The 144,179-nt window shown below is 45.8% G+C and overlaps 3 protein-coding genes, 1 long non-coding RNA gene and 1 pseudogene across 9 annotated transcripts; 2 read left to right on the top strand and 3 right to left on the bottom strand.

The window, feature by feature from the left end:
- Positions 1-10,541: 10,541 nt before the first annotated feature.
- LOC111844127 (uncharacterized) lies at positions 10,542-12,859 on the bottom strand (annotated as a pseudogene).
- Positions 12,860-23,716: 10,857 nt separating this feature from the next.
- Positions 23,717-27,569, top strand: LOC111844149 (uncharacterized). The gene is made up of 3 exons (XR_002838320.1): positions 23,717-23,917; positions 24,865-25,019; positions 27,284-27,569. It is a non-coding gene; the product is annotated as an uncharacterized lncRNA (long non-coding RNA).
- Positions 27,570-28,514: 945 nt separating this feature from the next.
- On the top strand, positions 28,515-87,013 carry znrf3 (zinc and ring finger 3). Of its 5 annotated transcripts, none has more exons than XM_023812352.2 (8): positions 28,515-29,047; positions 60,968-61,090; positions 78,389-78,463; positions 79,859-79,990; positions 80,489-80,596; positions 80,708-80,875; positions 83,106-83,208; positions 83,348-87,013. In XM_023812352.2, the coding sequence occupies exons 1-8, from the start codon at positions 28,820-28,822 to the stop codon at positions 85,090-85,092; spliced, it is 2,682 nt and encodes an 893-aa protein (XP_023668120.2). In that variant the 5' UTR covers positions 28,515-28,819; the 3' UTR covers positions 85,093-87,013. The 5 variants fall into 5 exon arrangements, with proteins under 5 accessions (XP_023668120.2, XP_023668119.2, XP_023668118.2 ...); XM_023812351.2 differs by having other exon boundaries at positions 80,486-80,596; XM_023812350.2 differs by having other exon boundaries at positions 78,371-78,463.
- Positions 86,890-94,172, bottom strand: coq5 (coenzyme Q5, methyltransferase). Of its 2 annotated transcripts, XM_023812355.2 has the most exons (7): positions 93,925-94,161; positions 93,056-93,205; positions 92,569-92,793; positions 92,327-92,433; positions 90,648-90,736; positions 88,653-88,764; positions 86,890-87,888 (listed from the first exon to the last, which is right to left on the bottom strand). In XM_023812355.2, the coding sequence occupies exons 1-7, from the start codon at positions 94,100-94,102 to the stop codon at positions 87,787-87,789; spliced, it is 963 nt and encodes a 320-aa protein (XP_023668123.2). In that variant the 5' UTR covers positions 94,103-94,161; the 3' UTR covers positions 86,890-87,786. The 2 variants fall into 2 exon arrangements, with proteins under 2 accessions (XP_023668123.2, XP_023668122.2); XM_023812354.2 differs by lacking the exons at positions 86,890-87,888; positions 88,653-88,764; positions 90,648-90,736 and adding an exon at positions 90,781-91,380 and having other exon boundaries at positions 93,925-94,172.
- A 2,120-nt stretch (positions 94,173-96,292) lies between these two features.
- On the bottom strand, positions 96,293-136,027 carry kremen1 (kringle containing transmembrane protein 1). The gene is made up of 9 exons (XM_023812371.2): positions 135,729-136,027; positions 119,170-119,332; positions 114,439-114,530; positions 104,447-104,571; positions 102,864-103,017; positions 101,607-101,939; positions 99,731-99,925; positions 99,432-99,516; positions 96,293-99,069 (listed from the first exon to the last, which is right to left on the bottom strand). The coding sequence occupies exons 1-9, from the start codon at positions 135,802-135,804 to the stop codon at positions 98,922-98,924; spliced, it is 1,371 nt and encodes a 456-aa protein (XP_023668139.1). The 5' UTR covers positions 135,805-136,027; the 3' UTR covers positions 96,293-98,921.
- Between the last annotated feature and the right edge of the window lie 8,152 nt (positions 136,028-144,179).

The following is a 144,179-nucleotide window of genomic DNA, read 5'->3' as shown; positions in this document are numbered from 1 at the left end:
GCGCTCAGAGTGAGGCAGCGTCGGTCCCTGCACCCAATCCTCATCTAACGCTGCCAGAAGGAAAAAATGATCGCCGAGGAGGCCGGCAAAAAAAACAAGGGCAATCTCAAAGGTCGTTATCAGCGGTTTGATGGGTAGTAATCGGAGAGGCTCTCTTTTCCTGCCTGACTGGCAAGCCGTCCTTTTGATATGAGATGCCATCCCTTTACTTGGATTATGTATTTACCATTTAATGGCAGTAAAAGGCAAATGCTTCAGCTTAAGCTGGGGGTGGGAGGGGAACTTCTGGCTGAAAGAATCACTGCTAGCAAGTAGGCATATGGGGATGTGTCACTATGACTGGCATCAACTTTAATTTAGGGGAGAAGCAAGACAAGTAGCAAACATTCCGAGTAATCTTCAGCTGTGGATCGATACAGAAAACAACAGTCTTACTTTGTGTTTCTTTGCCCTTACATTTTGCAGCCAGCATTGCAGTTCTCACCTTTGCCATCGGGTGGAGCACTACATCACTAAAGATTTTTGTACCCTTCATTCCAAGAATGACTTGGGATACATGTGACAAGTTGAAACTTTTTTTTTTTATTTCAGAGATGCCACTGACTCCCTAGGCTTTTAAAATCGAGAATTTAAGAAACTTACAAAAATAAGGTTTAAGTATTGTTCTCAAAATAACTGGCTTGCTTGTTTGTAGGAATGTCTTTGTTGTTAAAACTATTCTTTTGAGACTCAGCTCATTTCATTGAGCAAAACAAGCTGAAGGCCTTAGTATACTCTGTCGTGCATTTGCCCTGACTGTTAATAAAAACTCTCTTTACTAAACTGGGACAACATTCTGTATGTATTGTAAACAAGAATCACCTACATTAAAGACGTCACGCTGCAGGTCTCCGTTGGTGTTCTGACGACACCTTGTGGCCAGTAGGGAGCTTGCAGGTTGTGTTTATTGTCTCCCACGGTCTTCAGTATCTCAAAGCGCAGTGATATTGTGTTCAACTTTGCTGAAGACAGTTGCGCACTTCTCTAGATAGCTGTTGTCAGATCTTGACGGAGACGCTCTCTGTTTAATGCAGGATGACAAATTGGTTTGGTGTGCAGAGAATATAGGAGTAACATCAAACCAGACTTCCTTAGATCGGAGTGAGTACGTCACCCTTGAAATTTTAGCAATATATTTTTGGCATATATTTTAAGTAGTAAAGTGAGGTCATAATGATTATCAGATAGATGTATGTGCCGTTTTGGTTTAAGTCAATTTAAACTTAAGTTAATTTTAGTTATTAAGGTATTCATTCAATTATTTCCACAACTAGGCTATGGGTTTCTGTCAGAGTAGTAGAAGATAGTTCTGGTTTTGAATTTCTGAGTCCAGTATGCCCATCATCCCAGAGAAAAACAGGTCTCATCCTTTTCTCTGTGAGTTGCTAATTTCTTTACTCTATAATTCGGCCTAGCAACGGAAGCAGGCTTCGGAATGCCAGACGGGCAGGGTTACCCTGTGCTGACTACCGCCAGCCATCTTTGGCTCCTCCCAGCGGTTCTTGGTTCCCACTGGGTTAAACTGAGGCATGATTGACAGGGAACAGTAACCCCACCCACCATAGACTTCAAAGCCTAATTTGTCTCATAACTAATAAAACCCCTCTTTGCACTGCCAAACGGTGTCACATTTCAGTTGTCATTTTTGATAATAGTTCTTGAATTTCATGTTACAGTATAATTGCTAAACAGAATCGAAGGCGTAACTACCGTCAAGACTCTCCCTGGGCTTGAGACTAACAGGTGAGTCTCAGGTTCCACTGTGAGCGAGGGGGGGGGGGGGGGGGGGCTTTTTGCCAAGCTGTGCCTCCCAGATTGGCTTTGTTGGCTCCGTCTCCACACACTACGATCTACGGAAACTCATTATAATTACAGGTTGTGAGTCCTGCTGCCACTCTAGTGTTCTGGTGTCTTTATGAACTGGTTACTGTTATGAACAGTGTATATAATGCTGGGCAAAACATGTCAACACACCAAACCTTCATGCATTGTCATTTTGGCTCGAGATTATCGCTGTGCATAAGTGCAAAAAAAGTGCTTGATTTTACAGATTACATCAAAAATGTCCTTGGTTTATTAGAAGACAAAAGTAGAAAGATTTTTTTTTTATACAGTCTCCTAATGTCCAAAACACTTAGCAACAACATCAGAACAACATTCAAAACAGCTGTTACCTGTGGTTTGCAGAAAGACACTGATCACACAAACTCCCTGCCCAGCTGCCTCTGGGTTAGCAGAGCCAAATGGCCCCTATGCTTAATTTAAAGTGCCAAATGCAGCTTGTCTCTCTGACATCACACCCACTGGCCCGTTTTACCATACAGCACATTCTAAAAGCCTTGGCGGTTGTCATGGGAACCGGTTAGTGATGCAATCACACTCAGTGGCATGAAATAGTATGTGTCCTGCCAGTCTTTTCAAGAAATGAAACAAACACTGTCTTTATAACACCCGCCCCAAGCAAAATCCCCAATCTCTGAATAACAACTCATCTGAGAACAGAAGTATCTCAAACACACTTTGGTCCCGGTCTATTCATTGTGGAGTTTCCTCAGATCCTGTTTAAAGAAACAGATAATAACAGAACGGCTGGAATTTATGGTTCTGGGGAGATTGCTGATGAAAGACCAGTACTGTTGTGAAGCTATAGCTAGTAGACTGTAATGTTACTTTTAACATAAAGATTTATTGAGTGAAAGAACTTATTCAGCCCAAGTTAATCCCTAAAGTTATGCGTCAGAGCATGAAATTGTGCACGGATGGTATTCAGTTCCATTCAAATGCTTTAGTCTTTCATGAAAAAGAGAGAATCACATGTAGACATATCGGTGTGAGACGCTGGGGACAGCAGAGCTGTTTATCTGTCTTATTTATGTACTGGTTGAAATTGTTGATTAGGTTTGTTTTCAGATGACTGCGCCTTCTGAGCATCTACCCATCCATCTTCCGACCCCTTATCCTGGTCGTTTGATTTGGTTTCTTAGAACAGCAGTCATTTAAAACAGCTTCTTAAGCCTATATAATCTAACAGGCCTGTATAAGCCTATATAAGCCTATATAGCCAAACGTATTGTTAACAATCATAATACTGATACTGATACTCAGTTGCAGATCCTGCACATATCCACCAAGGGGCACCATTGGACGGCTTTAAAATTCTGAAGTGTATCAGACATTACCTGTGTCATCCCACTTCTCAATGAATTATCAAAGTGTTGGGACTAAAGTTACATATTTCACAATGCCATTCATAAATTACTTCACTTTGTAGAAATTAAACTGTACTAGAACGACTAGGTATTTTAACATTTATTTATGTACTGTAAAGACATAAAGTACAAACTTCATGGTCTGTTTGCAGATCTAAGGAAATCACCAGATGTGCTTTACCACAGAATTGTCTGGACTCTGCAATCCACAGTGAATATTTAATACTTAAGCCAAATATTTATTGGGTTTCTGGGATTTTCACATTTAATATAAACTTTACAGCGTACACAGAATGCCTTCTGTACTATAACAGTACATTTTCCAGCCCTTTGAATTTAATGTGTGTGCTATTTAAACCTTGCAGTCTGGAAACCTGGATGATGGCTGTCTCAGAAGACAAAATGCAAGACAAAAAATGAAAGCCAAACATATTGTTAACATGAATAACTAACGGGTAGCAGTGCTCTAGGCAAATGTTATACTTTCATTTCATCTATCAGAATGGCCCAGGTACAGCCGTGATGTCCTCACAGGTTGGATAGCTGGACAGGCCAAAGCATTTTGGGAATGGGGCAGGACTTCTTCTGGAATAGGCTGGAGCTTCTTCTGGAATGGGGTGGTGCTTCTTCTGGAATGGGGTGGTGCTTCTTCTGGAATGGGGTGGGGCTTCTTCTGGAAAAGGCCGGAGCTTCTTCTGAAATGGGGTGGGGCTTCTTCTGGAATGGGGTGGGGCTTCTTCTGGAAAAGGCCGGAGCTTCTTCTGAAATGGGGTGGGGCTTCTTCTGAGAAGATGATGCAGCGAACAGATGTGTTTCAATGGAAAAAGTCCACAGACTAACTAAACAGAATGCAATTTGACACTTAACACAGGATGTGAATAAAGCCTTATGTTCAAAAGGCCAGGACTGCCAACAACAGGAAGGTCTGCCTGTTAAAAGGTTGAAGTCTACATCCCAGGAGAGAAGTCAGCCAGCCAAGAGCCCGGAAAACGTTATTTGGCAGGACAAAGTGAGTGTTCCCAAAGTGACCCGCACTCGCAGGTCAAAAGTATCACCCGTAATCACAGTTGGTTTGTTGGGCTGACACATCTAGTCACACAGTGCGTTGGATGCTTTGCTAGAGCAGGTCAGGATAAGCTCTTCACTCGAGGGCGGTACAGCATGACATAGTTCAGAGGGACCCGAATGGGTAACCGGCAGGTTATGAGCTCATGCCATTATCCCGACATCTGAACCATGATCCATAATCCATCACGCCTGCTATATCATTACTGAAGGGGTTTCCATGGCAGCCAGCAGCCCCACGGACCTCGTGTGAAAGCCTGTGTCTTTACAGTTTGTGGAGTTATGGGTTAACAGAGAACCGAGATGTCAATCCCGGTATGAAAGGGAGCACCAAGGCAGCTGGGTGAGGGAGGTTGTCCCCTTTGAAACAAAGGTGATCCTGAGATAACATTAATCTTTTCCTGGTGCTGCTCGCTTCTGAGTTGCCCAGACCTCTACGTAGCTGTTGAGGAACTGTAGCCAACCCCCGCCCCCACCCCGAAAAAAAAACAAAAAAAAAAACGGGCGCCTTTAAATTGCGGGGTTGTCATAATCTAGGGGTAAACTTAGGTAATAATATGTCTCCCCTGCATTTGAAACTGTGTCCACACCCCTGCTTTCAAGACTAGGGCTAAGGCATGGCAAGACCGTAGACATCTGGTCTGTGATTGGATAATAACAGAGCACAGGGACCCAATGGGGCTGTAAAGCCAGACTACGGAGAAGGCAGTAGGCCTCCTGCTCTCCAGACTGCGGGGGAGCATGTTATACGAACAAGGAGGAATGATTGCAGTGCCTGGCTCTGAGCCCCGGCTCCCACAGAAAGCCCAGTGAGACAAGAGATAACAAATCTGTCACAATAGGGGGCTTTAGTTTGTGGCTTGCAGTGTTGACAGTTGACACCGCGTGTGTTTTGTTGTTGTCGCAAACACACCCCATTCGTAAGCATATCAGCATCTCTCCAGTAAATCCAGTCAAGCTGCACCTAACCCTGTCCCACCAAAGCCCAGTTTATGCAGCTCAGGCGAGATTAATGCGCTTCATAATTACATTTTTACAGGCTTCACCCTCCAATTTAAACTAAAGTATTTTTAATTAGTGATTTATGAAACATCTCGGAAATCCTCTTTAACTGTAATTACTTTATGCAGTCAAAAATGCAAAAAATAGTTAAAATAGGAAACTGGTCATTTGTTATAGTAGGCAATCTTATTTTGAATAAAAATTAAGAATAGCAAAAACAATTGATGTGTACAAATCACAGCTTATAAAGAAATAATATGGTGGTAGAATGACACATAGCAATGCTTAGTTACTGTTAGTCTTCCTGCTCCAGGTACCAGACTGGTCCTCTTGTATAAGCTAATATCCCATACAGGTTTTTATCAGGTTTAATGTCCTGAAGAATGACCAAGTTTTTTTTTTCCAGATGATATCATTTTCCCCTTGATAGCTCAGGGGAACAAAAGGCCATTTGCAAAAGGTCAGATAAATATCCTGGGGGTAGTGTCCCTACAGTGTTTGTGTGTGTGTGTGTGTGTGGGGGGGGGGGTACACAGCCATCATTGTATAACGTGCCCTCAGAGCCTAAGGCTGAAAGATGCGTGCAGGACAGGAGCAGCAGACACTGGGAGTTTTTCGGTGACACTCCATGGTAACACTCCATGGTGACACTCCATTGGGAGCTGTGGCCACAGGCTGCTCTACTCGCGTCGAGTTTAAAGGTTCATGCGTTTACAGGCATCTGCAGGGGTATCGCAGGAAATTTTGGGCTTCCCAACCCAAACCAATCCAATCATATTCCATGCCTTCCCTCCTCTCACCCCCTGGTTGAACGGTGCAGAAACAGGCTAATCCCACACAAACACACCTTCATCTTTTGTGTCCTTGTTTTTGCTCTCTGGCTCTCTACAGTACTAATAATACAGATCCTGGGTAAAGTTCAATATTTACTTTTCAGTTACCAGCAGGACGCCGTTGCAACAAAGTGGATCTAATCAGCCGCGTTTATATGTGCCAGAGAGGTTACGAAATCTGAAGGACTCCGACGGAAACGGACGACCTGAGTGAAATATTTGCCTTTATGGCTGCTTCTGGCTCGCTTTCATACGCAGTTCAGAAACAGCAAAGCAAAGGAACATTTAAGTAATAAAATATCATCATAATATTATAATATATAAGTGGAATCATATATTAACTCTATATTAAACTTCTATTTAATGTAGTCTGAATACATTTACTAAAACATTAAAACATAGAATTTCCATAGTACATTTATGAAATTTCACTCTTTTATTCTTGCATTTTTACACTATTACTTTTCACCACTTTTAACGACATGCTAACATTCTTATGCCAGTGTCAGGTTTCTGATTGTAACCCCGCTGTCTTTCCTCTCCCAGTGAACGTGTCCTCGTGTCCAGGCACGGGTCACCGATCTTGGCTTCTGCTATCCAAACAAAGTGCTCTCTTGTCTCCATGACCACCTGCGCAGCGGATCTCTTCGCCCTTCTCTGCAGCGAGTGCCATTCAGCGCTCGGCCCAAACAGGGGACTTAACCCCTGTGTGTTTATACCCAGACGTTTGTCTATAACACAGAGATGTGATTTTTGTTTAAAGTTGATGCTCTGAGATCAAATTTAAATAGATCATAGGCAGAAATGTTTGGCAGAAACTAAAAAGAATTAGAATTTAGTGATCAGTGTTGACACACCACAGCACACAACAACAAAATGTGTCCTCTGCATTTAACCCATATGTGACACAGCAGTGGGCAGCTAGTGGGCACCTTGAGAGCAGTGCCGTGGTACCATACAGGTTGGGGATTCAAATCAGTAATCGTTCGATTACAAGTGTGCTTCCCTAACAATCAAGCCAACCCTGCCCTCACTGAAAGGTAAAGCATGTCAGTTTTATTTCATTTCTTATAATTTAATCCCAGAAATTTAAGTGGTGACATGAATACTTTATGAAAATATCCTCTTATTAGGTGATTTTACCTTATAAATTCCCCCTGCATGGTTGTATTATTAAAATGTATTAGTAAAAACCTACAGGCCTTTAAAAACATGCAGTGCAGAGGCCATCATTGTGAGCTCCTGGTGATTATCTGAACTCTCATCCTCTGGGGTGGTAATAGAAATACCTTAGTGGAAAAAGACAACTAACACATAAGTAGAAAGTGTGGAAATATCACCCGGGGGGGCTTTTTTTTTACAATAGATGCAGCAGCTATTAACATTTTAACTTAAATCTTTTGCCCAAGATCTATGATCCAACTCTAGCTAGCTCTAATGAGCGTGGATGATGCCACCAGTGTCTCTTTGGCTTACATGCTTCTCACTGCACAAGCAAGTGCAGACCAGAGTTCTGGGGAGTCTTCTGTGAAATACCTACCCTGGACCAGCTTCAATGTTGTCCTATACTTTCCTGTACCTCTGTTTAATTAAAGGGGAGCTGACTGTGTGTTCTGCAGTATTTATCTGACAGTAATGGTCTCTGAAAGAGCTGCTCCCTAGGGGGTATCGGGTCTCTGAGGGTGCGAGGATAGGTTGTATTGATCTATGGATGGGTTTGTAGAAATGTTTGTTGTGAAGCATCACATTTATGACAAATTTACTATGAATCCCACAAACTGAACAAAATGTTTTCACATGTATGTTTAAAGATGTCATTTGAAGTTCTGGTCCTGCTGTGGAGATGATTGTGCGCATTTTAGTGGTCAAAGTGTATATTTTTTCACTATGGTGGACTAGAATATCCTCATGTTAGATTCATATCTGAAAGATATTAATATTCTCATATCATTTTAGGACAGTGACAGGTGTCTTTAAATGTTTGATAACACCTTAAAATAATGTTTTCAAATGTTTTTTTTTTCTGGTAAAATTCTACTTTCACTTTGAAGTCCTCTCTCTGAAGCTTGAGAGCCTTCTTAGAGGTACAAATCTCTAGTGCATTCTAACGGTCTGTATAAGCATTAAGGATGCTATGTACTGCATTATAAAGGTATCTTTAGTGCATTATAGACGAGAGCTTCATAAGGCAGTCATAATGCATAATAACATGGCTGTAATGTGTTATGCCTATTTTATAAATATATAACCCTTGTTAATGATGTTTCATTAATGCATTATTATTTGTTATGAATGTGCTTATAAATTGCTAAAACATGGCCTTCAGTAAAGTATTACAAAAAAAAACCTTGGATCACTACAGATACCACGGTACTATGTCCTTCTAGGGAAATACACATTTACGAATGTCTTTATAAATTGCTAAAAATGTGCCCTTAAGTGCTTCTTTTACTGTAAATCTTACAAATCTTACAGTCTTGCAAATATCTAAACAAACAGCGAGCTCAGATTTTTTGAGGAATAACATGACCAGCACTGTTTTTAAAGTATTGCTCAGGATCAGACTGTTTGAAATTAACATGAATGAACATCTTCAGAAGAGCATTTAGCTAAGTTGATTTGTTCATTAGCATGATTTTACCGAAGTGCAACGACTCGGTGAATCCCTGACGTGTCGCGCTCTCAAGAGGGCCGAGCCTTTGTGGTTTATGCATCACATCCTGTCCTTAATCCATTCTGTGTGTGTGGTGAATGCTTCACAGTCTTGATTAGCAGCACATTCACACTCAAAATAGCATCGGCCTTTTTGTAGCTACTGTCAACAGGAGAAAGTGATGCTTGTCTGATGAAGTGCCTCGGTGCTGTGACTCGGGGTCGGCCATGAATATCATTAATTGAGAGGTCTGTCTGAAAAATATCCTTTTGAGAAAAAAGATATTTTAAAGAGTTCCCACTAAAACTAAAAACTTGCTTATAAACATTCATTCAGAAAACTGTCAGTTTCAGGGGATCAGTTTTGTGTTCCCATTTATTTCATAGTTCTATTTTTCTGGGAAATGAGTTTTACCTCTGAAACTTGACCAGGAAGATGAAAATCAAACTAAGTGTCCTTTGCTTCCACAGAGGACAGTCAAGTGACACACAAAATGGATCCTGCTAGCTTTTCCACCAAGAAGGATTAGCTGTTTCTATCAGACTCCATATTCTCCACTGGCCAGACTCTATGCTCTGCGCAGATGGCTGGTCTTAGATAAGCGATCAGCTAACAGGGGCCATGCTGACCCAGAGAGAGAGCAGATAACCCTGACGAATTGCTGAGAGGAACGCGATTCAATCACCGCCTTCAGTCACTTTGGTGATGCTGTTACTTAGCGGTACGAGGCGTGAATAGTAGCTAAGATACTGGATGTCATACTGTGACCTCCTACTAGCACGCTAATATAAACCCATGTACTCGCATGATGTTTCTCCTGCCGCCAATCACAGGACTTCAATGCCTTATTCATACCTCAGGGCAATAACTCAGGGGTTGTGGATTTCTTCCACTGCGTCTGTTATTAAAAGCAATGTTCTGTACTTAATAAATGTATTAATTTATTAGATTCCTGAGGGGATATTGTCTTTTTGCCTACCTCATCTTGTTCTTCATGACGCATATGTTGGAAAGAGCAAGGTTGGCAGCGAAGGGCAGCCAGCTGCAGTGGTGCCCATGGAGCTGGGGGTTAAGGGCCTTGCTCAAGGGCCCACAAATGTGACTACTCTGCCGAAGCTGGGCTCAAAGTGGCAGCCGTCTGATCACAGACAGAGGCTGAGCCTGCTGAACCATACACTGCCCCCCCCCCCAAAAAAAATATTGCCATTATAACAAAAATATTACCGTTTCTGTTCAAGCTGTACAAAATTACTATGGTAGGTCTGACTTTGGTACAAAGCAGAGGACGAAATCCAACACAGGCACCGTTCATGTGTAATGATTTACCTCTGCTATCTTATCATGAGCTTGTTCACTAGAGGTTCACAAATGGCAGAATCCCATGAGCAGAAGGGCGGTCAGGGTTATAAGCTAATTTTGGGTCCCGGATTCACTCCCCCCCATTTACCTTAGATTTTAGCACGGGTCCTAGACTTCAGAAAGGTGGGGGCTGCACTGCCATTGCCTCATACTTCAAAGGTTGAGGGTGGTATGTTGTCCCCCCCCCATACTGGATAAGCAAATTGAACTTTATATCCTACATTTCAGACAACCCCACTCTGAGAAGGCTGTTGCTAAGGTTCCCACTCTTGACAGTTGTGGCTACATCCAGCAGGCTGTGGGTTCACAACAGAAGAACAATCAGGGCACCATTGATCTTGACCTTTAACCTCAACCCCATCAATTGATCATAGGACACAATGCAATGCATGGTTTTAATGCAATAGCAACTGTGCACAGATTATACATAATTTGTACTTTTAAACACTTAATTCCAGAGGAGTAAATACTTATGCAGAAGCAGTTCCCTTGTCATATGGAAGCTATGAAGGTAAACCTGTAGTGTAAAGTATTCTGTAGCCATGACACTACACTGGCAGCACAATTAAGACTAACATTCCAGAACAGAATCATGCCAAAAACAGGTTTGAGGTGCTGCAGTAAGGATTTTACTTCTGCCGACCGGTAATCAATTTACAGCATTTACAAGAACTGAATATTTTTTGGCACTTCACACAGAAATGAGCTGAGGAAAGAGTTCATTAGCAAAGAGGTCATCCCAAGACACGTCGGAGCATAGGGGAGAGGAGACGTCGCTGAAGGGAGAGAGGGACTGCTCATAGCCCGAATCGCTGTAGCCATCCATCAGGCAAGCGGCGTCGGGGGCGCTGTGGAGGGGGGAGGCAGAGAAGCAATCTACCCTCACTTCTGGTAGAGCTGCCAATTCCTCAGGCTCATCTTTGACCGAAACAGTCTCAACCAGCAGCTGGTTCTCCGGTGCCGCTGTGAAAGCCAGCTCTTCCAGCTTCACCGCAGAGCCGACCTCGCACGGCTCTGTGCAGACCTCCACAGACTTTGTGTAGACGTGGTCAAAGTAAATCAGTTCATTAACGGCCTCCAGCTTAACTGGTGACGACCCCACAGGTGGAGTTGAGGGGGGAGATAGTGAGTCCGCCATCTCTTCTGCAAACTCCTGCAGGTCTTCGGAGCCCGGGTGGTCGCACTTGAACAGGTCCGGGTTAAGGATGTCCAGAATGCCGAGCAAGAGATCAGGCTGCAAGGAGGGGTTAGCGATTAGCTTGATGCACAGCAGGACCATGGAAGCTCACATTAACGGGACACATGGCTCACCTCAGAGCCTGCAGGAGCAGGGCGGCAGTCATCCACGTGGAGCTCCTCGGTTTTGGAGACGTCTGGGCCTGTACCTTCTGCAGAGGCACACGTAGCCTGAGTGCTGCGGACTCAGAAGACCCGGTCGCCAAATCCATGTCCTCCACGTGGACTGGCAGTACCTGCACCTGGAAGTGATCAAACCGTGACAGTCGGTGGATCAGATCGGGGGGCGGCGGTGAGATGGAGGGACAGGCAGCACAGCCCCCCCCCCTCCCCCTCCCCCTCCCTCCCTCCCTCGTTTTACAGGCGCTGGTACCTTCTCTTTAGCATCGAGTGCAGCCAGCCCCAGCCTCTGACGTAGTTCCTCATTTTCCGTCAGTAGGCCATCTGTCTTTTCACGCAAAAGTTGGTTCTCAATGTGCAGTTTCTGGTTCTAGGAGTAAACAAAAGCAGCCAAAAGCCAGTGAGATGTCAGCAGCCAGTTAGTGACCCACATCTGAGACACATCTATGAGGTACCGGCACTAGTTAACGCTACGCAACTTTACAGTCACTTCACAACCATCAAAAAAAAAAATAACCACACACCCCCACACTCACTAAAAAATTACCTCCAATTCCATCTCCAAAACTTGCTGCTCCAGTTCTCCCATCTTTGCCTTTTTTCTGTCCCTTGCGGTCTGTGCAGCAACTCTGTTCTTTAGCTTCCTGAAAATTACAGGAAAAAAATAAATAAAATTCAAGTTTTTCACGTGGCCGCTACGGGTGTTCACAGCGACTGCGCAGTTCGTAAAGATCTTGCCATGTAAACGATACTCCAGCCAAACTCTGCCCGGATACAGAAAGCGGACGTTTTAAGAACACTGCATCGGCTGGGGGCACATTTTAAATTCAGCGCTAAAATAATGAACAAGTTAATGACATAATGAAAGTTAAAACCCAGAAAGCCATCCTATACGGTAGGCAAAAAGCCACCCCCGGAGAGCATCGAGACCGGGCGCCAGCTAACCTCCGGAGAGCTTTCTCTTCGGGGCTCAGATGCGTGAGCCGCTGTCGCTTGCGGAGTGGCGGCCCGCAGCCATTTGAATCCGAGTCGGAAGAAGTCCGGCCGCCTGAGGAAGATGGCAGCACCACCGACACCGGCCGGGTACCGAGTCCCCCCGGCGTCACGGCGGCCCGCTTGCCAGAGATGACGAGCACTCTGTGTGCGCCCCCTGATCCTGCAGCCACCACCACCATCCTCTAAATAAGACCTTCAACGATCACCGGGTGCAACAGATTTTAATAATCATAAACACCAGTTTAAAAGCTGCCACACTCCACACTAAGCGCTTCTCTTCGTTTCTCTCCTTTAGGATTCGCCCTACATTCTATTTCTACTGTCGTGGTGACACGTGATAGGTCGGCGGGACGTGTGATGCAACCAAATAAGAGCTGTTGATTGGCCATGCAGCTGATGAAACTTTTTATCAATAGCGCCGTCACCGTATTTACCGGTAAATTTGTGATCTATGAAAGAGAGTCGGAGGGGGCGCCGGGAGAGGGACAGGGGGACAGAGAGGGGACATGGTTAAGGTCAGCGGAAATTTTCTGAGCTCTTTTGGGAAACCCCCAAAGTTATTACCACTCAGTGGTTTCTATGTCTTTTTTCGTGTAGGCTCGGGGATTCAGAGTACCGCAGATTGAATGACCCTATAAAATTTCATTTCGTTGCATCATTTAATTCTAATTAATTCCCCACAAGAAAAAAAGACACAAACAGGCCGAAGCTACCCAGAACAGGAACACAAATTATTTTCAGATTGTTTCCGAATACATCAGGAGGCTTTTCGTGTAACTAATGTAGGAAAAAGGAAAAAACACATGACTGAACAAGAAAAAATGCTCCCCGACCGCATATCTGCTACAGATGTAATTTGGTTTTAAAAATAGATTTTTACCTGACTTAGAAACTTTTTTGACTGATTTTTTTTTATTAAAATCAAAACCGAGTATATTTATTAATGTTTTTAACCAAAGATAATATGTAGGCTATCTGGCGTAGAAACAAAAGTTTTTATAATGAATGTCAAATTTTATGAATAAGGTTTTCTGTTGCCTGTTTTTAAATTGCCATCATATTAACTAGCTTTAATATAGTCTTTTCTTCAATAAAACTGTGGATACACTTGGCATGACATAACCCATACTGATCACTCTCTTCGGTCTTAAAGCTGCACATTGTTTAGGTCATATATATTTCTTAATATAGTTGTTTGCGCATGTGACATATTTTGGAGTGTTAAAACTCTCCATTAAACCCACTTCATCTCTGCGCAGGATTCGTCTAATATTTCTTAAGGTATGGAAAAATATGTAAGTCTGTATTTGACCTTTATTCTCAAATATGGTGATGCATTGTAATCTGATTTACACAAACTCTAAACCCACGACAAGGAGGTTGCATGAGGAATTCGGCAGCCCTGCAGCGATGCCTCTATTAGCGTGTGTTTGGGACGCCGGATTGCGCTTGGAAAGGCACATTGCTCGGTCAATATTGACACGATGGTCTTTGGAGGCAAACAGGATGCGCAGGCAGTTTGAGACGGTGTGTAAATCGAGCTGAAGGAGACTCGTATCTCATATGCATGAGCCCCCATCAAGAGATCGTAAGAGTGAATTAATAACCTGCTCAGCAAAATCGTCTGTGCCCTTACGACCAGACGCGGACCCACGCATGTAGGAAAACCTCGGAGACGTTTGTCTGTCCACAGTGTCTCAGATTAAGAAATACGACAGTTTTCATTTGGGTGCGTCAGACGGACGTTTGGACAAGCGGTGAGGGGTACATAAGCGTTAAGGAATGTGTGATTGTTTGCTTTAATGCACCTTGGCTTTCTAAATGGCCATTTAAAGCCAGAAAGATGTTTTTAGTTGGACTTGATAGCTACTGTATTTATATCTCTATATTATATATATATATATATATATATATATATATATATATATATATATATACACACATACAGATATGCCTCTATATATAGGTATTATCTATGTGAGATCCCTCGGGGGAGTCAGGTAACCAGTAGTAAAGTTTTGGTTTAGTCCACCTGTTCCTCATTGGCCCTATAAATGTGTAGTTACTTTTTTAAATCAGCCTCTGAAAAACATGCATAGACCCATCTGTGTTACTGTTTTTTAAATATACTGCACATATAACTCCGGTCTAAACTGTGTTTCTTCATTTCTCATGCCACCACCTCCCATGTGCCATCCCTGTAGCCCCAAAAGACTCCATCTTCAGTAAAATTACTGTCCCTGTCCTGTCACTGCCGCACACAGCTACATTTGCCATCTTGACAGATACGATCACGTCACATCTTTCAATGGACGGCGGATGCCACGCTGCAGCCAAACGTCCTCCTTTTCGTAGCCTTTCAGCTGCCAGCTTAGATCTCTGGGGGATTTCCTGCTGCATTTTCAGAACTGAGAAACACATTCGGCACATTCGTCAGCGCTGAAGTCGCGTGCTATTTCCTTAGAGCGTGGCGGCCCTTTTGGTGGCCTAGCAAACCATGAGTGACTGGGATTACTGCTCTGATCTGGACAGCAGCTGGGAAAATCGGCCTGACGCAGTCTAACCCCGGTAAGGTCCGCAGGTACAGCTGCTTTTCTAAAGGCTGTGGCGAAATGACAAACCAGATCAAAACCTAATGAATAAAATAAACTGAGACGTAGAGCCCACATGTCAATATGGACACTCCCGTTTGCACAGTAGGGTGGGAAGCAAAGGAGAGGGAGGGGGCATACTCAGCGGGGTGCTGGGACAATGGAGCTGACGGGTGGAGCAGGTGGAGTGGCCTAGACCCCCGAGATGGCCGAATCCCTGTCGAGGGGGGGGGGGGGGGGGTGTGGACTCTGGACCGGATCCTGAGGAGTTTGTTCTCGCTACGCTGTACACACCCACCTTTCTGCCCCAGGTGTGTAACATGCCCCCCCCCCCGTTCCTGCAGAGCCCCATGTAGAAAGAGTTCGCCTTGGACTGGACAGGGAGCCCTGTTGTATTGGGTATTGGGGAAAGTATATTTTTATATATAGTGATAGAAATAATTACCACAACGCTGTACCAGATAAGCATTATGGGTGGGTGGTTTAAACAATGTTTTCCCCACAGTGTTGCTTTTATTCTGCTGGATAATCCACATTCTGGTTCAGTGCGTTTTACGGTACAATAGCAGACGCACCCTCAAGAGCTCAACTAAAGGTTTACAACCCTTCTGCTGCCCGGTGCCTTTTTCACGTCGCTCCCTAACTTCGGCCGGCCCTATCCAAGTGTGTTTTTTCTCACGGTGATTAGGTCCACCAACAGAAAGACGGCTTTGCATGCAAGTCCCCTTCAGCGTGAAGCTGGGAATGGGGAATTCAAAATGTTGAGAGATAATTACCTGTTGTGAGATTGACCTACCGTTGCACCTACATGGATATTTGAATAAATTCGGATAAACCATCCTCCTGTTAACAAATAAATAAAACTTACAGGAATGAGAATTGTGCACAACACGCTTCTGCTCCTCTGTTTTGATTCTTTCAACCCCCCCCCCTCCCACCCATGAAGGTATCAATCCACAGACACCCTTCAGTAATTTCCCCCCAGACTTTATCTAACCTGGATGTTCCGTTATGTGGCATCCTCAGCCCGTGAAGCTATTTTCTTCATAGACATGGTTGGTCTGCATTGAAAATCCGTTTACTGTGTGTCTGGCTACATCATCTGACGCAGAATCAGACTTTATTAGACAAGCATGTAACATATACAAGGAATGTATTACCTGTTAAAATAAAATCTCCTGATATAAAACTCACTTTCCTTCAGAGCTTAAACTACACTGGGGTTAGAAGCACTGTAATCTGACATTTAGAATCCTTTGTCTGTGTCATGTCTGTATGTAAGCTACTGATAATCCCTGAATGCTGTTTCTGACAGCTACCCGGTGGGCCTGCCGCACTGCATGCAGTACACCCTGGCCACTCTGTCACCGTCTCCAAAACGCCAAAAAAAAAACACAACAAAGACAAACATACAGGAGGCACGGAGGGTGTGGCACTGAGACCGTCTGTAACTTTTGTACAAATAGTTACGGTGAAAAACTTGAAGTTTGAGTTAGCGGACATGGCATTCTCTAGCGTTTTATTTTCATAGTTTAATGTTTTAGGTAAACACTACCCCCTACTGGTATTAATGCAGACATGCATGAAACAATATTCACTCAATGTTCAGCATCTATCCAGTCTGCTCAAGGGCAACTTGCACACCTTGATATATCTGCAGGATTGCCATAACATATTGGAGTGTAGCAGTAACGTTAAACTCATAAGATATATTTTATAAGGCAGTTAAGTGAGAAATAAGGGTTTAATGTTAGATATGCTTAGCAATGCAAACAATTTTAGCAAACTGACATGCTCTGCTGTGCCAGTTACCCATTACGTGCCAGGACAGCTGTACTGGCAGATGCAATACAAACACCTGGTACTGGTAATGCCAGTTTTACCAGGCGAGCAGAGTTGTTTGTGTCATTTAATGTTTCTTGAGAGCTGCTGAGATTCCGATCTGCTGAGGTATATTGTGGGGCTGGGATAAATGCAGGGGTGCAGTAGGGGTGTGGATACCCTGGCAGATTCTGGGGGGCAGCACTCTACAGAGGCCCCTGCACACTTAAAATGATATTTTATAATGTAAGGGGATGGAGGGGCCCAAGGTGACCTTTTGTCAGGGGGTTCAGAATTTCTCGATATAACCTTGGTCACATGCATCTTGAAAGAGATTCAGACAGATAGTACTGTATGCAATACAGGCATAATTGCCATCAATTGACAAAATACAAAATGATGAAATACAAAAGCTGGCATAGTCAAAATTGCATTATTGCACATTGACTTATTACCTAAGGCTTTTGGTCTGTACGGCAAAAGAAAAAGAAAATGTTCGGATGAAACTGTAGCAGGTTGCCAAAAAGTTACTCTTCAACAGTCTGAGCCCGACGTCCAAGTCCTTCGCCACGCCATGTGACAAAGGAAATTTTCTTTCATGAACCAGATCTGAAAACACAGACTTCTTATAAAACATCCAAATACTGCAAATTCCTGCTGTTATTTTTATTGTTTTTGAGATGGGTTTGATACATTCCACTTTATTTGACATGAGCTTAGGAAATAATACGTTTTTGTTACATAATTATAGATATACACACATTAATGAAACTAAAGGATAATTAGCAAGCTATTTCAAATTAAACAGAAATTATTAATGCAATATGTAAATATTTTGTCTCTTTATTTTAAAACACAAACAATTTATACACTCCAGCAAAAGGCAAAATCACTGGCAGCCAAGGAGCAAGCTGGGAGGTTTTTGAGACATAAACAGGAAATTAGCAGGAATAATAATGTTAGGATATTCACCCATTATTTTCCCTGACTGGCAAAAATATTTGAATTACTTTTAAGTGAAATGAGCCTTAAAAATAAAACCAAAGCCTCAGTATTTTCCTTATCCTCAGTATGTTTCTTATCCTCAGTATATTCCTTATCCTCAGTACAGTATATTCCTCAGTATATTCCTTATCCTCAGTATGTTTCTTATTCTCTGTATATTCCTTATCCTCAGTATGTTTCTTATCCTCAGTATATTCCTTATCCTCAGTATATTCCTCAGTATATTCCTTATCCTCAGTATATTCCTCAGTATATTCCTTATCCTCAGTATGTTCCTTATCCTCAGTATATTCCTTATCCTTCCAAGGGAAACATTAGCAAATGTAAGGAAAATGTACTACCTCCCAAATACATTATTTCCAAGTTATCCGCATTTCCTGTAGATAAAATTGAAACATTACTCACAAGTGGTTACTCGTTAAATATGAGTAAGTATCCTTTGGGTACTCAGTCAGGGTCCTCGACAGCATGCGGGAGCCCAGTGAGCTGTGAGAGGCAGAATGAGGCCTGTCGACCTGCTACACCTTCCTCGCTTCTGTAACACACAATTTGCAAATGATTCTGAGTCAGAAACAAAACTAAAATTACACTAATGTATATGGTACACTGTTTGGGTTCTGTGATTAAACAGCAAATGATATTACTGGTGTGATTTTACGCATCCAAGTCATATAGCAATAACCAATCAGCACGTGCTAATACTCTTGTTCCGGTAACTGGGTATCCGCATGACAGGAATTTTTTTGAAACTATAAAGGATAACAGTCAAGTTGTCAATCTGGACCAAAAGGCTCTTTCTGTGTCTGAAGATTACATTTCAAGATGCTTAAATCAAAGGTGACATATTGTGACTGTAGACCTATGTAGCAAAGTAGATCGGCAAGTTGATTATTAATGTCTGCAGAATGAGCTGGTCAAAAGAATCATAATAAAAACTGGAGGAACTCACGGGCCTCACACCATTAGTATAAACCTGAAATTCTTCAAGACAAATTAACTTATATCCTATATTTTGTTTGTGTATAACAATACTCAATTAAAATCCAGTCAGGTATAGTGGACCAAAGCCAAGTCTGACATGAGGGAAGATTTAACGGATGCCAGTGCAGTATTCCAGGTGATAAATCAAATATAATCATGTTGTTAGTTTTGGAAGGTGGTACTTGCATCTTAAATGGGCAAAAAGCAGCTGGAAAAATAGCTACATATAAAAAATTCTTCAGAATCTAGTATCTCAGTTCGGACATTGGCAGAGCCTAATTGCCCCACTTTAAGGAGCGAGATCAAACGTATGTCCCCGTCAGTGAGAAGAGCAATACACTGATAAGAACTCTTAAGGGGGAATACATCTCTCCTACGTTTAGACATGATGTCAGGTGTGATTTGTGATGCCACCCCTCTCTTGGTCATTGAGACTGTTTTGACTTTTGCTGATACTGTTTGAGAAGTACTGTACCCTTGGATGCCCAACTTTTAAAATGAAAAATCGGTTTTGCAATGCATTTGTCAAAACCCTGACAATGTAAGCTACAATGAAACCTTGTGATTACCCTTGGTAAAGTCACTTGCATGCATAAATACATATGTGAATTGATAATCTGGTTGGGAACAGCTCTGAGTGTGCTGTAGCAAGTCTGGCCCCCTTCCTTCTGCTCGGCAACGTCTGCGGAGCCAAAGGATGGGGCAAAGGAGCAATGTGCAGGGTCAGGCATGCCGGACTGGGGGTGGAAGGCAGGCCTCTCTCCGCTTGCTCACTCACAGCCACCACATCTCCTCTGCCAGGTGGGTCTCTTCCTTTAAACAGTAACTGGGGTCTTTTCCGCTAAGATCCAAGTCTTTAGTTGCAAATCAGGCTTGCCACTGTTTGACCTTGGGAGGCTGTTCCTTGGGGCTCCTGTAAAGCCATTTCAACCTTTGCAGAGTAGAAAGTGATATTTCAGCAGCTTCCTCCACAGTGAGTACAGTTTTGTGGTGAATCCCAAAGTCTCAATAGAGACGATATGCTACGTATATAATTTAAAGAAAGAAATTCTGCTGCATCGTTTTTAATTCATCACTGCATCTGGTGAATTCATCACTGCATCTAGTGAATTCATCACTGCATCTAGTGTAAGGGTGTATATACTGTAGTTCATCCTGGTACGCTTACAATGTGTGTTAACATCCATCAATATCCATCTATAGCCATTGTATCTTGGGTGCCATTCCATGTGTGTAAACATCGCTAACAAAATTAACTAGAAAATAACCAAGCCACTGTCATGACACCTATAAGATGTTATGACATCTTAAATATGAACCATAGCGTTCTAAAGTATTTAAGAGTATTTAAGAGAAAATGCAATCAATCATTATGAAAACAGTATTTACAGTAAGGTTTGGTTTTCTTCTTTTAGGAATAACCTATGCCCCACCCTGCAGAAAAACGAATTTTACCCCCAAGATCCCACTTTCCCATTATGACAGACGTCAAAGACGAGAATTATAAGTCCTTCCACAATCTACACTTCAAAGTCGGACGCTGCCTCCCCGGGGAAAATGTCTGTCTAGGGTGGGGTGACTTTTAACTGAATAGTATGTGAGATCTTAGATCCCGAATAATTGTAATGGTGTTGAAAAATAGCCAGGCTTAAACGACACAGGTTTAATTTGAACCGACTTTAGTCTTTTGCCATATGTCAAGGTGGATCAAGTCCAGCGATTAAGAGAAATTAATTAAAATTCAATACAAAAGATTTTTGTGTTATATTTGTTGAACTTGGACTGCGGGTTGTTATGTAATTTAGTTTGAAGGAGAACTTCCTGTTTAAACACGTCATTTGTTGCAACCCAGCTGATGTAACATTTAAATTAAAAGAGTAGAAAGAGAAATATTTGTATTTGCATTTCCCAGCTATGTATTATTGGAATTAAGTGAATGATTGGGCCCAAGGTGTGGGAACTGGAGCTGAATGTCACTGGGTAGCAATGCAAACAAATTAGGTCTATTTCGTGACGTTAGTTTTTGTGCATTGCTCCCAAATTGTTTTTTTCCCAGTAAATAAACATGTAAGATACAGTGATCTTTTATAGATAACCTACACCAGAGCACCAATCAAGACCCTGAATAGCTATAATTGCATTATTTACAACAGGGAGTCATTGGTCCTTTGATTCTCCTTTGGGACACTTATTGTCTTTCCTAGGGCTCTTCAAATCTGCACCTCGATTCCAAATCCAGGCCGTGTTTTCAGTTCTCCCAGGAAGTTACCTTAATAATTACTGATTCTGATTGGTCAGAAGCTTCACACCCGGCTCACAGGTAAAGGAATTAGGCTGGAAAATCAGCAGGCCTCAGCCCTTGGGCATCATGGTTTGAACAACCCTGGTCTATCCATCGATCACACAAACCTAGAATAAATGATAAAATGAAGAAAAGCAGTTTAACTAAATGTGATGAATTGGGCTATGATTCAAAATGGCACATTTACCATGAGAATCATCAGTTATAGTGAGTTATAATACTTCTGTTATAAATGGCTTCTATTTGTGTATTTTATATAAGATGACATGTGATACCATTTGGGTGAATTTTGGTATCATTTTACCTACATGGTATAGATACTGATCTAATGTCTTTTTTTCACTGGATCCAGGCCATTTTACACATGCTAAGTGTCCAGCTACCCCCTTTAAAGTCTTTTGAGGATTAGACTTCAGATAATTAAAAAAAGCCTTTAGTGAGTTTACTTTTAATCCATCGCTTTTCTGTCTTTGATGTCAAATTCTGTATAATGTGGTCGCCCAAAGCAGATTCCAAAGAGAGCATAAGTCATCAGATAAAACTTTGCTTACTATTTTATTGCGGGATACGAGTAAATATTGAGAAAAGGGATAAATACAAAGAGAAAGGGGAATGAATTGCATGGAATAAGTCCATTATATTAAACAGCGGAATAAAATAACGAGAAACTAAAACATTCAGATTGATGTTTTTGTTCATGTAAACTAAACAATATAGGATAATTCAAACAGCATAAAGACTGTTTAGCAAAGTGAAATAAAAACGAAAACCGATTATCTGAAATATGAAGTGGGCACAAGTAGGATCCATATAATGATGGATTTCCTACTTCTGATAATAAGCCATGAGACCGATATTTTCCCCTGTACTTTGTCTTGGGGGTGTTTCTTTTGTAGCAACGTGAATTGTCACGGCCTCAGTCTGTGGTTTAAATTTTAGCCCTGATTCTACTTCGTATTTAGCCGATAAACGGCATTAATAAAAGAACCTCATGATTCTATACTGCAACCGATCAGAAACGATGCAACGAGAAGAGGGTTATTATTTTAAATTAGTTGGCTGCAAGTAGAGATATCCGAAAATTTACCGGAAACGAGCTACGCTTTATATTTTCCTGACAGTAAAATGAGGAAACTGTAACATATAGAGTAATTGCTATTTCATTCAATTTAAATTTGATTGTCGTTGTTCCCCCAGTAATAATAAACGGTATACAGGCCTATATCGTGTCACTTTAATTAGCATATCCTAATTAAAATGTCTTTTAAGAGACCGGTTACAACGGCGGAAAAGATTATCGGTTAGTACCGTCATAACGACGTTTTAATTAAAAACTCAAACACTATTTTCTGTTAAATTTTATCTAAATAGATCACAGGTCTACATAGTCGTTGTTTACATGATTGGAAAGTTTTCGTCTACAATGATTTATGCATAGATTGAAGACTTTTTATTCATAATTCGGGCTCTCTTTCATCTTTTTAAGGCGCAAAAGTCCATTTAGGACTATCCTTTGTACCACATCGGTATGGGTAATGCAAGCGTGGGATTAACCTGAGAAAACCCCTCTTGGGGTTTGTTCTTCTAAGAAAAAGGTCCGTATTGCGTTGAAATAATTATCCTTACAAAAGCAAAGTGCGATGATCCTTTTTATGGCTCGGGGGTGATTATTTTATGGCGGTGTTAAACGAGAGCTTGTTTTGGATACGCTACAGCTGTGGGACCAGAGGCATTTTCAGTGCCTGACAAGATAAATCCCTTTGCCCACCAGAAGAGGGCAGCATAGATAATGAAATATCATGTCAGCATTTTAACATGCAAGTATAGGTTTAATTAACTTGCTGTTCAAATTATATAATGTGCGGATTTAATTAAATATTACTCATTTTAACTTGTGGGCGCATGTGCCAATCAAACTTTATTTCCTTAATATTAATTAAATTCATCTTCCAACCACTGTGTGGTCAGGGTCATATGGACCTGGAGCCCCTCCCAGGCAGCACAAGGCACAAGGCTGGGGGCACCCTGGACACACTCATGCTCTATGGGCAATTTGGAGACATTAATTACCCTAACTGCAGTCTCTGTCGAGACCCGCAGCTCCCTGGAGTGACAATATCTATCCACCCTCCAATGGGTCATCGGGGGGGGGGGGGGTCACAGGGCTGGAGGTGGGATGCCAATGGCTGTAAATATAGGACAATAAGTTTAGCAATCCATATACAAAATCCATGGAATTTATTCCAGATCTACAAAACCCATGAAATTGCTCAAGAACCTCTCATAAAATAGAACTGATATTGCTGCAAAATGATGATTTGCTCGTTATAACCTTTACCGGTACTTCTACCTTCTGCACCATGCACATCAATGAGGCAAGACCAGCGTAAAAATGCAGGCTAATGAAACCTGAGGTGTGATTAATTATTTTGTTCAGTAGCGGATTATCCTCCACACCGGCGAAAATGAACCCGTAGCCTAATTGCCGCGCATTTGCCCGGACACGCAGATCGGTGTCATCTGCTCCTAGCCCGGCACATCCTGCTGCCGCATGAAAAGCCAGCCAAACCATCCAGTTCCCTCCCTTCCCCTCACAGGACCAGCTTATGTCTGTTGCTGCACACAGATGATTTTTCAGCTTGGTAGGGTGCTGCGATCGATTTGTGTCTGCTACCCAGACATCCCCGTTATTAACAACGCTAAAGGTGAAGAAAGCTCCAGCGCTCGGAATACGTCCAGTTTGCACTCATTAAGCAGTTCACAACCGCATTGACTTATCTTATTGTTATGTGGACCACATTTGTAACATTGACATTTCTAAAGGCGTCTTGAGTCTAGCAGTCTACAATTTTCAGCCAGAAACTCACATAAAGTATGTCTGTGGAGCAGAAGCTGCCACGCGAGTAGGATAGCGTCAAACAAATGACTTCACTGTAGAAATACTCAAACATTAAAAAGGGTCAGATCCTTTAAGGCACGGACGGCCGGGCAGCACACAAAGACCAAAGTCACTGCGCTGCCACAAATGCCTCCACCACCGTCTCTTCCATGTCTCCTGAAATGCACCTCCAGCACCCACCCGGCTGACTCCGAAGTCAATTAGCATAGTAGGGGCCAGCCGGGTTTCATTAAATGAGGACTCTGTGGGCACGGAGATGGTGGTCATGGCACCATGGAGACGCGAACCCAATGATGACATTGCTCTCGCTCATGATTTCTGTATATGTAGGCTATTTATACATATAACATACTTTAAAGTTTTGTAGGAACAACGCTGTGCAGCGATATTCTTTGTCCATTTTGCCACATGTTAGTTACGTCTTAGAACTATTCATTAATTCATAAAGTATAGTTATAATACAAACATAATATTATAAAAACGCGGTCGGTATCTAATCACGGAGGATTGCTACTCTTAATTTTCTTTTTTGTGTACGACCACTTCAAACGTGTATTTATGCGTCATATGCTTCTGATACTTTCCGAAAAAGAGGCAGGCGTGCCGTTCCCCGCTGCATGCCAGCCTGTTGCTCTCGTCTCATTACGCTGCTCCTTCTTCCTCATTGCAGCAGCTGTCACTCCTTTCCTGGGCCTTCGCGTTGTCAAGTGGCATTCTGGCAAACTGAAAATAATGTATTTTTTTTTCTTGCAGACAAGTGGGGAGGGTTGAATGATCTCTCCGCATTGTAATTATCTGCATTCTTCCTCTCTTGTTGCTTCATCCCGTGTTCCCCGGAAAATCTTAAACGCCGATTAACAGTGGAGCCGACATGCATACCTAAAGGATGATTCACTGGATTACCTGGGGTATGTTTTTAATGTGCCTTTAATCAACAGCTCTTTTTCTCTAAGTCGTTAGCTGACAATTAACTTGATATTAAGGGAAACTTACACTTGAATCAAAGTAATCTTATATTTTCTAAATCAGAGCAAATGCTCAATGAACAATGGCATCTGGAGCTATCAATGTTTGCTGCATATAGATCCCAATTGAAAAACGGAAGCAAATGCAGTTGACGCACCTCAGTACTTTTCATTAATATTCAGAGAATAGGGGTTACAGTGAGTCTGATTCAGAATCACCCATCCACATTAGTTTGGACTGGATTACACAAATATATATTTGTGGTTACTAAGCAAACAGGCCCTTTTCACTGAAACCATACAGGTGTCAGTGATCTTATTTTACATCATCAACCATTTAGGTAAAGGCAGTTTTACTTCATTGTTATCAATTAATTGACTCAGCCATTAAATCTGGATAAATATTTGAAAGACTATAATCAACAAATCCATACAAAAAAGGCACTACGCCTGACATTTACTGATGGTAGACATATGGGAAGGTATTATTCATTACAGTATTATATAAGTGTGCAAACCTCTCACTCATGGTACTTTACAATCTGTGCTTTGGTTATTGCCTCACACCCCTGAGACCCGGGTTCGAGTCTCTGCCATGCTGCCATGTCTTGTCTCCCCATGTTATCCTGGGGTTTCCGCCGGGTACTTGTTTCCCCCCACAGTCCAAAAACATGCTGAAGTGAATTGGAGTTACTGAATTTTCTGTCAGTCTACATGTGTGGGTGAATGGTGTGTTGGTGAATGGTGTGTGAGTGTGCCCTGTGATAGGTTGCCTCATAGCCTGGAGCCTCCAGAATTGACTCTGGACCTCTGCGACTCTGAATAGGATAAGCGATTACAGAAAATGGAGGGCAGACACAATATCAGATGGGAAACCTGATCACATGGTGTGGCTTATGCAACTTCAAGCAAAATATGACTGAAATCTCCTGTCTGTGATGTTTTGAACCTGAATTTTGAATGTGTTGTTCTCAGATGTCACTCCCAGCGTCAGGGTCTTGGACTTACGGTGTAAAATTCGACTTACGGCGTAAAATTGGACTCATGGTGTAAAATTTGTCTCACTTCTTTGGAAACTCCAGTCCCAAACTAACCAAGTCACCTCTTCTGGGTAAACTGTTGGAGGTTGGCTGATTGTGACTTTTTTTTACACACAGTAAATATTGTGCATCGCCATACTCTGCGAGTATTTTTCATTCAGTTCAGAGCCAATCATTGGCCGAATTGGTATGTCATTGGGTTTTCAATCAACGTGTATCTATGCCAGTTACTAAATTGTTTTAGTGTGTATCACAAGCTTTTTTTGTGCCAAACACCCATAAAGCAACTAACTGGTCCTCAGCAATGTTAAGCCTCTGTTAGCATGCAAGTTAGTGACACTCCACACATCACACGCTTCTGAATGTGAGCAGCAGGAGAACAGAATCCGGCACGGAGGAACATGTGGGGATGATCAGGATCCAGATCCCCAGTGACATCATTTAAAATCCAGACCTGCAAATAATTGACATGCTAGAGGCAAAAGAAACATCCTTGCTTGAAGTTCACCCCCCCCCCAAGAAATCATTTTACCTAAGTTAACATCCTTCACCAAGACATATGGGGACCATTTTCAAGCGTCCTGTTTTTTTTTTTTTTTTGGCATTCTTGACCTAAGAAGTCCTACAGTTGTTTTTTTCATAATCTTGCTGCTACATCTGACACTAAACCAAATCTGTCGATGTTCTCAAATACCTCTCTGGGACTGCTCAGTGTGGATCTATGTAGGCGTAGGGTGCTGCACACTCATGACACCTCGCCCCACTACCTGTTGCATTAATGCATATAAATCGGCCAGCACCGGAATCAAACATCCAGAAACCTCAATAAATATGCCTCGTGAGCTCTCACCAAACTGCTCTATTTGCTGTATTTCTGGGGGAATCAACAAAGCCTGATAAACATCCATAAGCAACAATATATACAGAATCCAGTTGAAGAAAATGTTTCACTGCATGTTGTCAGCATACAGAGAGACTGTAGAAGAGTTTTTGCTGGCTGACCAGGTCCGACTTTCTCAATAAAGAGTGCTATTATATCCTTGGTACGTAGGTGTTAAAAGTGTACAGTGTACATAACCCAGGACACATTGGATGTGAACGATGCCAGCACTGTAAAGTCCTTGAGTGCTTGTTTATTGTTTTCCCCCCCACAAATTGTTTCTTCAGACAAAGACACCGATGTCCTGCAGTGACAAGGGAAGCAAGCGCCTTTCAGGGAAAGTGGCGTGGACAGGCTCTGTGGATGACCTACAACCCACAAGAGATGCCAGCAACTACAGATTCCTAAGAAATTTCTGTCCTGCACAGAAATGCCATTGTTCCACAGGGAAAAGCCACACCATAAGTGAAAAGGTCTTTGATAATACAAAGCTGTAGCCCGTAGCTGCATGCTGAATTCATGTGTGTGATTCGTCTTAATTGCATGTTTATTGATATGGTTTTATTAACTATCCTAAGGACAGTCCATTGATTAAAAAAAATAAAAAATCAGCGTTGGGTTTCTTCGTTTTAAAACATACAAATAAAAAATAAAAAATAAAAAGAGTAAAGTTTTGGGCAACAACATGACTATCAATAATGCATATTATTAATTGAAGCTAATATCAGTTGTTTTCTATAAATGATACCATCCATCCATCAATCTATTGTACCCGCTTGTTCTATACGGGTCACCGGTGTTTGGAATCTATACGTATGCTACTGCAGGAAAAATGTTTAGGCACATACGCTAACAACAACAACAATAATAATAATAATGATAATGAGAAATGGGGGACACTTTTGAGCAAGTGGAACATTGTTAAAACTATCATTTAAGGACGAATACAAGTTGCAGTATTACAATTTTACAATTAATATTTTTCTCCAGTAGTCCTTAATCGATTTTTTTACGTACTCACTAGTTTAAAGCCTGGTATTCTAATGCTCGCCTTAAGATAATCTACTGCAGTGCAGCGCCAGAGACAACAACACTTCGCAAACCCGTTTGAAGTTACCCCGGTTCAACTGGAGCTCTGCACAGCGCAGCGCATCTCTTTTAAGGTGGTTCCGCTCCTAAAAACCTCAGCCCATGTAGCCTACTGTCGATAAAATTAAAAATAACTAACAACAATATGCATCCACAGCGTCCTCGTAACAAGATGCTTAAGGCATTAAGACTGTATAAATATAATATATTGTGTAGTATACCTGGTTGTTGTGGAAAAAAACACATAATGTGTCTCTTTATGTGCTTCGAAAACGTAATAACGCGGGGGACGCCTTTGCCTCCGTTATTAGCTTGGCACCACTAACCTCCTCCTCCCCCCGGCCACAACCCCCACCCATCCAGTGGCGCCTCCTTAAATATGCAATGGCAGCCGAAAGTTGGGAGTGGAAAGTAAAGGGTCAGGAAGATTGGTGGGTGGGGATAACCCTTTAGGAAAAAAAAACTAAAAAAAAAACTTAGAAAATCACGTGTTTGGAGATCAAAGGAGATCCGCTTTGTAGAGTTGGAAGGAGAGCGAGAAAGAGCGAGAAGCAGTGTAGACAGACCCGGTAAATGACAAGGCTGCGATGGTGAAATAAACGCGTCCAGGAAAAGATTAAGCTCAGCCGCTCAACGTCTCCACTGAGATTTAATTTCAGAGATAGCCAAGGGCTTCCCCCTCTAAAAAAATCCCTGGAAATTATGTTCCGATCGGCGCTGATCCAGCCGGCAAGATGATTTTACCAAGAAGAGTCTCAGATCGGGTGGCCGATTCGGTGATCTTCGCGTCCCTTGCGGTCGCAGCTTGCTTGGGAAGCGTTTTCGCGAAGGATACCGCCTTTGTGGAAGTAGTACTGTTTGAATCAAGTCCAAATGGAGATTATACTACATACACCACAGGTTTGCAGGGACGATTCTCTAAAGCTGGAGCCACCATCAGCGCAGAGGGCGAAATCGTGCAGGTATGTGGTATAAAAGAATAAATGAGCGTAATCTGTGTTACATTGTATTGCTCGCACTTGCGGACACTTTTCGGATGTTTGAGTCGGTTTCATCAGTTGGCGCAACTTTCTTTGCATGTGGTGCGTACGGACGCGTGTGTACTGGGCGCTTGGGGGTGGGGGTACATTTATTTATGAGAGGATGGTACTAGCTAGCCAGCTAGCTATGTGGTCACAAGATGGCTTCTATCTCGTAGTGGGGAGAAAAAAGATCTTCAATTCGCAATTGAACTTGCACATCGCAAACTGTTTTTGTGACAAAAATACCGCAGCCATTGCAAGCCCACATGCAGCTTAATGTATCTGTACTTTGCTTTGAAAGATGCTGCGTCCTGTCAGACACTTTCTGCTGCTTTAAAAGAGAAGAGACAGGCTGTTTGGTTATTGGCTGCATATCGATACATTGCTATTGCATGCATTACAAAAAACACGAGAAATTGCGACAGATATTCATCCACCCAAGTCTGAGATGCAGAACAGTTACGATTTATGTTTCGTGTTGGTTTTCTGACCTAGAATATTTCGTTGTACACCCGGGTAATCTGTAGGATTCATCATTACCAGCGCTAGAAATGATTTAACCAAGGCATCTGCCAGTGCCTCGATTTCGACAAAGTAATCTGACTTTATTTCTCTTATTCAGCACTTGTTGCGGAGTAATTGTGTATGTCTATATTTTACTACCGTGACGCTTAAACTATTATTGGGACTGGATATTTGTGGGACTATTGAAATAATAAGTTGCTCGTGATCAAGAGAGATCTGGTGGGTGTCGAGTTCTTCATTTAATCTCCGTTTAGTTCTAACTTGGGGACGGTAACATGACGGATATTTCCAGCCACAAACGGTGCGTAAAATAGGAGCTTTTAGCTCTACAAGTGCAAGTAGAGTCTTGGAGGGCTATGCAGCCCGGCAGTGGGGCTGATATCTGCCTGTAAACCTGTAATCATCGGACATGGGAGCTGGGAATGCGGCTAAATGTGTCGGGCATTATTAAAAGCGATGCCGGGGGGAGCGGTCTTTCACACAAGTATTTGCCCGCAGGATAAAAAATGAATTGTTAACTGGCAAACGTGTGCTCCATGATTTATTTTCTTAAGCTTGGGAGCTGGATGATTGTCAAGGCATATTCGTTATCTGAGCCGTGGGTGACGGGTGTTGAACCGATCCGGTTCCACTCTGATGAGCGCGGTTCAATATGCGTTATTTACAGCGTGAAATTAAATCACAAGTAAAACCGAGTACTTCTGTTTCCCCCTAATTATCGGGAAAACATCCATCGGAATACCCCAAGGCAAAGCTTGTAATATGGGGAGATCAGGCAAACTCCTCACAAATAGGGTAGGGATGCCGGGGGGGGGGTGTGCCCCTCTGTGCCCCTCTGTGCCCCGGGCGGACCTACTGCTACAAAGACTTCTGAACATTTATAAGAAATTTTAAATGCTTTAAAAATATCTAATTTTTTACTATCCTGAAATAAGACCATAACAAAGTGACGGCTATCCCTTACTGCATAGAGCTTATCATAAAAGTGATTAAAATACATTTAGTGCAATATTCATTATTACTTAACGGGGATGTCAGCGGAAGTAGTGGGCCTATATGCATCACAAACAGACCCGAGAAGTTGTTCATTTGCCGCTGTTGTATAACTTTATGGTGTATTTAATGCGTGCTTATTTCCCGACCGGGACCCATTAAAAAATGGAGTTTCACTGGGCCTGCTATGCAGCTCCTGACGGGCAAGTTTAATATCGCACCTTTCAATTTCAGACGCTATTTGGATGGGTTGATGTCGGCTCTGCGTTTTGTGTGCAAATACTTGCGGTCCGGGCAATTTAACTTCTTGCGGCTTTGTTTCCTTCCCTTTTAAAGTCTGCTGTGTTTAGCGGGTATGAAAAGTGTAATACATACTTATATAAACCAGTTTACGGAAAGGAGGGTGAAACGATCGGCACCATAAGACAAACATGGAAACTAACAGTCAGAAACAAGGACAAATGGACTCTTAATTAAAAATAATATTTTTAAATAAGTGGATGGGAATTTAAGCAAATAAGACCCTGTACCAGTTCGTGTAGTTTGCTTGTAATATCACCCTTTTTTGTTTGTCCAATAACAACCCCCCTCCTCCCTCCAGTGATTTATTCTTATAAGATGAATGGGGATTGATGAGTGACCCGGTTTAGTCTCCGGGACCCGTGATGCCTTCAAAGCCCCCGATACCGGCCTGAACACAAACCCCATTGAGCCGGGCCGCCTTGCCAGTCCCCGTTCCGGCAGACTGCCTGACGCCGGGTTTCCAGGGGGTGGGATCCAGGAGCCGCAGAGACGACATCAAATTAAAGCAAAATGTACGCGGGCCGGGCAATTTCGCCGTTTTTCTGTCCGTTAGTGAGCTGAAACCGCGCATCGGTTTCGTGTGTCTCTAACAGCTGTAATTATCAGATTGACTGGGATAAAGCTGAGCTGGAAAAGAAGCAGCGTCGCCCCGCTGTAGTCGGATGTTCTCGCTTTAAACCCTTTAGATAATAACGTGAAACGTGTAAGTGGAGGCGTTTTTCAGGATTTGCAATATGTGTGATAACTGCACCCGTCATACGCCTGCAATTGAGGAATAATACGCAGTCTGATTAGTAAACTAGTCTCCCTTTTTAAGGAAATCCCGCGATTTAGCTGAGATGTCTTTTATGACAGTATACTGTGCTGGCACGGAGTTATTGAGGACCCTGGACCCCGCAGTGTGTCCTAACCCCTAGGGAATGTCCGAGTCTATAGACGTGACAAGAAACCTGCCAGGTAGCTGGATGGCACTATTTGCAGTGACCTGGGCTTCTGATAGAGGGACTGTTGCTGCACCTCACCCTTTCTGCTGTCTCCACAATGTGAGACAAGTCCACTGCTGCCTCTGCAGACCACACAGCCCTGTTACTTTTCCTGGGCTTCCTCTCTCGTCTCCCCTGTTCTGTGCAGACCTGGGTAACCCTCTAAATGTCCTTTTGGCTGGCAGATGTCCCTGTGCCTAAACCTTTCTCAGATATACCCTTCTGTGCTTAACCAGGTCGCAGCAAGTATCTCATCAGGGTTGAGCACTAGGGCTAGTGCAGGGTTATTCAACTCACGGTCCTCAAGGTCCGAGCACTGCTGGTTTTCCAGCCTTCCTTTACCTGTCAGTCAGGTGTGAAGCCTCTGACCAATCAGAATCAGTAATTATTAAACAACTACCTGGGAGAACTGAAAACACGGCCTGGATTTGGAATCGAGGTCCAGAGTTGAAGAACCCTGGGCTAGTGGATGGGGCAGGTGCCCCAGCAATGGCTGATCTCTGATAACCCCTCACTACACAGATTCCCAGGATGTCTCATACAGCACTGTGCCCCCCGGCAGTTACTCCCAAATACCTCCGATCTTTTCCTCCTCATCATCATCATCCATGTACTCCTGGCTGCTAAAGGAATCTTGGTCTTTGGAAGCAACGAGTCACAGATCCCATGGATATTTCTGCTATGTCCTGTAAAGCCTGAATGCATTGCTGAGAGTTCAACCACTTCTGACTTTTGATTTGAAGGCTAAAGTTGTGTGTCCTGGACCACTGTGTCTAGCTGGAAAAAAGCTTAGTGTGTCCTTTTTGGGGTGTATAAATCCATTGGGGGACTTCTGCATCACATTCTAAGTTTACCTAAAAAAGTGAAGTTGTTCGGTTCTGTTTGGTGTAGGTGGGTAGCCATAGTGGGCTTGAGGTTGAGCTCCGTTGGAGTTGGACAGTGTCTGGTGTTGGTCTTGACAGGTGACACGGCCTCCTGCGAAACCGCTCCATCTGAGTGTATAGAAAGGAGCACTTTATCGCTGGTTCCAAAGTTACTTACTGTCACATGATAGTGTGATGACTTGCATTGGCTGTAACACACACACACAAAAAAACTTATTAAAAACTTTTCTGTGACTGTTCTCTAGCGGCATCCAGTTCTTTCTCCATGTTTAAGATGGTGCAGTTTTGTGTAAAATACTTGTCTTATACTTTCATCGTGTTTCATTTTATCTTAGTTTTACTGTAGCGATGACATAATGTGCCTTGGGATGGGGATGTGTGTAAACTTTTGTGTTTGCTTTGTTCTCCTCTACTCTAAGCGTATGTGGTCTTGCCTTCTCTGGTCAGTCCTTCACAGAGGCATAGACATTAGCTGGTGGGCACCAGCAGGAGATGTGAATAGCCAATGTGGATGGTCTGTGTCCTCATTCGTGACCCCCCTCAGTGTAGAAAAAGACACCATGGTCACTGGAAATGGACTTAAAGAAGGTGTCGTACTGGGCTGGGGAAGACTCCAGCATAGCTCAGCTTGGGGTTGGACTCTTACTTGGCTTTTCCCAACTCCGGGCAACAGTAGCAAATTTCGGCTCTGGGTTTAAAAGGTTAAACGTGCTGCTTGACTATATTTTCCACTTATTGGTTTTGCGGCCACGGCTGTATTTTAAGTGCTATCATTTCAAACCGCCAGCGCGTTTGATTTTAGTGCTCCAGTCTGGGTAATTTTAGGCTGTGCTTCTACCCGTTTGGACCGTACCGACGATTAAAGTGCGCTCTTTCCGCTTTCTCCTCCCGCTGTCTGTTCTTTCGACAGACGAGGAATGTGTCACCCTTTCTTTAGCATGTGAACTACTCAAGGCTAGAATTGTGTTTGGCAGGCTGGCGTGCATTTGAACCCCATAGCTTCATTCCACTGCTGCGCACACGGCACCCCGGAAATTGGTGAGATTGTACTGAGGCTTTGGGTGAGCAGCTTGTCCTGTTGGGGGTTTGCCTGATAGCTCCAGCGTAGCTCTTAATTACTGTATGCTTGTTCACATCCTTTTCTTCCCTTTGATCAGGGCGCCTCTGGCATTTAAGAGCTGTTTTCCTCTCGTAAAGCCTCCTCCACACTCCTTCCTCGGGAGATCCGGCCTGGTGCCCCCGGTAGGCCCTTGGGTTAAAATGGTCTTATTTTTAACAAGTCAACCTTTTTTGAGGTAGCGTCAAGATTACGGAGCTAGTTAGGACTCCTTCCCGCCCACAGGGATGGGTCTCCCACACACTGACTCTCAAGCTTGTGTGAAACTCGCTTCAGATCAGATTCACTCATGTTGATTTGGCCACTTGCTCAAACTTTCCCACCTTAATCTTGAACAACTGAGAATGAAAATGCATGATGGCTGATTTCAGGCTGACTAACAGCAAAGAGACTCTATGGACCAGATATCAGGAAAGTGTAGAGCAGGGGTGGGGATCCTGTTCCGTGGAGGGCCGGTGTGGGTGCGGGTTTTTCGGATGGCCTCTTAATCAGCCAATAACAGTGGGTCCCAGGGCTGGAGTTGAGAACCACTGCTTTATTATTGGCTGATGGAGAGGCCTGAAATGCTGGTGTAGGCCTCCCCTCAGCTGAGACCGCTCTCTGTAAATCCATCCAGAAACTCAACCCTCCCCCCACCTGCAAGCCCTTCCTGAAATATTCCGCGGGACTGAGGTTAGTGCGACTGATCACTTCTCCAAACCGCTCCCGGAAGTCCTACGGGATTGAGGTCTGCGGCAGTCTGTTAAATCCTCCTGTGGGGCAGAACATGCGGGGCAGGAAATTATGGGATGCAGATGACCTTTCATGATGGTAGTGAATCTGTTGTGGAACTCCTTGTGTAAACATAGAGCCATTTACCTTTTAGTGTGGCCACAGAACCTTGTGTGGTTTCCGATGACCCTCATTGAAATATACATGGCATTCGTCTCCATTTCTATCATTTGTCAGTGTCTTGTGCATCAGATTCGTCCAGAACAGCATTTGTATTTTGAAGTATGTGCTTCCTCCTCTCATTTTCTCTTTGATTGCATCCTTTTTTTTTTTTTTTTCTTGTGGCTGATATCACCCATTGGGTAGCTGGAAAGGTAACATGCAAGTAAATGTGCTCACTTTAGATTCCTAAAACCAGTTCACCAGCGATGAGGCCTATTTTAAGCTCAAATATTCTCCATCCACATAGCTGTTATTCACAGTGGTTGTTGTACGACATTGATGTTCTGCATCCCGTGTTTTGCATAAATGTTTCATTGCTATTAACCTTCTTCGTTGTGCCTCTAACTGAGTTAGCTTAATGTTGGGCAAGTTTAACAGGTGGCAAAATTCTGCTTCTCCACTGTCCATCGTGTGAAACCTCTACATCACTGAGCAGAAGCAGACATTCTCTGCAGAGGCCAGACTGGGAATCCAGGGCTGATGCAGACCTTGGTACATGGTGACAAAGCTGTCGGTGGCATTTTGTTTGGAGTGAGTCTGGAAGGGAGTGTCTGTAAAGGTGTGCTTGATGTGTCTCTGGCCTTGTCACAAACACAGTAGCACAGTGAGCACTATATGTGCAGAATCAGTCGAGCTTGGTGTCATCATGTAAGGCTTGGTAATTTGTATAAGCATTCGGTCTTTCCCAAGCTAAAAAACTGTAATTGGGTGTGTAAAATGAATTGGCTTAGTCAGGGGGCTTCCTGTTTAAATGTTCACCACTTGGCGATTCCCCAGATGGATCGTCTTCCTGAAAGCAAGGCCAATCGGGCGTCAGGGTAGACCTCTAGCAACCCTGTAGACCTATCGGGTGTCATTTATCCTCACGCTGTCGTGCTCCTTTGCTATGACTGATTACTCTAATTAATCCTGTGCGTTAAACAAGCCTCATGTAAGGCTTAGCTGACGTCCATCGGTTCGGCTCAATTGGCTCCCTCAACTTTTTACCGTAATGGAGAAGAATTCTTGTTTGTGTTTCCCTGCCTCTCCTCCTCTTGCACTGGTTATTAATGTTGTGCTTTACGTCTGCCTGGAAAGCCATTTTGCGGACTGATCTATTTCATCCTCCGCTTCCCTCCCTACAAATGCAGCCCTAGCTCCCCGGCAACTGTTGCCAGCCGTTCTTAATGAGGGGAACTATGGCGACCCCCAAGAGGAGCTGCTATGATGGATTGGGGAGCCACATGGAAGTTGGAGTGCCGTCTCTTGGGCCTTACCCCCCCCTGGGCGATGAGCCGTCCGGACACCAGTGCCTCGCATCCGAGATGGATTGTTCCATCTTCTCGCTCTTCGTTCCCTGCGCTAAGGAGATTGTTCTGGGTCAGGAGTGACCCAGATTTTTCTGAATGCACCTGCTGAGGTTGCGCACCCCCCCCCCCCCCCCAAGTTCCTGTCAGGGAGGTTTTAACTAGCGCAGCTGCATAATGAATGTTTAAGGTTAGTCACAGGTGCGGGAGCAGTGATAAAATGAGATGGCGGAGAGGATCCAGGGAAGAAATACCGTTACACTCACATGCTTGGATTTGTCTTGCTGTTTCCTAGCTTGACAATAAAATGGGCCTGTCAGGAAAATTTGCTTGCTTAAGCCAAATAACCACCCCCCCCACACACACCTCTGACATAAGCCATGTCTGTTTCTTTAGCCTTTTGGAGTCGGTGTCTGTTGAATTCCCTGATGTCACACTGGGCGAGTTTTAAACAACCCATGATGCTAAATCTTCTGCAGTTTATGAATGCGAGTCAGATTCTAAGATCCAGTTTCGTTTGCTGTAAATCGCCACAGAATTTATATAAACGTTTTGTTCACTCATAACAGAGGGAATCCAATGAAGGCATCTTACTTTAGTCCATCTGTTGCAGAATCTTTGTGTTAAACGGGTCCCAGAGCTGTGAAGCAATACTTTCTCAACCCTGCCCTTGGTTTTAGTCTTCTTGTTTTTAGCATTTAAATCCCTGTTGCCTACAAACTGTCAGTTTTCCCCTTCATGGTATTTTATACAGATTTTAAGCCCCACTCAGAGAGATGACGAACCAAACGGTTGTGTAACCCTCTACAGAAGATCTGTTGAGACTGGCCTCAGCTTTGATGAAGGGGTGCCTCTCAGTAAACTGCTGTAAAAGAGAAGATTTGTTTTTTGTTTTTTTTGTTTTTTTGGGGGGGGGGGGGCATAGTGGTGGTGGTGATGTTTTCGCCTGTAATTAGATGTTTCTAGAACAATTAAGGGAGGGGCTGGTTATGAGTAGGTGGTGGAATGTTGTTGTGGATTGGGGGCGGGGTTAATGGAATGGGGAGGGGCCACGGCCGTGCCATGGCAGGATCAAAGGCGAAGCGCTTCAAAGTTCCGCCGGAGCGGCGAATGAGAGATACGGTGAGCAGCCGGTGATGTAATCGCACCCTTGAAAGGAAACAGCCGTCCCACAAAGGCCTGTGGTGAGCCCTGCTTGAATGGAATGGGACAGAGACTCCTCCTCCCAGACTTCCCAGGTGTCCCTGCTGTTTTAATCTGCATTTGTCATCCTGTTTTCATTTTGGTTAGGGGTGGTGAGGCTGCCCTGGGGTGGGACTCACATTACTTCCATTCTACACCCAGTCTAATCTGCAAGCTTTCCCAAACGTAACAGGTGTGCAAGTATGTTTACACAGATATGCAGGCTTTAGCTCTTGCCATTATTTGCCAAACTAATTACTGCACAAATTAACGGGTGTTTTGCATTTTGCAGTGGGTGTTTTGCTTTTTGCAGTGGGTGTTTTGCATTGCACTGATTGAAGCATGAGGACAGCTAGCTTTGTCTGAATTGTTTATTGTAGCTGAGAGGGCCGGAAGGTTGTGTTCAAGAGCCTGGGTAACCTGCTGCTCTTTAAGGAACCATCTGGTGGTATGGAGATGCTCGCCATCACTCTGCTGTCTGTCCATAGTGCCGTTATTATCTCCTGGGGGGGTGGGCTGTTTATTTGTTGCATTTCTCAGAACAGATGCATGGATGGACTAGACTGTCCTCCGGAGCTCCTTTTACTGACGAATGTGTTCACAATCTGGCCAGAGAACTGTTTCTAAAACCAAATGCCAAGCTATCGGTTTGCCTTGGGTATCCAATTTGCAACTGCAAGTCCTTCCGTCATTATAAACTTGTAATTGTTTTAATTTAAATATTGTATTAGTAATTCAATTCTCCTACCTGAAAACATATTTCTGAAATATTTCTGGAAGTTTCTTCAAACCCAACGGAATTCACAACCTGGATGCAGGTATTGTTCTGATGTGGTTTTGTTTTTTTGAAGTGCTGGTAGCCATGTAGGGGTGAGTTAGAGTAAACTGGCCTGGGTCTGTTTATCACGGATGCAGACCTGTTATGTAATCCATTTGTTGTTTTTTTTTAACTTCATGCCATCTCTGCCAACCTGGGCACAACAGCAAACCACCTTGTTCAGACCGACAGAGGAATGAAGCCGTGTTTTTTCCGTCATGTGGGGATTTTATAGTTTTTCTGTTACCCCCAAAGCAAAGGAAGTGGGTCATCCCTGTGAGCCCCGGCGCTGGGAGCCGGATTGTGGTCTCTGTGTACGTGCTTGAGCGCCATCCTGGTGTGGCTGTGTGCTGGACCCCATAGGTCCGGCTTCGCGGGGTCTGCTGGATGTGCCAGGCTTTTGCAGCCCTGCCCAACGTCAGACTAAACAGCCGGCTGCAGCCATAACACCTGTGGCTCTTTTGTTGCAGGCCCGTCTAAGTCAGGTTAGGTGTTCTGGTCCCGGAGGCCATGTGTTATTCTGATGGCAGAAAAGAGCTTAACCTGCCGTCTGTCCTGCTGTAGGGCTACTTATGGGGATAGAGAGCGATACGCTAGTCTGAGGGCCACATAAATGTTTTATCTTTGAATGCATATTAAAAAAGCGTCTGTCTAAAAATGATTTTCTTTTCTTTGAGAGCTCCATAATCTGCAAAGAGTCTCGTAGATCTGCATGTTGGCTTAGCTCAGCTCACCGCCAAGCACCATGCTATGCTACCATCAGTGTTGGTGCTCCGTGTTGGCGCAAGACACAGTGGAGGGGGTTTTGGGGTCACACCGTGGAGGCAGTCTCTAGTAGATCACCAAATGACCGGGGTCTTCGCTCGTTGCTCCCCTAGTGGCCACGGCCGGTCGCTGTTGCTCTCGGCACTCGGAGAAGCCAGCGGGTCCACTTGCGGTACTGGAGTGGAATGCTGGAAACACGTGGGGACGCCGCAACCTGAGAAGCGGGGCCCAAATCGAGCACACGGACGGCTGCACTCCATTCACACCCAGCCGGGCAGTTCACCTCCCACCCAAAAAGCCCACTTGGAGCCCACTAAGAGTCATTGTGGCACCTGTTGTCTTTACTCTGTCAGCCCGTGTCATCGGTTCAGATTTATTTCCCCCCTCCCCCTCCCGCAGACAGCCGTGTGAGAGGAAAGTTCTAGTGGGAATGAGGGAGGCTTTTCAAGTGACCTTTTGCCAAAAACCCTTCAGTGTTTTTGTACGGGTGCATGGAGGCGAAATGCTCACCTTCCTGGCCTCTATCCGGACACTGGGGATGCGGCTGAAGACGGGACCTGGAAAAGCAGCACATATTTGAATTTTTTATTTTTTTTGCAATCCCTCAGAGTTTCTCTTCGTTTAGCTATGAAGCAGGTGCAGCTTCTATAAAGATTATTTCTCTCTCTCTCTCTCTCTTTCTCTCTCCCCCCCCCCCCCCCCACCACCACAGCCCCTTATCTGTAGCTGGCACACACACCCGCCAGAGGTGAAGGGTGATGGTATCTCCTTCTGGGGAGTTTGCAGCCGGCCTGACGGCACATCAAACTGAGCCAGGCCCCGGAATACCTGTGGCAGAGCTGATGCTGGCAGCCTGTATCCGGCCAGGGAGAAAACGCCACCCTCACCTTTTACCCCCTCACTACACCCCCCCCAAAAAACAAAAAAAAAAACAAAAGAAAACCATTCCTTCCTTTTAAAATGAACTTTAGAGGTGGTGGGGGGGCGTTCGCATGGCCTTTTGCTGTCATGAGAAAGGGTTGGAACGGTGTGCCACACAAAAGATTAAAATATTATCTCAGGCAAATATCTGGATGCCCGGAATACTTGGCATAGTTGCTGCACACTTTGGTTTTTGTGTTTGCCGGCATGAATAGAGCCTTCTGTGAGACTGATGACAGGCGGCGGCCCGGCCTCAGCTTCTCCTCACGTTCCTTATCCTGCAGGTCGCTCTTCTCAGCTTTGAACCCCCCCCCCCCCCGACCCCCCCCCCGGGGATCCATCTGCCGTTACTTATTCTGAGGCGCTGATCAGTTTTGTAAACTATATTTTACCTTCAATGTTCGACACAACCTGATGCTTTGGTGCTGCTACACCTTGGTTGTCGTCATGCCTGACTGACTTGAGTGTTCTGTGAGGTTCTAGACCTTCTGCGAGCAGTGCCAGCTTAGAACCAGCAGCTAGGTCTGTGTAACATACCAACAAGCTGTACCCGTTTCCTGCCTGTCATGACTGCCCAGATTACATGTGTTCCCAGTATATTCAGCCCTTGCAAGGCTATAAAATCCATTTTTTAAAATTCCAACTCTCAAGCGATACTTATGTCTTATCACCTGGTTATTCACTTGTAGAATTGTCTGCAGTGATTTCTCTCATCCCTGAATTGTAAGTTTTCCAGAATCCTGACCTCATAAGGTTAATGGCGTTCTTGATCTTTATGATATAATGGTTTACTCTTTAAGAAGGTCTGCAGGATCACAGCTCTGATGGAAATGGACCCTAGTAAAAGCCGCGTTATGTGTAATACAGAGTGACTTTTGCCCTTTTAAATTTCTGTGCACACTGGCAATCTCTGATTGCCTCCATAATTAAGCTGGGAATATGATTGAGGTTTTCAATAGGAGGCACAGTAGAGCTGGAAATCAGCTCTCAGCTTTGTTTGTGGGGGGAGGGGGGGTATTTGTGCTAACTGCGACTGAATTAGGATGTCTATACTGGCAACGTCAGGGGAACAGTTAGCTTCAGCTGTAAGCGGATGAGCCCAAAGCATAAGATGAATTCCTATCAGGAGTGACATAGGAATCTCTTTATTAGTGTGCCCTGACCTAACTAGCTGCGTGATACATATTGTCTGAAAAATAACTGTTATTTTTCCCCAAATACTGGCATGTCCTAGATTTGTTGCCAGGCGATGTGTCCCGGGTGGCTCCCGGGGTACCCCAAAGTAGTGCGTTGCTAGGGAGGGGGAGATGTGTAACCTAACAGATTTTTCCGGAATATTCTCCTGTATTGATGTCATCGCTTAGTCAAGCATGGGAAAACAAGGGCTGGGAGGTGGTAGCTAAAATGTTTAATTAGCCGGTCCCTAGAGATGTGAAGAAACGAAGGTGAACTCTAGGGCTTCTGCTTGCTGATGGCTCCCCTCATGCGGGGAACACGGAAGCGACTGGGGGCTTCGCGCAGTGTGGAATTAGGGTCATGGCACACCGTGTTTGTGCAGGTTATTCGCCAGCCAAGTGGACAAAGAACTGGACCTTAGACTTGGAGCTTGCTGGTTAACAGCCTCTGAGAAGCGAAGAGAGCAGACTAGCTAGTTTGTAGCTGCTGGACTGCTCAGAGTAGGCACTATTAAATGTTAAGGGTGCTATGTTTAACTGATGCTTGGCTAACGTAAATACACAAGTATCTTATGAATAGACAGATGACCAATTCCTGTTCTTATGTGTGTATATAATGTTGAGGGGAGTTCAGCACAGAATGATCTCAGTGTAGATACAACTGGATGGTAAAAGTGAATCTTTGTTATACTTTCCTCAAGCCGAGCTGTTTTTGCTCTCGCCACAGCCAAACTGCTCTGAGATTCCCCGCTTTTCGTTCTCTGAAGTCCTTTTTCCTCATGTTTCCGCTCCTTGCTCGTACTCGGTCGATCACGTCTTGCGGGGCCAGTGTCGTTTTAAACTCCTGACTGGGCTCGCTCGTGCTCTTTTGGCGGCTGTTTGTCTAACCCTTCATTAAATTGGGCCTCTCTGTACTTCTTTTTTAGCCTCGCTCCCATCCTCGCCGTCTTATTTCGGTCTGAAGCATGACTCATTTCAAAATATGGATGTCTGGCTGTTGCCACCGCCACCGTGAGCACAGGGCGGCATTGTTTGTGCGCGGCGCGCTGACCCGCTGGCGGCCCGTGGCGTTGGCACTGTGTGCCCCTTTGCTGTGGGGACGCGCCCAGCTCGCGTTTACCTGTTACATGTCCATTCAGAGGCGCGGCAGTGGGAATGCGGCCGGCTGGCTCGTCGCGTGTAAACATGGCCCTTCCACACGGGGTCAGAAATAGGATGGGCTGGCCCTGGAGACAGCCCCCCCCCTCCACCCTCAGCGCCATTACCGCTTCTGCTTCACCGTGACCTATGGTCCGCTGGGGTTCTCTGCTTGCGTAGCAGTTAGCTTGTAGCCTGTAGCACAGGACACTTCCTGAATTTGTTTTCCGGAATAGTTGGTGACCACATCAGTTTTATTTTCAGCTTTTCTCTTCAGAAAATATTCGGAAAATGTTCTATATTCAAACCTTCCAGCTGCCCAGGTTTGAGCAGTTCTGTCAAGTTTTACCCATTCGCTCTTATCCTGAACCAAAAACGCTGTAGCCCTTTGCAAGCCAAGGGTAAGTGTGGTTTACCTCAGACCGCTAAGGTAATGTTTCTGAGCCGTTATCCCTGTGTTTCATTTTATCAATCTCCTCTTTTGAAGATCATACAATTTCCAACAAACAACTACCAAGTAAATAATTTTTAAAAGCGTATGTGTAGAATTGGCACTTTGATTGCAAAATGCAGCTGACCAGTTCCTTTTAAAAAGCTCAGACTTTGCCCGGTCCATTAAAAAATAATAATGTGGTGGGTTAATGTTTACAAGCTTTGCCGATCTTCCTGCATCATGTTAATCTCGAGCGGGTTTGGCCTGCACAGCGCGGCACTATCGGGGAATGGTATGAACCGGCAGGTAGCAATGGAACAGCCTTGCCACAGAATGACGGCGTTCTGTCTGCAGTCAAGAGACCAGCTTGCTGTTTCATGTGAGCTCTCCAGTAATGAAATGGCATCTGTCCCGGGAACTGCATCCGCTCCTCGGGTTCAGACGTTCTGGAAGAGGCGTTTGTTTGTTTTAGGAAAATGTGGTGAGGATTTGAGTGTGTGAGCCAGTGTAGCATCATGTTGGGGGGGGGGGGGGGTTGGTTGCGTGACATGGGAGCAGATCCTCCCTGGCGGGGTGTACTTTCACACAAGCACACTCTCATTTTCACACTTAGTTTAAATGGCACCATTCCTGTTAACTGACAAACTGCGTGTTTTACTTTGAGGGGATGGAAACTCTATAAATGTGGGATGTTTCCCGCCAAAATCTCAGAAGCAGCTTTTGAAAACTGCTTTACACTAGGTCCGCACTAATGTGTTTCCGAAAGAAAAGATCTGTATCCACACTACTGTTGTCACTAGCTTTGAAAAAAACATTTGCGTCCACACTGCACCATGTAAAAGGCAAAAGACGTAGCTTAACCTACATTGGCTAATGGCGCATATTAGCCTACACTGGGCAAGTGCATAGGGGCGAAAATTGTCCCACCTAGCACTGCCCTGTTCAGGTCTTACCCAAAACCTAATCAGGACAGGGTCATGAGCTAAGAACGAACCAGTCTGTGTAGGTGTAAAAAAAAAAAAAAATTACATTTAAGAGCATCCACACTGATGTGTGACGGCAAGATTAGTTTTTGGACACTGTTGATGATTTTCTCTGCTTCTCAGAGAAAAAGATCCACTGTAGTGTTGATGGAAGGTTAAATCGGAAGAAAATTTTTGCATTTCTAAATGAAAACGTGTTATTGTGGATGTAGCCCTCATTTTGTGAAATTTTGTTGATTTGGGCGATGCATTCTTGGGTAAACTCAATAATATCTAATACAATATTCTCCTATGAGTTTTTTTTTCTGAACATCTTGTATTTTCTTGCGTCGTCAATTATTTAAATTCTGAAAATTCGCCATCTTCCCGAAGTAGCCCTGCCTTGCATCAAATCGAGCTCTAATATTTTATCTACATTATGTGGAAGAAACCAAGGCCCACAAAACTGACCACCCTGTCCCTTGATTCGAAGAAAGCCTTTAGCATTAGCTTTAGCATTTAGCTAAATGAAAGCTAGCCTTTAGCTATAGCCTTAAGCTTGATGCAGGCTAGCCTTTAGCTTTAGCCTTTAGCTTCTCTAATTCGGTGAGAGTCTGCTAAAGTCAACTGAGTATGTTGTCATGGATCCTCTTCAGCCTGAATTTCTGATCCATTAATTTTTTAATTTTTTTATTTTTAAATGCAGTATAGTGATCACCCAAGGCCTGGGTTACCAGTTGGGTGTTTTTTTTCCCCTCCAACATACTGTTTCTCCTAGCTCTCCTCTTTTTCTCCCCCACCACCGGACTGCCAAGCACCTTCAGGCTTGTATCTGATGGTGGCAGGACAGTGCTTCATCCTCATGGCGCAGTGGTCTCCCCTGGCGGAGGTCCGAGAGCCATTTGCCAGAGTGCCCCGCCCCCTTCGTCTGTATCCACAATATGGTTCAACCGGTTACTTTTTTTGCTTGACATTTTTCAGGTCCCCACAATGTAAGCTTCAATTTTATAAAAATCTGAGAACACAAGATCAAAACTAAAAATGCTGAAAGTCCTCTATTTTGTTTGATTTCTTATGATTAAGATTAGGGCTGGTTAGGGGTTAATGCTATCATAGTTATGATTAGAGTAATTCCCATAGAAATCAATAGAGACTCCCCACAAAGATGGGGATACCTAATCTGTGTGTGTGTGTGTGTGTGTGTGTGTGGGAATGGCCATGGGGTTAAAGGGATGGTTAGATTTTAAGGTGGGGGCGGGGCTCTCATTGTTTTGAAGAGTTTGGTTAGTAGACTATTTTTCCCTCTTTCTACCCCCCTCCCCTTCTGAATTCAAAGGCCCTTCATTCTCCCCTGCCAGCTGCTTTCCAGGGTTTCCTCCATTGTCCACTTGCTGACCCCCCCCCACCCCCCCTCCCGCCCAGAGCTCGCCAGCAGCCTGCGGCTTGATGTGGACATTGCTGCAACCGCAGGTCCCCTCTCCCCGGCAACCACCCCCCCCCCCCCCCCCGCTGCTCGCCTGCTCCCTTTCCCGCCTCTCCGACACTCCAGGCCAGGCTCGGCGGGTGTCCCAGCACCCCCCAGGGCTGAATGGAAGGGAACGCCCCTGTTTGATCGTAGTGGGGGTGACAGCCTGCGGAGATGCGGGCTTTGGACGCCGCCCCCCGCTTGTGATCGCCAGCCCTGTTCCAGCTCCATCGCAGCATTGGAAATAAGCGGCCTGTTCATCGGAGCCCGACTGCCTTCGCTTCAGCCTCCCCCTGGGTCTCCATGCCCTGCCTCCTCTCGTGTCCTTCATTCTGCTCTTTCCCTCCCTTTTTCCTCGCTGTACCTTTAGAACATATCACACGACTGAGCTGCAGACCCACCCCCCCCCCCACGTGCATGAAAACTCTTCCTTTTGTCAGGAATCCGGCTCTTTTGTATGTCACTGTTAATCTCCTGCATGAGTTTCGCTGTGCTGATGGAGGACGACTCGCTCCCATCACGTCCTTTTTGTGCCCCTTAAGCTAATACATCAGTTGGCTCAGATAATCCAGCCCATAATACTCTTTCACTCAGGAAGAAGATATTCAGCACTCTCTGAGGATGAGTGGGTGTGAATGTGTTCGACTGCTCCATACTGTACAGTGAATTTGTTGAAGGTCTTTTTTCAAAGTAAATTAAGTTTGGAACAATAGGTACTTCAGGAGACTGGCTACCTGGAAGTATGCAGAAATTCTGTAGCTGATTAGTTTCTTGTTGTCGTCCATTAGCTTCATCCAGCCTCACTTACAGGGCACTTGTGTTGGTGCATTAGACGCTCGCGTGTCTTCTTGTTGCTGACATTGCTGTTTGCTGTGCTGCTGGGTGCATTTGGGGTGGGTGGGTGCCTGGACACCAGGTGACATGGTCTTCCTTGTGAGATGACAACCATCGGATGGAAATCGGTGCCCATTGTAACATAGATTTCTTCTCTTTTGGCTGCTCTCTGTGCCCGTTCTCCTGTCAGGTCACTGAGAGATCGCTTATAGACGGCAGGCTCAGCATTCTTCTGAGATGGAGCTAATGCTCCCTGAGATGACATAGGGTGGGTTCATTGCAGTCTCGGATGCGATTCGGGCAGGGGGTGATGCAAGTTGGTTGTAAATGCTACTTGCATAGAACTTACAAGGCAGTAATGTGTATTCTGTCAAAATAATTAATAAAATGATTGAGTGATAAATAAAGGTTGGAGGTAACATGAATCAAAACCAAAATGTATTTTAATTTGTATAGGGCACAAAACTCTCTATGCTAAACCAAGCTTCTAGGTTTTAATGGAGTTTTTTTTCCTTTAAAAAAAAATAATAATAATAATAAAAAATCATGTTATAGCGTGTGTGTCCTGTAATGTACAGCGACTACAAAATATACATTTGCTCTTCCCAAACAGTCAGCCATAAGCAATAGCTTGATCTGACTAATTCTTATTATTATCATTATTATTATTATTATTATTATTATTATTATTATTATTATTTTCTTCTTTTGAATGTCAGTTTAGGTCATTTTCTTGCCTCACAAAGGCCTCTGGCTCAGAACCTGTGAAGCAGAAAAACTCTGATGTAATGGGCTCAAGGGAACCCACTGAGAAACTACCCCCCCCCCCCCCCCCTTTTCAAAATCCCTTCTGTCAACCCCCCAAATCCATAAATAAAAAAGAAAAGAAAACATAAAGCAGGAAGGTCATGTTCTGCACTGATACATCCTATGGATGGTATGGAACCTAAAAATACGGAACATAATGTAGGGATCTTAGGGAAAAAAAGTGTTTTCTGATTCAGTGATCTTTCTTTGTGAGGGTGGGGTGAGAGGGTGTTGGTTGGGGGGGGGGTTCAGTCTTGGCGCCCATACATGGGACTCTGTGCCGCACAAAGTACAAAAGGGACCTGTAACGCCTCCAGATTCTTTCTAGTCAAGTATCAAAGGCGTGCTTTGCTTTCGAACAAGGGGCTGCTGGGTAATATGGGGGCGAGGCAGCCATTGAACCCGGTGCTGCCCCTGCTGGGTGCTGTGAGTTCATCTTCCAGATAGGGTCTGCACCCCCCCCCCCCACCCCGCCCTCTCAGAAGGTCTGCTTGGCTTTGAATAAGAACGTCTTACCTCATTGTTTGGCAGAATAGAAGAAAGAATGGTGTTAAACAAACAAAGGAAATGTACATAAAAAAAAAAAAACCCCCGTAGACACTAACGATAGACTGGACCACGGCCTCCATTGCGAGGAGAACCGCCATGACACACAGGTCTCTCGGCCCGTCAGGTAACGGCGCCGAGCAGATGGCGGGCAGGACGGTCCACTTTGAAGCAGGGTTGACATGGGGCCCTGACCTTTCCAGGTCAAGGATGACATCATGCTGCCAAGTGGCTTTTGTTTTCTGGATTTGACCGTGGTTGGGGGGGGGGGGGAGGGTTCTGACACCAAAGAAGGGTTAGAGGCTGAGTTGGGTGGGAGGGGGGACTCTGCTATAACTGTGGAAGCTAAAACTCTCTGAAGCCCGGTTGGGATCACCTGTGGCACAAAGAGCTTGCTGGAGATCTCCCCAAATGTCTCCGACTCCCTGGCCACACTGCCGCGCATACCTCAGTGCAAGGCATTCTCACACGCGTGATTGGGCCGTCCAGCACAGGTGGTTTATGGACGATCTGCAATGGTAGTTTTGAAAAATGATGTTTGTCACATCTTGGACCTGGAACAGCTTCCAAGAACTTGAATTGCTTCCAGAGCTCCTGTCTGAGGTGTTCCGAGGTCCTCGCTCAAAGAATAGGGACTAGAGGGCTTGACCTGTGGTGGCCCCCTCCCTGTCTCCCCAACTCTGCTCGGCGTGTAGGTACTCCCATTTATGCTACAGCGCAGTCAGAGTTAAGCTTCTTGGCCCCTGGCATGAACATCTCTGACAGTTAGGCCATCAAGGGAGAGCTTGTTCTTGTGAAAGTTATTGCAGGGCAGGGATGGCTTCCTTTTAAATTGCTGGGAGAGGCAAGGTTTATAGCATGGCAGGAGGCTTGGGAACCTGTTCCAGTGTTTGGTGAAGGGTGGGACTTCAAATGGAAGATGCCGTACCGGCCTATCACAGAGTAGTGTGCTGTGATGGGTAGGGCCTGGAACTCTCAGAAGGGTGTTACCTAGGAAATAATTGTCTTTCATGTTTTAAGCCATGCCTCATGCCAGGAGGCTTAAGGGTGGGTTTCTGATGGGATTTGAATTCTTCGTCAAGTGCTTCATATATTAGATGCTTGTTTTTTGTCTAATTTGTATACATCTATCTATTTTCCAATCGTAATTCTAGTCCAGGGTCATGAGGTGTTCTGGAGCCCAACCCAGGCAGCATCGGGTTCACCCTGGATGGGATGACTCTCAGTCACAGGGCTCACACTACTAGCAAATTAGAGACAACTATTGGCCAAAATGCATGTCTGGACCGACTCCGAACATGCAAACGCTACACGTGTAGAGCAGTGAGATTCAAACCCCCAGCTCTTGGTGTGAGCCACTCTGCCTCTGAGGTGCTATGGCTTATCCAGTACCTCTTATGGCTTATCCAGTACCTCTTATGGCTTATCCAGTACCTCTTTCATAGTCGATGCATGCGCCATCCTACCTACCTACCCACCCACTTCAGCGGGCTGCTCCAGACTGTCCACTGCAGGTGCTCGCTTCCTCCTGTATAACAACGGGACCCATAGCCATATCCTAAATAAAACAAGGCTGCACAGGAGGAAACCTAAGCTGGGCGTAAATGGCCCTGGCCTCTCAGAGAGTGGTGGGGGCTGGAGGTATGAGACACCCAGAGCTAAACAAAGGGGACTTAAAGTGAACCTGCCAGCTGGTGATGAGGCACACCCAGAGAAACGAATAATGCTGATGTTCAGAAATGCAGCAGTCAGCCATAATGCTAAATCCACCAGCCTAATATTGCATAAGTTGCTCTTGTGCCATCAAAACAGCTCTGACCTGTCGAGGCATGGACTCTGCAAGACCTCTGAAGGTGTCCTGTGGTATCTGGCACCAAGATGTTAGCAGCAGATCCTTTAAGTCCTGAAAGTTGCGAGGTGGGGCGTCCATGGATAGGACATGTTTGTCCAGCACATCCCACAGATGTTTGATCAGACTGAGATCTGGGGAATTTGGAGGCCAAGTCAACACCTTGAACTATTTTTCATGTTCCTCGAATCATTCCTCAACAATTTTTGCAGTGTGACAGGGCACATTATCCTGCTGAAAGAGGCCATTGCCATCAGGGAATACTGTTGATATGAAGGACTGTACAGTAATAACTTTGCTCAAAAACTTAATTCGTTTGAGGACTCTGTTCACGACCCGAAAAGTTCGTGACCTGACTCAATTTTTCCCATTTATAATAATGTAAATACAAATTTGTTCAAACCTCAAACACTGAATTTTTAAAAAATTATGTTTTTCTGTGACCAAGAATATAGACTTAAATTAAAATAACCTTAAAGAGCAAAAAAGGGAAAGAGAGAACATATGTTTACAGAAGGCGGACCAATACACAACTGAGCATACGCTTGTTGGTGGGCCGGTCGCTCAAGACGCCAAAACACGGAAAAGAACCACAAAACATCCCCCCAAAAAAACTAAACAATTAACATTAAAAGACTGAGTAACAGTCAAAAACAATACAGTAATTTCAAAAAAGTGATTTTTTTATTATACTGTACATTATTTTCATATGCCTAAAATTTATGTACATTTCGTGATGCCACGTGTTGTGTGGCGATGAACTTCTTTGTACTGTAAACAAACAATACGCAGTTGCCACTATGTGTGAATGGAGAATGTAACACTTAAATGGGAGTTTTTGCTATTAATGAAGTACTGTAATTTTATGTATTGATATGTGACTGTTAAAAACCATCACAACCATGTTTATCAATCACTGAAAGGTACCGCTATAATAGAACATTCTCTCTCTCTTTTTTTTTTTTTTTTTCTTTCTTTCAGATATTCGACCTCTAAAGAGATATAGTAAAGACATACATCTACAACAAGTTTTTTATACATTCCACACCGTTCTTGGGCGTAATGTACACTTAATGTGTTTTGGGTGGTTCTTTGGGGCGCTTTTGGGGGATGTTTGTGTGTTCACAGCCTGAAACACGGTTCACGAACCCATACAAAAAATCTTCGGACATCTGGTTCATAACCCGATTCGTTTGTGAATAGGACTGTTTGTGGGTCGAGGTACCACTGTACTTGGTCTGTAACAATGTCTAGGCAGGTTGTATGTGTCAAAGTAACATCCACATGAACGCCAGGACCCAAGGTTTCCCAGCAGAACATTGCCCAGAGCATCACACTGCCTCTGCCAGCTTGCCGTCTTCCCATAATGCATCTCTTCCCCAGGTACAAAATGCATGTACGCCCAGCTGTTCACATGATGTAACCGAAAACCAGACTCCCTCGACTAGGCCACCGTCTCCCCTTGCCCCATGGTCCAGTTCTGATCTCATTTGCCCATTGTAGGCACTTTCAGTGGTGGACAGGAGCACTCTGACCGGTCGACAGCTACACAGCCCCATACACAGCAAGCTGTGATGCACTGTGTGTTCTCACACCTTTCATATCCATAACTATCATTGATTTTTTTTTCAGCAATTTGTGCTGCAGTAGCTCTCCTGTGGGATCGAACCATACAGGCTAACCTTCACTCCCCATGCACACAGTGAATCATGGGGGCCCATTAACCCCATTGGCCTTCCTTGGACCACGTTCACTTTCTTAATATATCATGGCACCCTTGACAGGAGCCGCTGTAATAAGATGATCAATGTCATTCACATCACCTATCAGTGGTTTTAATGTCGTGTCTAATTGGTCTATAACCAAATGCGAGTCCTATTACTTACTGTTTATTCAGAAATGTGTGCTGGAATCCCCTCGATGAGTTACCAGGGGTCCATAAATCCGTCTTTTATGCTTCATTTAAAAATATGCTTGAGGGACAGCATCCGTGTCCCCTATAAGGCTGGAGGGTACGAGCACCTGGAATCCCCTCTGCTGCTTTCCATCAAGGTCACAGGTGGTTTCCACCCTCAGTTTATCTGCCTGTCTCTGTGGGTCTGACATTAGAAGGTTAGGCTCCGTGTGTCATTGGGGTCCTGGAGATGCCATGACAGGATATGAGATCACGCCGTGTATGTGGGTTGCATGTGGATGACACCATGTCTCGGCAAAAGGCTGTCAGTGAGAAATTATGGGCTGTTATGGGCCTCTGAACCGGCATGGATGACGTTGACCGGGGAAGTCTGATGGTTTATGTCTGTAAGCTTGCTCAGTGGTTTGGCACTTATGTGGGTCACTGTACAAGGGGTGTTTATGCTGGTTATGGCTGATGTTTGACTGCATGTCGTGGAAGTATTTGTTTCTTCTTTCACAGGCGTTAATTAGCTTGTAGCAGTTAAGGTGCATCATGCTCTTGTATGCTTTGCTCACGATTAAGAGGCAGTCATTTTATTAAGAGCTATTGTATCGTTATGTGTGAAATCCCCTGTTTCCTTAGTTACCAGGCCTACAGCCCCCCCCCCCCCCGATTGGGGGTGTATCAGATAATCGGATATATGTAACTGGTTTGCACGAGGGTTGGACTTTCTTGCCAGTGCCCACGAGTTTCCCTCTATTACCGTACTTTGATGCCCCCCTCCCCCCCCCCCCACCTCTTGCCCATACTTCCCATTCCTCCGGCTGGGAGCCCCTGGCGGGGCCGTGCTCTAATCACATTCCAGCAGAGGGGGCGGTGGCTTGTACTGCATTCCGCAACCCTGGGGGCTTTCCAAGAGGAGAGCGGGTGGGCTTCTCCAAGGCACCATGTTCAAAAGGAGAGAGGGTACTTAAAAGTCCCCCCCCCCTTTTTGAGGTGATATGTTGATGACTCTGCTCTTCCCAGTGTGGCATGCTTTTCGGTAAAGTGCGTTCCACACTCTGGAGCCGCTGTCCTGGACCTTCACCTTCATTAAGTGTCCGTCATGTTCTGACAGGGCCTCCTCATTTACACACGCATTGGAACTTCAAAGGAGCACCACTGCTGGGGCACATTCCCAACTGCAATTCATTTGACCGTATAAAAATGTATATAGATTTTTTTTCTGTTTAAACATGTTTGTAACAGTCTTGACTATCATTCTGCTGTTGATGATTTTAACAACTGCATGTGATGCATAGATGAAATGGAAGCCTTGCAAGATCTGGGTAGGAAGATGAGAAATTGAAAATCTCCAGTTTAAGAAGGGACTTGGTGTTGTACCCCAGAACAAGGTTTTTCATTGCAATCTCTTTGAAACTCTTTGAGATCTCTGGCTCATTGTGACAATATAATCACAAAATGCTGTCCGTCGACCTTGGAAAGCACTATACAATGTTCCACGATCTGCCTCATCTAGCATTCCCACTCTCCTGGGTCTGCACATCATGGGATTGCACCTCTAAACCCGACCCTGGTATTTTACACACCATTGACATTGCCAATCAGGACCCTGGAAAGCCTTCTACTGTTTCCAGATCCTGTGTAGCCTTTGCCCTGGCATTAAAGCTGTCAATTCCAGAGGTCTGCCATACCTTTGGGGATATTTTCATGGTATTGGGTGGCCTGTCCGGGTGTCCTCCTGAAATGGTGACCCGTATTTGTTTACATGGTTACCATGAGCACCATACAGAGGCACCCTTCCAAAAGACTTTGGTCGGAGCCGCAAGCTTTCTCTGGATGAGTCGCCCCCAACATGGCCCCTACTTAATGTCCTTGGCTCCTTGTCTGCTCCACTGTGCCATTCAGACAGGGTGCACTTCCCTCCTGCCTTTACCACTTACAAATCTGGGGGCTCGTCTGACGTTGGCGTGTTTCCTGCTGGGAATCGGACAGCGAATGCCCAGGCTAATCCGAAGCGATGGCCTCGCACTCCAGCCTGCACACAAATGCAACCCCCATTACATAAGCCGTCAGTCCATTTTACCATCTTTTTCATTGTGGAGTTTTGCACAGGGTTAGTATAGCTGGTAGCTGACAATGACCTTCCTCCATTGGGCATCCTTGTGGCTCCTCTTGGTTTTCCCTGCGCAGGGGACAGAAGATAAGTTTTCCTTTTTGGGGTGGGGGTGGATGGTGGGGAGGAGTCAGCAGGACCTTTTATAAGATAATATTACACAGTGAATGTTGTTTCCACCTGTGAGGCTTTTCCAGCTGCTTTGGTGTAATTGTATCTCCCCCCCCTTGAAAGCTAGCAGCCCCTTTGAAGCTATTTCCAGCACTTGGGGAACTGGGAGAGGGTTTTAAAAAGTAAATTAAATAAATTCACATTGTGATCAGTATCACATCACTTTTGCCCCGGGAATTTGTCAGGGATGGTCACTGAATCAGCGATTTCTTATTCTCATATCCACGTTCAGTTTTTCACTTGTCGGCCATCACTTTTGTGTTGCCACCATGCCTTGCAGTCCACATGCGGCACAAGCTCAGCAACTGTCCACCGTTGCTCTCTGGCTTTGGGGTAGATTAAATACAGTGCCTGGGGATTTGGTGAAGCCTATGGCTCAGACCACAGGAGAAGGTTCAAAAATCTGTGTTGAGCCATGAGGGGTGAAATCTGGCAAGGGCTTCCCACAGCCAATCCAATTCTGGTATTTCATAGACAAGAAATACTCCCAGGTGGCAAATCCCACAACAACTTTGCACAAAGGTCAGTGGTCTACGGTCATTGGTCTATGACGTGACTCGCATTAAAACCTTGTACTCTGGCAGTCATTTTGAAGGGGTGTTCCTTAGTGGCAAGCATTATCCACGCACTCCACACCTGCTAACTCCGATGCTCGAGGAAGGATTTAACTGCCAGGAGCATGTAGTTGAATAGGCTTCCAAGGATTACCCAACAGAGCTGAACCTTTGTTGCCTTCTGTCCTTGTGTATCGCATGAGGGAATCTCAACGCTGCAACAATGCAGCCAACATAACCCCAAACCCATAAAATAAACACAATTAAAGTCCCTCGCAATGTCACTCTCCTTGGATCTCTGCTCAGATTGATTGATTTATGTCTTGACATTCTTTAGGATCTCATCAAGGAGAAACCCTAAGGATGACTGCAGACATTAATTTCTGAAATGTAGTTAGTTAGCCATGAATTATCGGGCCTGCATGCACACACCTGCCTGTTCGGGGCTGATGGGATTTCTCCTATGTAACTGTAACGTGTGCCAGTGTTGACCTTGCACCATAATCCTGTAATTTATAGGCGGCTCTGTCAGTTCAAAACGCCGCCAGCAGAAGAGGACTTTAATGGTATGAAGACTCAATGAAACTGAAGCAGTCCTCAGATTTGTTACAGCTGCTGTTCCTCTGTGATGTGTGATGGAAGCCTGGAGTCTGGAAGCGGTTTGGGTGTTTGATCTAATAATAAACGTGTTAAGTCATACTCTTAGCTAAGTATGATACCTAATCTCTAACTAGCTGCTATTTGCAGTCATAAAATGTTTTACTAATAAAGTCAATAGTTATAAACTGTAATTTGCTGTTGACTAAGTCAGACCCTCCTGTAAATATTAGCTTACCATTGTTCTCCTCTCATGAATTCAACTATGTTTTGACTTTAATGATGTTGACAACTTTTCTTGGAATATAGTCATCTTTTTTGTAACAGGCTAAATTCTGTAAAATAATCGGGCAAAATGACGGGTCATTAATTTATTTTTTTTTACACCCCCCCCCCCCCGCCCCATTCTGAAACAATGCTCCCAAGAAATTTAAACCGTGAAGTCGGGAGGCTAATTGCTGTGGGCATTACGATTTTCATCTATAGGCAGAACAGGGAATGTGGAGGCTTGTTCTTTCATTGGCCTGGGCCTGGGGCTGAGGGAGAGGTGCTGCACCCAGCACTGGGCCTGGTTTTGAAAGCTGCTTTGAGTCTTGTGGTCAGGGTCCAGACTCTTAAGTGGTTAAAGCCCCAAGGGGCTCACTTGTGGCTTAGATCAAATATTTTCCTACCTTCTCCGTGGCAGCAAACTATATTATCGGCAGATACGTTCTACAGTCTCTAGCCCAAGAGTGCTTTCGGTAGCGTAGAGGACCAAAGATTAGGGTCGGCCTCTCTTCCTGGCTGGAGGCGTTGGCAGGATTTCTGACTGCAGGTCTCTGAACCCTGGAACCAAATGGAAGGACCCATGAGTCTGATGTTACCGTTGCGTTTCCGTGACGTTAAGGTTGGTGCTAGAACCTGCCTGATGGAGAGCCTAAGTCACATGATTTCTCTCCAGTATGATGATGATATAACTTGGAATAGTAGCTATTTATCTGTATATCCTAATTCAACTGATCTGACCTGCCCTCCTCCTTAAAGCAGTCAGATGGTGAGCTGCCAGCCGTTGGCCGTTCTATGCAACAGGTAAATGTCTCTTGAAAGTGCATGAACTACCAGCGTGCAAAGGTGTGTGTTTTTAGTTTTTGACTGGATTTTGCTATGAGTGTATGGGGGCTTGGCGTCATATGCAGGAGATTTGTGCCAGCTGTAAACCCCCCGGGGTTTCAACCCCCCCCCCCCGGCTCATTTTGTGGCATTTCATCAAGATACAGGAATGCCCTCAACATGCCTAAGATCTTGCCTCCATTTTTGTGGTCTGTGATCCACAGCAAACATACAATTTATGGGTGTTGGGGATGGGGGGGGGGGCATAGAAAGCTGGATCGTCTACTGCTCCTTCCAAACAGCACTGGGCATACGGATGCAAATATGAGCTCTCTGTTTTCTGATATGCCTGGGCTGTTTGGGGAATGTCCCTCGGTGGGGGGGGTCTCTTGTTCTCCGATCATGTTTCCATTGTCAGTATGACAAGAAAGAGAAGGAAACTGTGGAGGATGAAGTCTCTCATTCTCCAAATAAATATCTTGTGTGATGCTTAACTGCTGCAACTTCATTGTTGTGGAAAAAGCAGTTTGGAGTCTGAGTGCTTCAAGACTTCAGGCACGTCTTCTTTGGAGGGCTTAGACATTTGGGTATTTAGATTGTTCCATAAAGCTTTTTTAGTTTGCTTTCTTGTTCAAACTGTAGACCACAGCTTGAGCTGCAGAATCACCTTGATAGTGTGGTTGGTAGAAATCATCCTTCCGGTTTGTAAGCTGCCACTACTTGTAATTTGTGAAGTTCCTTGTGCAAAGTTCTGCTGAGCCATTTTCCAACAAGGGCAGTGTAGCATGTGGTGGACAAACATGGAAGGGGGGCATGTTGGAAATTTGGGGGTGGGGTGTCCGTAACTAGGGGAGGGGTTGGTAGGGAGGTTGAAGTAGTTGTTGAGATGATCAAAGGCTCAGTGAATTGTTCTGCTGACTGAAAAGAAGTGGTATGGCTGGTGTGACTCGCATTTTGATTTCCTCTGAGAGGGATTCTGGAAAGAGCTCTCCAAAGTGTGCCTGTTTTGATCCTGTTATAAACCCAGATCGGCTCAGCCTTTGGGGGGTTGTTTCTGGAGGGGGGCTAGCATGGGCTAACAAACATAATAGGTTAATTTTATCAAATGCATCCCTGTAATGTTAGCAGCTGCATGTATCAGTTTTGTTTGGTTAAAAACTGACTGTTCACACTTTCCTTATTCCAAAGAAGATGAACTGTTTGGTATCTGGAAAGGAGTAACCAAAAATGTGCTACTACAAGTTAACACTTATCAAAGAAGAGTTGTTCTTTCATTTTTTTTTTCTTGATAATTCTTATGCATGTGTAAATGGCTGCTTCCGGGCATCTGCGCGGTCGGGGAATTGACCCCCGGCTCCCATTATAACAGCCGTTTTGCAGCTTGGCTGATGGATTCGCAAACATTTCCTTTATGTTCAAACTGAACCGCACCATTGAAATGGATCATTTTCTAAACCATAAGAAAGTTTGTCTGGTCCACTGTATTGACTGGAAGCATGTGTAACACACACACACTCACACACACACATACACACCTGTGCTCGCAGTATTTTCGCCCTCCTTGTTTGTTTTTCTCTGACAGATCTGCAGACAGAAGAGTGCCTATTGGTGATTGTCGATCCTATTATTACAAGCATAGCTGAGATCCCACCTGTGATTTCATTGAGCGCGTCGCCTGCGTAATACGATATCCATGTGAAAACACAGCGCGGGCTGCCACCGCAGCCCAGGTCCCCTGTCCTGCCAGCCAGCCCCAGCACCGGCGCCCTCTAGAGATGGGAGCTTAGCACAGTAGATGGGAACGCTGGCAACCCTGTTCTCAGAAATGCGGAGCCTTGCGCTCCCCTCACCCCGAGCCCATCCCTAAACCTGATTGCTCCAAATCCCAGCTGACAGTCGAACAAAATACAAGATGCTGCAGTAGCCTTATTAAGAAAAAGAAAAGAAAAAAGTGATCACAAAAACCCAACTGGACCAATTTGAAGACAAAAAGCTAGTGTGTGTATTCTGGGCACAGGCTGACTTCCACGTCGGTATGGATTTTAAGCCGAAGGTCACCTTACAGTCACTTTCTATGTGGCTTTTTGTTCATCGGGAGGCCAACTCCACCAGAACCCTCCTGTGACTGGTGCGTGCGCGGGCGTGAGAGAGATGGTGGGAATGAGGAAACGTGGAATATCGGGATAATTCTGCAACTTCTGAATGAATCTTATATTCTTCTTTTGCTTCACCCTTTGAATAGAAGGCTGGTTAGTGGATTTGTGTGGAAAACCGATTTTTAGCAGAATTGATTTGCCTTTGTAACATTTGGTTTCTACACCCAAAATTGGGCTGTAGAATGTGAACAGGAGCACAGCAGAATTGTGTGGTAGTGCTTTCCAGCATGACAGAAGGCTCGTCTTCAGAAAAATGATGGTCTGTCCACAGCAAATAGAAAATGCTTCTGAAATGGCCAGTTCTTCGGGATCCATTTCAATCTAATCTTTGACTGTGGTACAGTTTTTTTTTTCATTTCTATCTAAATCACATTTTAATACATGCACTTGCAAATTTAAAGTTAAAAAAGGAACAAAAATACACTACATCTCAGGTGTAAATTATTACATTAGCCCAATCAACCAATAAAATAATTTTGTGGGGGTCTTGCTGGAATGTGATGTGATGGCGGAATCATGCTGCCCAATCATGCTTTCATTCCGAATAAAACAATGAACCTCAGTATATTTTGCTTTTAACAGTTAAATGGACCAAAATAGCTGGTTAGCCATGATGACTGAAGCCCATAACTGTCACCTGTGGGACCCGACAGGTTTATTTTTCTAACGTGAGAGAAGTTTGTTCGTTTGCTCCTCAAACCCCTGAAATGGTAACGTTGCGGAGAATTGTCAGCTCTGATTTTTGTCTCCCCGTTTGCCCGTTTTCCTTGAGCGCAGTGGGCATGGCTTTCAAAAGGGGCCTCCACGCTTGGCCCAAAGGCCGTCCGTTTGCCTGGTCTCCAGCACGCACTTCCGTGGTCCGGCATAAAGCAAATGTTCTCCAGTGAAGTAAAAGCCATCGTGCTGTTGAAGATGCTGCTGTTCCATGGAGGTCACTGGCTGAAGTTGCCACACTCCATTGAAGCAACTTCCTGTCTTTCCAACTCAAAATTATAGAAAAGTATGGACCACATCACCGAAGCGGGACGTCACCCAGTCTATGAAGACGCCCCGAATCTGTGTGACACTGCAATTGCTAGATGGAAAGAAGTGTTTGCTCGTGTCCAGATTGCCAGTTTTAGCACAACAGGTCAGGTATCTGTGCCCATAACCAGGGCTTCAAATCCCAATGCTTGGTTGAGGCCTTTGAACCAGGCCCCTAACCCCAGGAGTGGTAGCTGATCGTGATCTGTATTTCTAAGTGGCTTTGGACTAAACAGCTGCTAAATAAATAAATAAATGTAAGTGTAAATATGACCATCAGTTTTTAAGTAAATTAAAACCAAAAAAAATATCGGTGCCCACAGAAAAACATGTCACATCTATCTGTTTGGTCAACAGATGTCCTTCAAAGAAATGATCATCAATACATTTTCTTAATCCTCCCCATCCATTTTAGAATCATTGTAGTGATTTAATCTCATACAATGTATAGGGATTTAGTCATAGAATTTCCCATGATACCCTGTGCCCGCCCCCCCCCGGTCCCAGTTTGTCTGTGACTGAGAAGATAATTGGGGGATTTTTTATTTGTTTATTTCGGTTGATCCCCTTGCACACCTAAAAATAGTTCAAGCTGGTCAGAATAGGGCAAGGGAGGAAAAGGGGGGGTAAAGGGGTCATTTGGAGAGGGGGCATCTGTGAGGGGGCGAATGGATGGGGATTGTATGGTCACTGGGCTAATCCAATAAATGCAAGCAGGTCAGTTCAGCAACAGTTAATGCAAGTAGGGAGACATCACCCCCCCCCCCCCCCCCCCAGTGTGGGAAGGGATGGCCTTGGACTAAGCAGGCCAGGCCTTAACCATTAATCTTCTTTCAGAAGCTCTAATCCAGTTTGAACAATTTGGGGCAAAATTACCTGCTTCTTTATCTACCACATGTTGAATGATGAAGGAATGCCATCCATGGCAAATCTAATGCATAATCAGTCTGCCTATTGTGCTGCATTGTGTGCTGAAAGGGTTGAAATGACATGTACTGGGGACTTTTTTCTGCTCTCACTGAGGTCCTTGAGCCTGGACACTGGAAATGCCAACATGGCATATTGCTAATTGATTAAACAAAGACAGCATTGGGTTTTAAAACCGCGACGTTTACGGCTAGAGCATTATGCTGGCAGTAATGTTCTGTCGTGACAGTGTGCTTCAGTTTTCATAGGGCCCTGATCGGCCATTGTGCGTTGGCTGGAGACATCACGGAGCCAGTGAACTTCAGTTTTGCTGTAGAATAATTGAGAACATTGCAGTAGAACAATTAATTTAAAACTACCCCCCCCTCCCCGTTTTGTAAAAGTGCTCAAGACGAACAAAGCCTGCAGCCTAATCCTCATGGCAGCTAATTAAAACTAACTTTTTAGACCACTCCTGTTAAATGCCTGCAAAGGGGAGAAGAAACTGCCCTTGGATTAAATTTCTGACCTCTTGTCTTATTTACACAGCCATCTTTCAGATCATGCGAAGTAAAGATTCAAATTAAGTAAAATAACCTAACGTGTATACTCTTATCTCTAATTATAGTGGCCCTACTTCTCAGCCAGAGTGAGTCAGCATTTTCGCTGTCTGCGATCCTCGCTGCTAATCTTCTTTCCAGACAATCCTCTGTGCTCTCTGTCCGCTTTGTGCCGAATCTCTGGGTAATTTAGCAGCCTAGTGGATAAAGAGCCACTTAAGATATTCTGATAGACTATGATTGGTATGTGTTTGAAGAGCGGACCTCAAAGTCTTTCTCTAATTTTATTTATTTATTTAAGTTCGGCGCTTCAATCCAATCAGAGGCCCTAAGAGGTGTTGATGTTCCTGCACCGAAATGGAACAAGGCCACACTGTCCCTAAAGTGTAAATGGGAAAAATAATTCTAATTATAAGAAATCATTTACGTTTAACGCAAAGCATGACCGTTTCCATGTAGCCCTTATTAGTATGCCGGTGCCTTAATGAGGCGCTGATTTTATCTTTGTGGAGCTGTGTTATTAGCAATTGAAGAGCAAATTTCCAAAATTCATGGACGGCATAAGTTCATTAGTAAGTACTATTTCTGTGGATTTAGTGACTTTTGGATATTTAACAGAAGTTTTCATTGATTTCCATGAATGGGTTTTGGTTCCCAATACTGTAACATGACGAGGGAGCCAAGCGTTGGCTCTCACCTCAAAAACAATAAAAAATGCACCGAGTGACTTTTGGAAATGTGCTGTTCAATTAATTCACTGACATAATGTTGACTAGGACCTCCTTTTGTTCTCACCTTTTCGGAGAGACAGTCTAGGTCTGGCGGGAGGGAACCTCTTCTCACAAGTAAAATCTCTCCCCCATGTCTGTTCCAGATGCACCCGTTAGGGCTCTGTAACAACAACGACGAGGAAGACCTCTACGAATACGGCTGGGTAGGGGTGGTCAAACTGGAGCAGCCAGAACTGGACCCCAGTTGTCTCACGGTTCTGGGAAAGGTAAGGCTCACTTATTCTAACAGACAACGTGCAGGAGGTACAGAAATGTTGTTGAACTCCTCTGATTGTTAATAATCTCAGCAGTTGAAACAGGAATGTTCTCAGTAGGGCTTCCAGGTGGCGATCTAAAGTGATTTGGTGGGAAAGGATTTGAGAACTCCTCAGAATTTTTATTAGAACTACTCAAGTTCTGAGTCTAACCAGAAAGTGAGGTCCAGTTGGATAAATGGGATGTGCCTGGTAATAAACACACAGTTCGCCTTATTAGCTATGAGGCTAGCTGGCAGCGGGACAAACTTTATTTATTGTGATGTTTAGAAAGTTGAAAAGCATTTGGGCATTCCTCCCAAGACAAATGTGACTCTAAAGTATGTAGAGAAATTACTTGATGGCACGTGATGACTATGGGGGGGGGGGGGCTTATAGAAAGTGATCCTGCCCCTGGACACTAGACTGGGTCAGCACAATAAAAACACTCGATCCTTATGATGGGCACCCCAAGCTGGCTTTTTATCGTTTGCCTTGTTAAAGGACGGCAGAATGTCATCGCTGGTGAATTGTGCGGGGAATTAAGGAGGCCTGAGCTGCCCCCTCCGTACGTGACTGCCGCCGGGGGGACCGTGGGCCTGGGGCCAAAATGGCGGGGCGAGCGGGTTAGCTACCGCCCCTCCCCTCCCTGCTCAACAGACGCGGATCCCGGCAATTACAGAACCAATCCCATCGAATATCAGCTGCACCGTCTGGCCAGAAGGACCGGCTCGGCTGGGCTCAGCCAGTGGAGCAGGTGTGCGTGTTCGTCCCGCTCGCCTCGTCTCCCGAGAGGTCATACAGCAGCTCCCAGCTCAGTTGCCAGGATACAGATTTATGATCAGGTTGTGAGAGTTGCGCAAAGTTATCGGCTCATTTTTTATTAAGGCGTTCTGTGCCCCCCCCCCCCCCGCCGATGATACCGGAGCTGTAATCTCATTTATTGTGTGTATTGTGACAGAAAGAGGCCAGCTCTTTGTGATTAAAGAATTGTGTGGAGGACCGAGGACTGCAAATGGAATCGTTTTTATGGCCCGACCATAATTTTTTCAGTAACAGTAATAATACCACAAATGTTTCCTTTTGCAAATGTGAAACCACAGTCATAAATTTGATTTAATTGTGATGGTCAGGAAATGAATGCATTTATTGCACAAACAGTGTAAGGACATCCGAGTAAATGAGTTAGCAGGTAGTGGACTGTTAAGGGCTAATGAGCCTGACTGACTGGAAGAGTCCCATTGTCTTATTAACTGTGAGCCTTAATTGGAATCCCTTCTTGTAAATGGCTTAAAACTGCGAGCATGAAAGCACCCAAAGGTAAGGAAAGGTGGAATACTGTGGGGTGTTTTTTGCGTTTGCTGAGGTCATGCTTTTCAGGTGCATTAGGGGAGTGTTCCCTCTCTGTGGACATGGCTCTAATTAGGGGGAGAGCCTATTGTGGCCCCCGATGGCTCCGGCGGGGAGCGGCGCAGCTGGGGGCTGTTGCCAGAAGGCCCGGTCTGGCCCCCGTGGCCCAAATAGGGATGGGCCGGTCATCCTCGGCGTCTCTGTCCATCCTGGCCCCTGCCTGAACTTTCCACCCCCACCCCTCGCCGCCCCACACACCCACACACAGGCTCGTGACGCCCGTCTTATTTACTCAGAGGGGTGGGTGGGAAGGACTCGGGCCCCCTTTGTGAAGCTGCTTCTATGTCTCCCGGCGTCTAGCGGTGGGGGGGTGGAGCCAGAGAACGGATGAAGGTGAGACATGGCGAGATGCAGTGAAATGCCGGTCACTGCCATTTTGTGGGGGGGGTGACCGATAGACGAACTCCTTCCCTGTGTAGCCCTCAGGGCTGTAGTTCAGGTATGTGTGTGTGTGTGTGTGTGTGTGTGTGTGTTTGTGTGTGTGTGGTGGGGGTGGGGGTGGGGGGGGGGCTGTTATTTCCCTGTCATTCTCTTTGGGGCTCCATGTCATGTGCCTCCCATACAGTGTGGTACACAGTTCTATGCTGTTTGGTGTGTTTATGCCTGTTAATGCTTAGATGGAATGTGAACACACACACACACACACACACACACACACACACACCACACACACCCGCCACATGGCAGCCTCACTGGACAGCTCCTCATGGCCCTTTCGGACATGTCCGGAACCTGGGCCAATGGGCCCCCGTCTGCTTTGTTGTGTTGCCAGCGTGATGCCTTCTCTTTCGAGAGTCACGCCAGCCCGACTGACACTTTGGGCGGTGGCGACACCCCCACCATCATCACTGCCCCCCCCCGCACCCCCCTTGAGCCTTTCATCTCAGTGACAAGTCGGGTCTTCCAATTACATCAGCCTTTGACAAGCTGGGGAATGTGTGGGCTGGTTTGGTTTTGGTGGAATGGGGGATGGGGCTGTCAAAGTGGGTGTGGTCATTGGGAAATGGGTGGGGCTGTAGGGAAGTGGGTGTGGCCAGTATGAGAGAGAGAGAGAGAGAGAGAGAATATATATATTTTTTTGTTCCCTTCATGCCAGGACTGCTGCAGAGTAGCTCTGTGGCACAGAAACGTTACAAGCAAAAAGGGGGCAGCTTTATAGGCTTTTGCTTCTCCTCCATTCTCCCCTTTTTGCCAGGCTGTGTTCCCTAACCACCACCACCACCCCCCCATGGGAACGCCTGAAGCTCCAACCCTCATCAGTCAGTATTAATTATAAATCACACGCACGGCTCCCCCTGGGGGTCCGGTGCCTGTGTAGCAGCCGATGCACGTCACCGCCGAGCATCAGTTCAGCTTAATGACGCAGGAGCCCAAACCGCTGTGGCCGTCTTCTGGGTCGCGCTGTGCCGTTCGGGATGCCGGATGAGCCCTGTCCACCTGCAGTGAAGGTGAACGGCGCCGCCAATGACATCAGGGCGGCGGGATTGCGGGCTCCGCCCCCGTATGAGGTTACGGTAACCACAGGGAGGGCTGTAAAGAGAGAATCCCGTTTCCTGCACGTCGTCATGCTCGGCGTCCGGCTTTCTGGGTGCTTGTCACACCGTCTCTTTGCAGCAGTGACTTATTGTTCCTGAATAGTTTTTCAGTCACTGAACTAATTCATCTTTTTACTGTTTATCAACAGGCAGCTTTGTTACTACATGAACAGAGATGTTAGGCACAGCTTAATGTGCTTTCCCTGGGACTACACTGTCCTCATTGCCCTTCCTAATAGTTTTGTCCTCAGTAACTTATTAACTTACTTTTTGCTTTAAGCATCAAGATTTCAAACAGTTCTTTGGTTACTAGAGCAGGCTTAGGTATAACATTTTTCAACATCTAATAAAACGCTGTCTTCTAAATCCCTAATATATGAACCCTGTAGCAAAATGAATCTGTAATATTTGAGGTATTAAGAATGAGGTTCTAATGAATCTGAACAAAGGGCCTCTTTGTGTATCTGATTGCATTTGTCTTGTGCCACAGTCCGTAATGGAAATTCTAGCCGTATCATAAATGATCATCAATCTTTAGGTCTTCAGCCATGTTTATTTGCTGAGCATAGCAACAGTATCTGACTGTAAGGTTTATATTCAATTTGATTTTATCTGTTTAGCAGATACTATTCCCTGAAGGTTGGTGCATGTAGGTACAGTTTAGCAACTGATGAGACCATCAGTGCAAAACGCGTTAATTGTTAAGTTGAAGCTCCCACAGTCTCATTGTAAGAAGAAAAACATGTCTGTGTACCATTTAGAGGTTTAATACAGCGTTACAGTTAATGCAGATCACAGAAGTGACTCTGAAACACAAAGGTGTGTGGGAAGTAGCGGCGAGTCCCTCAATGTGACCTCATGAATACAAAAAAAACTGACACCGGCCTCAATTCATGGAGACGTCAACAGGTTTGACTCGGAGACGCTAGTAATTATGTGGTCTGCTGCTTCCAGCTTAATCATCTTCTTCTTAATCCACGGAAGCCACAGTAAGTGATAGCTATTGATTCCCAGGGGTAAAGGATACCAGTGAGCTTTGTTGGTTCTCCTCACTTTGTTTTTATAGTTTTCCCCCGTTTCCTGCTGCAGTCATCGGTTTTGTACGTGGCGCTCACTGTCCAGACAGGAGTCTGTACGGCGTCATCGCGTACAAGGGCTGAGGAATGACAGCAACATCGTTGTCGGTGAAAATCGAAGAACAGCATGAAGTAGTTTTGACGTTACCATTACTCATCATGCAATTCCCCCATCCCCCCCCCCCCCCTGGTGTTATTGTCAGAGTGCAGCCCAAGGAGGGGGTGGTATGGGTGTTATTATGGACTGTCTGGTCATTTACAGCACCACCCTCAGCATGAGTGTGCCATTGGTCGCTTCCCCTTCTTTAATTGGATGGTAGGAGACATTCCAAATTAAAGGCTTCCCCTTGTTGGGAGGATACTGGTCTTCCTGTCACTTAAATCGTTAGGTTATTGTCTAAATGACAGATAGCGCTTAGCTTTCTTAATAGGCCTGCAGGTCACTGGATTGTGACGATTTCCCGATGGAAGAAATATTACCCATCATCCCTCGTCTGACCTGCCCAATGAAACGCAGGCACGGAAGGACTTTGTTTTTCTTTTATAAAATTTCAGGAATATTATGCTTTGATAGGCTATGGTTTCCCTCTTAATCTGTTTGTTTATATGTGAAATTCTTTCTCCGTTTTACAAATCCTCCCTGATTTTGTGAGACTGAGCTTTTTATCTTTAGAATGTCAGGGTCTGCATCTTGAGAGATGTTTGGACAGAGTAATAGTTTTTTAATTGGCATTTGGGGAATTGGTGCCCTGTTATTATGCTTGATTTTAAGTTTTTTTTTTTTTTCTTAAATTTTGCCTTGGCTTATGCTGGAGAACCATCTGAGTTGGGGCTATGTATGAGGTTATGAATAATCTGATTGGACGAGCTCACAAAAGAAACCCTCCCCCCCCCCCCCCCCCCATCATGGACACCCCCCCCCCCTTTCTGAGAAGGAGGGAAAGTTGGTGGGGGGGGGGGGATCAGAGGCTCAGAACATGAAACCTCTGTCATGGATTCCCTTTTCATGTTTGCCCCAACTTGCCAATATTATCTTGCTGGATTTTCCTGGCGGGGCGTCTGAGGTTTGCCTGCCAGGCACCCCCCCCCCCCCCCCACCCTCAGCAAGCCACGTTTTTGTCTGCACGGCCCCCGGAATATGAAATCATGGCTTCTTGGGCTGGGAACCCACTGAGCTAGTTGCCATGGGCACTGGGAAGCGCTCTCTGTCATTCGGCTCAAAGTGAGCCGTCGCCGAGCGGAATTACCCCGCTCTGAATGAGAAGCAAAATGACCATTATTAAACTTCACCGCTTGGGCCCCCACCGAAATAGAAAGAAGAAAGGACCCATGGGGACTTAAGACTAAAGAGGGAGCGAAGGAGGGAGGGCTGCAAATGAAAGGAAGGGCGAGTGCAGAGGCATTGCAGCAGAGGTAAACTTTTTAGGAAATGGGTCGACGGTCTTCAAACGCGAGGCGGCCCCCGTTCTCCCGGGTGAACTCTTCAACCCGCAAACTCGGCTCAAATTAAAAATGTCTTTGGATTGCGCAGTGTTTGAAGTGCAGAAAGCCTGCTCTACGTAAACTTTACAGCAGTGTGTGTGTGTGTGTGTGTGTGTGTGTGTGTGTGTGAGAGAGAGAGAGAGAGAGAGAGAGAGATGGAGAGAATGAAAAAGCAGGAACTGGGTGTGTGTTTCAAGAGGGAACTTTGCAGATGGCTTTTTTTGTGTGTGTGTGTGTGTGCTTGTATTGGATGGGAGTTCATCAGGGCCTCCTTCCGGGTCCATTTCTGGTTATGCTGCTAGCAGGTTAACCACGTTCCACAGTCCCTGGCAGAGGGTTCTGCTTTCCTTATGTGGAGTGACCCCCTCCTTGGGAGGTGGGCTGGGATTTTAGGCCCCCTTTTCTGTGGTGCGAATGGGGGGTGGGGGGTGGGGTTTGCTGCCCAGCTGTGACCTGACAGTGTGAGCTAATCAGCGGGGGGGGTTTACTGAAGTGGGTTGGGCCTGGGCAAGTTGGTGGGTGGCTGGGGGGAGCAGGCACACCTGGCAGCGGGGGGAGACTCTGGGCCCTTTCCATGTTCACTATGAATGGGTGTGGACAGGCAGGAACCAGCAGGGAATGGGCTGAGTCCACCATTGTCCTTCCTCGGAGGAGGAGGAGAAGAAACTCGTTGTCTGGGATGATCGGAGATTTGTGCTCCGTGTGGCTGTGGGGGGAGTCGGGGGGCAGGGAGCAGAGGCGGCTCCCCTTTTCCAAATGGGAACACAGATGAATGGTACATCCGGGTGTGGCTGAGTGCAGGGTCTGTGCTTCAGGTGCGGATGACCTGTTTATCAGATCCTCCACATAGATGCTTAGACTGCACAGGTTTAAGTGGTGGTCCAGTGCCTGTGGACATGATCTTTCAGTATGAGTATTTTAATAGGCTAAGTGGAATGTGTACAAAGGCTAATGTGATCCCACTGAGATCCTTTCTCCCCTGTATGGAGGAAGGTGACATCCTGCTTATGCGTCGAGATGAGTTTAACTCTGCCCAAACTATGTGTAGATGCTGAGTAGTGAATCAGTGGGCAACCATGGATGGAGGTGTTTGCTGAGAATGACCACGGAACCACTAAGCGTGCAAAGAGGGTCCAGCAGCCGCCCTCCTGGGCACCTGGAGGCTCCTTTGGCTGAGAAAGCCGTCAGTTGACATAGGTTGTTGGGAGGCAGAGTTACTCTTTTGTGCTGTGTTATGGAAACTACCCCCACCCCCCCGGCCGCCTGCCACCGACCCACACACCCGCATCTCTGAACAGTGTTTTATGTTCTCCGATGGGTGTGTCCAGAGAGTGCACTGCAAAAGCAAACATGTAAGAAAGGCAGGCAGCACGCCGTGAACATGGGGTGTGCTTGTCTACGTGCGTGCGTGCGTGCGTGTGTGTGTGGATTAGGTTTATATGTCCCCCACAATGTAATAAAAACCCATTTTTTTGACATTGTGGGGACCATTTTCAGGTTCCCACAAAGGTCTGTTAATGCAGTCAAAAAAGTAAAAACGTCAAAAGTCTCGTATTTTGTTTGGCTACTTATGGTTAAGGTTAGGGCTGGGTAGGGATTAAGGTAGTTATGTTAGGATTAGAGTTTTCTACATAGAAATCAATGGCGAGTCCCCACAAAGATATAATTACAAACCTGCGTGCATGCGTGCGCACGCGCGGTAACAGCGAAGACACGACCAGAACCAGCCCTTTGAAGTGAGGAGTGCGTAGATTTATGGCGCCTTGGCTGAAGCTGCTCCCCCCTCCAGCCCGCTGTACCGGACTCCCTAGTTGGGGGTGGGGGGAGGGGGGTGCAGGTTAGACCAGTTGACTGCAGATCAGAGTCGTTCATCTTTACACGCATTTCGTTGTACTGTAAGCTTGATAAGCATTCTTATTTACTAAATATTGCAAACTCGTCAGCGTTTGCCTTCAGCTAGCTGGGCTAATGATGACCCAGCACCTGAAACAAAGGGCCTGTTATCGCTGGGGAGAGATGAAAGTGGCACGTTGGGATGCTCAGGCCTTAAAGGGGCTCACCGTCTCTCGCATTTGGGTGGAAAAAAATCGCTGTTTGCGTTTAAGAAAGTAAATGAAGCTTCACTTCAATTGAGTTTGCTGTGCCTTTAAATGATGGGGTTCACACTGGCGAAAATTCACATCACATCAATTTCTCATTAATGTAATTAAATATTGTCTGTTTTGTTTTTTTTTTAAACTTGAATTTTCAGGTGGCCCCAAACTTATGGTCAGCTGCTCATATGTGAATCTTTAATTGATTTCAGGCAGCAGGGTTGAAATGGTGTTACATAAAACTAAACTGCAAACAACAAATGCGATATGCATTTGGAATAGAGTGCACTTTGAGGGAATGCCGACTGCCCCTTTAAGCTGGTGCAGCAGAATAGAGTAAGCAGTCACCGTAGCGGGTCAGCAGAGAGAGGTCTTGCTCCCCGCACTTTGGTGTCTAAAGGGTTAAGCACTTCCCAGCCGAGGATCCGTGAAGGTCCAGTCCTGACCTGCTGCCGTGTTTGGCCAGAGAGGAATACTCCTTTCGAAAATGGGATACCATTACAAAGGGAGATGATACCTACACACAAGCAGAGACTTGGACCTTGGGGCGTATTTATGGTGGGGGGGGGGGGGTGCCTAGAAAAAGATGGTACAATGTGTCACCCTCTAATTAGGGCCATAGAAATTGCCTGCTAAATAAGCATAGACTGAGCTCTTCCTGTGTCACTGCTGTCCTATATAAACCACATTCAGAAGTGGAGCTTCCTTTTCCACTGGGAAGCTGGATCATTTTCATTTGTTTACTCATGAAACTGATCAAATTGCTGGTGAGTTGCAGCTCTCAGCGTTGGACAGAGAAGTTCACATTCTGGTGGAGGATTCTTGTCGTGACCTTGTTGCCGTCATCTTGAGCAGAAACACCGACACAAAATAATTTATCAGTCAAAGAAACTAATTGGGAAAGTTTGGCACGGTGGTAAAAGGCATGTTCTCGTGACCCGGCTCACCTTTGGCCCGTGTCTTTTTATCATATTTGGTGACTGCGGTCTCCCCATCTGTAATTAAGCTTGGTTCCGTGATGTTTCCGACTGGCCCGAGAGGGTGATAAGTCTTGCTCCTAGCCAGTTTGGGTATTACGGCTTCCGTTAGTTATGCTTTCATCTTATCAGCATCTATGCCATAGTTGTCACTGACTATTTTGGGCTCTTCAAAGCTATCGGGCTTCCGTGGTGAAAGTAATCCAGCTTCCTGCCCCCCCCCCCACCCATCCCCTCAACCCCTGTGTGACAACAGAGGTGTGGCCTTTCTGAATGCCAGTGTCCTTGAGAGGAAAAGGACGCCCAAGAAGGACAAAAAAGCTGAAGTAAGAGTCTTACGCTTCCGTTTTGTGTACTTCGGAGATCCTCTGAAGGCTCCAAGTAGTCCAAGCCTCTCATATGGCCGAGTATAGTTCTTTGTATTAAACATCCTCCTTAGGTAGCTTAAACAGGGCAGCATCTGTCTGTCCAGTGTGTGGCTGTGTCCGAATTCAAGGGTTGCATCCTTCTAAGGCTGCATTCAAAGACTGAACGTGTCATAGCTGTGCGAGAGGGCCGTTCCATTTCGGAGGCTCCTTCAAATGCAGCCTAGAAATGTGTTATGTGTCATTCTTTTGTCCAGATCCCAAGATTCATCGCGCAAACTTTTGAAAGGACACAGCCTACTAAGGCTACTTAGACCGTGTCTTTCGTAGGATGCAGCTCCTGAATTCGGACACAGCCTGTATATCCATCCATCCATCCATCCATTCGTCCATCTTGGTGAGGGCTGGTAGCCGGCCCCAGGGAGCACAAGGGTACACCCTGAACGGGATGCCAGTCTCAGATTTACATTGTCGGTTATTTGGAGGGAGAAGGCACAGAAACTGCATTAATAGCCTGATGTCGTCATCACATGTATAATAAAATAAAAATTGTATAATAATTTAAAAAAAAACGGAACTCTGATCGATCCCCAGTGACTGTGTCAGAGAGATGATTATGATTATGCTGCAAGGGTTGGTGCTTCATAATTATTTATGCTTTGCATAAGTGATCCAGGGTATGTTTGGTCTGGGGGTAAGAGAGCAAGAGGAGACGCTCTTGTTTGGGTGGGCATGCGGCTCAGTATTAATTTAGTAAAAAAAAAAAATTCCTCCCGGATTTCACAACAAAAAATGAGCAGTGCCAGTATTTGTAATCTGGTGCAGGGAAGTTGGGGAGGGGGGGGGGTGCTGGAAAAAAATGATTAACCAAAGTATCTAGTAAAGGAGTTAAAAGGGTCATATGTGAGAAAGACAGAAAGAGGAGGGGGGGGGGGGGGATGGTGGAGGGGCCTGTGGAGTGTGTGCTCCCCCCACTGTAATAATGCCTCAGTGTGTGGACACACGAGCTGGCTTTTATCTGCCTATAAACATATATTAGAAAAGGAAGTTAATGATGGTTTGAGGAAATCCCGTTACAGGTTCCTGCCGGTACAGGCGTTCTCCTCATAGCACTAGATCAGCTGTTAAATTTAACCAGTGTATGTTAAAGGTCATGCAGAATAATTATTTTCCTTCTGTTTGGTTAGTTTTTTTGGCTTTTTATACTTAAGCAGATTTGGTGATCAGTGATCATTGTTGACACGACACAGCACACAGTGGACAACAACAAAATGTGTCCTCTGCATTTAACCCATATGTGACATCGTGACATAGCAGGGGGCAGCTAATTCAGCACCCGGGGAGCAGTGCGTGGGGTTGATACCTTGCTCAGGGTACCTCAGTGCTGCCTTGCTGGTCGGGGATTTGAACCAGCAATCTTTCAATTAGAAATGTGCTTCCCTGACCATTAAGTCACCACTGCCCACAAGAAGCTGGTCTGGTAAAGCCACCTGCAGATGGGTGAATGTAACGGTGGGAGGAAGGTGTGAAGGTGACCAAGATCCAGCTCTTGCAGCAGCAGCAGGATGACACAGCCGGAGTGACTTAGGAGTTATTGACATGTATGTGAGCATGTGGCGTGAAGCTACGTGGCGCCGGACGTAATCGATGGTAACGTTATCGAGAGCTATTAGACAGTCCGAACAAGTAGCGTTTATTAGCAGAGTGGGTGGGCCTATTAATTTTGATTAATGCTGAATAGTTCGGATCCTCATCTTGAGCTGGACTTTAAAATGAGCTGCCCAGAAATGGGGCCTTGGATTCTGAAATGCAGAGAGGATGCTCTCATTAAATTTGATTTGGGCCCCTTCTCTCTCAACTGTCACACAATGGTTCACGCTTCTAAGAGTTCACGTCAGGACCAGTTGGCCATCCTTCTGTGTTTGCTGCCCAGCATTCCTCTCCTGGGTCGGGGGGTTGGGGGGGTGGGCTGTTCCTTTTTCTTGCCTTTCACATTTTATGCTCCTGGGACCTCTCTGTGAAGAAGACGATTTGGCCGATTTCGGTGGAAAGCTCGAGGCAGATGGTTCCCTTCCTTGAAGATTTGATAAGGCTTTGATAGGAGTGCTGCTTTTCCTGCGGTCTCGGGGCTCCCCTCTGGCTGGGTCGGTCTGCTAGCCGAGTGGCGAAGCCCCTTTTCCCGGCAGAATCTGCCGACTCGTGCTTTGATTGCCCCTGAAGCCACAGTGCAGACTGGAGTTCATTAATTCTGCAGTACTTCAGAGCCACCAGGTTGATTGCCAAATCATATGGAGTACTCTGCTGAAAGGAAAAATGGGAACTTATAAATAACTTCCTTTAATATCAAATCTTTCCTGGGAAAATAACTTAACGTCTTACTCTGAGTGAGGAGGCCACACAGGGTTCTGTGTTCTGCTCGTAAGTGCTGTCAGGGCTGGTTATGGGGAACTGATGGCATGGGGCTTGCTATTTTGCTGGATAGCTTTTGCCTTTTGGAGCTATTTGAAGGGCCAGAAACCACTTTTCGTGTATTTGTCAGCTTGTCAACCGAAGTTAAACCTGGATGTCTAGGACAAGTGGAGATAAGGTCCACTAAGGACGTTTCTGAGGCTATTAACTTGGTGAAAGATATCAAGGGCTACATTTTTTTGGCAAGGCTTTGCTTTTGAGAATGTAAATTTTTAACCTAACCGTTTCAGTTTTTAATCAAGAGTTGAAAGAGCAGCACCCCTCGACCCTGTAGTGGATGGATGGATGGATGGAACAGCAACTGAACAATACCTTACATATACCTATTGAATTGTACAGTTTTATAATTTGGTGTGGTTTGTATGGTTCGTATAAACTTTTTGAATCTTAAACGATAATACCCTTTTTGATGTTCCCATGGTGACAGTGAAGGAAAAATGATCCGTGTTAACCGCCTCTGAACAATTGTGAAGAAACTTTTAATGGGAAATGTTCTGTCTTTTACTTTGCTGGACAAAGTTGACCCCTAGCTCTGCTTTCTTGTCAGTGATTAGCTTTAAATGGTTTGCGTGTAGTTGGATACTGAGCTAAATATGTACAATATAGTTAAGACTCACTGCTGCACCTCTGATCTTCCCTTGATCTCGGTTTGACTCAAGAGCCACGTGTTACCCTGAGCATCTTCTGTTTGTCTCTGACTTCTTGATTGCATTGATGGCTGTAAAGCCGCAGAGCAACCCTTGGTCTCTCAAGCATGTGCAGCATTAGGTGCTTAGCGTGTTGTCTATCTTGTTGGCTGGGAAGTTCTTTTCGGCCATTAAAAGAAAATTGCATAAATGTTTTGTGTTACAAATGCCCTGTGACCAGCTAGATGTTTATAAATTTCTATGGTTATGGTTAGGTGGCTAGGATCAGAGTAGTGATGACCAAAACAGCATTTCATGAACCATTTGCTGTATTTTTCAACCCCACTAGATGGTGCTGTCTGTTCAAAAAAAGATGGCTCTCAGGATGCCCCAAAATGAACCAAGAGCACCATCTAGTGGGGTCAAAAAATACAGCAAATGGTTCATGAGGCATCATTTTGGCCATCACAAGATCAGGGTCATTGGTAAGTGTAGGGTCCTGGTTAGGGTTAGGTGACTAGCCAGACTAGCTCTGTGGTATAAAAAGTGAAGTTTATTTTTAAATTATCTTATAGTACCTGGGTCCAGACGACAAATGTTTCATTTAATGTTTTTTTTTTTTTCCTTTTGTCTCAAGAGGATACCTGTAACACATGGGCCGAAATGGATAACAGGCTATCTTTCTGGTTGCAGGTGGGTGGACAGGGGCAGTGGTGTGTCGTTCCAGATCAGTGACACCCAACCCCCCACCACCACTGAAGTGGATGAAACACAATATAATACCACAACCACTAGACATTCTTCCAACCCCCACCATGTGACAGAGGTTTGCTCAAGACCAGTGTTGTGGTCTCTGTGTCGTTACTAATGTGTCCTATGGAAATAGCAGGCAGCCAAACCTGTTATCGACGGCCACTCTCAGTAATTTTACGTACCTCCATACTTTTAAGAAGGGAAACGGGATCTTTGGCAGGGGAAATTTTGCATTAATGAATTAACATTACACTAAAGTACAGTTCAACCTGCAGAATATCTAATTGTCTTAATTATAATATTGATGTAAGTTAAAATGAATGGATGAGAGTTCAACAGCAGGCATATTTGATATATCTGCTATTCTATTATAAGTGTGAACAAAATGCAAAGTGAAGACACTGAGTTTTTCTGTGCAGGTGAACCTCAGCTTTAGGGAATCACACACTCAGTTGCATACTTGGGCTCAGTGGTCTTGAATGGATGAGCTCGTTTTTCCCCTAAAGCAAAGAAAAAGTGAAATGAAACATGACAGAGATGTTAAATGTGAGGCGGGTGGAGCTTCACTGAGGCTGGAGTGCAACTGTACGGCCTTCAAGCAAAAGGTCTGGTTGTCTACAGTCCAATATCCCAGGCGGCCCAGCTGAGGAGCTGTTGTTGACTCTGAAGTCTGGAGCTTCACTGTCCCCCAGAATCGCATGCTAGTTCTGGGTGTCGGCCATTTCTGAAACTTCGGAGCAGAGCAGCCTGCAGCCTACGTGAACTTGAAAGAACCTTTTTGGTAATTATGCCAGCTCCATGGCTGTGAAGAAGTGAAGAACGACTTCTCCGTGTATAATAGGAAGTCTGTACTGGACACCTGGATCCCTTTCATGAGCAAGTTCGGGGAGGATTTGGTTGCTTTCAGGAGATGCTCACAGATTGTATTGGATCTCCACCTTAGCTTCATAAGGCTTGCCATCATCTGTCATTGCTCTTTTCTACTCTTTTCTAGGACAAGGTGGACAATTGGGTCTGTGTCACAATGAAGACATTTTTCTTTTAGCATTATTGCTTGGCACCATTACCGTGAGTCTAGTGTCAATTTATTGTGATGTTTACCTGGATCAGAACTGAGACTCTAGTGCGTTTGAATAGTGTATCAGCAGAGAACTATTCAATTGGTGAAGTATTTGTTCCTTGTATTGTTCCTATAACTCTTGAATGCAGCTGGAACTAAACTCCTAGGTGTTTGGGAGGTGGACAATGGTATTGGAGGGAGCAGTGTCTTTATGATAACAGCCAAACATTTACGGAGAGACAGAAGTAGGACCAGTTTCAACTCTGTGAGAGCCCAGTTTGACGCATCCCAGGGTGCTTTGTGTTTCACAGCTTTGGCAGAGGGGAATGGGGATGGGTTTAAAAAGAGTTTGGGAGGGATGGGGGGGTTTTAGCTGTTTTGTGGCCTACAGTTTGCCTGTAGGTACATTTTTTTTTTTCTCTCGTCAGGCAAGTCCCAGCAATGCATATCCTGCCAGTGCGAGGATTCTTTCTTTCTTAAGCTGTTTTACCAAGAGCTATTAATTATTAACTAGGATTGCAAACTTCAAAGGGGCACATTCTGACTGAACTAAATGGGCTTTAGCCTAGCACCCTGCAGTAAGGGGGAGGGCAGGGGGGTTTCTCCCCGTGTTTGATCATGAGGTATATCAAATTATAAAGGAAAAACTCTCCAGCTATGATGATGATAAAAGCGGAAGATGAAACTTTCTATGACATCGTCGGGGTATTAAAGTCCCTGTCGTCAACTTAGTGGCGCTGGCCACCACTAATATCTGCAGGTCTGCATGTTTAGGGCCGTTGGTGTAGTCAGGGAGGGTCGGTCATGCGGTCTGAGCGGAAGGGGAGGGTCAGGCAGCGTTGGCTGCTGCCCATCTGCTCTCTGGCTGAAAAAGCTTTCACATTTAAGTCTGTGTTAATGTTGGACAGCGAAGTCTTTGGTTTTTAGCCATTTGTACCTGGGGATTTTCATGAGCAGTATTAAGGTAGTTTAAGTTGAAGTCTGCAGAAGTTCTCTTTTATGGTGATAACACAATATGATAATTGCTTAGCTCTTTAAAGTAGAGTGAATAAAGTAGGCTGTATTGTCTTAACTTATATGTAACTTTTCAAGAATAGTTTCAGAATTTCACAGAGGAGAAAATGTCTTAAATTGAGACTACAAATGAGGTTTTCAATTCAGGTCTCATGTTAGACCTAAGATTTTAGGTATATCTCCCCCACCCCACCACCCAACACAAACCCTTTTAGAAAAAATCAGGGAGATAGTCTGGTGTACCACATAAACTGTCACTTAACTAAAATGTGAGTGAGGATATGGTTTCAGACTAAATATTGCAAAATCCCGCATCTGCGGGTCGTTTGTAGAATTGTCAGCCGCTTGCTGTTTTAGATGAAAGTTGAACAGGAATGAAGTTTTATCAGCGATGCCTGTGAGACTTTAAGGAATCCATCAGTCCCTTACATGTGAGGCACCGTGTAGCTTCTGACATCTGACAAGGCCTTTCCCATGAAGCCCCCAGCCAGATGGTGCTAAATGGGCAATGAAAGAGAAACGACTAATCACTTCGTGGATACGGACAAAGCTACAGGACACCATGACGTTGCTGTGTGACAGAATAGCCCTGGACTGTCTCTTTCGGAAGCCCCTGGATGGGGGGGGGGGGGACTTCTGCTCCTCACGTGGAATCGAGCTGGAAATTGAGCTACAGGAAGTTTACTTAAACCTGCCCATAGTGTCTCAGTAAAGAGCCGCTCCTGCACACAAATTACTTCCTATCTGCACCCTGTAATAATACAAATCTGGCTTCTGTGCACTGTTTTCAGACCTCAGACTTCCTCTTTGACCGGCGCTGAGGTGAGGGAGGACGGATGCTGGCCGGCAGACTATAGACTGCTATGGCGTGAGCAGTGTTCCCCGGGCTGTTAGTGATCTCCTCTTAGTTTTGCACCGTATGGAAATGGGATCTTGCCATCTAGCCTTATCCACATCCCCAACCTGCAGTTCATCTCCGTAAGAGGCGGGCGTCACATTCACATGAACTCCTATCGCCCAAGACGAGCCCGAACATTTGCTTGACTGCAGCCACACGCAGTGTACACACATTAGCGTCTGTATGAAGGTTAAATAGAGTTTGAAGGCAGTCATCTTTGCAATACAGAGTCCGTTAAATTCCTGCGGGGCTGGCCATTTATGACGTAGTAAAAGATTCTGCATGCTGTATGGAACCTGTTTTCTCACTTTCACTTAACAGCTTTAATAGCCCTGCAAACCTGGCTTAATTCGTCGCTTTTTTTTAATTAATTTCTTTTTTGCAGCACCAAAATAAGTTTCAGCATTAGAGCTGAAACGGCAGTATCTCAGCAGTATCTTAACGGCGGTAATATAATATCTTTTTAAGTCTCACATCTGGTCATGCCCTCAGATTGGCGGGAGCCATCAAGCTCATGCAACTGCAGGTCGGCGTCACGTTCTTTATGGTGGATGGTGCTGTGATGACAGTTGTACCGGAGGCTCGAGCACATGTGGCTGCATTTCTGTCTGAGAAGGCTGCCAGAAGGTGAAAACCAATTCCCCAAGGATGCTGGAACCTTGCACACTGGTTAGAGTAACACTGGGGCGCTGAGAAATTTGAAATAAAGATAAAGGTCTCTGTAAAAAGCTTGGGAATTCCTTTTAAAATATTTTTGTATTCTGCGGGTTCTGCTGTTTTCATTATCGGTAGTTCAAAGTTGAATCCCGGATTTTTGTTATCTGCAGTTTAACACAGAAGCCATCCTGAACTATAGTATACTTTTTCCCCTCTTGAAGCTCTTGAACTTTTTCCCCAGGCCGGCACTCTCAACGGTTTCCCTTGAATAAAAATTTGAATGGCAATGACTTGAATCTTGAAAGCAAATGATATCCTCAGAGTAGGCCCGCTTGTCTTAAGACCAAAGAATTAAGAAACTTTCCTCAGGCGGAAGACTTCAGTTTGCTAAGTAAGTAGGCCTATATTATTGCAAATTGCTTGCATTTTTTTCATCACTGGCTCGTTTGATATGAGAGGGACCTCTAGTGGACAGGAATGGAAATTGCAAGCTTTATTGGTTGAGAACAGTACAGATTATGCAAGCTATTTTGTGCATTTTTGAAATTCTGAAGCCTTTGCTCTTTCTGTAGTTTGTTATTGTTGTGTGGGTATTATAACCAAAAGCTCCTCTGTATGAAATTTAAGATGATTATATACTAGCTGCTGTTGTATTATCAGTGAGGACACTGATTGCACTGGTGGAGGAAAAGCTGATTATTTGTATGTTGCAGCATCTTTTAAATGGTCCAGCACTTAAAGACTGATCTACATGATTTGTGTTGTTGCAGACATGTTGGTGTTGTTGGGGCTGCGTGACTTTAACTGACTGTAAGTTTTTGTTTGTGGGTTTTTACAGTGTCCTCTCTCTTTTAAGGCTAAGCGAGCCGTACAGAGAGGAGCCACAGCAGTCATCTTCGACGTCTCCGAGAATCCGGACGCCATCGACCAGGTTTGTGTCCCGCTGCCGCAGTGCAGTGCTCTTTTTCTAAACAAACCTGCTGTCTTGCAGCCAGGTGACTGACGTATTTTTTTAAATGTTTGCGGTGCTTATCCCCGAATAATCGTGGTCAGACAGATGGCATCTCGTGGTGTGCTGCGTTTCTAAATGAGCGCTGTTCCTCAGTCTGAAAAATGACACAGCCCAATGTAGTTCAGCTTTCCAAATCTGTTCCATCATGAAGCAAAGTCCCCAAGAGGATTGTGGTGTCCCACTAACATGTAGGCATGGCCTGGACAAACCGTGGCCACTAGAACAATATCTACATTTCACAGATTTGGTCCTGTAGGCCTTGTGGGTACACTTGATCTATTCCCAAGGTGCGTTTGGCTTTGGTCCAGCCATTGGAATAACCACGCTAAAAATGGATCTTCTCACTACACAGTTACTAAATGTCCTTGACAACTTAATTGAGGTCTTAATAGTGCAGGAACTGTCCACTGACTTGCTTCAAAAACCATTGACCCACATTTTTGTGCATTTTTTTTTGTGCAATTTGTTTGCTGTTTTTGGTCATTTACCAAGAGTAGCAGTCCCATATTCATAGCGTTAGTGTGTATAAGGACAAAAATCAACTTCATTGACCACAAGGAAGGAAAAACCACAATATGAATATCCCTCAAACTGAAAATAGTCACGTTGCTTAGAATTTGTAGAAAGCAACATTAAGATTCAGAACTGCACTAAATTAAATAAAGGGAGCGAGTTGGAATAAAACTCGAGAGGTGATTTTCAAGTAAGTGTGAACTTCCTCTGGTAGACATAAACACGCACCTCTCACGGTCGCAGATCCCCACCGCCGCTCTCCTTTGTAAACGATGTGAAAAAGCACACATCTACGCGACTGGGCCAGCGGCAGCTTCCTCAAAGAGCTCCGCTTCCACTGTGTGGCTTGTAAGCCGACGGGAACAAAGCCTCCAGCTCAGGCGACGGACCCGGCGGAGTCCCAGCGCTCCGTGTTGAGGGGGGAAAAAAGGAGCGTGTTCCGGTTGGAACCGTGGCGATAAAAAAAGAAGGAGAATGTATGAATTGCTTTGGAATTTCCCGTGGGTTCTTCAAATTACAGACTCCAGCAGCAGACTCAAAAGGCACCCAGCAGACCAGGGAGAGGTTGACTTTGTCCAAATTCAGAACACTCAATTCCTTTAATCCCCTTTGAGACTCCTTCCCCCCCCCCCCGGGAAAACCGACTGTACTTTCTAGGTCTCCGGGTCTGTTTTTCACGTGGCTTGCCATGGGGCCGCGCTATTTAATCAGCCTCCAGTATTAAGCGTAATTCGGAATTTACGGAGGACTTTGTGGTTGGGGTTTCAACGTGTTGCCTTGTCTCTCCCCCCCTCCTCCCAGCTGAACCAAGTGGCTGAGGACCCTCTGAAAAGGCCCGTGGTGTATGTTAAGGGCACAGATGCTGTGAAGCTGATGAACATTGTGAACAAGCAGAAGATGGCACGGGCGAGAATCCAACACAGGCCACCCAGGGTAAGACCACCATGGTGACTGCAATGTTGCACTGGGTGTTTGTGTGTCTAGTTTCAGGTTAACTGAAAACTGTATCTTAATACTCCTTTGTTGGGCATTTCATACAAGGTAATATGCTCTGTGATTAGACAGGGACAGGTCATGCAGATTTTTTCCCCCAGAGTGCTTTGCTTCAGCAAGTCATTGACAGCTCTCCCTACAAAGTAGTTTCCACTAGCTTTCAGTACAAATACAATCCAATACATCATCGGAGATAGTCTCTTAGCCAAAATATGCAACATATTTTTTTAAATAAAATGTTCCCCTGAAAAGTGTTTCACATTAACACAGATAATAGCCTTTAATAATTTAGTCCGGTGAGTATAATAAGGATGATCTATGGGCATCACTATATGACAACTCTGGACAGTCTTGGACGGTAGCAAATGGCTAGTAACTAAATGAGCTCTTATGTCTTTCCTGTGTGATGTCTAATATACTGTTGATGGTCAACAGCAGCCTACAGAATATTTCGACATGGGAATCTTCCTTGCCTTTTTCGTGGTGGTGTCTCTGGTCTGCTTGGTGCTCCTCATCAAAATCAAGCTGAAGCAGCGGAGAAGCCAGGTGAGATCTTCAAGATTTCGACCACCGTTCCTAATAAGCATCTGTGAATGATGACTGGCTCTCGGCTATCTGTGGTGTGACCCCCCCCCCCCCATCCTGGACCTCCCACAGAGTTCCATGAACAGGATGGCCATCCAAGCACTGGAGAAGATGGAGACGCGCAAGTTCAAGGCCAAGAGCAAAGGGGCTCGCGAGAGCAGCTGTGGAGCCTCTGATTCGCTGAGCAGTAGCTCCACCTCCGACTGCGCCATCTGTCTGGAGAAGTACATCGATGGCGAGGTACGGAAGGTTTGACTCTTTCGGCTTTGCCCCGTCACGCCAGCCTCCATGTAGATTGCCCGCTGTGCGCTGCTGGCTGCCCGATTGTCACCTACTGCCATCCTCGCAGGCCACTCGTAACATCAAAGGCCGACACCCTCAGGGCACCACGTTTCACTGCCACTATGATTGATCAGCAGGGGTCAGGATATTTAACGTACCGGTTTATCAATCCTCCTCTGCAGGGAGCTTGTAGACGATAACATGCAGTAGAGCAGTTAGCAGTGCTGTTGTTTTAAAATGTCACAGAATGGAAGCACTGTTACGGTTTGGGGGCGTATATGTGTTTTTAATTTTTTTTTTTTTTTATGTGATGCTATTGAAAAGACATTTAAAGGTCTGGCCTGTAAAGAGGAAGTGCTAGTATAAAAGAGGGTGAATAGCATCAAAGGGATTTTTAGTGAGCAAGAAACACAAAGCCCTCGCAAAAAAAAAACACGGGCAGATCGGATGAGTCATACCAGAAAGCGAGCGGGGGGGAGGATAGCTTTGGCTGGGAACCCAGCGGTCTCTTAGCAACTGCAATCCCGAGGAAAACTCACAGGAATGCGTCCGATCGAGTTTCACTTAAGCGGGAGCGATTCCCCCCTCAGTACGGAACAGGGTTCATAAGTTTGAGCCCGGGTAATTTTAAGCTCGCTGAGGCATATCTACTCTAATGGGGAAACGGATTTTGGGGAACTTCCGTATCTATCGCTATAGCAAGGTACATATAATGAGCTACTTCCCAGAAATCTCAGTTGTATAAATAATTTAAAACTGAACTCCGCTGAACTCAGTTTTTCTCAAGCATGTTAGTTTTTAAAAATAAAATAAATTAAATAGGTGTTACATAATATTCTTACAAGGAATGGGGAATAATTGCCATGTCTCTGTCGCCCTCTTGAGGCTCCTTTCTGACATGCCTAGTGCATTTTCCACAGATGGGACCCTTAAACCATTTCCTACATACAGTGTTCCTGACACATAATCCAAGCCACACTACAGAACAAAGTGTTCTGCCAGAGATTTGTCAGGATTCCAGTTAGCCACCGAATGCAAACTGCTTTATCTATGTCTAACATTTTTTAAGAGGGTGGGGCAGAGGGACAATCGATGCAGACAGCAGTAAACATTTAGACTGAGCAGTGTGTTGGTATGGCTATATAAACTCCACTATTCTGAAAGGCCACAAAGATCCTGTTTAATTGCTTTGTTAATCTTTAATTTGGCCACCCAGGGTGTAACCTTGCCTAGTGCCCTCTGTGACCCTGAGCAGTTGGATGGATGGATGGATGGATGGAGTATCTTACAGTTGGGGTTACCAACCTGTTGATGACTGTGGACCGGGGCAGGGATTCTGGCAGGAGATTCATTGTTGGGACAGATTTACTAAGTTTACTCATTTCCGTTTTTGTCATAGCCAGTCAAAACGTGCGATTGTTAGGGGTCGTAACGAAGGCGTGGCTTGAAAATATATGGTTTATTTTTGTAAATTAACCAGCCCTCCTCAAAAGCCCCAGTGTTCCATGGCCCAGTGACACACTTGTCCTGTAGCAGCGCTGGTCCACGGATCAGGGCTTCGGAACCACCAGACTACAGCAAGAACTTCCCATTTTTGCAGTTAGATCATCCATCTTCCATCATAATGAAATGGTCCAGCAGAGGGCCGTGATAGACCTGGAGCCTCCAGATGGGATGGCAATCCATCGCAGACACGCACACACAGCTGGGGCCGGAATTTAATCCCCTCCCACTCTGGACGTGTGTGGTTACCGTTATACATAGATATTTCATTTTTGTCTGGACACTCACCTTCTCACCCACTGCCCTCATCGCCTGACGGGACGTTTCCTTTTTTCACACTTATTACGGTCAGCTCTGGTGAGCCAGGCAGGAGCCGGTGGCATCGCGTCCTCACTCACGGGCTCTACCTCCCCCCGTGGCCCAGTACCAAAAATTTGGTAACCAGTAGAAATGTTTCCTAGAATTCCTGAACCTCTCCCTCAGTTTGGGAGACGGCAGCCGCTCCCGGCCTCAGAGAGCAGAGCCGTCCCGTGGAATCTGGCAAAATATGGGCCAGACTGAATTCCCCTTGTTGGAGTGTCACCCAGCTCCAGAGGGGGGACTTGGATGTGCCCGAATCCGCCGGGGCCTCTCAGTCTGGGCTGCGTGTGTGACCCCCGCTGTGTTTGTCTGTCTGGCCCCACAGGAGCTGAGGGTGATTCCCTGCACCCACCGTTTCCATAAGAAGTGCGTAGACCCCTGGCTCTTGCAGCACCACACCTGCCCACACTGCCGACACAACATCATCGGTAAGATCCGACTTGCAGTGTCACGGTGCCGGGTGTGGGAAGGTCTTGCTAGGAAATGTACACATGCTACGATACAACTCCCCGTGTGCCGTTAAGCTACGAGGTGACATGGTGTGGTGTGACCCTCTCTCCTTCACAGAGCAAAAGAAGGGGAACCCGGGGCCTGTATGCATGGACCCAGGAAACCCGGTCCACAGCCGACAGCAGCGGGTAGTCCTCCCGGTTCATTACCCCGGGCGCGTGCACCGCGCCGGACAGGTGACGGCGTATCCAACCCGCACCAGCATGGATCCCCACGGCAATCCCATCACGGTGCTGACCGTGGACCAGCGGGCGGATCCAACGCTTTACCCGCCACAGTCGTCGGCGTTCCTTCGCGGCTACCCGCCTGTGCACCTGGAGCATTCGCTGAACGCGCACCGCTGCGGGCTGGACCACCGCCCCCCCATGTATCACCAGCCCCACGCCTTCAAGAGGCCCAAGTTCCACAGCCGCGGCTTCTCCCGAGCCGCCTGCTTCTCCCAGTACGAGACCATGTATCAGCACTACTACTTCCAGGGCTTGACCTTCCCCCAGGCCGAGGGTCAGCCTGCCGGCGGGCTGCAGAAGGGCCACGGTCGGGCCTTCCAGCAGGGCCTGCTGTATCCGGCCGTTGTCCACATGGCCCCCGCCTCCACCTCCTGCCTGGGAGAGACCGGGAGCTCCTCCGGATTCAGCTGCTACCACGGCCACCGCTCGGTGTGCAGCGGCTACCTGGCCGACTGCCCCGGCAGCGACAGCAGCAGTAACAGTTCGGGCCAGTGTCACTGCTCGTCTAGCGACTCCATGCTGGACTGCACCGAGGTCAGCAACCAGGGCGTGTACGGCAGCTGCTCTACCTTCCGCAGCTCCCTGAGCAGCGACTACGACCCCTACGTCTACCGCAGCAGGAGCCCCTGCCGGGCGGTGGCGGCGGAGCCGGGGCCTGCCCCCGCACCTGTGGATGATTCGCCGGGCGCCTTTGGGCAGGAGTGCCTGCAGCCTCCCAGTGGTGCCTCCTTTGGGTCTGGGGACCAGCTGTCCAGCTGCAGCTTGGAGCCCAACTACAGCAGCCGCTCCTCACTAGAACCCAGGGAAACCAATACCACTACCTCAGCAGGGGCACTAGAGGGCGCCGGACCAGATCTCCGGATCAGGGGGTTGGTGCTGGACGAAGGGGTGGAGCCGGGGCCGGCTTGTTCCTGTTGCTTTGACATCCCGCCGGCGGACTTGGAGGGCAGGGGTCAGGAGCTCTGTCGGACTGGTTTCCCGGTGATGGGGAAATGTGCCCGGGGGGCGGAGTCCCAAAGCCCCGCCCCTGCAAACTTGTACGCCCCCGGCTCTGAACACACGTGCCCTGGGGAGCAGGGTGCCTATGAAGGACTTCCCTGTTGCTTTTACAAGGAGACGAATGTCCATAGGAATAACGGCAGCCTGTATGCCGAGGACTGCGCGGTAAACGTCCAGTACGGCCAGGCTGATGTGGAGAGCCGCCTGCTGCAGAACCGCGGTGACCCCAGCCAGCGCATATCCATCATCCCCGAGGACAGGGACTGCGAGCTGGGGCTGGGTGCCGGTCCGCGGGCCGCGCTGCTGCCAGCCAAGCATGTAGGGCTTGGGGAGGTAGATGGGGGAGGTCGGACTGTGGAGTGGGAGGAGCCTAGCAAGCTGTTCTTTTCCACTGGCCAGCGCCGAGATCAAACGGTCTCATGTGCAGAGGAGACCAGGGCTCTGTTCCACAGCCACGTGACCACCTGTCACGAGATGCTGGAGAACGGGGGAGCGCCAGGTGAGGGAGCGGAGCAGGAGCTCACCCCCCCGGAGGTCATACCCAGACAGACGTACCTCCATCGCTCTTCGCTATGAACAAGCCTCGTCGTCTCCCAAATGTCTCCATAATAACTGTGAAGCAATTATTTTTTTTTTCTTCAAAATCCTTGTTTACCTCCTTGGGCCAGTTTAAGTATGAATTAAGTCCTGTAGCTGTAAATGCAAGTAAAACCACACCAAGGCAACATGGGGGGGGGGGGGGGGGTTCAATATCTTCATCACAGATTGAGCTGCAGTCCTCCATAACCAATCCCTGAGTTTGACCTCCCATAATACCTTTGGCATTTCTGTTATGTTCTCTTGTATCCTTATGGGGAAGGGCAGCAACTTGGCATAATGAAGTTGCTATACAGCCTTGGGCTGGGTTACTCTTTTTTTTTTTTTTTGTAACCAGTGTCATACAGATGGGTGTCTAACAAAGACCGATGTGTCAGCTGTCTAAAGCCCATCTCTGCTTAGTCGGGACCATCATAGTCTGCTGGTTAAGACTGTATACACTCCCCAACCTGGGTGGCTCTTGAGTTCAGTCATACAGGATTTCTCTTCCTGTTTAAGACTTGTATGCATGTGTTCTGGTGTACGTGCAACAAAAGATGGCATAATCTTCAGTAAACACATATTTAAAACGAGTAACTTGGAGACATACCAAAACATAGGATTATCAGCCAAGATCGTGAAATATCCACCACCCGTGCCACTCCCCCATTTAAAAAACAACCATCATTGTCTAGCACCAGCCACCTCGTGGTGTCTCTTCTTTAAGATGGCGGCTGACTTGAAGCATCTTCCTTCCTGGAGGCAGGCCCCGCCCCCTTCTGCTTGATGTGTGGTCTCCATCTGCCCCCCCGCCTTCCTAAATCGCTCAGGGCTACTGCTGCCTTGGTAGCAACTAGCTTTTAAAGACAAGACTCTTGTGAACTAATGATTTCAGCACTGTAGAGGTAGATAGTAGTTATTGCTTGAAGTGAAGTTAAAATGAAGTTTAGTTTTTTTTTGCCCCTCTCCTCCTCGTTGAGTTTAATTGTCCAGCTTGTCACTGGCGAAGCGTGACTATTCTGTAGTCTGCCCCCCCCCCCCCAGTAATACCTCCACACATGGGCACGGTGGCCAATTCCCCACCATCCCCCTGACCGCATCACACGCGTGAAGCACTTGTCGTAATGTGGGCCATTTTTAGAAAGCGACCGTTAAGCTCCGCGTCCGAAAAAAGGCCAAAGTGAAGACATTTTGGGAATGATTTCAGTACAGGAGGCTCATCTCTGACAGTAGCGGTTTCACTGACCATTTTTTTGTAATATTACAAATCTCTCAATGTTGTCAACATGCCTTGTTTGTTTTACAGACTTATATACTGTTTCTATGAAATGTATTCATACTGGTAAGAGGCTACAAGTTTTTTTTTTTTTTTTTTTTAAGTAACGCTATTTATCTATGAACTTAAACCATATGCTGTAATTCATGAACACAATTCTAATCTTGCCTTTGCATAGAGATCTATACTGCAAATCTAACATTTTTGGGGTACTTGAGTCACTATTTAATTTTATATTTTTTGTAGCACTTAAAAGGATTGTATAAAAACACGGTGTACAAAAATGTAATATTTTTAAATATAATTATTTTCTCGGTCATTACCATTTCATGTTTAAAAGGCTAGAAATCGATCTGTGTATATTTCTGTATCTGTATAGCAGCCCATTTCATTTATGGAAATATGTTCTCTGAATATTTATTTACTAATATATTTATCTTTAAGCCATGTCTTATGTTCAGAGTGTGAACGTTTGAGGGTTTTTTTTTTTTTGAGAAATCACTAACATGAGACATTGTAAATACATGGTAATTGCACACAAAGATTTATTCTCTGACCAAAAACTGATTTTAAATTTTAGTACAATACAATTTTGTAACAAAGTGTACAAAGACCTGTAAAAATATACAGTTTTATTCAAGTAAACTGTCCTGTTGAACTGTCGTCTTTCACACCCCCAGTCATCCTCACTGGACGCATGTCTAAATTTAGACTGACCTTGTGGTTACGAGTCTCACACTTTTACACCACTGTGTCACCTTCTGTTCAGGTTAGAAACCACAATAGGTCAAAATGTCTAATGGCAACCTGGCAGAGGCATGTGGGACATAATTTAATACCTAACCACAAACCACACAGACTTGCAATGTCCTTATACTCAACTGTTTTTTCAAACATTACAAATTCACCGTTTCCTTCCACACGGATTTCTATCCTCATTGAAGATAAAGTAACATGCCAAAAATGATGTATAAACACAAAAAAACACTAAGTGCTGGTACTTAAATCATGTATAATTATTGTGATTGTAAAATGATATTTGTGGTACTTTTATATGGACTTGTACAGTTACGGAAAGAGGGCATTCCCACCATTACCAGAAGGTAGAAGAGTGAGAAACGTTTTGCACTGCTTCATAGGATCTGCGTGAATCCCACAATGATCAACAAACACTGTATGAGCCCCGTCTGGGGCCAGACGAGATCTAGCAAGGGCAGACTTTGGAGCATGGATTAGGATGATAAGGAAGAATGAAAGTCTTCTGGTTCTCAGAGTAAATAGGAAATTCTCCAGTTCATCCTAGAAGACCCAATCTAGACTAACCCAAGCAGGCCCTCAGACGTGGCCCTGATGACGGCGAGTCACCCGTGTGTGTCTCCTCCTCGCTGTCCAATCCGCTTGCGTCCAGCGGCAGGTCTTCAGAGCTTGAAGCCTGAATGGACAGCCACTACGCCGGCCGTGAGGTTGGTGAAGCGGACGCTGAAGAAGCCCGCCTCCGCCATCATGTGACTGAATGTCTCCTGCGGGATAGACGCACATGCGGGGCCTCGTGTGAACGAGCGAGAGCAGGTGGGCCTTCTGGGGCACGGACACACAGCCTTTGGACTCTGACAGCATTTACAGAACCCATTTATAGCTACGTCTAGCCAAACCTACAACCTTTCATCCAGAAATACAGCTCTTTAACCACCACACCACTGGCTGTCCCAAGAAATGGTTACACATTTCTCTTACTTGTAATGCCATTTTGAAATTAAAATGGCTCACAGTTTAATCAGGTGTTGGACATTGTATTCATCGCAAGTGGAAAAATTCCAGTGGGAGTGATAATTAAATCAGTCCAGAGTCTGAATGTGGTTCTGACGCCCCACCCATGAGACAAGATGCAGTCATGATTCCCATAATTAGGAAAAGCGTCTGGATCAGCCCCAGGAGAGCCACTGACGCCATTGTGATATGCAAACTCAACTTTATTGTCATCATGCACAATGGACAATGAAACTAGATAGTAGGTTCTCCAATGCTACATCACACAAAAAAGAAAAAGACCCATTTCTCTGCTGGTCAGTCACCTTGACCCCTGAACTGTAACCTCAGCACATGTACTGTCCATCCCTCTCCATACAGCTCCACTGGGAGGCCAGTTTACATGCACAGGTCAGAAATTTCCCTGAGCTTCCCCATAGTGAACATACACACTCCCCATCGGACCGAGGTTCTATTCAAGACCCGCAACCCTGACAGCTCCACCCACTAAGCCATGGATACTAATTCCTGTGCTCACCTGGTCAGGGAAACGCCGAATACTCTCCACCAGGTACTGGTAGGAGTTCCAGTCCCCAGCGATAACCTCCCCGATCACAGGGATAAGCTGAAAGCTATAGGCATCGTAGATCCTGTAAGAAACCAGCACAGGAGGATTATGGGTATCCAGCCGTATTCTCTGGAATATACCCGAAGCCTTTTAGAACATGCTGGGGTAATTCTGAGGTTAACTTTTTGGGTTAACTTTGAAACGACTCATTATTAATGAATGATTCTATACAGTAAATACCTCAGTACAGAATAATATAGAGCAGTCACCCAAAACAAGTATACTGATATACTTAGGTTTATAAATGTAATGTACCAGTAACTAAATTATGAGACTTTATTGATCCCTGTGGGGAAATAATCTTTTTGTCTGCCCCATCTGGCTCTACCTGACTCACACAGCCCTTTCACACCGGGGCTGAGCCTAAATTCTGGCTCGGGTGTTGCATTCACACAAAAAATTACGGCAGCCAATATATCCGGGCCGGAGCTCATTTTTCCGACCCCAAAAGACTGCTGGGCCAGAATTGGGAGTACAGTAAAATCCCATTATAGTGGACTCACTTATAACGGAACATCGTCTATAACGGATGAGGTCCGCTGGTCCCGGCCGTGCGCCTTTAAGAACATGCAGAAAAAGCATCGGATATAGCGGACTCGCATATAACGGAATTTCGCTTATAACAGACAAACAATTTGGTTCCCAGGGCCGCTTTTAGCTGTAGTTTTGTTCGGCTATATCAGACATGCAGGCTCTGCCTACAAGGCGTGTGGCGTGCCGGTGATATCCAGCGCAGATACGTAGTCGGGATTATTAATAGTCACGCATCTGGTCAGGTAAAGTTGGATTACTACATGTACAATATAATAATCTATACAACAATTAAGTGTGTCTGCTGAGGTGTGGCATGAGTACATGCATGTAGTTGTGTTCTGGGCATACAGCAACTCTGGATGTAACGAACTGTTTTGCCAGGTCCCGTAAAGTCCGTTATAACGGGATTTTACTGTATGTGATGTCAGGAGTCGTCAGAGCGAAAAGCAGAAGTTTACGAAGCAATGCGGAGTGAATTGGGAATACCAGAATAAGATTTTTTTTTTTAATGAAACAGAAAGTCGAAAAGAGAGCTAAATAAAAGAGATGCTGGATGCCCGAAAAACAAATATCATGGACGGAACCAGACCCGCTAACCAGATAACTGGGGCATTGATCCAGTCTGCAGGAATTGGGTAAGTTATTGTTGTGTTTACTTACCATGTGACTATGAACTTTAATTATGTTTGGTGTATATCAGATGCCTTCCAAGGATCCGTCAATCAAAAAAGCATATTGTTAAACACTTAGTTGTGTTTTTTGTGTTGGACGTGTGTAGTAGCTAGGGCTGGGCTATATATCGTTGTAATGACAAATATCTAACTAATAAGTTAATATTAGAATTTGACTTTGGTGTCCGGGCCAGTGATACATAAGGTACAGCTATCTGCTATCTACATAGGCGAGAGCGAGCTTGGCAGCGAAGGGCAGCCACCCACAGTGGTGCCCATGGAGCTGGGGGGCAAGGGCACACAGACGTGACTATAATAGCTAATTATAATGTATCAACATGTTAGAATGTTTACTCAAAATAACGCCATGGGATGTCTTTACAGAGACAATCACACAACAACATTTTTTTTATGTACAGTTCTTTAAAAAAGAAACCTTTATTAGTTAATCCCTAAGTGTATAGCGAGTTTATTACTAACATGCATGATTCCTATGCTGAAGTGATCACACTAAAGCCCTTTCATTTTTCCTTTATGTAGGATTAATCAGGGCTTTAAATACATCGTCTCATGGTCTCTGTCAGCAGCAGAGCCCTCAGCCTCACGCAGGCCTGGCCTGGGATTAAAATCGAACTATATAGGATACAACTGGTGCCATTCACGTATGCCTTCTCCAGCAGATTTAAAAACTCTTTCTTACCTGGAAAGCACAGGGTTCGAGACATGGCTGAACTCGAGGCACAGGAAGCGGCCGCCGGGCTTCAGGACACGGTGGGCTTCCTGCAGAGCCTGTCCCATGAAAACACACACTCAGGAATACAGGAAGCGGCCGTTGGGCTTCAGGATACAGTGGGCTTCCTGCAGAGCCTGTCCCACGAAAACACACACTCAGGAATACAGGAAGCGGCCGTTGGGCTTCAGGATATAGTGGGCTTCCTGCAGAGCCTGTCCCATGAAAACACACACTCAGGAATACAGGAAGCGGCCGTTGGGCTTCAGGATATAGTGGGCTTCCTGCAGCGTCCACTGGCTTCCTGCAAAGCCTGCTCCACACAAACACACACACAGGAATACAGGAAGCGACCGCTGGACTTCAGGATGCAGTGAGCTTCCTGCAGAGCCTGCCCCACACAAACACACACACAGGAATATAGGAAGTGGCCGTTGGGCTTCAGGATGCCGTGGGCTTCCTGCAGAGCCTGCCCCACACAAACACACACACAGGAATACAGGAAGTGCCCGCTGGACTTCAGGATGCCGTGGGCTTCCTGCAGAGCCTGCCCCACACAAACACACACACAGGAATAAAGGAAGCGGCCGCTGGGCTTCAGGATGCCGTGGGCTTCCTGCAGAGCCTGCCCCACACAAACACACACACAGGAATAAAGGAAGCGGCCGCTGGGCTTCAGGATGCCGTGGGCTTCCTGCAGAGCCTGCCCCACACAAACACACCCAGGCAGGACTTTAGGTAGCACCTGCTAAGCAGAGCCACTGCCAACGCGGGAGGTCCACAAACATCGCCCCGACCTTATCACGAGATTGCCAGATAAACTTAAGATTTCATTATAACCAGCAGGTTATCTCCAGATAAAAATCCAAAGCTGACAACAAATGAAAAGGTAACGTCTAGACAGCGGGTGAAACTCAAAGGAAGAAGGACAGGGCGATAATCGCAGTGCCATGCGTCCGCGCTGTGAGGCTCACGCCCCACTGCCGCCAAATAGAATCCCATCCCCTTTAATCTGCACTGTGCTTATCACACAGAACCGCACTGCCCTGATGAGATCACCACCACAGTCACTTCAGGAACACTTTTGCCACACTATGCGCTGCCATCTGCCCTTGGTTCTAGGGTGATATGCTCAGGTCCTGAAAGGACATGTCCTCTGCATCTTGTTCCCCTTACATCTGGCGATTATCATCACTGCACACACTAATATGCTTCCACCAAAACACTGTATTAAAGCAGTTATTTTGCTATTATAGCAAACTCTCCATAGCCTTCTTAGGAATAATCCCTCTTCCACACTTAACCAGGGAAAGAAGATAATTGAAATCACCAGCCATAGAGGTGTGAAGCCAAAATTATAGCAATTGTAGGAGAACTCTGGTGGAAAAATGACAGTTTGACAAGCCGATGTCCTATTTTCCTTGCCCTTACATATCCTTCCAGCTCTTCAGACCCTGTGCTGGATAAGTGGTTGGTAGACGAACAGACGGCATTCTATACTAAGTGTTCTCAACCTTGGAGGATGTCGTGGAAAATGCAATTTTTGCTTATTGTATATGGATATTAGCAAAGGCCGTCTGAGTACGAAGACGGCGGATGGGAAGCGCCCTGCAGGGAAAACAAGCGGCTTCGGCGTGTCACAGGGCTACCTTGTCCATGTGAGTGACGTTCCGGATCCCAAAGGCGATGCTGTAGATATCAAACTGGTCGTCTTCAAAAGGCAGCTCCTCTGCATCTCCCACCACCCAGGAGAGCCCTGCCAGAGAGATACAGCTCACACTAGACACATGGGACTCAAAGCACACATGACCCCTTAACCACCAACGTATCTAGCTCATCAAAGCACACGAGGAACCACTTCTCTCCTGTAAAGGAATGGGGGTGCTCGTACCTGTCCCATAGTTGAGGTCTTTGGCTCTCTGCCTCCCCACCTTCAACATCTCCTTGTTGATGTCACACACCACCGCCCTGGACCCCCCAAGAACTGTGGCCTGTTGTGACGTGTAGCTGGCTGCTATCTCATGCCAGGTGGGGGTCTGATGCTTACGCATGGTCCGGCGTAGGAGCCGCTCCTGCTGGTTGCGTACATATTCCAGGAAGCGGAAGGAGATGTCTCCTGCGAATGCACGGGGATCTGCCTGAGCACCTTGCTCAGGGTCAGAATAAGAGTGACACACACACAGTCCAGTGTGTTTACTGCAGAGCTGGAGCTAAAGAAAGCCCATAAACGCAGACAAGGCGTTTACAGCACTCCGCGTTGTTGACATTTAAAAGGCAGTATGAAAGTTTAACCACGACTGAGCATAAATTTAATCAGAGAGGAAAGATGTTCTGTCGTGCAGCATCTTAGGTCTGGCTGGCTGTGGATGAGCAGGCACCTGTCCCTCCAGCGACATCCAGGAGACGACAGCCGGGCAAGGGGTTCATGATGCGCAGTAGGGCGTCCTTCCACAGACGGTGCACGCCCAAGCTCATAGCGTCGTTCATGATGTCATACTTCTGTGCTACGCTCTCAAACACTTTGTACACTGGAAGACAGTGAGGGTTGGCAGGGCACATTCAAGTCAAAATGAGACACCTTCAGATTATATATGGAACAAGTTCAATAGTTGAATCACTTAAAATATGAAAACAAACCACTTGATACCGCTTCCATAAACCATGAGGATGTAAATGTTCAGCATTTGTAGTGTTTGTTTTTCATGAAACTAAAACATATCTTGAAATTTGTTTGTATACATTTTAGATATACCGACTGTGCAAAAACCCTAAAGGAAAACAATGACTGATTTCAATGCAGGTCCAGGAATTCATACTCCAGATTCTCCAATGCACACCAGTTTGTGTACCCTGTCATCACTTCCATGCCTCAAACTTTTTAAATATTTGGACAGAAATAATACGAAAATGTCTGGAGGACTACACCGGTATTTTATTCACATCCTGCTTGCCAACATAGCGAAACAAATACAATTACACATGCAACAATTGTGGAAAATAATCTGGATCTGATACGTAAATAAGATGCATCCAAGGTCAACATGGGAAGAGCAACATGTAACATAAAGAATCCACTTTAATGTCACTCGTCACATTCATCCAGCAAACCATTACAAGACTCCAGTTACGGTTTGTCATCAGCTACCGACCCTCCAAACCACCGAGATCATTTCTCCTAAAATGCCACAATCCATGCCACAGTCCAGTGACCCCCTCACAGCTTAGCCAGGTGTACGGGTTTAGCTACCTTTCTCCGCTTTCTCTCCCTCGGGGACCGACTGGAAACCGAAGTGGGCCATACCCTCGCCGTCACGGGAATCGGAGGCATAAGTGCGAACAGCAACACGACTGTTCAATACGCCGCGAGTAAACGCAAAGGCACCCAGCAAAGCCGCACGAATGCACGGCTTACAGGGCGCCGCCATCTTGGAGAAAGTGGCACTTCCGGGGAATCGCACAAGTGTCCCGGATGTCAGAACGGATACCTGCGCTGATTACGTGGGTTGATTCATGTACGTCTCTCCGTAGTATCCGTCTGTTTATCAACGCACGCAATTTAACTTTATGAAAAGCACAGCGTATTTGCAAATAGGCTGAGTAATTTCTGTAGCGTGTACATGCAGTTATATGGATATCAGACCAGCTTTTCATGTAAAACACAGCTAACCCAGACACCGATTTAAAATTCATTTGGCCTCTTAGATCGGTGCACCGTTTTAAGTGAATAGGTACGTTTTGAAAGCGTTGCAGACATTTCAGAGAGTCATATTAATGAGACCGGACCAGCTTCCTATGCGTTCTTATAGTTTTACGCTCACGTTATAAATTGGACGATTGGTATTATTATAGTATTTATCAATATTTTTACGCTAATAATTAAATACATATTTGGTAAAATAATTTGGTGTTACAGCAAATGTGTTCTAATAACATTGTTTTTGTATAATACGTTTCACTACACACGTGCGACGTATGTGCGTGTAACAAATCTTGCAGCTTCCCTCGCTTTTCTCTATAATGAACTAAAATAAGTGCCCAAATTACTTACAGAAAGTGTAAGAATTAACGCATGTTCACAGCCCTGGGAATGTATACCTTCCCTGAATGCTGAAAGTGTCGGGTTTTGTTTTTCGGCTTGTTCATTGATTGGGGGGAAGGTGCATTTCTTGGGTGTCACCAGAAACCAGGGACATTGTCATCATTGTCGAGGTAATCACAAAGTGATCCAGTCTGAGACAGATAACCTTGCGCGGGCCCTGAGATGGCCAGCTCTATGGTGTGTGATGGGAACCTGCGCTACCTGTTTGCCTCGGCGGCGCAGGGGACACAAAAGTCTCCCCGATCTTTTTGTGTAACAGAGGGTAAAAGAGGAAGGTCTCCCTGACTCAAGTTACAAACTGATAAAATAATAGTACGCCCCAGTGGACAGGACAAAAAGAGCAGCGGGGCAGAATCAAAGCCAGGGGACAAGAGAGGGGCGTGTCCAGACAGCAGCTTCGGGCTGCTCGGCATATCTACCTTTAGTGAAAGAGGTATCGACTCTCCCCACTGTTTAGCATGAATAGACTTTTAAGTGTGTTCTTTTCTTTATATTAGCTTTCATGTCTGAAAATATCGGGTTAGATAATTACAGGACTTCGAACTGGGGAACGGGAGCAGAGAGTACTCTGTTCATCAGTGCAAGTGACTCAAAATGACTTTTAAGAAAATCGATGACCAATTTAAATGTTATCACGTATTTATTGATGGAGATGTTTTGTGAAGTTTTAGTCTCCAGACGTCAACAAAGTGTTCTCTCTCTCTCTCTCTCTCTCTCTCGGCTATGTTAGGCAACATACTCGTAAGCACCACTAGGTGGCGCGCAAGGACCGCGTCACATTGTTACTTTTTCTAAGAACAAGAATTACAAAATATTACTACTGACAAGGGCGTAACTGGTTTGAACATTGAGGGGGGGTCGGGGGGTGAGGTCTCCACCCATTCACGGGGAAACTTGATTATTAGGCTGGATCCATTCGCCGGTTTTGATTTACGCACATGTCGACTGATCCTAAACATACTTTGACCATCGCTGTCTTGCTTCAAACTTTGTTAGGCGAAGTGCCCAAGGCTCGGATTCAGTATTGACGGTTCAGTCATTAATCCCCAGAACATAACTATCTGGAACAGAGAGAAACGAATCTTAATTACATGTTTATGCGTGCAAGTAACGAAAAAATATTTCCTTTTGGAATAATCCCGGGTTGCATATTGCAGTTGAAGAAGCACTTATTCCATTATAGAAAGCACACTTTTGTTGTTTTTGTGACACTCTTGAGGAAATACCAGGATCTACTTTAACAAAGGCTTTACACAAGTGAAGTCATTTTCATGTAAATAAATCAGTCAAAAGATAGATGAAACTAAAAAATGAAAACGACGTGGATGAGTATTTAAAATGATCATTATAACTTGTGCAGCATTGGCTTATTATCGTTGATCTTGTCTGCACGTGTCTGTAATGTAAAAATACATGTATGATGCTGTAATACATAAAACAATTTTCTTTCCGGCTTCAGTACTCTTCACCTGCCTGTTTTTGAGACGAGAGCCCAAGGAAAGGAAACAGCAGAAAATAGACATAAGAAACATGCGTGTTTATTTTACATTTAGAGCACTTTAAATAAAACTACAAATGTACTTCACTTATATAAAAGATAGATTATATCCCATTCACATCCAAAATAATAATTTACTGCATAAATTAAAAAATTCTATTTTATATACAATTTTACGAAAACAATATTTTACTATGTATTTTCCCCTTAATCTATACCTTGATCTTTTTTTCCTGAATTTGAAACTTTTTAAAATCTCATTTAAAAAAATGAATATTTATTATGAATGAGCGGCTTTCCATCTGTCTTGCTTGAAAATCCAAAATAGTCATTCTACTTATGTCTAGAATCACAACATTTTCAGTCTTGAAATAATTGACGTAATTACAACTCTGATAATAAAACAGTATCTCAATCACACAGACTCGTAGATAGAAAGAAATCATCTGGATTAAAAGTAACGAACCAGAAATATATTGTATATTGCTATGAAAGCTAAGAGCTCAGGCAGACTCTCCTACTGGGCAAAACAATTTTTCCGCAGTATTATCTCCAGCCCATGCAGGATTTACCGATCCTATCAGTACGCAAATCGTACAGCAATCAGATTTTGTGAGGTCAAATTAAGTGCGTCTATATTTTGGTTTTTGAGTAGCCGGCCGACTAAAGCCTTTATTACAGGCGAAGACACTCAGTACAAATGCTTTCACCTGATAAGTGAGACCGGGTTGTTTTACTGCATCCTGAAGCGGTTACCTCCCACACTGAGCCATAAATTAGGGCTTCAGACATTTCTGATGGAATTTATGGATGCATTAAGTATGCATAAATGTATTATGGATGCATGACGCCGCCACGGACCATGAAAAACAGTGTTTTAAATACCCATACTTACAAACATATATTAAAAATAAAAAAACAATCGCGATATGCACTGTTTAACAAACGTCTCTTATCTGCACGGTTTTTTAACTTTAACGCTTTCAGCGTGAAGGCTTCTGAGCTCGTCCCTGAAATTCGGGAACAATTCAGGGAGGTGTGTGTGTCTGGTGTTCCGTGAAATCAGGAAAATCAGGTTGTCGTTAGACAGAATGAGCTGCAACATTTAGAGGTACTGCTAGTTACTTCTGAACAGGAAGCTCCTTTAGTCTGTTAGAGATGTGAGCAGTAGATCTCAGACTGGTCATTTTGGAATGCATGTGTTTTCAAGCACCAGAGCCTGGTGCATAATAGTCTTATTGCATTATCATTAAATAAATAACCATGTTTGCTTGGTAGATGTGCTTATTTATTTATATGGCCAAATATGTGCTGAAGTAATTTTGCCTAAGGGTACAACGGATATCTCCTTAGAGAACCTCCCAGCCGTTAGGCAACCAGGTCAGATACCCAAATATCAGGCCAGCACCACTGCCCAATTTATGAGTCCAGGAAGCTAATCTGCATACTGTCACATGTATCAACACTGCATCTTTAGTAAAAAAGCAACATTTCAGTATATTACATGTCTAAGTCTGTCTGGCATAAGAGCAAGGATAAATGGTGCTTTGAGTGTCAATAATGTTGGTCTCTTCTGATATTTACATGCTTTTGCAAAGCATTAGCACTGTCACACAGATAAAATTTAAATAAATTAAGGGCATCAATGACAATAACTCCCAATAAAGAAATATCCAGACTGGTAGCTCAGTTTGTAAGGCACTTGAAACCCAGTCCACCTGAGGTGGAGGAAACAAACTGTCCCAAGGAAGTCTGAACAGATTTCAGAATCACCTAAATGAGGTAACTGCCCCAATGGACTCATGCCTTTTACCCGCAAATGTCTCTTTTTTTTGGTTTTTTTCCCCCAGTCTGGATGAAAGTTTGTAAGTTTCCTCCTTCCACAGGAACCCCAAACCAAACAGAAATATCACCCAGGGAAAAGAGCACGCAGGACATGTAATGAGACGTAACCTACATGGAGAAGACTGACATTCCCATCATGGCGGTTCCCCTTTGTGACCTTCCCATCATGGTGGTTCCCCTTTGTGACCTTCCCATCATGATGGTCCCCCTTTGTGACCTTCCTATCATGTTGGTTCCCCTTTGTGACCTTCCCATCATGGCGGTCCCCCCTTAGCGACCTTCCCATCATGGCGGTCCCCCCTTAGCGACCTTCCTATTAAAGTGGTTCCACCATGTATGATATTGCTTTTTTTCCTCCTGTCAATTCCCAGCTGTCCAACCAGGGCATTTGAATAAGAGCCTTTAAAACAAATCACAACCAGAACCGGCTCTAGGGTATGGATGAGGCCCTGAAAGGTCAGCATTTCTGGATGAGGGTGGGATTTGTCTGGCAGGGGGGGAAACCATGTCCTTGCCATGACTACCTGTGCTTAGCTAGCAACTGATTACTGTCTGGGGTCCAGCGCGATGGCACCAAGGTCCAGCAGTCCTGGTGGTCATGTGTTGTCTTCTCTGACCTCTTCGCTCGGCCAAGTCTGGTCACCTCATCCCCTGCCAGCTGGTCGGTTTCTGTCTTTAGTCACCTTGTGTGGTTAATTTATTTATTTTTTACGTGTCCTCCACAGCAGCTCCCAAAAGACTTGGTCCAGAGACCCGCAGAAGCCTGGGTTGGGGGTAGACTGCAGGTCGGTTTGCCCCTTCCCTAGTTCCCCACCAGGGGACTGAGGTCACCGTGGTGATTCTTCAGCTTCTTCTTGAAGAAAGATATGGTGGACGGCCGGTAGAAGATGATCCAGGGCTCATTCTGGCTGCAGGCCTCAGAGCTGCTGATGGAAGGTATGGTTGGAGATCTAAACAGGGCAGGAAAAAGGACAAGTAGGTCAAGACCTTTGGGTCGTACCATCTCAACTCAGAATCTTGCTTCTCCACAGTGATGGGAGAAGGTCACTTCTTGTTAGTCATGTTCCCTATTGGTTAAGAAGGATGATGATTGACCCAACAGCAGATCCCAAAAGGCTCATTTCCCCATCGGTCATAAACTACACCCTGCCTCGATTCTGCTTTAGTTTAATCCATTGTGAGGTTACTGTCAAATGCTGTTCAACTGTCCCCCAATTAAATGTTTTTTTTCTATTTTTTCTGGTAACGTGGGCTTCAGGGAGACACAGCCAGCTGTTCCCCAGCCACACCAGGGAGGGAACACTGCACTTACTTGACAGTGATGTGAAGGAGTAATTTTGCAATCATGGCTATGACCGTCAGAGTCAGAAGGGCAGCCAGAGCGTAGATGGTCCACACTGCGTGAAGATGGGAGTGGAAATGAGATCAGGTTAGGCACCATAGTCAACAGGTATGCAGTGAACCAATGAAAAGAATAAAGAGAGAAAGGAAATGAAACAGAGAAATAGACATGAAAACTGAAGTAGGAACAATAAGCTTTTGATAAATGAGGGACAAATATAGCTGAAGGGCACAGGTGTGTGAGCCCAGCCCTGCGTCTGGCGCCCTCACCTGGCATGTTGTGGTCAGGCATGGTTGGGCTAGATGTTATCACATACAGAATCTGGGAAGACTGGCCAGCAGTGCTGTCATTGGACTTCCCTGTGACACTCTCCAGTGAGGGCTCGGCTGTGCTAGCCGGCAGGCTCGCCTCCCCCCCCACGCCCTTGTCTTCCTCCTTAGGCCTGGGCTCTGGGGCCTTCAGTGCTGAAAACACACACACACACACACACAAAACAGGATTCAGTTTAATAAGTTCAGTGGTAACTGGGGACTATGTGAACTGAAATGGGAATGAATTATGAATGAATCATCCAACAAGAACATCTTATATTGGTGAAAATGCATCCATAAGATTTAATATTGCAGAAAATTAGCTTGTTGAACAGGGAGCAGTAGGGCAGAATTGATAATTTAATGAAAATAATACTTATAAAAAATTCAAGCGGGCATAAAACTCAAAGCATTTTTAGCCATCCATCCATCCATCCATCCATTTTCCATTACTGGCTCTCCAATGCATGGTCACAGCCAACTAATTTTCCAGACATTTAAACTTAAATATAATATTCTAACAGCAGGTCAACAAGCAAATCAGCCAAATGTCATCTGGAAGCCTTGTCCCTCCCATGAAAACATGGAACAGGAAGTTAATAGAGCTCAAAAAGTGTGGGCTGTGGACGCCCGGGGGCCAGGGTGGACAGAGATTTTTCGAATGACCTTTTGGCACCTTGGGAACTTTTGGGAGCCTTGAATGTGGCAATGAGGGAGAGAAGCCAGACGACGACCAAACGGGGAGACAGACTAGGCAGCCATCGCTCGCATTAACTGCAGCACATGCATGGACCCGAGAGACAGCGATAAGACGCCTGCTTACCTCCTGACTCTCTCTGATTTTTTGGTACCAATGATGTAAAAAAAAAAAATTCAGGGCAGGTTTTTGCAAGACCTTCGGGAAATAGGACCCAGAGCTAAAAAGGCAACCCAGGTGTGACACCCGCTCTCTAGTCATTATCATCCTGCAGAGCTGAACTGTATGACCTGTAGACCCCCAGAGAGAAGGTCCTTCAGGGTCTCCTCAGAGGCCTCCAAGCCAGTGCAACAACAGCACCTCAAATACTGTACATAATATATGTATCTTACTACAAACAACAGTATCACCGGTTTATTGAGGCTGATAAATTTGCAATTGTCCACTAAACTGATTCTCTATCTCCCTGCTTCATAAACTGAAGACATATATTTGCATAGATTATGTGTATGGAGATGTATTGTTAAATGATAAATGGATTGTAAACATGTAGATGTGCAATGAGGCTTGAAGTACAGTTATGATGAGACTGTCAAACTGTCAGTGCCTAGAGGCTGCAGTCACAGGCTTATAAGGGGACTTAGACATCTCCTATGGGAAGCCCTTGATAGGATTTGATCCTGAGTAATGAGGAAATGGCAGATTTGGAAAAATACATGCCTTACGAGACACGTGAAGCAGCTTAACAGCGACTGGGAGACGCATAAATAGATTAAACATGCTAGGAAATGTGTGAAGAAGGTGAGGGCTCTGACTTCAACCCAAAGGTCGCTGTGAAGTTCACTGGAGAGAATTTACTGATTGTACCACTGCACAAAGGTATTCAACTTAACATGCTTCAGTAAAATCAGGTATTTTGGGAAGGATAGACCCAGATAAATTGTAAATTTTGTTTCTAGATCAGTGCTTTTCAATCCGGTCCTCGGGCACCCACAGAAAGTCCACGTTTTTTTCTCCCTCCCAGATCCTGGTACGAAAAAGATGTGGACCGTCTGTGGGTCCCAGAGGACCGGGTTGGGAAACACTGTTCCAGGCACTATTCTAGTCAGTTCTAGACTAAAAAACAGAGCACATTACCTTGGTACAGGACAGCAAAACCTTGGGCTTGATTGGTTCTGTCCGAGTAAAAGTAGAGGATGACAAAGTCAGCGGTGATGTTGATCGCGGAGCGTGGTGGATTTCGCCCATCAAAGCGAGCCACCACATGATTCGTGTGCCCATCCAGCAGCTCCACCATGTCAGTTTGGTCAATGATTTCGAAGAAGGTGAAGTTGAACAGGATGGCCGAGGCGCCCGGCACCTGTATGGTCCAGTAGCAGGCCCGGCCTGTGTTGTAGTTGTCTGGGAAGTCTGGGGAATACACCACGGCGGAGGGGGAGGTGTAGTTACCCCCACAGGCCCCCACACGTGCTGTGGGGGAAAAATACTCAGTATAGGCAAGGAGAACAAGTGCTACCATCAGACATTCCAGAATGCGGGTCATGCTGCCTTCACGCATCGGAATTACAGCAAATATATTACAGCAAATACAAGTCATCAACTAGGAATTCACACATGAACTCATACTTTCGAGTGGGAAATTCAGAAATGACTTTGATACCCGAGTTCTTGAGTTGGGAAGACCTTCAACTTTTCAACATGGCAGATGGTTCGTAATTGTTCATTTTTTAGCAATACAGCTATTGCTAACTGTTGCTTGTGTACATCTGCAGTCTGTGTACACTTCACTTAATATAAAACAAAGCTATTTGCTATTCTCTCCATAGTTATCAACTATCACATTAGCTCACATTAGCTAAAATTTTGCACTTGCCATGTTTTGGTTTTTCCCTGACAGCGAAGCATTTGAATACGGCATACTTGTAAATCCGACTTCATAAGTGGGAAGTAGGACTTTCTGAGGAGCACATGAAGGCAGCATCAGAATCCTTTTATTTGGCAAGTATGAAAAGGACAAAGAATTCGTTTTGGTTCAGGTCGTGACATAAGGAAAAACATACAAGCAAGACGATATTAATGATGATGAAGAGTTCAAACAGCTTTGGGATCTGCAAAAGGCTTATGAATTCAATAACAGTATTAAACTAGTTCATTACTAGTTGTTAATTCATATGATCAGCTCACGGACTTAAAGATCCCAGATAGGGTCTAATTAGCGACATGTGAAATGAAGCGATGAATTATGCGTTGGGGAGAGTTAGGACAGGCCCCCAAACCCGCAGTGCCTGTGCTCCATCGCTGGTTTGACTCCCTTCCCGTTGGGTGAAACAGGTCAGTGACTGACAGCACCCCCACCCCCGGTGGGTTCGGAAGCCCCGTTCGCCCCACACTCACTGTCGAAGATGATGACACGGCCGTCGCCCCCGCAGGGCTGGGTGTGATCCCCGAAGCACACGTGGTTGCACTCGGAGCTGGCCGCCTCCCCGTGCAGACGGTAGTCTAGGTCATTGCCGCAGAAACAGGCGTACCCCGATTCCATCCCTGCAAGCTAATTTTTGGTGGGGAGATGTAGGGATTACTGTCCGTGTTGACAATCAGTCTCCACATGGACAGTCTCCCTGTGCATCAAACACATCACTGGGTCATTTCTTACCAGTGAGAGCCCCTTTCCGCACCCTCACTAACATACAGGCTCTATACTGGGATTATCATGGTCCCCAAAACAGGTTTTTGAAATATATATGTCTGACTATTTGAGATTTCCTTAAAATGCACATTAATGAAAAATGATGGATAGAAGATGGTATAGGGATATATCTCCATACTCCTGATGTTCTGTAACTGTATTTCTACACTGCATTTCTACATTTCAAATGTTCCTAATATAGTTGGACATGTTTGGCCACAGCAGAGAGCTGGATGCTCGAGGGTATCTTTAAATGCAGCCAGCTCCCCATGTAACTGGAAAATTACTTGCAGATCAATAGGTCAACATATGCTATGAAAAAATGCATTGCACTACACTTAGCTTGCTGCTAGCTTTAATTAGCTTCATATGTCTATGTGTCCATTTCAGCATTCTAAGATATTTTTTTCTGAATTCAGGTATAATGCCATCATGCATTGGAGTGTGTGTTTGCGTGTGTGTGGGGGGGTGTTATGTATATATTACATTGTGGTGACCAAATGTCCTCACAATGTATAAAAATCTGTGTACGCAGTTAAAAAATAAAAATGCCAAAAGACTTGTATTTTGTTTGGATGCTCATGGTTAGGGTTAGGGCTGGGTAGGGGTTAAGGTCGTCATTGTTGGGATTGGGGTTTTTCCTGTAGAAATGAATGGATGGTCCCCACAAAGATATGAGTACAGGTCTGTGTGTGTGTGTGTGTGTGTCTGTGTGTGGCCGTTTGGGCATTTTTATGGCTCCCATGCCTGAACAGGGCACAGATTTGACTCTTCATCGTCAATCGCAGTTAATGGGCTGTATGTACACTGGAGATATGAGCTAAAAACCAACGATGTGAATAATCGTGTGAAAGCTGCAGCTGAGGCTTTCTCTGAAAAAGGCAGCATGTGCCCTATGCGCATTCGATGCCGCCCTCTGATAGCCAATGCTGTTCACCAAAACTTATCTCCCAATACAAAGATTTTAGGCTGTTCAAAATGTCAAAAACAGAAAATAAATCTTCACTTCCAACAATGTGTCATCTTAGCACGCTTACATAAAGTCATTGTGATTCGGAAGAAACTAGCGCATTGTGTATATTGGTTTTGGTTGTTTTGCATATCACCTACGATTGTGCGCATTACATGGACCGTAGGGAAAGCTTTCATAAACAGATATAGATCTGATTCGCCGAATGAGTGTTTTGCTGAGAATTGGATTTGTTTGATTTCCTGCTGTATTATTCAGGAAAACTGCCACTGGGCCTAAAGTTTGCCGTGATTCACGGCCACCCTGAGTCATTCTACTCACCTTGTACTTCTGCTTCCGGCAGAAGCTGATGCAGTTCTGGATGGTGAGCTTGTTGGACGTCTCGCTGGTCCCCGTCAGTGTTGGGGGCTCCCCGCTGTCTGTAAAGCAGCCAAGGCTTCCGGGCACTGTTGGAACCAGAGGGGAGATGGGCGTAAAGGCAGGACCATGCAGAGGAAGGCCGCATTCACGATGGGGAGGAATCTTCTTGGGGTCTCAGTCACATTCTGTCCCCTGATGCTTTTGGGGTTTTTAAAAAGTCTTCTTGCAGCATGAGTCACGACTAAAAAGCTCTCTGTTGGCCCACTTTCAACGCTGACATGAAGCGTCAGATTGGGACTTGTCCACAGAAACCGGAACGCGTGTGTAGATGGAATGTTCTGGACTGAGCTGCAATTTTTGTCAACTGTCACCAGACAAAAGGAGAGGTATTGGGGGGTGGGGGACCCAGAGGCTCACAGAAAGGCCGCTGGAATTTGGAAAACGTATGCCGTCGGGCCGATTTCGCATGTCCTGGGACCCGAGTCCCCATCCCTTGGTATCAGGGACGGAGGACCTCCCTGCAAAGTGTGCCACTGCGTGTCTATAAAGCGGCTCTCCAGTCCTGATTGCACCCTTGCTGACGGGGGCAGGCAGATGAGAACGACCGGCGAATTGCCTCAGGGATCGTAAATGGGTGTCAGAAGATAGCCATTCCCAATAAGGTCGTGCTGGGTCCACCCAAATAAATGTAACCATCCCCCAACCAGAAACAGTATGTAGTGATTAAATCTGTAAGAAAAATCTGACACTCGCTCCAAACAACCTACTGGCGCACTGACCTGGTGACCCAGTGATTCTGGGTTCAAATCTCCTCAGGGCTACTGAGGTTTAGCACTCAGACCTAAAAAGCCCTACTGTCAACTTTTTCATTTTATTTATGAGAGTCTATTTTCTTTATTCTTATCAGGTTTAAAGGTGCAAAAAATTCACTGTTCAGTACATTCGGTGTGTTTTCCGTAGGCGGGAAACATAAAGACATGTTTTTGTTCCAAAACCCTGGTCAATCGCGAAGCGTTAGCAAACTCCCCGACGAGGCTTCAGCCACATCCCCAACCTCTCCTGGGCGGAATCACATTATGGTAATTTAATTCTTACTCTCACTACTAAATGAATTTGAATATAAAAAATAGAATAGAGCCTGCTTCAAATGTGCCTTCTGTTCTGTGGACATAAAGTGCCCCCGGGCTGTTTTTTCAGCATTGCTGTGGTTAATGGAAGGAGTGACACCCACCGCGGTTGCCGGCGCGACTTTCGCAGGGATGACAGGTGGAACGTGATACCGAAACCTGGCTCATTAGCGCCCTACCTGTGAAAAGCGTCCCGCACCGCACATGGGAATGCCGAAAGCAGACACCCATTTTTGCGTCATTAAAAAACAACAACGGCAAGCCACAGGAATTTCACCGTAAAATGTGAAAGGCAACGCGCGGCATGCTAACAGGGTTAGCGGGTTGCTAACACTCATAGCTACGTCGCAGACAGGTCAGGTTCTGCTTCCCCCTCTCTGAACTATCTGTGCCTGTCACTTCCCTGGATACTTTGGGCCTCCCTGAGTAAATACAGTGAGCCACTGAAGCTCTGTTTGTCTAAGGCTGGGGCCGCTATAGGGCGTGGCCTCACAAAATATGGGTCTGAAACGCTTTGTTGGACGATAGCACTTTCACACCATGTGACTCCAGTCCAGATGGACGAGCGACATCCTCTCCTGATGGTTTAAGTCTGAAGCACCACCACATCAAACAAAAAAGTACCAAGTGGGGAGCTGGAGAAGGTGCTCACCTGGGGTGTGGGTGACGTTAGGAAAGACACCCCACTCCATTTATTTGGCATAAAGGTCAAAAAGTTCTGAAAATTCTTGGGGGGGGCGGGGGAGTTAAATCACTCCCTGGAATACCATGCTGCGTGTGAAAGCTACAGAGCTGCCAAAGACAAGGGAAATACCACGTTCAGCACCCCCCCCCCCCCCCAGTTTTCATACAGCCGTGGCACACGATTAAACAAAAGAGTGTTACGACACTAAGGCCTCTGAAAATTAAACAAAAAAAAAAATAATGAGGGCACAAATGAAAGAAGGGAGAGAGAGAGAGCAAAAGAACAGAGGGAGGGAGAGAGAGAGAAGGCTGCTATCAAATAGAGGCGCAGTAAACGGAGCGACCTTGGCGCGTTCCCCTGCGGCGGAGCATGCCCACGGCAGGCCAGCACTCTCTGTTATTAAGGATAGATCATTACAGGCATAAACCGCCATGACATCCGGTCAGACTTATGCTGAGCGATACCTCCACTTTTCTTTCAAGTCACATCTACACCAAACTGGCCTCCCGCCCATGCCACACCCAGGTGGGGTTGGGGGGGGGGGGGTAGTTTGGATGATGACTTGTCAAACTTAATAAAAAACCCCGTCTTCATGTCTTCCAGATCCTTCCAGATCCCTGTCCCCTGCAGCGAATAGCCGACTGCTGAAAACAGTGGGCTTGCTCGGGCGAAGTCAGAGAGCCATGGTGGGAAATGGCTCTCGCAGGAGGCACCAAGAGGCTCACCGTCTCACGATGCACCGCTAGCCGGCTCGAGGCGCAGGTGTGATGGCCCGTGTCGCCTTGGCTCTGCTTCACACCTGCATCTTCCTCTGTTAGCCGACACAGAAAAAGCTTGTGTACCAAGAACAACACGTACTGTAAACATGCCCTGAAGAACTGCACGCACAAAGCAGAAAAACAACAATAATCATTACAAGAAGAATCAATCTTTATTTGAAGTACCGCAAGAAAGGATCAGCTTTGTTTGCTTAAGCAGTTGGATCTTCGAGACAACCAGGCTTTGCCTTCGTCATGGTAACTCCGGTGTTTAAGTGAGAGTGTTTTTAATGTATTGAGTTACACAGGCTTGGTTTCACTGTGTCTCTGGACAACAACTCTCCCTCTAAAGAGTCCCTGGTGATGTCACCTCTTACTGACCAAGCATTTTTCAGGTACGGAGCCTTCCGGAAGAACACCCGATCTGCTGGGGCTTGGGCACCAATGCGAAAAACATACAATGACGCGAACGCCTGTGGTTTTCCACAAAAATAATGACATCACCGCATTATAGTGCTTTTTAACGCACGATAATGCACTTTTCTGTCTAGCTTTGGTCGGCCAAACGATCTGAAGGGGTCCCCTTCCTTCACAGGGTAAGATTTCAAAGGAGACTGCAGCCTGCCTGTGCTATGTTACAACATGATCACGTCTGCAGGGATCAATGCCTCCGCTGCAGGCTCTCCAGCTCTGTCTAACGTCCTAATTAAAAGGCGGCGGGGGGGGGGGGGGGGGGGGGGGGATCTGCTTCAAAGGCCTAATTAAATGGTTAGCAAGACAAGCAAGTGACAGAATCTAGGAAAAAAAAAAACAAAAACAGTCCCATCCATATGGACTGGTCAAGGAAACCTGGAGCCGCGGCTACTGGGAACTCTGGTGAGTTCCTGAGACTCCAGCCTAGCTGACCCCCACTGCTTTTATTGCCCACCTGTCAGCACCTCCCACCAAACCCTAAATATACTCGTCTTGGTTTATTTTCCTTGGGAACACACCGAAGTGCATTAAGGAAGAATCATATTTCAGCTTCTGTGGACTGGGAGTACCAACACTGTCTTACTGGAACCCGAATCTTCACTACTCTGTCAAAATGGACAAAATATAGCTGTTCCTGGGGGGGTGGGGGGGGGTGCACTGTTTGCAGGGCTTCTGTAACAGACGTGTAAATCTGACTGGCTGGTTTACGATCTACATGCTATAAGCTACAGCAACATGTGAAGCAAAAGGCAAATTTGTTCCCATAAATTTAATTATGAGAAATTCACAATTGGGTTACTTATAGAATGGCACTTCACTGCCTTTGATGTCAAATAATGATAATTAATTACTGATGAAAAATTGCTATTTAAAGTTGACAGACAGACAGATATTGAATGAGGGTCAGAATGTAGTTCCCAGCCATCAAGCCTTATTAACTGATAAATCCTGAAAACACAGCAGCCTTTCAATCAGGATTTTGAGGCTCACAGCTGCAGTACTAAGCTTGATGCATGTCTTTTATTTAAGAGTTTTACCGCTGTTTAAAAGTGAACACACCCAGTGTGGGCAGTGCGAGCAAGTCCCCTAGGCAGCTTTTGTTTTCACTAAAAATTGCTGTTTCATTCTTCATGCACCCTTGCCAAGGGAATCCAATGACTCCAGAGGCTCCGTGCTTCCTGTACGACCAGGTGTCAGACACGGCCGCCGCAGAGGGAAGCACATCCAAGCTGTAGATCCTCTCAAATCACCTTCCCCCTTCATGGGGAACCAGCTTGGCGACGGGAATGGAATTACCACAGGGCAAGTCTGAGCCCCACCCTGGTGGGGGGACACTTCCGTTACTGAAGGTCGTCCAAACTGCTCCCTGCGAAAGTAACCTGTTCTGTCCTGCCCTAAGCGATGGAGGTCTAACTCCCCAAACAGTCAGAGGAGCAACAAGCTCCGACCTCGTCTTTTAAGGATTCTACTGGACTGCACTCGGGCACTTTTCACAGAATGAATGACATGTTTAAGCAAAGCGCCTATGGCATGCAAAATGATTCGTTAGTGATTAAACACCATGGCTATATTGGGTAATCCCTTAGCTAGAACAACCGGTTGGGACTGAGATACATTGTGATAACTAACTGGGGCTACCCCCGTGTAATGGGAGACAGTGTCCCCCCACAGCGATGGTAGGTCACCACAGACCGACACGCCACTCGAACATTGTACGACACTGAGAAATGTGCCCTCTGTTGTTTTCATAACGACATGACTCAAGGCATCATACGCCTCTGTTATACTAAACCGCCTCGACAAGATAGGGATCCTGTTGATGTTTCGTTTTCTCTCTCATTGGGGCTCCTTTACAGCATTCTTTTTCGGCTTTCTTTCTTTCTTTCTTTTCTTTTTTTTTTTACCTGCCTGCAAACTAGAGTAGGGTTTTGCCCCCAGGCCTAAAGTTAAGGGTCTCTGGGGTCAGAGGGAAACCAGCTCAGATAGGACCAGGCCCGGTAGCTGGGGCCCGGTAGCTGGGGCCCGGTAGCGAGGGTCTCAGCCAGTCGACCTACAGCATCTGCACCCATGTCTGGATCACAGTTTCCTCGGCGGTTTAACCAGATGGGGCTGGTGTGGCCTGTTTACGGTGTGATCCACTGAATGCCGTCGACGCTATAAAGCCTTTTCACTGAAAAGCTTGCCTTAGAAGCATATGGAAACCCCACAATATACCTCTTGGCTGTGTATCCAACTCCTTTTAAAGGATATAAGACAAACTGGTCTGTTTCCTTGCTCATGACACGCTGTGTAGCTTGCTGGCATAGGGATTGTGCCTGGTTACAAAGGTTGTCGGTTTGAATCCCATGGCTGGCAGCGTAATCGTGACCCCAGCTGCTCCAGGGCTTCTGGATGCTTTCTGAGCATAAGCTTTTCTTGGAAAAAGCATGTAAAAGTGACCAGCAGGTTCTCCATAATCCCGGGGAGCCACACAGACCACCTCCCTCTCTATCAGGTCCAACTTCTTCTACAGCTAGATTGGTGCTTCAAAACAGCCGACAATAATCACCCTCCCCCTCCACTCCAATGTTAAAGGGAGGAGTTTATGGAGAAGTAATTCCCCTTCCTTACAAGCATGCCCTCCATATTCTGTGTTGTGCCTTTGAGGGCGCGTAGAGAGCACTGGTGCTAACATTTAATTACCATGATCGCATTTCAAAAGCAAAACACTACCTTCATCTCACCCTTGTTCCCCTTGTATCCATATGCTGACTTGTCAGGCTCTTGTTAACTACACTGCTGATTAGAGGCCACAAACAGTAGCACCACGAGCTTGACTGATTAATTCTCAGCTTCTTATTCTTTAGGCTCCATCTTTAAAACAAACCAAATGCAAATTTCAATACTACGAAGGACAAAACAGCGATCCAAGGTGAACCAACAAATCCAATGACCTCAACTTAGAGAGGATTTACATAAATTAGCTACCGTGACATTCACAGATAAGAAACTACTGGAGAAGCAATGATTAGTCACATAAAACAATTATTAAAACTAGCTAATGCTAATTTCTTGTAACGCTGCTGGATGAAGCTTAAAATAAACATATTTAAATCAAAAGCATTCAAACGGCGTCATCAGATAATCACAGTGCAAAAACACTGAATATATATAATATAAACAACACCGGTGTTAGTTTCAGTAAAATAAAGATAATCCAAACTAGCTCCAGGCTAAATTATATGAAACAAAATGTTTCTGACTTTTTTGCATAATCCAACATAGTTTCAATCATAAATGAAGTTAGGAAGCTGCTGATCTGGCTGCCGTGACACTTACGGCAAACGAATCACTGTCGGACATACAGTACCAGTCAAAAGTTTGGACACACCTACTCATAAAAAGGTATATTTGCATTATTCTTTGCACTGTAGAATAATTATAATGACATCAAAACTATAAAATAACATAGATGGAATTATGCACTGATCAAAAAACTATTAAATAAAAAAATAATAATTTGTTGGGCAGGTTGGGGCAGCTCTGTGGGTTGGGACTCAGAAGGTTGCTAGTTCAAAACTGGCATGATCCCGCCATTGGGCCCTTGAGCAAGGCCCTTAACCCCAACTGCTTCAGGGACACTGTCTGACCCTCCTGTCCCCTTCAGCTTCATGAGGTGCCTCCTGGGATGCTTTCCCTGCAGTCCTGAAGGAGGTCCCACATATATGCTGAGCACTCATTGGTTGCTTTGCCTTCACTGTCTGGTCAAACTCCTCCCAAGCCATCTCTGCTGTGTTTAGGTCAGGTGGCCAGGTCATGTGATGTGACACTATCGCTCTCCTTTCTAGGCGGTTTGGCGTGTCCAAAGTTTTGACTGGTACTGTATCTCTGTATCTGTTACTACTCCATCATCTCCTATAAAGAAGTCAAGAGTACATCTGAGTTCTTCCTTCCCTTTCCTGCAACTCCTTCTGGAAAATTTACTGCTAATCACTGTCAAACTCATCGTGATAAAGGGGTCTATAAATTTTGATTGATTTATTGAATGGGAATGTATGCATAGTCATTTCTGTGAAAAAGCAATCAATTTTCATGGTCCCACCAATCATGCAGTACAGACAATATATACCTAGCCTGGAGTTCATTTGTGGAATTTTTATGGCAAAGAGATTTTATTTTTTTTTGATGATTATTCCTCACAAGCTCACAAAAGCTTTATTGCAGAATCTTCCAGTCAGAAAAGGTCATAAATTTCAAAAAATAATAAAAATAAAACTTGTCACCAAAATGTGCTACTGTGCACAGCAGGTATTGGAAATAGGTTCTTAGGAATGAAATGACTGTCAGATTTAATTCCGACAATTGAATAAACGAATCCGGAACCTAGGAACACAGCACGGACTTGAATAGCTAAATTAGTGAGGCTGCTGAGGCAGCTGTGGTATACATTACCTGACTCGCCTCTAAAAACTGGCCTTCCACTTTTCTGAGCAGCAGTTTTCCAAGGTATTCCATCATATGTTTTGTCTGCAGTGTTTTAATCACAGTGCGAACGGAAGCGCGTCAGAAGAGCAGCGAGGTGTGGATGGAAGCCGCTTAGAGCGGCGGGGACTTTGCTTTTCAGGCTGCAGAGATCTGCTGCCTTTGTGAGCAGAGGCAAAGGGCCTTCTGTTCGGGTCCCTTCAGAAATGCTCCCTAACAATTAGCCAGTAAAAACCTGTCTGTTCAATAGGATAAAACATTCTGCAGCTCGTCTACACTTCAATTGTTGGGTATCAAAGGCGCACAGGAAACAGATTATGAACGGACCGTGAGAGAAACCCAGCAGAGACCCAACTGGGAGGTGCCGGTCCAGGATGGCCCAGTGCACAATCCCGGGCTTTGTCCTGGGGGAGACATCGCCGCGATTTTCTCCCGAGACACGCGAGTGATATATCAGGCTCATTGTTTACAGGCCATTAAACTTGGACGCCCCGGAGGGGGACAATGAAGCACCGCCCTGAGGAAAAAAACGCGAAAGCACCTAAGTCAGCGTCACGATAAATCAGTGCAGAGATTAAATAACCGTCTGTTACAGGCCCCAATCTACTCTGCTCCATTAAGAGTGGAGGGGGGGCTGGAAAATTTGTCTGGGACAAAAGAGTGGACGGCACTGGGCCATAGCGCCTGGGGCCCAGAGGAAGAACTGGTGCGTAAAATGCAGATGAATAAATAAAACAGCCATGATGGAGCCCATGTGGAGCTCCGGAAGGGGGGGGGGGTCACACGGCAGTGCCTGCTCGAACCCAGACACAGAAATGGGCAAGGAGCCCCCAGAGAGGGAGGGAGCGACAGATGTATATTTCTTTCAAAACAAGTCTCCGAAATAAACAAGTGTCCCAGCAGCTTGCTGCAGGCTTGGGGTGGGGGGGGGGACACTGGTGTGGAGAGGCAGTGAAATTTGCACCTTACGGCCGCGGAGGGATGGACACATACAAGCCGAAATGGTGGTACACAACACAGTTACGCAGTCAGAAGCAAATCAGTAGGACAAGACCTTATAAAATATATGGTCATAAAATATAATGAGACTGTATTACAGGTACCCTGTCTGATGAATTTGTGACTAGTATATGGGAAATATATAATTTTTTGATATTTTATTTAAAACGTTTGACCCTGACATGTCCATGACAGCGTGACATGACACAGTGAGGTCACAGTGGCAGGAACATGACGGGCGGCTAGGTAAAATGTGTGACCTCGATTCTCCACAGATAAGGAGCCCCTTAATGGGATCGAGGCGGGGAAATTGACATGGCTCCCCTTCAGGGACAGCGCCGCTCCCGTAATTGCGGGAAATGCAGCTGGCATCCCGCAGGGCTGCAGAAAGGGACGCTTCCGCAAAGTAGGTCGTCCGTATCCCTCAGCGCCCCCGAGGACGAGGCCCCAAGCAGCCGTCACTGGGGACGTCCCATTAGTGTCTCAGGCGGTTTCCAGGGAGACAGCAGGCTAGGCTAGCAGAGTGACACGCTCAAACGGATGGGTGGGTGTTTAAGGGGGCGGGGCAATGCCAGACCTCCCAGAAGCCTCAGTGCCTGATTTATTGAGGTCCTAATTCATCAAAATGTGCATCAGTTATTCCCCCAGGAAAAAAGACAAACAAATAATCTGTAATTTTTTCCTGATGACATTATGCTATTTGTAATCTTTGGATTGCATTAAATGTATATTAAAGGTCTCATCACTCAGAGAGTTAACCCTTCGCAAATCCCTTCGATGGACCGGCCTCCGTCTCTCTGGCACTCGCGGGGTAGAGCTGTGTGATCATCTTCGCACGCTTTCCCATGATTCCACACAACGCCCTGGAACGGGATCAATTTAATCAAAAATGACAGTGAAGGCATCCTGAGGTGAAAAGTAATCTTATGGGCGTGATCTCTCGATGGAATCCGGGGGGGGGGGCATGGGGAAGGCGGACTCTGGTGGGGGGGGCGGGGGTGTCGCTTTGCTGAAACCTGGCTGGGTTCATGAGCAGCTACAGGGGAACACGAAGGTATGGAGTAGATGGGTGGAGTTGGCAGGTAAGGAGAGAGACACACCCGCAAAGGCCGTGGAGACCGTTAGACTGGGGTTAACACGCACAGGCACTCCGAGCGCAACATCAGAAGTCTGGCAGGGACGTGTCCGGGCACATCGCAAACAGCGTAGGTGCGGTAATCAGAGGCACCTTCCTGTTCACCATCGCTACACGGCCAGTCAGAGCAGGCAGATGAAAGCTTCAGAGCTCACAGACACAAACACCTGCACGCCTCTGCTTCTAAACAGAACTGCGATGGCTCCCCAAGCAGCCAGATGCGAAGGAGAGGACTCTCCAGAAGATGAGATTCCCAGAGCTTGTGGGGCCCAGCTCTGGAATGACGTGTGGTGGGCGCCAGGTGACCCACTTACTGCGGCAGGTGGGGATATCGCAGTACTTCCAGTAGATTCCGTCTTCGTGGTCTGCAATGTAGCACCAGGGTCTGACGTCACCATCTGGGTTCCTGTTGGGGGGGCGGGGTAGAGGAACCACATAAATGAGTCACTGTCACGGAGAAAATGGAGTATATTTTGCCTGCCCCCCAACCTATCTGCTAACCACTCGGATACCTTATAGGGGTTCGACCACTGGTGTCAGTCATGGCACTGGGAAAGGCTAAAGAGAGGCTCAGCTGCCCCCTAGAGCACACCCCCTCCCCCTAACAAATGCACTAACATGTTCCAGAAGCTCCGTTTCTGTCTTTGGGGAACGGGCAGCAAACTCCAGGAGCTATCAAAAGGCAAGAAAGACACCTCTGCACTCCCCCCCCCCCCACGCCGTGTAATATAACACAGCATCCTAAAAGGCCCCATGGCTTAAGGGATTCCATTACTCCTATTGTGGTGGCGGAGCTGAATGGTGCTTCCGTGTCCCTCGTGTGCTTCCAGAAAAGGCAGCAGGAAGCGAGAGGCCAGCTCGACTCTTTATGGGCTCTGCTCTCTTTACTGCTGGAAAAGAGCGAATTTCAGACTAAAGATGAAATAAAAACATTGGTGAAAATACAAAAATCTGAGATGTAAATAATCTACCCTGAATATCTGAACAGGTCTGAAGCATGTTTAAAAGTTAAATGCTGCTGACAAATGCATGCATTTTCCCACCAAATATATATATATATCTCAACAATATGTAACTAAAAGCAGAACATTTTAATGCTAACTTGAACCTAATTAATAACATCTTTGGCCCAGCAGATATACATCTAAGACACGTGCGGGGTAAAAAAAAATAGAAATAATCACATCAGACGTCGTGTTCACATTACTGAGGCATATGGTGTCCAGAGACACGCTGAATGGGTCCAGAGAAATCACTGGGGGGTGGGGGGGGGGGAGGACCATCACCAATCCCAGCACATTCAATCAGGCCCTCATTTTTGTGATAATTACCCGAAAGGCCAAGGACCAGGAACGTGCAGTGGAAATTAAATAACTCCTGTCCCATCGAGAAAAATGCTTTGATCACCAGTTGGTCCGAGTTTTGGCCTGCAGGCCCTGTATGGAACGGTGCACGGGGGGAGGTAGGGCCGTAAAAAAAATTATCACAAATAGCATTTCTTTCATGTGCCACTGTAACTTGCAGAACATTTTTCTATGCCAGACAGCTTGCGGGGGCCAGATGAAAAAAGCGATTCCCAGTGCAAGGTAGAGGGAAACGCTTCAACATGGTGCAGGGTCAGGTCAGCCCAGATGTAGGGAAAACGTGAGTGGAGCCCAAACGCCGTAGGGGGAAGAGCCAACAATGGGTACAGACCATAATGTAAACCTCGCCTTGCTCTAGGACGGGCACTGCTGTTAAACCCTTATTCCACACTGCTGGAATCACTGCATTGCTCACCTTGATTAAAGGTATCAGCTGACCCTCTGAGGTGCAAGTCTGGCTATATTTGGGGTTTGTGGCCCCCAGACCTGTCCCTCAGGCCTCCAGCGTGCTCGTGTGTAGCCGTTAGCTGCCAGGGGACCCGCAGGCCGTGTGGGCCTGGGTCCGACCAGACGAATAACGCTGCCTGCGACTGGGTCATTTTCAAAAGGCTTTAAATAATCCATTTTCAGTGTGCTGTAATCATAAAATTTATTATTAACTTTAAAGTTTCTGGTAAAGGGGGTTAGGGCTATAAACGTCCAGATTCTACAACCATAAAATGTAGAAAAGCATTTTCTTTTTTTTTCTAAATAATGGAAATAATGTGTTTCTTCTCCGAAGACTTTCAACACTGCTAGGAGGACTGAGCTCAGTTTATGTTCTGGTAGCTCGTTATAGAGAAGAAAAGACATATTTTATGCATTAAACAGCCAGTGGCCCAAAGTGAGCCCAATATACTGGCTCAGGATGCTTCCGATTGGTCCGCGAGGTGTCATGTGACTTATGGGTAGCATGCCAGCGGAGGATAGAAAATACGCAACCCTTGTGACCGGGCTTGACTGGCATACTGCTTAAACGTTTTGACTGAGAGTGAAATCCCTCGGCTGCAGGCGTGACTTAAGTCAGCCAAATCTCACACTCTGTGAGATGTTTGAGGACACGGGGAGGCTACGTCAGAAACCCTCATGCAGAATGCAGAGCTTCAGAAGAGGACAATGGGCAATTCATTGCAGTGTTAAATGACAATTTAGAAAAACAATTGTTAATACTAACAACAAAAGGCCGTTTTAATGAGACCCCGAGGGAGTCTGTATGAAAAATGTGGGGTGTTTATGAATTCAGGTGACTGACAGATGGCAGGTGATTGTGTGTGGAGCACAGGAGAGGAACTGAATCTTTGGCTAGTGGGTGTAACCTCAGCCTCTATGCACCCGTCTGTTCCAATCCCGAGAAAGGTAAAACTCCATCCATCCATCCATCCATCCATTCATCCATCCATTCATCCATCCATCGTCTAACCACATTTCCAGTACTGGGGAGGTTGGAAGCTATTTCAGGAGCACAGAGCATATGGCAAATGACCCCCCGAATAGGACTGTAGTAGGTGAAACATCTATCTGTATAAATTCTTTAATATGCATATTGGGTAACAAGATAAAAATATAAAACAGAGAAGTTTTAGAAGGACCCGCCCAATGGAATGGCTGGGGATGATAAGGAGTCACTCTGTCATGCGGACTTCAGAAGAGTAAATACTGGGACAAGCTGATTGAATATGGGACACCTATTAATATTTTCACATTATAAATGAAAGCAAACAACTTAATCCTGGGGGGCTGTTAACATCTCCCAAGGAATGCAATTAGTCCCTAGAAATGCAATTAGTTTTTGCATAATTAAAAAGATATTATTATGGCATTTTGCACGTGGTCCCACATCAATAAATGTCAGGCTGTGAGGTGTCTTATCTGGAAATTGCTTTTCCACATAAAATGAGCTCCGTCACTCTTCGGGGAAGGCGGTGATTTGTTGCCTTCTCTGCGTTTTCCAATGAGTTTTTTACGGTGAGGCAGTAAAGATAAAATACAGAGGTTATGAGGTCTCTCAGCAAGTTCCCAGAGCGCCTTTGAAGTACAGCAGCCCAGCAAGCGCCCACAATGGGATGTGGAGAGCTTTACAGCCTCTCCTTACATAACCAGCCCCCCCCCCCATGCAATTTAGATACTATCATGCTATAAAATGCCTTTTGAGGGTCACAATTCACGGGACGGATACAGAAACCGTCCACCTGCACTGTAACCCCGGACTTTCCCTCACGCACAGGACCTCACGGTGCTCCTCCAATTTCACCGTGAACTCCCTCTGGTGATTGGAGTGGGGGGGCGGGGGGGGTTTCAGTTCGCCTTCAGCTGACTTTTCGTCTAGGAGGAGGGCAGGTAGAATCCGGAGCCCTGTGCTAGCTAGAGGAGAAGCCCTAAAACTGCCATCACCGGAGGAGACGCAAACGATGCAGGCCGGGAGGTGGAGCGATAGGAGGCGGGCGATAGGAGGTGGAGCGATAGGAGGCGGGCTTATGGAGAACGGGCCTGACAGCGCGCTTCAGGCGATGCTCCTTCGTAAGGCTCATTCCGAAATCTTAAACCGGTTCAGCTTGAAGCAGGTAGACAACCAGCCCAATTAAGATATAAAAATACCAACCAAAAATGGCAGCGATATGCAAATGTAAACAACTTACAGGGAAAAATGAGGAGCCTGGTGCGGCCCCCTCTGCGAGGCGACATGTGGCTGACCCCCCCCCCGTGAGGAAGGTCAACACCGTGCTCATTGTCCCCCTCGGCACAATTCCTATACGATTTCTGGAACGTTTGTTCTACCCGGTGCACGAAGACAAAAGTATTTCGCCCCTCCGCCCTCATCGCCTGGCAAAGAAAATACGAGCCGGGAAGGAGAACAGCGCAGGTGAGGACAGCGCATGCAAACCACCATTTGTGCTTTAGGGGGCGCTGCAACGTGGCCTTATATAACACATCCATGCCCGCACTCGGATTTAGAACATCTGACGTTTATGCCAAAACCCTCACATATTTATAGCCCGTAAAAGTAGCGAAGAGGGCCGAATTTAGCATCGCGGCGATTGTTTGTGTGCCATCAACATTGTGCAGTAAAGCAGTAACTGGGAAATTCAGTCATTCCCATCAAGCAGGCAGCGGTGACGGGACGTTTATCCAATTTGTTCATTCTTGGTAGAACTGCTGTTTTACTGGCCGGCATGGATCTGCTTTCTGCACCAGGCCCATGCTGATCAGAACTGCTGGCTGGAAGCGCTCAAACTTTCATGCGGAGCTAAAGTGCTTTTAAGGAGAGATACGGGGTGACTATGATTTCGCAGCAGAGGAGGGATGCTCACGCTTTTTAAGGACCGTGTTTCATGCAGTGAAAACACAAAAACCGAACGTTTTTCTCTGCAGTTCTGTTTGGCTTTCGTTCACATTGCAGTGGGCATTAGAGTTTCCGTTTAGTTAATGATTTAGGGTGAACAACTTCATCAGAGCATATGCCGTTCAATAGATTAGCAGAATAAATGACTAAAACAAAAATCATACAATTTCACAAAGTATACAGTACAGTTTACTACGTTAAGGGTGCTTTGCAGGATGGATTTTTGCTCCCTCTAAGAACGTGAAGGTATAAGTGAAGTGTCCCTCCTTGGGATCGGCTTGCCATGGTGCCACCTTGCTCACCTGCAGTAGTTGTGCTTCCCCAAGCCGCCCTCGCCGTTGGGGTATTTGACGGTGTTGTAGGGGTGCTGCAGCGTCTCGTTCCAGTAGAGACATGGCTTCCCGCCCTGCAGGAAGGTCTGATTCTGCCGTCCCCGATAGTCCTTACCGTTGGCGGTGTAGCACTCTGGAAGAGAAGCAGAGACCCCGTCTTAGTCAAATGCGAGCACCTGAGAATCCGGGTCTGTTATTAGCACTTGTGACTCATTCTGCCAGCAGATCACACACAAGGAGCCTCTGAGCTCTGAAGATCTCGGCTCTCGAACTGAAGAGTAAACTTGCCACCACAGGGGTTTATGCGTGATGCTGGCTTCTTTGACACTAACATTAGCACCTCCAAGCCAAGTTGGACCCAGAGGGCGGGGGGTGGATCTGTGCCTTTTTCATTAACATCTGATTCTACAAGAACCGAAAAGAGGCAGGCGGGGGGGAAAAAAACAAACAAACAAATGGTTTAAATTTTAGCAGAACAAAAACCACATGGCGACAGCCACCCCACCCCATCTCTGGAACAACAGTGAACTTTTTTTTTTGCCAGTATAAATAAAACGGAACAATTTTGATTCTTAACAGCAATCACTTTCTGCGTGACTGTATGGGAGGTTTTCTGGAGTAGGGAGCGTAAACGCTCCCAGGCTGGACATGGTCCCTAAACCCCCCCCCACCCCCAATTCCAGCGAGTCTGCGATCTCTCTCCTACAATAAGATTACAGGTTTGATTGCCGGGTAACTGAATGTCCTGGGGCTGTTCAGCTGCCCCCCCTTTGAAGGCTCTCAGTTAATCACGAAGGAGATAGGCTTCTGGGGGGGGGGGTTCCAGAGCTGCCAATCCTCTGCAACACTACAACCACGTATAACGCGCAATTAAAAACTCGCTGCCTCATGTCAACCCCAACATCTCATTACAGTCCCTAGAAACGAATGTATCTGGCATGAGTGACCTTCACAAACATCTGAGATCTAAGGGCTGATTTCACGCGGTGAGCCTTGGGTTGGGCTGGATGCTCTTTCTGCTGCTCTCAATGTGATGGAACCTCAGAGTCACCAACACAGCATAAGGGAACAACTTTGTCCTACAACCACAGCTTGAAGCCCTGAGGACCACACAGGTGCAACCTAGTCCTCCTCGAGATCTAAATCGGACATCTAAGGAGGGACCCAGTGGAAAATGGTCTCTGAGATCTACTGAACATCTGGATTACTGATTCAGATCTCATTGTTTCCCATCTGGAGCTACTTTGGGTCACCTCTCCACTCGAAAAAACGTTCTCCCGCTACTTAGAATTGTTGCCTAACAAGCAATAGTAGATCACCTGTGTTAGGTTAGGTGGAGATTGTTATCTTTTGCTGAAATGAGAGACTTCCATTCTATCTCGGACAAACCCTAACCTACCACTGTGATCTTCATCAGAGCTCGCTCACTCAGAGAGAAGACCAGCCTCAACAGCAGCTGAAGCATCAGCAGGCTTCACTTGTTTGCTTATCGCTGTAAGCCAACAAAAACATGCCAAAAGTTGACGTTCCTCTACTCCATGTTTCATACAATCGTAAAGCAGGCTTTCTGGAATCTGAAGCATGTTCTAAACCCCCCCCCCCCCCCACCTCCAAGGAATTCACTGTACTGTACAAATATCTGCTATTGATATGCTGGAAGTATCATGTTCTTTCCTCCAAAATCCCATCTGTCATCTAGAAAACACAGAGAAACCTCCTTATCTGAGCCTCCGTCGAGAAAAAAGAGAAAGACGCCCCATTCCGTCAGCCGTGAATTTCAGAAGGTCTTTGAAGGTTTTAATTAAAATCATTTAGACGCAGTTCTGCCCGCGTTCTCCTTCCCTGACCCATCCCTCTCTTGGAAATTGAGCCGTGATTCGGTACCAGGTTCCGGTAATTACGGCCACGCGCTCTCCTCTGCAGCTAATGAATCACATATCCGGATTAGCGTGGCCTGCTCTGCGGTAATGAACGCCGGTTCATCGTGCTGGAGCGTGACCTTGCTCCACCGCGGGCAGGATGTACAGCACAGCTTTTCCGGACTCCCACACGCGACATAAAACCCGTCCCACCCACCCAATAACACACACATTCCCGGCATGTCAAACCCGCACATATCACGGCCAAAACTCAACATCACATGGCTGGGGAACAAGCACACGGGAATTTACGGGGATATATCCAGAGGTCATACCCCCGCCACCCACCCACCCCCCAGGCCCCATTCTCCTGCTAACCTCAGACCGCATTACGGAACAGAATTTCGAATCAGCAGAAAACAGTTATTGTACGGATGCCTCAGTCAGATGCGTTGAGCGTATCAGAAGCCAGGACCTCCACACTTCACAAACGCCTTCTCGTCTTTGCACGTTAGTGTGGCTTTCGTGAGCTCAGGCCACTGGGCGGGTTTGGCCCGTGGGGTGGAGGAAGCTGAAAATGAGAGGGGAGTGGAGAGAGAGGCAGTGTGAGGTCACGGCATGTCTGTGTGTCACATGAGGGGCCCAAAAACCAGGACAGCAATCTCAAGATAAACAGACCCCTCATCTCCTACTGTACGCCACACACCGCGGGCTCCCCCGTTGCCATAGAGACGACATCACACCATGCACCGTTTCATCACAGTCCCAACGCAGTAAGCCCCGGACGCCGGTCCGCAATACGGAAGCTTTCTTTGTAGTGGGATGGGAAACCTCACAGCCTATCGGATGACCGGTGCCGGTTTGGCACGCGAGCGACTCCAGCCCCAATACTGCATTTCCAGGATGCCACGGAACCTGGAAGGAGAAGGCCTGCACTATTCCGCAGGCCGAAATGCACTCTGTAATTATATTTCTGTGGATGGAAGCTAATTACTCGCACACTACAGCTACAGTGGCTTTCGTCTTGTGCGATGGAGGCCAAGGGAGGCATGTGGTTATCTGATCCCATACAGAAAAGGAACACAAACACACAAGCAAAGGGGCCGTGTAATGCGGCATGATATGTTAACCAAGCTCAGACGGCCTACCCACGGAGTGAATTTTCATAACACGATGCAACCCCTCCCCCCCACCTCGCTGCCCCCCCCCCCCCCCCCCAGAGTTCACAATGTGGAACAAACAAAATTCAGGAATGAGACAGCGAACATCAGCACACAACTGCAAGACATTACTGCAGAGCACAGAGCAGGATTAGCAGTATGAACTGAAATAGTCTGTTTGTTTTTCAAAGAGGCTTAACTGTGAGTTAGTGTCTAATGAAATGTCTTCCTTTGGCAGCTTTAAGCTCACGCTTTGTGTACCTTTTATGTTTGTTTGGGACATTCTGCTCACTTCCTTCCTGTTTGTTAGGTGGAGAGTGACCCAACAAGACCTCTTTGAGAAGAGCTTGTAAACCTGTCATTTCCCCTATAAGTACGAGCATCACATCAAAGCTCCGCAACAATCTCCGAGATGAGAGACATGAACCATGCAAGGGTGCTGGTGGCCATTCTGGCACAAAATTTGTTCCCTCCATATTTCACATTTAGCTTGGCAGAAGCTTTCACCCAACCTTACCTATGCCAGGTTATACAGCCAAACATGTCACCAGAGTTAACGAGATCCAAGTTAAACGCTGGGCCCAGGGGTATGTTGGTACAGCCCCTTTGGGACCCCAACCAGCTTCAACTCCCATTTCCTTAACTACTGTGTCACATACTCGCCAAAGTCACTGAGCGTTGGTCTTTGCAAGCAGACAATCTAACACTGCCCTCTCCTCCCAGTGCCCTCTGTCTCTCTCTCTCTCTCTCCACTTGGTAACTCGTATGAAAAGCTCCCCCCCTTTTCTTGCCCTCCTCCGAGGCCAAATGCACCCGTCTCTCAAGCGCATTTAACGGAACACAACGCAGACGCGCTGCTAAATCACCAGCTAGCACACGCTGCCCAAAGCGGCGCTTTTGACGTCTCACACAAAGGATCACACCCACTGGTACCCGGCCCCAGGGCGGGCTTCTGCTGCGACACATGTGGCCGCGTTTACCAGGAAAAGGTTTTTAAATGGTTAGCCTGTTTTTTTTTATTTTTTTAAAAAAGCCTCTCTAGGGTGTAACAGATCTGCATGTGTATCGGCGTGGGTTTGGCAAGTGCTGATCAATTGCCTTTTGATTTGAGGTTTCAGATGAGAACAGCCAAGGGCGGTCAGGCCAAGGGGCCCCTGACAGGCGCACGGATGAAATGGCGGGGGGGGGGGGACTTCACTCGGGAGGGTGCTGATGGAGGGGAACTGGAAGACAGCTCACTTCCCAGGTCGGTCTTCCCATCATCACACCAAACCTTTAAAAAAAACTATGGCACTTCCAGCAGAAGTTGAGGAGAGCCGTTTATTAAGCTGCTTAAATGCACAAACAACGCTAATTTGTTGCCTTCTGTGCCTGTGGGTGAATGAGTTTAAACAAACCCAAGACACATTAAGCTAATTCACTTTGGACTAATACAGACACAAAGTAAACAGGGGAGTCCTTGAAAGAGGGCTGTTCTGACTCATTGCGGAGGCACAGCAAACGCTACATCCGTCACATCACGCACACGCTGGCCATATACTCGGGAGAGAAAATAAGGGAGAGAAAAACTCTAATAGTTCCTAACAATTAACTGTCCCAAGTAAAATACAACAGGCTGCTCCAGAGCGAGCCGCTGGCCAACGACGTTCCTGTCGATCGTAATGAAAGCATCGTTAGAGCTGGAGCTCGTAAAATGCACGGATAAAAGGCGGCAGAGGTGCCGCTTCACTTGAGATTCCTGGATCCCCGCCAGAGGATTCCTGTAGTGCGATTCCTTCAGTCTGCTGGGTCCTTATACCAGCAAACAAACTGAGCAGAGGGGGGGGGGGGCATATGGGTCACCAGGGCTGCTAAGTGCTCCATCAAAGCCCTGGCAGACACAGGACGTTTGGGCGGTGATATCTGACCCCTCCGTCTGCTGCTTCCACGGGCCGCTCGCGCCCATGTGGGCGTTTCCCCAAAGCAATGCTGTGCAAACCGGCCTAATCTCCAATCGATGTCTAACTACAACATCCCCTCCCCCCATCCCGCCGATCCCAGCCGCCCTCGGCACTTGACAGAGAATGAAGGGGGCAATTTTTATCGTTATCTTTTTATGGTGCTTCTGATGCTGGGAAGTCTCACACAAGCCTGCATTGTTCAGTGGTCGGTACTCCGGATATCTGCACCCACTCATGGGCCAATGTGTCACCCCCAGCTCCGCGTCACCCCCAGCTCCACGTCACCCCCTGTCCACGTATCTCCCCAGTTCCACGTCACCCCCTTCTCCACATCACCCTTCACTTCACATCACTTCCTGCCGCTTCGTCACCTGTAGTTCCGCGTCACTCCCCGGCTCCACGTCACCCCGCGCCCAGCATCACCCCCTGTGCACGTAACTCCGCAGTTCCATGTCACCCCCTTCTCCACATCACCCCTCGCTTTGCATCACTTCCTGGCTCTGCGTCACCGCTTGCTCTGTGTCATTCCCTGGCTCCGTGTCACCCCTCCAGCTGTGTCATTCCTATATTTTAATCATGACCTGCCTTCGGAATGGCCTGCCTTTGGAATGGCCTGCCTTCAGCTCTCTGTTACAGCAAGAGATCCAACAGTCTAGGCTACCTCCCGTTTAATCTTGAAGCCATCTAGGAATGAGGCTCACGCTCTGTCAAAAGACAGAGGGTAAGGACGAGTCGCAGGAATTTCCATCCTCCTGCCTCCGTCTTCGACCTCGATGGGAACGCCGGAGCGACCCCAACAGCCTGCTGTCCTGGAGAGCACGGTGATCGGTGGAATCTCCGGTACATGAAACGACGCTCACAGGGCTGGTGAATTCCCCTCGGATATTACATTTCAGAACGTTTCCCACAAACACTTCTCAAAGGTGAAATGTGGACATCCCCTGGGTACAGGAAGCAGGAGGAGTAAAGATTAAAGAAGCCCCCCACCTCCCTATCACCCCTATGCTGACTTTAATGATTCTCTAACAGCCAAGCTTCAATGGTGCTTTCAAAAGAAGCAAACTGGTATCACATTCAATTTGAAGCAGAAACTGCCCAGTTTTAAGTCTACTGCTTCCAGCACCTCAAAGCGGTACGATGACCAGAGAACGTGCTGGAAACACACCTGTTTCCCTCCTGCTTCCCTTTTTGTTTGGCTTTATTGCCATGTAGGAATGTTAATTACGCTGGGCCCCTCGCTGACGGGTGTGAGGCCGGGTTCATGGATCTGGGGTTGGGGTGATTACAGGACTTGTTTGGGAGTCGATTACACTGCGGGCCCGGCCCAACTGAGGGGAAAAATGCAGAAAGACCTGTCAAAGCTCTCCACAGGAATGTTACTAAGCTGAGGAGACAGGCAGAGAGACACAAGGACTGTAAATAAAAACACAGAAAAGCAAAAATATTAACATAGACGGGCCAACCAACACGCATGCTAAGTATGTGTCTACTCCTGTCATGATAGATGCAATATTTAAACAGGTCCCAGGACGTCTACAATCATGTGACATAAAATATCAGTAAGACGACACGTCTGGGTGAAATATTCCACTCAGATATTCATCATAGCTTGAGGCAAGGTGGTCACTGTGGGAAATACATTTTAAATTCAACAAAAATACAACCGTCCATTGATGCAAAAGACATTGCTTCACCACGGTAGGGTCTGCACAGTCATAGGTCATCACCATGTTCTCAGCGTCTTCATGCTTGGTGATGGATTCTCGCACCCCTGGGAAACGTTTTGGTAGTCCCGTGACGATTCAGGCTTGAGGCAGCCCAGTCTTTTCCATCAGAGAGGCTATCAGCAGTAATGCAGACCTCATCAGAAATAATGTGGCATGATGCGTTATGGTCTTGGCAAAATCACCCGCGTCTCAGCCTCACTGAGCATCTGTTGGACTGTGTGGTGTTAACTGGAAAAGGCTGTGTTTAAAGCTGTTGCCAGGTTACTAGAGAACAGCCTGACACACTTATTCTCTCCATAAAACGTGTCCATACTCCACACTGGCATCGATTAATTCCACTGCGTGACCTGACGGCCGCAAAATTACAAAATTATGTGTTTAACACACGACCTCTAAAATGATTTACTCGCAATCGAATCAACCGCAAACAAGAAACACAGAGCACGACAAACGTTATCTATCTAATTAATAACGGTGGCTAATGCAGCTGGACTGCGTTGATTCTCCTGAATTGCATTGCTTGTCGCTCGCAGAATGAAACATCAAGTGTTCTGGATGGGAGACCTCATCACCAGGCTTAGCACATGCGTACAAGGCAGTTCGGCAAGGGCAGGCTGGCAGGCCAGAGGAGATTAAAGGGGAGAAAAGGGAAAGTGCAAGGCAGCACTGCTAGCTAGTGCTTTATTAACGACGACACTGAGGCGGACGTCTGTACACTTTCACACCATCTACTCTAACCACTGCCTGCAGGCTTTTCATTGTGACTGTTAGTCTGTGCGTACACATGCATCCATGTGCAATGACGCTGCGCTTGGCGTTTTAGCGCTTAGCTAACACTTGATATTTAGCGCCTAGCGGACGTTAACAGCCACAAATTATTACTAGATGCGGCTCTCAGCACGACTGTACCAGGTACCGAATAAGAGAGGAAGACCTTTCAGACAGGCTTTGAAAAGGCTGCTTTCATTTACGAGCGTATCTCATTTGAAGGTCAATGTTGAGAGGTGAAGGTTGAGTATAGGTGACTCGGGGCTTCTCCCCCATGGGGTGCAGTGTCAGAGGGCCCAACTAGTCATCCAGATCAGCTACTCCATTGGTGGGGGGGGGGAGGTTTCCCCCCCCCAGTAAATTTAACATGACCATTGGTGGTCAGCACCATATGAATACATTTACAGTAAATTATTATTACACACTGACATGACTAATACAAACCACAGTTTCAGATATAAATTTACAATATAATTGAATTTTTTTGGATTTAAAGTATTGTAATAGTGTTTTCATCTGACGAGTGAATACACCTCTTGCACCCTCTGAAAGACCCTTACGAGTCACAGATCATAAACATCACTGGCTGTGAGGAATCAGCTTCCCTTTGTTTCGATTGGGTGAGAGAGGAGAAGGGATGAAGAACACGAGCCAGTTGGTGAACTGCGCAAACCCCCCCCCCCCCCCCAATCCGTGATGCATTTCAGGCCATGAAGACACATATGCTGTTGTGAGCGTGTCAATTGCACATGGGTGCCCATCGCTTAGCGTGTCCATACACATCGGAATCCCCCCCCCCCCCCGACGTGTATTGCACTGCCTACAGACAAGCATATCAGCCGGGCCACCGAATTCCACGGCAGCATCAGATTTCATATACATTTAGACCGATTTTATCTCGAAAACTGTTTCTTGTGTCGTCTTCGGTGCGGCAACACATTCTGCATTCATCTCGCCGATTTGCTCCATCCCTCTAATCTGATCTGACTGTTGAAACATTTAGTGAAACCCAAAAAAACGAGAAAAAAAAAGAAAAAAGACGGCACTAACTACACTGTCGGCAAAACTCCAAGAAAGATCTCTCTGGGTCAGATTAGCTGAAGTCTGCCGCAGCTGGAAAAGTGGAGAAACAGCCGGGGAAAAAAAACAAGAAAAGAAAAAAAACACACGAATGACTCAAGGTGGAACTTCAAGTCCACCCGAGTTGAAGCAAAACATGTCAGAGAAGGAATGCGAACGTTTGCGATTTTAGTCTGGAGGAGTCTCCTGTTGTCTGAACCCCTCTGTCGTGTTAGCAATTCAAAGTGGGTTTTTACATGGACTCAAGGGACGACAGGAGGAGAAGGTGGCCAGTAAACAGGCGCTGGCCTTCGTTAATGGGGGGCACTCAGTACCGTCTGTGGGAACCGGATTCGACTATAAAGGTCCATTGATGGCCGACAGGTCATGTTACAGGGAATCGTCCTGGAGAATGATCTCCACGACCCCTCAGTCACAGCCCAGTGGACAGCAGTGGTGGCTTTGGTCACCACTGAGTGTGTCAGGTTACATTGAATTTGATAATGTGGGGAGAGGGACAGGTACGCATCCCCCCCTAGCCCCCCCACCTCGGCCTGCTGATGGCTGCTCCTGCGCTGGTCACTTCAGACACCCTGACCCACACCTGTGATCCTGTGGGGTGGGGGTGGTGGGTAAAACCCGACACACCCAATACAATAACACAAACGTGAGAAGCATCTGTTAGTCTGGCTAGGGTTCAGATCTATGTGACAGATACCTGGACCTGGAGTAGGGTTAAAGTACTAAGAAAGTAAGCTTTAACAATACCCTAACTTCATATAAAGTACCCAGAAAGCATGCTTAAGGTAATGATGAATTATTTCATGTGTAATAATGTTTATGAGGATTCCTGATATTCAATAATAAAATTAAAGTTTATATTTGTTTATGAGGATTCCTGATATTCAGTAATAAAATTAAAGTGTATATTTGTAAATCATGGCAAGTTTTGACTGCTATAGAACTTGGAATGCAAGATAGAAGCAATCAAATGAATCACTTTTGGAAAGAATTGACTATTTATTTCTCAAATGAATCACTCTTAGAAAGAACTGACTGTTTATTTCAGCTATGAGTAATGAAACACCAGTTGACATTGACCAAACGTATCGCCGGCGGCCAGAAGTGATGCTCTGACCCCAGAAAGCAGCCCAGCTCCATCCGCTGCCGGCTATTTGAACCATTCACAGAAACGGAAAGGCGACAATTTGTTCCTTAAAGCCGCAAAGTGACTCTGGACTCCTGACAAGCCAGAAGAACTGCGGTAGAAAAAAAGAAAAAACATCCCTTTATTTTGAGAACCAAACTTTTTTTTTCTTTTCACTGATGAGGACAGTTGGGCTGTGGACCACATACAGACGTCATGTAAAAAGTTCACAAGACAGGTCGTGTCCCACACAGAAGCAACACGATACCCTAACATCACCCTATTGGTCAGGGCTTTTCAAACTGCAGTTATACCGCATAAATATATGTCTGCCCAAAGAAGATTTAAATTTGGTCGAGTTATATTTGTGGATGTGTGTACTTTCCCTACATTTCAAAACTGACAGGGAGGCACACTTCTTTTTATGAGGACAAACTTAATGAAAAGCAATCAGCAATAAAAAGTGGCCTGACTGTCGCGTCCGTAGCAGGAAAGCCGTCTTTGAAGGTCAGCTTTGAATCCGCTCCCCTAAGAGGCAAAGCCCATAACTGAATGTGTCCTGTCAACGGAAATTATCATATACATCACACATGTTCCACTGGGCTTGAGATACTGTGGCTTCGGATTAAAGGGAGTCAGCTGACATCTGAAAACCCAACTCTTTGTAAAGCAATACACTCGCATGCCTGTAGTCATAATGAGGCCACAGTAACTTTTGCACTAGCAAATGCAGGCCAGACTCTGCGTGACGTCACACTCATTTTCGAATCCTCTGGCTTCGGGGCCCGGCCAGGACACAGAGATGCCATAAAGCCCCCACGGAGAACGGCACCTTGGAAATCGCTCGCGCAAATCCCTCGCTCCTAAATGTCATGGTAAATAAGCAAGCCAGACATCTCTGGTCATGCATATCAACAACCGCAGAGGAGGGTACAGGGACCCAGGATGAGAGGAAATATGCAACGACGGAGCAAATTAATGATAATCCACAGTCCCCGTTGGGGGGTTTATTTAGGGATTCAGTGTTTTCTCGCTATTAGTTTAAATAGCCCAAAGAGATCTTAGGCTGAAAGGCATTGTGGGAGTCTCCATTTACCCAGAACATATTAAGTATAAGGTGCGTAATTCCCAGCATAGGAAGACATTACCGTATTCCTGCTGTCATCAGGAATCAGAGGGAAGCTTTCTGAAGCAGGGCGCAGAAACGGCAGACCGCAGATGCGTCAGAGGCGCTAAACTCACAGTGATTTAGCTAGAATGCGGTACACAGTGGAGGCAAGCATCAGTCCCATACGGTTATGGGGTGACGTGTCTCCACCTCAGCTCAGAGCATCGCCCTGTAGCTCAGTGACAGCTTAATTTCACATTGTCAGAAATTACCCACCCGAACATATCCAGGCTGATACTGAGAGTCCGGCCACACTGTTCTGACCCCCCCTCCGGCTGCAAGGCGGGTTCATCCAATCAGCTTGTGAGTGCTCCACCCAGCCGGGCAAAACAGTGGGAAGCATGCTGAATCAGATTGGCAGTCCTGCAGCATGCGCCTCCGTGCACGTCCTGCCTCCACCAAGCCCTAGAGATGCGCATCCTCATGGAGACTGGCCAACGCCAGCGGGAGTCTGCAGGGAAGTCCCTAGCCATTCCGGCACAGCCACCGGCCAGAGTATGGGGCCCGGAGAACCACAGGGCGTCGCCTAGCGTGTATATATACTAAACAATGCGCTCCGTATTTTGCCGGCTGGCCGGAAAACGGGCGTCAGGACTAAACAGGCAAATATTTTGGTCTGCTGAGAACAAGCCTGGAACGCTGCGGTGGCCGTCGGGGAGCCATGACCTTCGGCCTGGCGGGGGAACGTGGGGCGTAGCCCAGGCTGGTGACGGCCGCTGGGGCTTTACAGAAGGAGCGGAGCTGCCCGTCCGCATGCCTCAAACTAGGCAGCAGTGAGGCGGCAAGGGTACAACAATAAATGTCCACATTCAGCCCTGACTGTGCTTAATACAGTGTTTATCAACCGGGTCCTCGGAGACCCCGGGACACGTTTCTGCTCCCACCCAGCTCCCAAAACACTTGCTCCCAGCATTCGGTGTTCTTCATTGCTTGGTTCAGTCATGATTGTTTGGTGTAGGTGCTGGGAGAAAGCAAAAGTATAGACTGCCGTGGGGGGGGGGGGTCCCCAAGGACTGGGTGGAGAAACACTCGACAGATGAACGAAGAGCAATGAACAGAATAAAAACTGCTAACATTCCACAGCCCTACAGCTACAGGGCCAAATGCAGCAGAATGGGGACCTTTAGCACGAAAGGGCCCGACTGCCATGTGGCATCCTAGAGCCAAACTCTTTATTCAGCCAAACATGTTTTTATCAGATCAAGGGCGACGGCTGTTCTATTAATCCAGCTGCCTTTTCTGTAAGTCCGGCCGGCTTTTCTATAAGCCCGGCCTCCTTTCCTGTAAATCCGACTGCCTTTTCTGTAATCCAGGCCACCTTTTCTGTAAGCCCGGCCTCCTTTCCTGTAATCCAGGCCACCTTTTCTGTAAGCCAGGATGCCTTTTCTGTAAGCCCGGCCCCCTTTCCTGTAAGCCCGGCCCCCTTTCCTGTAAGCCAGGCCACCTTTTCTGTAAGCCCGGCCCCCTTTCCTGTAATCCAGGCCACCTTTTCTGTAAGCCCGGCCCCCTTTTCTGTAACCCAGGATGCCTTTTCTGTAAGCCCGGCCCCCTTTTCTGTAAATTCAGCTGCCTTTCCTGTAAACCTGGCCGCCTTCCCTGTAAGCCAGGCTACCTTTCCTGTAAACCCGACCGGCTTTCCTGTAAACCCGGCCTCTTTTTCTGTAAACCCAGCTGCCTTTTCTGTAAGCCAGGCTGCCTTTCCTGTAAACCTGGCTGCCTTTTCTGTAGGCCAGGCTGCCTTTTCATAGGCAAACTGACACGGCTCGTGTGGGATTTCCCATCACGGGAACAGTGTGTGTGATGGGGCTGCCGCCAGCTGCCAGGGGGGGGGACCGGAAGACCGGAACCACATCTGTGGGGCAGGCTCCCCAAGCCTGAGGGTGGGGCCCACATGCCAAGCCTGTGGGCTGCCAGCCTACCCCTCCCATCCCCCCTCCCTACCCCCAACTGCCCGATGCACACTTACACCACTATAGCACTGACCTGTAATTACTGTCCTCCAAGTCCTATTACTCTGCAGGGCAACAGAAGGGAATTTGGTTGGGTTGTACTCCACCTTGTGGGGATTACACAATCATAACAGGCTGATAACTGGAAGCAGGGAGGGTGCTATTCAAGGCAGACTGGAGTGGTATGTTTGGGGGGAGGGGGGGGGGTCACCTCAACCCTGGGGACTGTCACCTGCTTCTGGGGTGGGGGCACGTCTGACCTATAACAATGGCATGAACGCCTTTGGTGTGGCACGTTGTTTTAAAACACAGTACATAATTTATAGATATTTATATAGGCTTATACATAGAACTCAGATAAAGAGATAAAGAGATAAAGAGCACCCAGAAACTCACCTGGCTGGTGAAGAAAAAACATGACCGAAAACGGCCAATGGCAGCTCAGTGGAGCGGCCTCAGAAAGAAAGACCTCCTTTACAGGCTTCAAAACTTTTCTACAAATTAAAACAGACACAAAACGGGACTGTTCGTCTCACTTATACCCTTACTGCTACAGTGCGGGTGTTTTTCCCCCAACATTTTAAAGTTTGCTTTAGCTGACTGTGACTGCTACAGCTGACACTCATACACTAGCGGGAATGGAAATCGTGGGTGAAAAGCGTGACAAACTGTGACAAATCCTTTCATGTCCCGTTAGTCTCACAGCAGCCGATCAAAACGGGCTTCAGAGTCTGTAATAAGCACAAACAGCTGTGGTTACCCTGTTCGTCCGTACAAACTATTTTAGACATATACAAATAAACAATCATTTGAAAAAAAAAAAAACAAATACAGAAAATCAAAAGATAAGCCTGCATGTATTTCTTTGCAACCCACACTGCTAAGAAAACTTTGAGGATTTTTCGCTAACGCATCCTGGTACAAATTGCACCGTTTTCATAAAAGCAGAAAGGGATCAGTCTGAGCACCATGATCTCCCAGTTCCCCGCGCAAATTAAGTAAACAGTCTCATTCCAACATCCTGTCCTATGGGTTTTTCTGGCAGGGCATATCTGTTTATAAAGTACTTTCGGCACATTTCGTGACTGGCCGTGCTTTGTCCTCCCTGACGGTACTCCCTTTTGTTCCTTGAAATACGGCGATCTGCGCGTAAGCACATCCTGCCCTCCCATGGACGGTGTGTCTATTAGGGTTCGGTCAGAGTGACTCCAAACGGAACCTGCTTTATTTCTCAGCTCCGGGCACCTCGCCGCAGCCTGTCCCTCACCGTGCGTGAAACGGTACAAAACGCGACATGTGTGCCATCGTCAGCATAAAGTCCCCTTTGACATTTTCCCCACATCGACAGACAGACTGACTGAAAGACAGGTATATAGATAGATAGACGTCCCCCCGCCCAACACTGAAACGTGCAATGAGAACCCACGAGGGGGGGGGGTCCCATTCATGGAGAATTACGAGCAAAAGACGCATTGTGATGAATGGCGACGGTCGGTTGAATAGAAACGCCTCCTTCAAAACCCTCGCACTCATTTCTGGACGAATCAGCCGTCACCACAATCGAGGCTTTCAAGCGGCAACCGTGCGCATCCCAGTGGCTACGAAAGCTGATGATCGGATTGACGTAGGATGGATTTCCATTTAAATTCCTGACTGTAGTGCGTCTGGGGAACAGCGATGCAAAGGTCAGGGCGAAACGGCTGGACCTCTCACTCCTTCTCACGCTGCCCTGGCTTGGTAGGCCCACTAAAACTTACCCTTAGCACCATGATGACCATGCCATCCTGAATAGACACGTCATGAGCTCCAGCTATCTTACAACTCCGGGTTAATTAGCTGTAGTTCTTTACTCTACAATAGTCAGGTCTTGAGAAGCATCCTTAATGGTGGAATAAGGAACAAGCAACGCGACAGAGATTAACTCTGCAAAAGAGACAACAGGAGATTTCCTCTTCTAAGCGCTCCTGGCTAAAAGTGCCGGTTCGCAGCCTTTATCTGCCATATTGTCATATTGTGAGTATTGTAGGAAAAACCGGTCCTGCCGTTTCATTACGACTTGATAACACAACTCGTTGTCTTGCTATCTGTCTCATCGTTATCTTTCAGCACCAATATTAAATTCCTGGCTTCGCACATCTAGTTAGACTTTAGTTTCTCTCATCTTTCATTCTGCCTCAGTCAGTACGATCTGGCAGAAAGGGGTCCATTCTCTAACTGAATTTCCTGCGTATGTTTAAAAAGGCCGTTTACATTTTCATGAATTATTAATTAACCCGCAATAATTCAGGACTTACAAAACACGCTGCATTGACAATAACAAAGAACACCAAAGCGACAAAAAAGAAAGAAAACATAACACGCACGAGTGGACAAGCGTGTTTAATGCAGGGCATTATTGTTTACAGAGTAAATACAATCATAAACGCTGGTGGCAGACTGAATGCGAAATGAGACTTATCCTATCTTTAACACGCATCATGCCGAATGCAGTCCTTTCTAAAAATCGGGTCAGCAACTGCAATACAAATCATCAAATATACTAGCCTATCTAAGAGCACATATAGTCTAAAGTAGAGATGTTTCCATACAGATATTTAGCAATTTATACAGGTTTGGGCAGTGAACTTATACTGTAAACGTTAAAAAGAGTGCCGTGGCTTTAAATACACTGTTAATACAGAGGTACATATGGCGATACTTACAGTTCCCAGATGGTTAAAACCTCTAATTTTAATTCTAGGCTATAATTAAGAAACAAAAAAATTAAAAAGCAAAGCACAAGGATTTGCTTTTTAAACATGAAACACTACACAAATTACAGTAAGACAACGCCGGGTTATGCGGTAGTTATTGAATATTTAAGTGAATAATTTCTTTATTCCCCGAGAGAAACTAATTTGAAACGAAATCCCCGTGCATGCGCGCGCTTTGGGAAACGGGGCATCCGCGTGCCTTAAATCTGGGCAAAACATAAGCTGGCGATGGCAGGTCTGGTGTCCGCATCGCATATAAACGCGATCAAACCCAGGCTGCAGCCCTTTATATCTCCTCGATGCTTTAACATTTGCAAACCGTACAGCTGTGGCTTCGCCAAATAAGAGAGGGATGCCAGTAATTTGTTTGACTGTAGTTAACGAGTCTCCCGGTTTAAAAGGCGAGACTGCGATGCGCCTTTTACTAGACAAACGGCGCTTCGTCTTAAATGCACTGCGATCTACATCTGACACCAGCCACACTGTTTCAATAACGCATCTGATACAACCCGCGTTTTCACTTCTACTCTCAGTTCTCCTTCCAATGAGACACTGAAACGAATAAATGACGAGTCGTGTAAAAATCTGGGATCACTACAGCTATTCGTTCTTTTTAAATATGCCGTATGATTAACGATAATTTGGGCATGGACTCACTGTATCGCATGCATTTGGTTACAAGACACCCCCCCCCCCCACACACACACACACACACACACACACTTCTAGTTGGAACAAAACATCCCGCATCCAATACGTTTGCTTGTGGGTCGGCTGAACCGCCGCACGTCGCTTGTGAGAAAGTTATGAGAAAGCAGAAATATGGAGTAAAGAAACCGTACTTTGCCAAAGCTGCTGTTCTTTCTTTTTTTTTGCAAGAAGTTCCGAACTCACTGAAGTTGATTCAAGGTCAGCTTTGTGCCCCAGGCATCCCTTCATGGGAATTCACTGACAAACTCAACCGAGACCATCATCCAAAAAGTTGCCCTAATAACTCACCCGTCTGAAAGGCATCAGATGTCGCCGCGGATAGAAAGGCAGCCACGAAAAGCGCAACGATCGGCGAAGGATCCATGGTTGGCTTTGGTCTGCGGAGTGTGCGCCGTCCTTTCGGGATAAGGCAGGACCAGGATGGGGGGGCGTAGGGGGGTGGGACGGACCGCAGGTGACTCGCTTTGGGGCAGCCGCACGGACTGAAACGTCAAGCCGCGCCGCCGCGGTGTCCGCAAACGCCCGGCCGTGAGCGTCTGGACCCTCAGCGGAGATGTGAGTCGCACGGACGCCCGAGATAGCGGGGTGGAGGGGGGAGATAGGGATCCTATTTCGCATCATGTGACAGGAAACCCAGGCAATGGCTTCAACCTGCACAAGCAGGCATGGAGCGACTGGTTTCCAGTCAAACGTTACCATCGCACGCCGATCTGTCAGTGAAATGATGTAGGAGTGAATTCTGCGTCGTCACTCCACCGAGTGCTTATAATTATTATTTTAATATTGTTTTACTGGGAAACTGTTCAGGATTGAAGTAGGAATTTGGGGTATTCATTTTAAAGCTCTTCTTTATGCTAATTGTACGATCTACTATTCTCACTATTTATTGTTTTCCAAATTGATTCATATAAGCCAAATTAGATTTGTTTTGGGTAAGGTCTCACGATAACACGTGCAGTGTTAAATTCTTGTTAAATCTGTCCTTGAACATATGGAGTTATCCCCTTGAGGTACCGCGTGGGTATATGACAGTCCCCATTTTTCATAACTTAACAGCAGCGATAACCGATTAATAATTATGGATTGAAATTTCATAACAATACAATATTGCAAAAGCTGAAAATTACTAGAAAATCGATACGTATACAGCATTTTGTCACACACTGGTAAAGTTCTGGCTTTGTTTCACGTTAACCAGGTGTGCATTTTACATACTTATCGAAACTGACACTTTAAAAAAAAAAAAAGAAAGACTGTCATAATCTCGGATGGGCGCCATCTAGTGGATGAAATGCCTTAAGAAAGGAGTTAAGTAAAACACCGGAGAAAAAAGAAAGATCTCTCGCCGGTGTTGGAAAGTGCGATCCTCGAAAGCTTCAGATCCAACATTTTATTCGTTTGCTCCACATCAACCACCACAATTTAGAAAAATTCTATAAAGCCAATAGTGCAGGACACAGCAGTCAGTGAGAAAAACACGCAGACGGCGATGAGACAAAAAGAAATGACCATCTTTGAATACCGCCTTTTAAATCATTTCATATGACATCCAGATGATTTTTCTTGGTAATATGTCAGTGCGAAACAATAAATAATGTCGTTCAAAGGCTTGTCTTATTACCGCGTAAATATGATCTTTGTCATTTATTTTTTGCCCCCACATTTTTTGCTTACAGTCTCTAGCATATGTAATTTTTATTTTATCGATCCCTGAGCGTGAAAGAAGTGTCGCTAGTTAATTAACGCAAAGCAATTTATAATTTTCGAAGGTATGTGTGGTTGAAATAAAGCATCTAGATGTTTTTAACATCCTTTGGTTTCTCTTAGCAGTTAATAAAATGAGTGAGGCCTACATCATGTGTATGTTCACAGTCTGCATGAGAAGGCCCTTTAAATAATCCTGTAAATGACATTTGAAGTGTACCTTATAAAGGACCCACAGTGTATTATTGCATGTCTTGTTTTATTGAAGAAAATGTCTGTAAGCCGAAACGTTACGCGGCCTATCTTCTGACTATAATCACCAGGTTTGCAGGTCTGGGCAGGCCTACTGGCGTCTCTACTACAGTTATTCTAACTCTGGTCTGTCTGCCTTTCATCGCCGCTGCTCTCTCATACAGCTTTTCAATATTTATGTTCTCTGTTTATTCACTTGTTTCCACACTACACCTTAACACAATTTTCACAGGAAGAATGCAATCTTTCAGTGTGGCTAGTAAGTGGTCTTTGGAGGAAGTTTACGATAATTACGCAGAAGAACTCTGATGAGTCTTCTCGGGGGACGGAGAGCCCTTCCAGTCTTTTCTAGGCAGTGTAGCCCCCCACCAACACTGTGTGCCCCCTAATTAAGTCTGTCCTCATCTGGAATTCAATGCCCCCTCTGCCCCCCACCAACTCAGCGTGTTTACTTTGAGTGTCAGCCCGTCATCGTCTGCGAGGAGGCATTGGTACCCACATGATTGTGAGAGTTAGGAATCCACGGAGAAACCACAGAACAGCCCTCAACTCATTTGGAGGACAAAAGGCCTAAAAGTACAAATTCCTAAACAAGAGGGATGGTTTGTCTTTCTGTTACCACAAACAATATGCTCTCTGTTCTGAAAGAAGCAATGATCAAGATGTTTAGGGCACTGATAATGCACTCAGACAAAAGAGGAAAGCAAATAAACATCAGCGACATGACTCACTTTCCACTGACTCCTGTCAGTCCCCAGATTTATCTGAACATATTTTCATTGCTTTTCTCAGTCCTCCTCCTTTCATTTCTCTTTATGAGTTTAGCACTTCATGGATGGGCATTTTGGTGAAGCAGATCAGATTAAATACCTTTCTCAAGATTACAGTTAAAAAGTCTGCTGAAGATTGATTCCAAGTCTTCAAGAACGACTACACTCCCTGCATACTCCTCACAGAAGAAAAAGAAACAAAAATCATGCATTAAATATCACTGTTCATTACTGTAAATATGAGCAACGACCACAGTAAATGGGGAAAAGATGTGAGCAGAAACTTCTATAAATGAAGAAATGCATTATGGGTAATTGAGCCTGAGTTATATTATTTGTAATTCTAACCTAATAACTACATTTAAAAACAACATCTGATTTAACTTTGTCTCTCTAAATTAATCATATCGGTTTAAAATTTGGTAACGAATTGCACTGTGTACAAATAGGGATGGTTTACCAGGGTAACAAGGTCTTTCATCCACAACACAAGTGTGCACACGCACATTTCTGTCTGTCTTCTGAAAATCTTCTTCATGGTGAAGCGCAAACACCAACATTGACTGTGCCTTCAAGGTCTTCGGTATCAAACCAGGGGAGATTTTCCTGTGGCATTTGTTTGAGGCTCTGGCCACGATGACTACGGGAACCCTTGTCATATAAATGTATATATATATAAATAAAAAATTGTTTGTTCTTGTTGGTTCAGTCCCGGTTGGTGTGTAAAGGTCAGCTGCACTTGGCCAATCAGCATGAATTTCAGCCATTTCAAGCAGCATGAGTCACCAATCCCCTGTGTCCTGGTCTCTAATTAGTAGGTAGCGATGCTTCCAAATGCTACTGCTTTGCCAAACAACCACTTCTTCCTTCAAAGTCCCACCCCAGAGACAAGGTTCGTAAAGCATTTAAAAATGACAGGTGTCCTAAACGACCACGACCCGTTCCATCAGCTGTAGACAGGCAGCCTGTTTGGGAATAAGCCTGCTGAGAAAATTGAGAGCTGAAGTTGTTGTTACAGACCCCAATAAAGTAGGTTCACTGTACTCGAAATGTCATTTTAGACAAAGGAAAATGGACAGTTGTTTTCTTAGTTATATTATGTTGATGATTGTTGGTTTAAGACACATGATAGGATTTGCACTGAAGCCTCAGACTCAAAGTGCACAATTAATCAGCCCGATTGCTCTGAAATATGTGATTGGCAGGAGAGTTCACTACAGTTTCATCAATAGCACAGACTGTAAGGCTGATTTAGATACTACAAACACGGGTAGCATGACTTTGTGGGAAGACATTAACTTCACCCTTTTTGTCTTGAAGGAACGTAAACAGTTAGAAAAATTCCACAATGGGCGATCCACTTTTCAAAAACATAAATGTGGCTTCGCGTTCCATGTCTGGAGGGGCGGGGGGGTGAGGTTATGGATGAGGTTGCTGCTCTGCTGAGAGAGAGAGGAGCTCGTGGGCCTTCCTGAAAGACGACTTCCATTTAAGAGCCGACCACATGTCAAAAATAAAAGGGCAACTCTGTGGGTTTTTCATTCCGGCATGTAAAGGCAGCTTCCACATCCGGGAGTCTGTTCTGTGGCCGGGATAGTGGAAAGTCGCCTGCCTCCCCAACCCCACTTCGCCCCCGGGGGGGCCTTAAGCGCAGCGACAGAATGCCGGAACAAATGGGGGCCCCTGGCAGGACAATCCTATACTAGGGCAAGTTGGCCATCGCCCACGACCATTTCGACCTTCCTGAAAGCCCTGTACTTGTCAGCGAGCACCAGAAAACTGCTGGCCGTGAAACTTTTGTGCTTTTCTACAAATAAACATGCTGCAGCTCGCCGGGTGCCCAGACAGGACAGCAGTCATCTGCAGCCTGGATCCTCACAAGAACGAAACACAAAAACAAAGCAATTGGCTTTGGGAAATTTTCAAATGATGAGACGTGATTGGAGGAGGTGCACCGCGGAGGCGGAGGGCGTCCCGTGATATGCAGGGAGCGAACGCCTCTTTAACGTGGCAGTAAAATCCTATGCAGGGCTTCCATAAGGACAAATGCAAATAGCTGGGTGGAGATTGTGTGCGTTTCTGTCTTTGATGGGACCCGGTGCAGGTAGGAGCAGCACTGAGCTTTGGTAACTCTCCCCAGCCGGAGCTCAGCCTTCACTTCACCCGAGGGCGTCATCCAGACACTGATACCGGGCTGAGTCAACACCACCTGCGATGGATTTGTTCAATTAAAGCCTAACCGATGTGTAAACATGATTAACAATGCACTTACGCCTGAAACAAGTGGTGACATCACTTCTTTTGTGTCCCCATTCCCAACCGTAGCCCGTGAAGTTATCTGGACGGCCTCCAACAGCCAGTTTGGCTATTTGGGTGTTATGCTCTAATTAATCCAAATGAAACAGGGCAAGCAGGCCAGGATTTTCTCATTGGTATTCTGGCTTAACAGCTCCAGAGGTCCAAGGATTGCCCATGTAATGCTTCATTTACCTACTCCCCTTGGCTAAGACTGATGATGCGTAACACCACGGACTCCTCCCACCCATGGATGCTCCGCCTTCAACAGGAACTCACAAAAATTCACATTTTTCTAGTCTATCCATCCTTTCCACCTTCATCTGTCTCTTTGTTTTGTGACTATACCAGAAAACCCTGTATATTTCAATTAGAGAAACTCTTAGCTGATGCTGTATGTGACCATACTGAATCGGGAGCCATTTCTCCTAGGTGAACACAGATCTGGGAGGTGAACACTCAGTCACTGCTTCCCCTCAAACAACAGAATAGGGGTGTTGTATTATTAATGGGGGAGGGGTCCTTCTACACAGGCCTTCTATAACAGAAACTCTGTCGACACGGTCCTTCCAAATGGGGTGACAGACCGTGAAGGATTTGAAAAGATGATTTTAGAGGAGATCTCTTTGTATTATTTCAACTGGCAAAAGGAATCAGTCTTTCAGAAGGAACGATCCACTTAAACTGAGGAGGAACCCATTATAAAGATTGGATCCATATTTTAGGTCAACGGAATCCTGCTGGTCACATTCTGCAATGGGGTTTCTGTCCCACTTTAGATCTGGAAGGTGAGAGGAAGAACACATCTGCCATCAGCAGCACATCTTCAGGCCATCAAAAGTTATTTCCAAGATGCACAGGAAGTTCCAGAACCTCAAGGTCCGAAATGGGTGATGCCATTCACTGAGACCCACATTCGTGAGACTTGTTCTGTATATACAGTATATGTGTATTTAGCAGTCACTTCTTGCCAAACCAACATTCAAGTGAGGAAAGTCTGGGGTGAGAGAGCAGGCTCAGGTGTCCCGGGAGCATTTGGGGTTAAGGGCCTTGCTCAAGGGTCTAGCAGTGATATGATTAGTCTGCCTGTCATGGGATTGGAGCCCACAAACTTCTGGACTGAGGCACAAACCCCTAAGTCATTGAGCCACACACCAGCCAGAGAATATATACGTAGGTTAGGGATACTCCTGCAGATGAAAGCTTGTTAGATGTTCTGCTAGCTAGATGTTCCGTTGGGGCTGTTCCTTGGTGTACATATAGGCAAAGTAATCTGACAAGCTAATAAGTCATTGTCATTTAGTCTCAAACAGAAATCTGACAAAAAAAGTCTAGAAAATGAGATGAATTCACTTTACCAACAGGTTTGGAAGCACACCCCCTATATGTGGCCTGTGAAATGACAGCTTTTGCAGTAATACAGTTGTGGTCAGTGCAAGACAATTCCGTTTACTGACACAGGGAAAGGACATGCAGTATTCATTACGACGGCTAACTCGCTCTTGAAACACCTAATTTAACATTCCCCCCGTGCCACTGTTCGCGCTGTCTGCAGGGCATTACGTCCCCATTAATCTACTCGAAAACGATTCACTAGCGAACAGGCATGTGGCTTTGGGTCAGAGTCTCAGGAAGTTCACAGGTTGACTGCAGCAGGTAATCAGCCTGCGTGGAATCACACCGAGCAGCCCATCAGATAACGTACTTTGACTGAACCGAACTGTGAACTGAAACTTCACGCAAATGTAAATGTGTCGTAAAGATCACAATGAAGAAGAAACAGCTTGCCCACCATCAAATCTGACATGCGTCAGTAAAAATCCTCCCCCTGTCTAACCCCTTCCGCAGTCTATGCGGTCTGCGACCAAAAAAAACATCGGTGACTTTGGAAACTTTGAAGTTCACGTCCAGTTCAGACTAATTCTAGCTGCCACCCGCATCAGATTTTCCTGCTAATTCGAAGCGAACACTGGTCCTTCAGAATAGCAAGAATCAAACTCCCTGTTTTGTCCATTCGCTGGACGAAGAAGAAAAGGAAATTCCCATTACAGGGACACTGATTGGGCCGTCGGTCCCAGAAATACATTTTTTAGGTTAGTGGGGGGGTCATGGGTGGTTCACTGGGTTTGGCCTCTGTGGCTGTGATTGGCAGGATGCTGGTTTGAATTCTACCCTCAGCAAAGATAGCTGAAGTCTCCGTTGGGCCCCTGATTAATGCCGTTGATTTCTCCCCAAGCCACTAAATGCTATAAGTAAACAGCCAGACACCTAACCCGGTGCTTGGACCCCACACTATACTGTGAACTGTACAGGCTGTATGAGTGTATGACTCAAGGGAATATCTGAAAAGGAGCATTCCAGTGTACCTTTACCCACAAATGTGTAAATAAAGGATCATTTCAGAGGAAGTCTGTACTGGCTCCATTTAACCTACATCTAACTGAAATAAATAATTCAAACGCTTTATTGACAAATTCCACTGTGACCAGAAATATCATATGAAGTCTCTGTGGACAGTCCCCACCAATAACACAGTTTGGAACTGAGATACAGGATTGAAGAGGGTTTTCATTTCACATCTAAGACCCGAGGAACTTGTTTATAAAAAAAAAAGTCAATAAAAGACAACATAATCACAAAGAAGAGGGAAAAAAGGAATTCTCCAGAATGTGAAGTGCAGACTTTATAGTTGCTGAAGCTAAACCATTTCATTTGTATTTCTGCCGGTATGACAAACAAAAAAAATAGTCAAATGGCAAGACCCTATTGCCGCTGTTAACGCAGTCAGCTCAATAAGCCGGACAATGACAGAAATTAAAAAAGGGGACGGATTTCAAATACACCGAACCGACATTCCTCTTCTCTGTGGGGTTGGTGAAAATGGGTTTACAAAAACTCTAGCATACAACTCATACTCAGCTTCATTCTCTGTTGGTCCACGTGCCGTCAATAGCATCAACAGCATTAACGTTGCTGTAAATTGCACTGTATTGTTGGCCTGTACATCCACACTAGGGAAACTTCACATACTGTCTTGACAGTCAGCTAATATCAGCCATGACTTGAAGAATAATGGGCTGGGATGTCTCTTCAGTCTGTCAGCCGGGTCCCATTGGTATGTCCTTGTCGCCAAAAATCCAAGTGTTGTCAGGTCTTAAAAATGGACAGGAGCAGCATGATTTTGTAATGCAAGTTGCTCAAGAGCCTAGGCCAATTCATCACATAGTTACATTAGAATTGGTCTTGGCAGCCTAAGATGGCTGATGAGCCACAAATCCTCATTGGAAAAATAATTATTGTGATCTCTAAATACTCACTTCCTTTGTATTGCGTGCAATGTCCTTCAGAAATATTAAATATGCCGTGCTGATGCTATGTGTGCAGGTTTGCACAAATTTAACATAGATTCTATGGAATAAATATACCGTAATACATAAAGTCATTCATTTAAAACAATAAACAAATACTGAGTGTTAGTCGTACATCAGATATTTTGGTATTTATTAATGAGCATTTCAAGTGCTAAAACCGTAAACACAACTAAGACGCACATTCGCAACTGCGCGAACTTTCTCAGGATACGTTTTTCTTTATAAATCTTCGTATAAATGTGCAAACAAAATGTTCTTGTCTTTTTCCTTCCTACAAACCCTTTTTAAATGAGCTCCCCAGGGGACCATATAAAAGGGTTAAAAGACAGAAGCTGAAGGGAGAGTCT

This window comes from Paramormyrops kingsleyae, chromosome 2 (assembly GCF_048594095.1).
Source record: "Paramormyrops kingsleyae isolate MSU_618 chromosome 2, PKINGS_0.4, whole genome shotgun sequence".
Taxonomy (NCBI): domain Eukaryota; kingdom Metazoa; phylum Chordata; class Actinopteri; order Osteoglossiformes; family Mormyridae; genus Paramormyrops; species Paramormyrops kingsleyae.
This window is presented reverse-complemented; position numbering and strand designations above follow the sequence as displayed.

Bases quoted from the DNA above. Each gene is read 5' to 3' on its own strand.
- coq5 (XM_023812354.2), bottom strand. From the start codon at position 94,102: ATGGCGGCGCCCTGTAAGCCGTGCATTCGTGCGGCTTTGCTGGGTGCC. The intron at 93,206-93,924 runs GTAGCTAAACCC...ACTGTCTTCCAG, and splicing joins GGGAGAGAAAGCGGAGAAAG to TGTACAAAGTGTTTGAGAGC. The intron at 91,381-92,326 runs GTAGCCCTGTGA...TGTGTGGGGCAG, and splicing joins ACGTCACTCACATGGACAAG to GCTCTGCAGGAAGCCCACGG.
- znrf3 (XM_023812348.2), top strand. From the start codon at position 28,820: ATGATTTTACCAAGAAGAGTCTCAGATCGGGTGGCCGATTCGGTGATC. The intron at 29,048-60,967 runs GTATGTGGTATA...TGTCTGTTCCAG, and splicing joins CAGAGGGCGAAATCGTGCAG to ATGCACCCGTTAGGGCTCTG. The intron at 80,597-80,707 runs GTGAGATCTTCA...GACCTCCCACAG, and splicing joins TGAAGCAGCGGAGAAGCCAG to AGTTCCATGAACAGGATGGC.
- kremen1 (XM_023812371.2), bottom strand. From the start codon at position 135,804: ATGGATCCTTCGCCGATCGTTGCGCTTTTCGTGGCTGCCTTTCTATCC. The intron at 114,531-119,169 runs GTGAGCAAGGTG...CCCCCCCAACAG, and splicing joins GGGAAGCACAACTACTGCAG to GAACCCAGATGGTGACGTCA. The intron at 101,940-102,863 runs GTGAGTGTGGGG...TTTCCCCCACAG, and splicing joins CCGTGTCATCATCTTCGACA to CACGTGTGGGGGCCTGTGGG.